Genomic DNA, 124,052 nt, shown 5'->3' with positions numbered 1-124,052 from the left:
TATATGAAAGGGCCTTTTTTAGTTCCACTTACTCCACAACAGACGGAGCAAATGAACTGCTAACGAATTGAAAAAAAATACTGTTAATTAATTAACAGTCAGACGAAGAGTGAATTTTTCACGAATATGCAATGAAAGTTTGTTTTGCCTACAGAAACGCATGTCTATCCCCGTTCCGAATTTAGAAGGGGTATGTGAACAATTTCATATTATACCCTAACTAGATGTACCTACAAAGTTACATGAAATTGAGTAGTTATCAAGGAGTTACGCTTAAAAATTTGCGAGGGACACACAGACAGACGTATTGTGCAGAATCAAAATGACAGCAAAGTAACGGACACCTACATACTGTATACATTTTGTTACCTACATACTGTATACGTTACCTACATACTGTATATGTTACCTACATACTATATACGTTTTGTTACCTACATACTGTATACGTTTTGTTACCTACATACTGTTACAGTATATGTTACCTACATACTGTATATGTTACCTACATACTGTATACGTTTTGTTAGCGACATACTGTATATGTTATCTACATACTGTATACGTTTTGTTACCTACATACTGTATATGTAACTGCTTAGAACCCTAGCCGGGGGCTAGGGCGCTCCTCCCACGGAGCAACTGGGTTGTGTGCCCCAGGTGGTGGAATGGGGTATCCCTAGTGTGTTAAATGTTGGGGTTGTCGGGCTATATCACGGAAAACCTGACCGCAAACCATAGTGGTGCACCGTGTTAGGAAAGATGCCACGTTCCTCGCACTTTAAAGAACCCTGCTGTGGTATTCGATAAGAGTAGGAATCTTTGAGCTCCGCAACAGGAGGCTAAATTGTCCAACCCTACCCATTCCTCCCTTTTTCTTTTGGCAATCAAAATTTGTCGATCTTATTATCCTTGTGTCCCATCCCTTTTTTTCATTTCATCATCATCATTTCATGTTCATTTTATCATCCCTTTCATGTTCATCGCCTGAATATAGCTGAAATATTGCTGCTCGGACATTAAACCCACACAATAAATCAATCAATAAATCAACCAACCTACATGCTGTATACGTTTTGTTACCTACATATTGTATACGTTACCTATATACTGTATACGTTACCAACATACTGTATACGTTACTTAAATACTGTATACGTTACCTACATACTGTATACGTTACTTAAATACTGAATACGTTACCTACATACTGTATACGTTTTGTTACCAACATACTGTATACGTTTTGTTTCGTACATACTGTATACGTTACCTACATACTGCATATATTTTGTTACCTGTATACTGTATACGTTTTGTTATCTACATACTGTATACGTTACCTACATACTGTTTACGTTTTGTTACCTACATTCGGTATACGTTACCTACATAATGCATACGTTTTGTTTCCTACATACTGTATACGTTACCTACATAATGCATACGTTTTGTTACCTACATACTGTATACGCTTTGTTTCCTGCATACTGTATACGTTACCTACATACTGTATACGTTACCTACATACTGTGTATGTTACCTACATACTGCATATGTTTTGTTACCTGCATACTGTATACGTTTTGTTACCTACATACTGTATACGTTACCTACATAATGCATACGTTTTGTTACCTACATACTGTATACGTTTTGGTTCCTACATACTGTATACGTTACCTACATACTGTATACGTTTTGTTACCTACATACTGTATACGTTACCTATATAATGCATACGTTTTGTTTCCTACATACTGTGTACGTTACTTGCATACTGTATACGTTTTGTTACCTACAAACTGTATATGTTACCTACATACTGTACGTTTTGTTACCTACATACTGTATACGTTACCTACATACTGTATACGTTACCAACATACTGTGTACGTTACCTTAATACTGTATACGTTACCTACATACTTTATAAGTTACCTACATACTGTATACGTTACTTACATACTGTATACGTTACCAACATACTGTGTACGTTACCTTAATACTGTATACGTTACCTACATACTTTATAAGTTACCTACATACTGTATACGTTACTTACATACTGTATACGTTACCAACATACTGTGTACGTTACCTTAATACTGTATACGTTACCTACATACTTTATACGTTACCTGCATACTGTATACGTTTTGTTACCTACATACTGTATACGTTACCTACATAATGCATACGTTTTGTTACCTACATACTGTATACGTTTTGTTTCCTACATACTGTATACGTTACCTACATACTGTATACGTTTTGTTACCTACATACTGTATACGTTACCTATATAATGCATACGTTTTGTTTCCTACATACTGTGTACGTTACTTGCATACTGTATACGTTTTGTTACCTACAAACTGTATATGTTACCTACATACCGTACGTTTTGTTACCTACATACTGTATACGTTACCAACATACTGTGTACGTTACCTTAATACTGTATACGTTACCTACATACTTTATAAGTTACCTACATACTGTATACGTTACTTACATACTGTATACGTTACCAACATACTGTGTACGTTACCTTAATACTGTATACGTTACCTACATACTTTATACGTTACCTACATACTGTAGACGTTACTTACATACTGTATACGTTTTGTTAGCGAACGCATTGAAACGAGTGATAAAACGAATAGAACAAACGCATAGCAAATACATAACGAATAGAATCAAATACCATTGTAGTAGAGAAACAGAATATGTAAAGACAAATACAAAATGTACAAAGTAGTATGCTATTTTGAAAATTATGAAACAATATATCTGTATGACAGAAATGAAACATCAAGACAATTTTCCCGTATGAAGATGTAAATGGGATAAAGAGTTACATTTTCGTGCAAAATCTTGAAGAATGACCGATTATCTATTTGTACCTATACTGTTATATTTTTTAGATGGATGTCGATGATTTTAAGGGCTTGACTAATTACAAGAGTGCTGCTTCATGTCGATTGATAGCCAGGGCCTCATTGCATATTTTTGTTTTCAAGATTGGCAACATGTGTCGTTGCATTATTGACATTACTCTAATATCTTAGTCATGCTGTTAGAACTCCTCGATCGCGAATTGTCATTGATACTCTCCTGCAAGTATATTATGGTTACAACTCTCCCATACAAGACACTAACGTACATGTATAAATAGGTTTTGTATATTTTTTTTTCATTCAGTGTCCAGACTTGAAAATATCTTTAAAAAGGGCATGGGGTGTCACTGAAGTTATCCACACATCGAGTACATTATGATTGCCTTTTTTCGTTTCTCGAGATCCAATATATCTTGATTCTTAAACACTTTAATATATAATCGAAAAAATCCGCATGATAATCGGAGGAAACCTGGCCTTACTAACAAAGGAACCCATATAAAATAAAAAAAACTTTCAATTTTTAAAATTACGTGTATAATAAGGTTGGTCATTAGAAGTTGTCCTGGACTCTCTCAGTATCACCAAAGCGCTAAGGAAGTTTCTGGTGCACATATTTTGTTCGTTTGTTAAATAGCAAAGACTTAAACTTATAAGCTCTAATGATATAATTTATGATATGTAGACCAAACCATAATCCAGAAAATAAGCTTAATATTGCTTTCGATTATTCCAATAAAAATACGTAGCATAGAAAGACATGCAATTACATGTATTACAATTCTACATGCTGCATCGAGATTTTTAAGGACTTGCTCAACAATGAAACTATAATTGAAAAAAAAATAACTTCATCTCCACAAAGTGGTCGAACCCCGTATATTTCTTCTTTACATACATGCACATGTAAACGAATGCTAAACGTGTTGAATGCGTCCTGTTAACTGGTTTAACTTTCCGATATCGAGGCGTTCTGTTAATTGGTTTAACTTTCCGATGTTGAATGCGTTCTGTTAACTGGTTTAATTTTCCGATATCGAGCACCTTGCGAAAACAACGAATAGAAAGTTTTTTGACAATTTACAAGACGATCATCGAACGTAGTCTATTCACGTTTTCTGCAACTCGTTGGCGTTCGTCTAGATATTTTCAAGCTCCGAAACAGCGTCGGACGATCTGATTTCACTCTTCAGGAGAGAGGAAACGAATGATTGCCGCAGCTTCGAGGTTGAGAATGTTTGCATGGGCAAAAAAGTAGGAGGACGTTCGGAACAACTCCAACCTTCTTCTAAAGGAATAACAAAGAATAACACCGAAAACGAAACGATTTATAGACGAAGTCCGAACGAACTTGGGCGTTCACTCAACTTTGCCAAAAAAGCTCAACAAAATCGTTATTCATTCCCTTTTTGTTACAGTGTAAGAACGCCTTTATAAATTGTTAAAAGTTACAGTTAACTTGGGTATTAATTTTGTGACATATCTGTTCTATCTTTTGTTGATGTAAAATCGCTGTTTTTTTATGGTTTTTGTTTCATGGGATATATTTTTTCACTACAATTCAGTTTATGCACTATACAGTGCCATGCAGGACAACAACTTGAATAAACTGAGCAGATGATAATTTTGTAAAGAAGTCTACAACTTCATAATTCAAACAGCATTTTATTTTATTACCATATCAGCCTTTAAACGCCTCATAGACGGGATCATGGTTTAGATGTACCCTATAGTTAAAGATAGTGTTATTTACATGTAAGATGCTTTACCCCCAGGAATGTAAAGTGATGTGACAAGACGCGTATTGTTGACAACTTTAGTTTTGTTTATGTCATAACAAATTTTAATTCTACGTTTATATGAATATTTTAAGTATTATTTTACTAGTTCGTATAAAGGAAAACACTTGTTTGAAATTTTATCCGTAATGAAACCGGAGTTTTTAGTTGTATTTAAATGGTTACGACATAAATCGTTTATATGCATATCAATTACAAAACGTTGATAATTTTGTGATTTATTTCCAATATTAAATATTACTTTTAGAACTAATAAGACCAACACCTAATTATCAAAAGGATTAAAATGAAAATTAAATTTGCTTTACGCTTGTGTCACATACAATATGGATGGAATTGTGCAATTCTTATACGTCAATTTTTGATTAATGATCTCATAATAAGTATTCTCGAAATAGCTTTTTACGATTTAGTAATTAAGTAAAACATAAAACCGATTACATAAGAATATTTGTAAAGTCATTCGGACGCGAGGAATGCATTCTGTGTTTTATTGTTCACCTAATGTTACTTCTTCACACTTTGTACATGGTGTAAATTGTAGATACATGTAGACACTCTAGGAAACCCTCGATTACAGCAGCGAAAGACAATAATTTTACAATGTATTTGAAGTGACAACCTTGAGTGTTGAGCTTACTGTGTACATGTATGACTTAATTACTGTTTCAACTTTTAAAAGTTGCGAATTTTAAGTGATTTTAAACCTTTTTTAGTTTTTGACATATTTTATTCGCATTGTATTTTTCAGAAACCAATTTAAATAGGGTCGGTAATTATTTGCATTATTCTTTATAACACTACAGAGTGAACCCAAATACCAATCTTTGAACCACATTCGGTAGCTCACTAGACTACGGAAAGACAAAAGTTTTTTCTACAGCACGGTATGAAAATAATATTCTATTCTGTCAATTTCAGTCTATAAGGTCGAAGACCTTTATTTATTACAGATCTAACATTCTTGGTTGACAAGGTTTAAACTCTGTGACAAATACCTCATTAGTGTAACACTTTGAACTGACAAGAATGATGTCAGACCCTGCTATAATGTTACATTTAGAACGTCTACCAAGATTACACCTGTTAGAATACAGACATCTAAAAGAGACGGGCGTGAATGTATCGTTGATATACAGATACGCTTTGGTTTTTTTTATTACCGTATGGTTAAAATAAACACAAGTAGTTTCAATCAATACCTGGGACTGACAACTATTTTCTTTAACATTTTGATAAGTATTTGCTTCACTAATTTCGCAATAACTAAAATGTAAAAACAAGTACAGTACATGACCGTATACATGAATGTATAAGTCATTCCGGTTTGTTTATGTCAGAGTACTACGGAAGGGGTGATATTGCACGGTTACAAAATAGTAATTCAAAATACAAGTAATTGCTTCAGAAAGGGACAAAGATTAGACCACAGATTTTCATCTCGTGGAAAATTGGAAAAACAGTGTCAGGGTTAAAAAAAACTGTACTGTTCCTTTCGTTCGTGATAAATGTATTTTTTGACTAATTTTAGATACCTATCCTATTCCAAAGTTTAATCGAAAAAAAGTTCCAAAACCTGATTTTATAAAGGTACATGTAACAGCAAGAATAAAATGACGATTTGTCTGCCGCTTGTGAACGTGGCTTTAAAGACTTTTGATACAAAGTGTAGTTGACGTTTTTGGTAAGGCTAAAAGCTGTTATAACTAAGTCCATAATAAGCAATTGGGAGTGATTGTGTTATCTCGTTGCTATATGTTAGATCTCTGTTAATTGGGTTCAAATTTTGTTAATCCATTCACTAGCTAGACATGTTTGTTTTTAATATCTTGAAATACAAATGTTACAGATGAATATATAATTAGTGTTTATTTTCATTATTTGAAAATAAGGCTACCTATTGAACGTGCAAGGAATCGCTTTCACTATAGCGGCAGAATGTAGCAATGTTAAAGTGTAATCTTTCACTATAGCGGCAGAATGTAGCAATGTTAAAGTGTAATCTTTCACTATAGCGGTAGAATGTAGCAATGTTAAAGTGTAATCAAGGAAACCAACATTCTAACGGAAATCAAAAGTATGTTATCCAGGGACAAAGACAAGACATGGAAAAAACAGACATAAACAACAAAGAACATAAAATAACCACTAAAACTGTGAACATGGTAGGGTAAACGTCCTCTGCTTTTCTAAAAACACCCGCCGAGTTGCTCATAAAAGTCAAGTCCAGGATGGACGAAAGAGGAAAGGAAAACTACGACAAGTTATTTAAAAAGAGAATTAAGTGATGTGATTTGTCACTATAAGTAGTAATGCTTAGTATTCACTCCTTGTCTTTTTGCTTTCTTTTTCTTTCTTTTTTTTATTGTTTTCTTTGACAAAAACTTCTGAGCAAAAAAAATGCAATGTCTAGAAATACGACCAATTTCTATATGCTCCGTAGCAATCCTTTTCAATTAATGACTTTATAAATGAGCAGTGGCACACACTGTACTAACAGAGCACGGGTTTTAGACAGAGAGTCAATATCATACGGTTAATTTAACGTATAGCCATTTGGCATACCTTGAAGACGCCTTTATTGAACTAAATCATTTATAGATTTGAATTCTGTCATTTGTTCATTTAAATAGGATGACACAGGTACATTATCTATCGAACAGTTCTAGATTATATCTTCACCCTGGCCATGACACAACTCGTCAGCCTGAAAGACATAAGAGTTAATTGATATTGTTGTTGAAATATGTCATATTGTTCAGCAATGTTTGTTCAGATTCTTGTCGCATTTCAAGAGTGTCGTTTTGATAAATGCAATGCAAGGAATTTTGAGGCCAGCTTGGATTCAAAAAGGTTCAAAACAAGATTTACGGTGCTTTAACATGCAATCAAATATTTGATATGACGCAGGAGAAATTAATAAATTAGATAAACAATTTACTTTTTGATTTGTGATATGGTTAAATTTAAAAGGTGCTTATTTAACTTTTAATCTGTGTAGTGATAACTCTGTTAATTTCTATACAAGTGCCGAATTCTACATTTTGTGTACCCGTTTCTTTACAAACGTTAAGTCATCACCGGTTTACTTGTTTTAGAGATTATAGTTTGAGGGTACAAGTATCGCGTATAATATTACAGACTAGCCCTCTTGTCCGGGGTCAAACAAGACTTCAAAGCCACTTAGAGTTAAATTTTATTGAAGTATTTTTCTTATGCAATGAATGTTTATTTAGTTGAATATATATATAATTATATATATTAACGTTTGAATAAAATATTACAGGCTATAGAGAGTTCATACTTTTATACGAGTAAATCAAGGATAACTCTGCATTCTAAGGCAAAGTTTCTTGCATGTTTGATTATATTAGCTATGAATAAGTACCAGACATTAAGTAACTATTTGTTTAGAAACTAAGTATATTTATGGATGTTGAACTGTTAGTGATGTATTGGAATAAGAAACAGATATGGTGATAAACAACAAATGCATCATTGTATAACCTTTATAAAAATAGTAAATTCATAAAGAGATTACCAAAAAGTCTTTTATAAGTGTAAACACACCTTTAAGTAACTTAAAAGTTCCGATAAATAAAGTAATTTAAATCCATGGTAACAGGACGAGATCACTTATTTAAGGTAATTTAAAAAGTCAAATAACGACTCGAAGACACAATAACGACCAACATCTTCTGACTGTGGACAGGTGCATGTATGCGGTTGGGTTAAACAAGTTTTAGAAGACCCTAACTACTCCTTTAATGTAAGGTCAAAAATGAAATGAAAGGCAAAATGAGATATGCAATCAAAGAAAGCTCGCAGTTACTGAAAGCTTGCTCAGAACATATTAAAGAATGACAATATGATCAAAATTACCAGCATTACAAAACATGCTTTTGTACTGTATACTTTTAAAAGTATTTGTTTTATTTTATTTTTTTCATTTGCTAATTACTTTTTGTTTTGCTAAATTCTTGCTTTAACTGCGATCAGATTTCCTCCGATCACTGTCAACTGAGGGTTATATCGTAAATTTCAACTTCTTGTCAACGATGCATACTTATAATACTGAAGTTAAGAACTTATTTTATCAACGATATCGTAATATGTAAGCGGTGTCAAGAGTTTGCTGTTTACAATAATGTCAATTTCCATGAAATACTGCTTACCTATAGCATATACGAACGAGAGAGAGAGAGAGAGAGAGAGAGAGAGGGAGAGAGATGTGTGTTTGGTGTTATAATAAAAAGTTATAATTTATCTGTAATTTTATTATATTTTATTAGAATCATCTGAATAACACACTGGGTATTTTAAAAGAGAGAATTACTGTGAAATAATGTCACTTTCCTAATACACTATAGTTGAGTAGTTACAGTACACAATCTACTTCATTCAAGCGTATACATGCTTATATCAATTCGGTGTCTTAAAAGAACGTTTTGTTTCATAGTGGTGAAAGAGATTGTATAAATCATTTATAGAACAGGCATTCTTCAAAAGTCAGATCTACGAAAATTGCGAACGTCTCGTAGTTAAAGGGGCTTAAACTGAAACTTCATGTCACAACCTGTGAGAGAAGCCTTCGTGAAATATCTTTATAATGCCCTTTCGGCCATCTGATTTTTTATGTTTTTATTTAACGGACGAAATAGAAACTGGTGACTAAATCTGTAATAATAAATACAGACAGAAAGCTTTAAGCTTAAAGAAAATATTTTTTTCGTAGTAATGTCTTAAACGTATGTTATTCTTTAGGTTAGTAGTAGATTACGTTCACATCAATACCGGAAGGAATTGGGATTTCTCATATAAGTGCACTTTATTCTTAATGCATATCTTTATGAAGCACTTATATACACGTTATAATGGCGAGAATCGCAGATTTTGCTGTTATGCTATTACACGATAATTCTATCCATCTGCTAAATATATTAACACTCCTTGAGTTATGAAAGAGTAATCAAGGGAACCAAGGTTGTAGCGGTAATCAAAAGAATGTAATCCAGGGACAAAGACCAGACATGGAAAACAGACATTCACAACAAAGAACATAAAGTAACTAAAATCATACATACAAAGTAACAAAAGTAAATGAGCAACTCGGACTCCACTAAAAACTGGGAGCATGGACCAGGTGCACCGGTAGGGTAATTGTCCTCTGCTTTTCTAGAAACACCCGCCGAGTTGTTCATAAAAAGTCAAACCCGGGGTAGACAAACGAGGAAAGGAAAACTATGACCCGTTGAATACATCAGTTTTCATGGTGCTGATGGATACACCATAACGATCCGCGAGTTCATGATGACGACCATAAAACTTCTGTAGTGATTACTTCAATCTTGTAGCAACATAACCCTGTTCCAGAAGCCTATTTGTTAGAGTTCTAGCGCGATACAAAATGTCTGCGTAGTTTCGGCAAGCTCTGGCATAACGTATGAGTTGTGATATGAACACTCCATACGCAGGAGCCGAAGGGATGTTGCCACAGATGAAAGGAAAGTTAACAATTCTGAATGAAAAGTCATCACGTTTGTCGTAAAGTTTGGTCAATAGTTTTCCTTTACCATCGATTTCTAAGTGTAGGTCAAGATATGAGGCTGACTTCACAGTGTCTGTAGTATCCTTTATCTCAAGTTCTTTTGGGTAGATGCGATGTATCAAATCCCCGAAATTAGGATTGTTTAAAGATAATACATCATCTGTATAGCGGAAACTGAGATTGAAGGATCTAGCCAAACGATATTCTTTCTTTCTGATCAGATCATCTATAAAGTCAGCCTTATAAGAATGAAGGAATAGGTCAGCAAGTAAAGGAGCACAATTTGTTCCCATTGGAATGCCGACCGTTTTTTGAAAAACACGTCCACCACACTGGACAAATATGTTGTGGATTAAAAATTCCAGCATTTTGTAAACATCTTCCTCTGTACATTTGGAAGATGATTTGCAATTATTTCTTACAAAGTATGAGGAATCTCTACCAAGAACTATATATTTGTATCTAGGTGTACCATCTTTTTTGGAAAAACAACGATGTATAATGTTTTTAAGTCGGGATTTTAACTGAGTATGGGGAATAGAAGTATACAGTGTTGAAAAATCATAGGTTATAATGCTATTATATACAGATAATAGTCTTGAACTGATTGTCTCCAAAAGATCTTTTGAATGTTTCAGGGTCCACATTGAATTAATACCACTACGGGAGTAACAAGTGTTGTGGTAGGACTGTAGACCCTCTTTGACAGTTGTGAGTATAGTAGTTAAAAGTTTTGAAAGAGGTTTGGTGGTGCATTTTGCAGATCCAGCTATGAAACGTTGTTTGTATGGATTCTTGTGAAGTTTAGGAATCCAGTACATAGACGGTAAATCACAATCATCGTCATTGGTAGAGAGACCAAAAGACGATAGCACAGATTTATGGTTTTCCACAATCTCTTCTTTGGAGAGAGTGGTAGCAGTGTAGAAAAAAGGAACAAAAACAAAATCCAGTTCAATTTAGTAATCAGATCACTTTGAATCAACACTGTCATTGATATGCTATATACAGTATTATACAATTAAACACTTGCTGGCTACATACGGCATTATACAATATAACATTTGCTGGTTACATACGGCATTATACAATATAACATTTGCTGGTTACATACGGCATTACACAATTTAACATTTGCTGGTTACATACGGCATTATACAATATAACATTTGCTGGTTACATACGGCATTATACAATATAACATTTGCTGGTTACATACGGCATTACACAATTTTACATTTGCTGGCTACATACGGCATTATACAATTCAACATTTGCTGGTTACATACAATATTATACAATTTAACATCTGCTGGTTAAAATAACAACCCGTCTTTTTATTCTAATTTGCAAATGGGAGGTGTAGAAAAGTATCTAAGCGTTTTTAAATATAACGGGAATGGAAATGGTGAATATGTCAAAAGGATAACAACCCCGGGCCATCTGGATAAAAAAATGTCAGTTCAAGGCCACCCATAGGTCATCAATGAAACCATCACACTCCAGGTTGAAGCTGGATAAAATATAATATCAAGCAAGGTGTTCCGCTCTAAAAGTGGATAATGAAGATTGCCAGTGTCTAGGGTAAGATATAACATACACCAATTATGTTGTTTTACAAGTATTGTGATGGTTAAATATTCGATCTACACATTTTCGTATGCACATCTTTAGCATCTAATTGATTTATTTGTTTTTAGCTTGTTCATTTATACACCTTAATTGACGAGGGGAGGGGTTACTTCCTTATAATAATATTGCTCAGGTTTTCAATCGAAGTATATAGGTATATGAATTATCGTCCGTCAATACACCCAAACAAATTATTGTTGACATCTCCATGAACCGAAGATATAGGACTGGGTGAATTAATGTTACAGAAAATACCTTAAATGACCGATTTAAACATAAAATTATACTTTCAGGTATAATAGGGAAAAAATCCAATGAAGACATTTATATTCTACTTTACAGCTTCCGTATGTGGCCGGTAGCCAAAAGATAGTTATGATTAAGGGGTACTTAATTAAGTATGGTAATACATTCAAGTCTATGTCATGTGCTTTGTTCGTTTAAAATTTATTATCTCTCCAAGTAAAATACATTTTTGTAAGGCATGTTAAGATAATAGATTGAGTATACTCATCTAAAAATATAAGGTTACGTTCTTCACAAAAATTGTCATTTATGTCAACGACACATATTCTATATTATCAGTAGCATATTGTCAACTGTTCTGTCAGTAGACCAAAATTATCATTCACATCAGAGTGTCAAATCTATAAGCAGAGAACGCGGGTGGTCGATTACGTTATTTTATATCGAATTTGGAGATAAACTTTAATGGCCGTTTTAGAGGTCTGAAGGGTTTTGTCGGATTTGTACACATAAGACGAATCAGCAATCTACGAACAAGCATATAAATCACACGACACACAATCTATAGCGTTATAACAGGTGCTTGTATCGGAAGAAAATGTTTTATTGAATCAGCAGATTTGAAGGTTGTTCAACTCTAACTGTAATAGTCTTAACATTAATGCACTTAGTTTAAAAGTAGTGGCAATCATTTAAATAGTGGCAATCATTTTCACATATTTTTTTATACTACATTGTAAGTGTGCACTGTTATTTTCAGAGTTATATTTTGAACGATATATGTTTATGGTTGTATAGTCAGTTAAACACGGTGTTATCAAGGTTAAGATGCAAAGCGATTCTATCAAATATCTAGAAAAAAAATAAACTCTATCTAGACAAGGATTCGGGAACCAGTGTTTCATCTGACGCACAAGAACATTCACATTGTGAATACATCTGATCTGTTTAACTCGCGCCAAATTTACTTATCTTTTAAGTTACGTAGATCAAACACACTTTAACAAGCCGAACGCGTTATTTACTTTATCAACAAAAACTAAATAATGTTTCTAAGGTGTCACTTTATTGATGCCACCGCAAGGAAGCCATACTGTTTCACATGGACACATAATACTGACCACGTTACATTGTTTTATCCGTATCCACTTTGGTATGAACTTTATATGCATAACATGGAAGCCGAATGGTCCAATTTTCATATCTGTATGATTTTGGATTTAAGCTGAGCTCGTTTGCACTGGATAGGTAGGCTAGAACTGTCCAAGGAACGAAGGACATTGTTATTAAGGATGAAACCAAAGGCTGTACTTAATCCTCCCTAAGATAATTAATTTCACTAAATCAGTAGATCTCACACCTGTTAAAATAATGACAGGTAAAAAGCCCAGAAGATGTTGTCATTTACCATGACCAAAACATTGACATTGCCTTCATTCCTTAATAGGGCTGAAACCTCATCCCCAAGGAAATTTATGATAATTAGCCAACATTTAACGTTTGAAGTGAGATAAATTGTCAGAGGATTAGATCTTAATTGCTTAAACTGAATTTGTAGACTAAATATGATTTTTATATTTCGGAAGAGTTATTGTGGCATATACTTATACCATCGGATCAAATTGATACAGGGAAGATTAACGTAAGCATAGAAGGGTCTGAAAAATTCCCAACGATGTTTGAACTGTCATTTGCGAATCAAATTGTTCCCTCCGCGGGATTCGAACTCGTACCGCTTTGATATCTATGGCAACACCGCCTTCTATTCTTACATAATTTTGATCCGATGGAGCAGTGTAGCGAAAAGAGTCGTCACATTATGATACGTAACACGTGTGCACATTGATCAAATTTGAGCGCTCAGTTGAAAAACCACTGAAATTGTTACTAAATAGTATTACCCGGATGAAAAATTAAACTAATTAAGACGGAAACAATAACGGAATCATTTTCCGTATAATAAAACTTAACACACATTATTGTCTATTCGATTAAATCGGTTTATGTATTAGCTGATAAACCCTTTAATATGATCCTCTATCCTACAACAATACCTAGATGAGCTGTCCCTTAGTACCATACATCGTGTACTAAGTTACAGCCCAAAATTAATCCTACGAGGAGGAATGACCCGACCAGCGAAAGCTATATTTTTATATAGCCTAGCTGCCCGAGTGGTCTAGGGCGCTGGACTTTGTGCAGGCGGTGTTGCCATAGATGTCACAGCGGTACGAGTTCGAGTCCCGCGGAGGTAACGACCAAAAATTTGCATCGCAAATTTGACAGTTCTATCATCTATATATATATAAATTATATTTATAAATATATATATAAATTATATTTCTCCAGTATTGCATTTTTTTGTGGTATCTGTAATATTCTTTTCGGTCAAGTACACACATACTATATTTTTTATACTATATTTATATGTACATGTACATGTATTAGGATGTCTTTGTATTCATTGAATACTTGGATCATTACCTTATTATATCTTAAGCTGTTAAAAATATTTTAGTTTGGTTTAAAAATTGTACGCTTGCAAGTTTAATCAATATGATCTCAATCAACGCCACTTTGCGTCATTTATTTTAGAATTTATATGGGCGTAAACGTGTCTCCAATACCCTGGTGTCATTTTCTTTAAGCCCTTCCGAAGTATAATATGCCGAATCATGCGATTTTTATTAGTTAGCGATCAGTCATTGTACTAGATTTTGGAAATATGATACCAAATTAAGACTCTTTTATCAACAATCCAGAGATAATTTACATTTCAATCCAGATTTGACCGTCTAAGGGAGGGCGATACCCTATCTGTTAAGTTGACCTGCAATGGCGGTTTAAATGCAAACACAAGAGGATGAACAGATTTTCTGATTATTTGAAATACCATATTGTCAAACAGACGGGAAGTCATCAAAATATGCAATTTATTCAATTATGTATTATCTGTTTTGACAAGAGCAAGGTTGTGGTGTATACGTCTTTCAAACACGTTTTAAATTGCTAGCAGACATATCAATTTACTATGATAAAGCAGTTAGTTTAAGTTGTTCACAGATCTAATGGATGATGCTTATATGATACACAATTTTGATTAAGTATTTCAATATCAAATTAAAATTCATACAAAATATAGTTTCTTTAGAACCTTTTCTTATTTAATTGAGTGTTGTCAAATGACCACCTGCTAAATATAAAACGGAACCCTAGCTGTTTTCTATTGTCATCATGTAGTAATTTTTTCCTGTATTGCATTGGTTTTAATTACCATTCGTTATCAAATAATCTGGTGGTATTGACTGCTGTTTTAAAAAAAGGAGAACTAATTTACTATTTACTGCTATTATTTCTTCGGCTATATAAGATCGGTGAAAAATGGAAGCTTAAGGACTTTCGGCTAATACGTACGTGTTTGTGGAATCTTCCGATTTCTGATGCCTCTGAGATCTTCTTTTTGTTTCTCATTTTAATCTTCAGTCTTACTAAACATCGCGTATTTGCATGTACATGTATTACCTGTTTTATATACCATATGAAATTTCAAGTTCCAGAATTAAATTCTCTTTGAATTCTTCGACTACTATACTGAACATCAAAGAATCTGTTGATGTGACATAAAAACATGAACAATAAATAAAGTAAACCCTCATCATTTATAGATCAAAGATCGAAGACTTTCATTTTCTCTTGGAGTTCATTTACGTTTATTTTTCTCTGTTTTCTGCTTTCCATTTCCTTATTGTTTTCATTGGTATTTTCTTTCTTCCTTAATAACTTTGATTACGCTTCCTTAAGTTTTTGTCGTTCTTTTGACAATCTGACAATAGAAAACTTCATTTTACACCCCAGTTCATCTCCCGAGGCCAAGGACTAACTTTTACATTGTCTTTTTACTACGTAATTGTAACCCTCTTAATTTTCTGGTCTGTAAAAATAAACCAACATTGATAATAACACAACATTAAGTCACAGACCTCAAAATTTTACCGCAGCAGTAAATTCAAAACGAGTATGTAGAAGTAGTGCATCCATATTTTATTGTAGCTACAATTCGGTTTCTTTGTGCCGCATTTTATTTTGTATAAAAAAAAACTTGAAACACAATTGCTCAGCCAAACATAAGTAATTTTGTACAATTAAACAACATATTTCTTTTTTTATTTCAAATTAAAAGGAAAACATTTAGTTTCGAACATACTAGCAGATCTAAAATTTTCAAAATGGGCGCATTTACTGATGCATGTATATGCGCATATGTAATATAAGTTTCTTTGTGAAAAATCTCATGATTAACATTTAAATATTAATGAAAAAATAAACATCAAATTAATTGTTCTTATGATTCCACGACATCTCAAAATAGGCCGGTCTTCAGAAGAATGTTCTTCCTGTATTGGACTTGGTATAGCCAAGTAGGAAAAAATCTATTATCATAAATAAATCTGATTTACAAGCTTTTTTAAGATGTCATTCTCGCAAATCAGACGAATCAGTGTTTTTAAAGTGTTCTAAACATTCAAGCTGGAATATGCATCAGGACTGCTATACAAATTCAGTCACTCTTTGAACAGACAGAATCATGATAACTTCAAATATCAATGTTATAGAAAGTTCAGTATCGTAATGAAAACTAACATAAAATTAAAAAAATAAGGAACGAAAAATGAAGGAGCAAGAACCAGTTGATAAACTTTAACGAATACTAATAGAAAATCTAAGATTAAATGCAATACAATGTATATGAATTATAATGAAATAAAAACTTCTATACACAAAATACAACATGTGATATTATATTTCTAATCCACTTAAGCAACAAAAATCCCAAAATATTAAAAAGTATCCTATAAACCGAAATCTTGTGACAAAGCAGAATAAAAACCAATGTCAAAATTGTTGAATTGTATAAACTATAATAATCCTTTTATATATTCTTCCATATCTTTATCTTCTCTACGATATAAATTTATAACTGTGCAATATTAAAACATACTTTAAATATAAGTACAAAATGATAATAAACATGAAACAAACGATTCTAGGAGAAACATACTAAGCACGTTATAGATGAATACATGTACATGTACACAAAAGGTTAATCAGTGTCTATGTATATATGTGAACGATGATTCATGTATCAGGACATCGTTAATGGACGAAGCTTATGGACCTGCCATACGTGGCAACACACTTAAATTGATCACGTGCTGGTGAAATAGACTGGGGAAACAATGATAGTGTTCCTCAACTTGAACGGGGCTTCCCGACATAATTTGGTATAAGTGTTCCTCATCGTATCCACACAGTTGGTTAAAAAGTTCCAATGAAAAATTCTCCATAATTGTGTCTCACTACGCGACTTGTATTTGGAACGTTCCGACAACTGCAGCAAGCGTGCACATAAAAATCATCGAATGAACATATTTGGCAGTTACCTCCATTGTTACAAGGAATCTCCGTGATGAGCTTCGTTATGTAGTTTCATGTAAGTTACATGAGGCAGCAAGACACCCAAAATGCTTTTGAAACCTTTTTGTTTGGGACTGAAAAGCCAATGTAAAAATTGCTGAATTGCATAAACTATGATAATGACTTTTCCAGATTTAGAAATCTTCAACACTATTCTTAGTTCTATTCTGAAAGAATTGAAAAAAAAAACATAAACCGATATTAAGATCGTGTTATATTTAAAAGAAAAAAAGTTGGGCAGACCTGGCTTCTTTTAGATGTGTGGTGGGATGTCGACACATTTATTATACTTCATATAAATTGTTACTTTTTTCGATGGTTTACAAAGATAAATTATTCGGAAATACCGCCATTCCTCTGCAAGTTCAGAAGGATGGTATACTGGAGTATACTATCTCGAACGTGAATACCATCTTCCGTTAAGTATACTACCCTGTCAAACCGGAAAATTTGCTTATTCTTTCCGTTCCGTTGTCAATTTTTCAAACATTGTAAAAAATAAATAAATAAAATGCAAATGAAGAAATTACTAGTATTGTTTGTAAATAAGGGCACAAAGGTTTTCTTTATGTCATTGTTATTCGTTTTATGTATTTTCTATGGATTATGTCGATTGTTGTATTTAATGAATAGTTTTTTTTGTGAGTTTTGACAGTTTGCTTTATGGTATGAGATTTGCCCATCATTGAAGATGACTTACAGAAGTTTAATTGTTTATATGTATTATGAAAAACACACATTCATAATTAAAAGACATGAAAAAAAAATCTTTATTTTCAAATATATATCATTTAAATAGTAGAAATATACGTAGCAGTTAGTTTCTTCACTGCCATGGTGGTCATAACAAGCAAGAACCTATCTAGCGGCCGCCATTTTTTCATTTGATGTTTCAGACATTTCAGACATTAACAAAGTCAGTCATTGATCGAAAACTTAAACTTTATCATTGTGAAAGTCGATGTCGTAGTGATCGTAATTCTGATCCGTAAAGCTATACATGATGTATGAATGTCGACGGAGACATTCCCAATCGACAACATTGTCTACCACGTTTACATGTAGGAATGAGAAAAATTACTTAAATTCACATCGACTTAAGAAATGATTATTAGAAAACTATTTTTCAAGATGTCAGTGAAGGGATTTAGTGCGGCTATAAAATCAGACAGCTTAAGATTGAGAACGCACAAAGGGCGATTACTATATTTTCATATTTTCTTTCTTGGTTGTTGGTTCAAACATGTATGACGGCGAAAGAAAGACATCAACGTGTGGTGACGACCAATAGGATTCCATTTCTCTGCTGCTTGGGCGTTAAACCCCAATAATCAATCAATCAATCTCTGCTTAGCTTAATATGATGAAGCCGATTTTTACTTCTTTGATTGTCTATATATTCGATCCTTATTTGCAATGAAGTGACAGAATACTAACTAACCGACTAACTGTCAGAAAACATAATAAAAACAAGCTGCATAACATTAACTACATTACTTTTTTTCTGTCTGATTAAGCGAAAAAAGTTGAACAGGGTATGTTTAGCTTATACATGTATAATTCGGCTAAGAACATTGGTATTATGTTAACTATGTTGTTACTTTTTAAACGAACATTTTTGCAGTTCATGGTTGAATTATACAGAAATCACAATGTAAATTAAGCTTAAATACACGAATTTGAGCAATTAAGTGAAAACATGATTATATGGTGACATAATTCAAGGATTATATAGACCACAAGCATCCATATTTTAATACTCTAGCTAAGAAAGCCTATTTTATCAAGCCAACTTAATTTGAGCAAAATATTAAGGTTGCCGAATCATGTAGCCACCACTTTGACCCGGGAACCTCACACCGTGTTAATATTTTATGAACGGATATACATGTAGTTTTCTCTTTGCCAGTTGTTCTTTTCTGTGGGTAAGCTATTATTGCACTAAATAAAATGGATGGAAACGGGTTGAAACAAATATATCCCTATGTCTAATGAAATTTTGGCAAGGTTGTATTGAATATTTGCATATTACTGTCCTAGCAGAACTGTAAATGTAAATCTCAGAGATTTTCATTTTCATTAATTGTATTTGTATTTGCCTCATGTTACACATAACTTGTGTCTGAGTGAAATAAAGAATCTTGAATCTTGAATCTTGAGATATTTAGACATAATTTTATTAAAACATTTATTGAACACAGTACATATATAGAAAAAAAATTCATAAAAATTGAAACAGTGCCCTTCAATATTACATTTAGCAAATACAAGATTTACGTTACACTGAGTTCATGCGATTATCGAATAATAAGTCACATTCCCTTGATGTAATTGACCAATAAATATGTACCATTTTATGTATGGCAGTGGTTGAACATGGAACATATAAGACAAAACCCACAATACGACAGAGTTATGTCCCTTTTTGTACTTTAAGTACTAAGGCATAAGGTCGTAATTGTCATACTTGTTTTTTTAAAAGAAATGTATTTCTAACAATGTTTTGAAAATGGACCAAGGGCCCAATAAACCTATAAAATGTCTTAATTAATACAATGATAGTAAAATATCAGCATTATAATGTGAAAGGTATTATTGGATTGCTTGTTTTTAAAATATTTTCAGGTAATTTCATATCGTTAATAAACAAAATATAAAAAATGGAATAATTAATAATAGCGAGTTTGGAATTTTTCGGAATTTTTCGCCGCCAATGGAGTCATTTTTTATGTTTTTTTTTAAAAAAAAAGGTCCATTTTGTGAGTTAATTTTTTTGCTATAATAAAAGAAAATCGGAATAATACCAAAATTTATAGTTATCAAGATGTAACCAAAATATAATGTACTGATTTTAAAATTACAACTTTTGAATTTGGAATACAAATATGAAACAGATCATTTTTCTAAAATAATTGATAGATATATATAAAATATAATCATCAATAATTGACACTCAAATATCAATAAAAATCATATTGCATAAAAAAATAAATAATACAGAAAATTGAAACATATTGCCTTTATTTCATAAGGCCATAAGAACATGTAAAAGCAAGTCGAGTCGACTTTAGCTTTAACTGTTGTCCTGTGTAGATAAATACGCTTCCGAAAAGACTCTGGCAAAAGTTTTCAGGATTGTGATTGTGATTCTAGTTTCGTGCGTTTTTTAACAAAAGCAATTGCATCTTCATCCCACAAGCGTTTAGCCAGCACGTCAAGGGCTCCAATATCTAAAAAAATTAAATGACTTTACAATTAAAAGATGCATAAGATTTTCACCAGAATAGCTTCGTCATAAAACAAGAATAATATGTCTCAAGATGTTTCCTGGTAAACCAAACAGAACAGAAAAACAAAACCATGATAAGATTTTACTTCAAGAGCAAAAGACGCATGAAATGCACTTCATAAATTTATGGTAGTATTTTAGGTATAAAGATATTAATAAACTCTTCATTTTGCACCAAAACATTGCTGCATATAACCATGCATTTCTGAACCGAATGCAAAACTGGTTTTGATGTAATATACTGGGTGATCAATTAAGACATTGTTCATACCAAACTTGGAAATGAGAGATGCCTGGAGTTGGGCCGACAATAAAACAGTTAGAGGACTGGGCACAAGATTGACAATACACTTTTGTAATGATCTGCCGACAAATGATAAATAAATACAGAAGTACGAACAGTACTAACACATGAAAGTTGACGCCATAAACATGCACACGTGTCAACATTTTTTTCTTGAAATAATCAAATGCTTTTTTACGTTTCAAATGAACCACATTTGTTAGTTTCATAGGTTGACAACGCTAAGAAAGTGAAAGTTAGCTGAAAAAAATATCAGCACCACAAGTGTAAGATGTACATGTAATTACGTTTCGGTTTAACTACCTATCAATACCTACCCTTTGGTTTAGGGTGGATCAATGGTTTTGTCATAAAACTGATAGACTCGTAACCTGACACATCTTCTCCGTGTACACCAGGGATATCAGCTAAGTTAATGTACACTTCACCAGCAAAGTCGTTTTCAAAGACATAGTCATGATCCATGACTGTCAGCACCAACACTGCACCTCGCCGTTTACACTGCTCAGGTGTTATAGAACTATTTATAAAACAATTACCATTAAGCTATTAGTACAATTGAGTGATTAAAAGGAAAAAAATCTACAAATTTATACATAGTGCATACATAACATGGGATAAATGAGTCAAGTATTAGTGTCTTTTGATAATATACACACTTGAACATGTTTTCTTTAAAGACAAGCCGGAATTTCAGAGATTATTTCAGATATTACTGAAATATGTTATTGTTTACTTTTCAGTTCCTCCATCATTTTTGTTTAATTTAGACTTTGTGAAATGTTTAAATGTTTTTTAACAACGACATACACCGAAATATAACACAATTAATAGTTTTGTTTGAAAACACCACGGCTTACAATTCAAAGGTTTCTTCAAAGACAGGGTTCAGTGTTTTCTTCACAATACGCGTCTTTTCAGTAGGAACATTTGGGAACACGTGGTCTGGGCAAAATTGTAGTACTACATACGGGTCACTAAAACCTGTATAAAATGAATTTTAATTACATATTTTTCTCACATGTAATCAATGACATTGATATGTTTTCAACAGATTCTGTGTACATTACTTAATCTACGTTTGTTCAACTTCGCCTTGTCACGTGAGTGGCGCCTAATTCGATGATTCCATTCGCTGACAAATTATAATATTCTTCTTAACATTGACATAAAATAACCAACTTTAATTGTTACTTTAATGAAAACACTAAAGGTATATGTTGTTCTCGCAGATAGAACCATCGCAAGTAATAACTCATAACTTTTCCAAGGATGGAAACATCTAAAAAAAAACAAACCAAAGATCATCATAATAGTGACGAAACTAATACCTACTTCATTAAAGATAGTATACTAACTTACCGTTTGCATCTAATGGAATGATATTCTTAGCATCAATTACTGAAAACGAGAAAATACAATACAAAAAAAATTGTTAGTATGTTTATTCAATTAAAACTAGTCTCTATTTCTGTCACCGTTTTGTTGTATTGACATGAGCTGACAAAAAAGTATAATAAACAATTACAAAAAAAAAACAAAACAAAACAAAAAACAAAAAAAAAAAAAACCAGAAAAACCAAAAAAAAAAAAAAAAGACAAAGAAAACAAGAATGAAAGCAAATTTAAAGCATTTGCAACCAGTTTCATGTGTTTAATTTTTACATTCACATCCTACCATATAATATGAAAATCTTACGGAGTTTTGTAATTATACGCCGTACAAAAAATTAAGAAAAGGCAACCAAAAACACAAACAAACAAAAACACTAATACATGTGTACCTTCTACAAATATTGAATGCGTATCTTGCTTGCACCACACCCGTACATTTATTTCGCCATATTCTGTAGACTTTGAGCTTCTCTATCAATGATTTAAGAAAAAGACAGTTATAAGAATATATACATGGTCATTAAAGTCGTTACACATACAATTGACATAATGGTAAGTAGAAAATCTACCACATAAATGTACCTTCATTTATGTAATTATTTTCAGTATTTTACAATATATCATGGTCCTACGATTATATAAAACACTATGAAACATACTTTAATAAATGTGGAGAAAGAATATTAATTGCATGAAAAAATGACTGAAACATAAATGTTCCAAATACCTGCTGCTCCAACTTTTCTTCATAAAATTTTTCCATCAAGGCAAAAGTGTCCATTTTGTATAGAGCCAGTTTGTTCTTCAACTCCTAAAATTACATTCCAAACCATTACATCACATTAACAGAAGTAAAAAGGTTTCATGTAATAATTTTGAACAATTTCCATAACAAATATCATTTTTATGACTGCTTATCAAGCAGAAAGGTCATGGGTCAACATAAGACAACTAGCACGCATGCGTCAAAACAACTAGCCCGAATTCGATATCGACGATTATGTCATATATGGCTATATGGAGAGCTTCTGTATAAATTTTACCATACAAATGTTCTATGTAAGATGGCAGTGTTTATTTTTGTTTTTGATTTTTAGCAAACCTATCAGTGTTTGCAATAATCTTAACCTATTAACAATTTTTAAAAGAGGATCGGAGAAAGTTAAAACCTTGTACTCCTTAGTCTGTAGTTCAGCAATGGTAAGACCTCTATCATTGGCATTGAAGAAATCAACCAATATACTTAATGCTTCATACATCCTCTTGTATACTACTGGCTGTCTCTATGAATGAGAAATATATTTAGAATTTGTTGTATAAACTCCTTGTAAACTGCAATTGTAGAGATGTAGTTTTTTTTTATAATCAAAGACAAGAAAGAAACGATGAGTCGACATAAAGCAACGTACAGACTCGAACAAACACGATCTTTTTAATACTTTAAAGTATTTGATTTGCATTTCTGTTTTGCATTTCGCTTATTAAAATATCTAAGTCACGCTTAAGTAAATGGTATAAATAAACAAATATAACTTGTTTTATTAGTTCATCTAACGACTACTGTTGATTCTCTTACTGGTTCTTCTGTATCTATGACATCTTTAAATTCTTCTAATAGTTCTTCCCATATGGACAACAAAATTCGGTCAAAGTTGGCTTTCAGTAGATTACTGTTTAATGTCAGTAAGTTGCTGTCTAAATAAGTCATTAAATCACCAACTGCCTATAAGTAAATATGATATTGTTTAGAATTTTACTACTTTGTATACAGATACATACATGTATTGGTCTGATAGAAGATACTTCTTATCGAGAAGAATGTAAAATTTATTAGGTAAAGCAACGGATACAGTGGAGAAAAAAAAATAAAGGATGAAATTCGACAATTTATTACTATCATTAAGGAATAACTACAATGAAAGAAACTTGATCTTTGTAATAAGTATACTAACATCGTCAGCAGGAACACTCTCCGGAGCCCAGTTTAGATGGAACACATCTTTCTTAATATCAGGTCTCATCTGGAAGGCAATACAATTTTCAAGCTAGTGTTTTGCGTAAAATTGGTGCTGTTAAATATTAAAATATCATTTTACGTTATAACAAGATATACATTAGTCTTAGTTTTATATGGCTTTTAAAAAGGACTTCATTTACGAAACGCTAATTTGGTTTTGCATCAGTCAGTTTGGTCTTTATCACTATTATTCCTGACCACATCTCCGGTAACAGTGGATATAGTAATTGTTGTAGATTTAAAATATAGTGATGTAAATTGACTATAGCAACGAACCTTGTCTGCTACTCGATCAACAACATTCTTGATTTTCTTAGTCATGTTACTGTCTGATTCTTTTAGCATGGTGTAGAGATTAGTGTTCAGTTTAGCATTACTCCTCTCAATCTCTGCCATTATTCTATCAAAGTGTAGTTTTTCTGGAAGTGGTTTTAACGATTTCCTTACATGTTCAACATTGTTTATGGTAATGCATAACTGAAAAATAAAATAAAACAATCTCTGTACCTGACATTTGAAAACAATTCTGAACACTTGTAAAACGACATAAATAAGGCATGGTATGAACGGCACTAATCATCAAGCAGAAGTATTGAACCAAATATCTAAGCATTCCTGGCAATAACAGCTGATAAATTTGATTTAAACAAGTGTACATGTAACAGACGAACAGACGAACGAATAGACAGACGGACAAGATGATTGCATTTAGCTCTAACTAAATGACTCATAAAAAAGTGGGGTATATTGAAGAACTACAATGTTGTAACATAAAGAACGAACTTACCGGTTCTGTTATATCAAATTGTCCCTCATCATCGTAATAACCTTCGGAAATCAATTTCTGATGGATAAGATCGGCATAAAGTACAGCCCCATCACAAATATCCTTAAAAGAATGAGTGAAAGCAACATGTATATTTTTAGTATAAAACTGGTAATTTGTCAAATTCATTTATAAAAAAGCACATACGACGATAAAGAAGTCATGCACTAAAGCCCACCGATTCTTCATAGGAGTAGTAGGAGGCAAGACATGTTGTTTTTTTTTTTTTTAAAAGTACATTCTTCAAATAAGACTTCTTATAAAAAACAAGTCCAAAACCGTGTTATCACACAATTAAGAAATGGTAGCTATTGGAGGTATTAATAATACCACAAGAGGTAGATTACCACAAGAGGTAGATTAACATAAGAGGTAGATTAAGTAGTATTGAGATTGATATATTTGATTATGAGTATACATTATGTTATACCTTAACTATCTGTTGTACTAAAGGAAAAGAATCAACATAATCCGGCCATTTCAATTGGCTCCAGAATTCTGTTATCTACAAGTATCATGCATAAGCTAATGATTTAATATCAAAATTATCTGTGTTTTGCACATAACATAGCATTATCAAATACAAGCGCATCTAGTCGACATGTAATACTTTTTGAAGGAAGTACATGTAGGACGCATTGTTTAGACAAACAGGTGATGAGTGGTTGACTAATTCATAATATATTTACCTTTTTATGACATATTATATTTAAAAAAATAAAAATAACCAAATCAACACGCACATAAAAAAAAGAATACAAAAGCAACTCAGGCGCCAATAAAAACTGGGATAATGGACAAATTACATCGGTAGGGTATGTCTCCTCTGTTTTTTTCTTGAAGCATCCGCCGGAGTTGCTCATAAATGTCACGTTCGCGGTAGAGAAAGAGGAAAACTATGTCACCATTAACAAATCGGTTATCATGTTTACTTGCCGATGGATACGAAATAAAACTTTTTAGGGACGACTTCATTCTTGTAGCAACATAACCATGTTCCAGAAGCTAAATTATAAAACAAACCTAGCATGGTACAAAATGTTCGTGGAGTTTCGAGTGATATGAAAAGGTATGTTGCCAAAGATGAAAGGAAAGTTGTTGACCGGAAATTATGTATCGTTTGTCGTATAGTTTAATATTTCCTTTCTATCGACCTTTAAGAGTAGTTCAAGATGGCTGTGATAAATTGTTGCAGACCAATGTCCCTTCCTATGGTCAACGATTGACAGTGTCCATGTTAAGCATAATTAAACCACAAACGTTGTTAAGATGCGATAAAAGAGGTGCGCAATGACATCATCTGATTAATAATTTTGTTATCAAATTCCAATCTGCTGTTTCGGAAAAGCTGCAGGTGAATCAAAGGACGGACAGACAGAGAGACAGAAAATCTGATCGCATGACCACCACTGACATTGTACCTACTTGTCAAATGAAACGTGATCTAAAACAACCCAACAAAAGAAGTAACGGTAGTTTTTAGGCAAATTATAAGGTTCGCAGAAAAATGCAGAAATATTTAACACTATATGTTTAATTGGTAGGGAATTTTGATATCATGTGAATTGCACAGAAACAAAATAAAAGATAAAAAATTAGTTAAAGATTTTCAATTGTTATGCTTACCTGGGAAAAACAACATACAACATCTACAGAAGATGTGCTGTATTTCACATCACCTTTCGCATCAACCACCTGCAATGTAACCATATTGTTAAGACCTGGAATATTGGCTTACTTCTATATTTTATGAAATATCATTTTCCATACCACAACTGAGTGCCATAACTAATCCGACACCAAGGTAAGTGAGGGGTAATTTCTGTTCAGGCATTTTCAATATTACAGCTGACTATACAAGGTTTAACAGCAATTAACATTCCTCTTCCTTACAGTTAATTATTTCCGGTATATTTCAACACAACTGGGCAGCATAAACTATCACCAATCAAAGGCGGTAAAATCAGTAGTTAAAATAGTACAGAAGATATGAACAACAAATAAGCGAAAACAATATGAACTGAATACAATTAAAATGAAGTAAATCCAATACACGGGCTTCAAAGTAAGCCATGAATTTTTTGAGGGAAACGCGTCAAGAAAAAAATAAAGTAAAACCCACAAAAAAATAATTTGTAGACAGTATAGAAATCTATCATCTGTAACATGTTTGTCAGAAACAGAATAGTTTTCAATAAAATACGGATATCGAAACAGAACTTTTCAGGCAGAATATGAGACGTTTTTTCGTTCATACAACCTGTCTCTATTGCGTCCTTAGAAGTAAGAATAGTCACTACTTGCTATGACATACCTAACAACTGAGAAACAGAAACACCATATGCATGGAAAACTGGTATATTACAGCATAATTGAATGATATAAAGTTTCATTTTTATTCAAATTGAAAGGAAGGTGGTTGATGTTTTTTTTTACTCTTCGAGTGTTTGATATTTGAACCACGTTATCAATCTTCCTTTTATGCAGGGATTTAAACACACACATTCGGGACAAACTTCGTGTAAAGAAAAACAATTATAATGAACATCATGAAATATATTTTTATAAAATTCGGACTTGGATATGTTTGATTTGTACCAGTTGATTTTTTTTAAATGGCTACATTAAGCTATTTGTATCAGGTCTGCATTTATTTGTATTCATAAATCCTTCAAAATGTTCTCGTGGTAACAAACATAAGAAGTATACAACTAAAATAAATTAATACCTTATCCAATTGAACTGCCCTCTGGATTCTTTGTTTTGCTTTAACTTTTGCAATGTCTAGCCATTTCTGAACTACGAATCTGAACCATTGGTAATACTGAACTATATGTAACTTCTGTTTCCTTTCGCTTTGAAAATGGCAAAGTTTCAAGTTAATGGTCACTGCTTTAGACTAAACAGTTAATAACAGCTGGTGTTCTTCGATGTCAATTATTCCATTTTGCTTTAACTTGTTAGATTGTAACTTTAAATCATACTTGATGCAAATTTTATTGGATTACATGATGAATATTCAAAATGAGGTTATATATAGATACCAAGGTTGTATAATATTTATATAACACTGAACTATATTTGAATCCTCATTTCTAATTTTTATGTATGAGTCTATTTGATAGTCTGAAAGACCACCTTGTTTTTTGTAATCATTTATTTCTTTTGTTTGCAAATTATTTGAATTTAAATGACGTTGAATATTTGACTGATGTTTTCATTTCATTTGAAAACTTCTAAGATAAATGAATAAACAATGTTAACTGCTTTGGAAGCGATGAATATTCAAACCTGTCACTTTGTTTCTCTCGATAGCTTGAGAACTCCTGCAATGCCAAGTAAAGCTCGAATAGATCTGTCCCTACAGATGAAGTTGTTGCCTGAATACTTCTTTTGATTTTACTATCTGGTTTTTCTATTGTTTTCTGTATTGTTTTTGAGAACTCTAAATCTAGCTGCAATCAAGAGAAAACACAACTAAGTACTTTTAAAGATATTACTAAATATTCTTTTCGTACATCTTTTAAGACTCCATTGAAAAAATAGCAAGAAAGAACGGAACAACTTTTTATATTTCTCATTCTCTGCAATATTTGCAAGGAGATACATTTTATCATATTTTTATTTCAGATGAATCTATTTTGTTTTTGTTAAAGAAACGTTGTACTGAAATGCATACCATATAATTAACGAAATACTAAAATTATTCGATACATTAAATGCATAATTTAATTTTTACAAAAAAAACAAAACAAAACAAAACAAAAAACAAAACAAAAACAAAACAAAAATTCGATATGCTGTACATGTGGTTCTGTCATCACCAGTACTCGGAAATGTAATTTTTGGTAATTCAGGTATCACTTACTTTACCAAGCGGGGTGTTAAAAAAATAAATATTACGCTTTTTATATATTAGCATATTATTTTATTAAATTTCAAGTAGATACACACATATAGCCTTTCAAAATATTTGTGTTCTAGCCCTTCACCAAATTTAAGACAAAACAATGTTAGCGAAACGTCTACTGATAAGCTTAAATATGTATAGAGGTGCACAGTTTGGATAGGTGGTAAAAGAGTGCTGGCGTGAAGAAAGGAAAGAAACAGTTCAGGTCTAAAACGGAAAAACGACCAAAAAAAAAAAAAAAGAAATTGGAATACATGCTTAAATATTTTTTCAAAGTGTTTGGAATAAATCGTAATTATGAAAAAAAACCCACAATATTGTCAAAATACTTTTTACCCATCGGTACAATTACGAATATAGCGATTGAATGGGACAGAATCATAGGTTTATAGTTTTGTGCCTCAAGAATATATCATATTTGATAACTTTCTTACTAACATTGCAAATGAAAAAAAATATTGAGGATTACTACCCGAGCTCAAAAGCACGTCACACATAAAGAAATATATAAAAAAAAATATAAAACTGTGCACAAAAAATGAATACCTCTTGACGCAGTATGTCATGCATATCATATGCAAGCTGAAATTGAACAAAATGTATCATATGCCCTGACTTTTTATATGGGAATCCAATATTTTCTTTATTGGTAACACAACTGTATTTGTTAGTATCTTTATTTGGTCTAATGATAAATATTTGCATTGATTAGTTTCGAATATTGATTACCTAGGTAAAAATGACATTACAATTTTAGTTATAACATCTGTCGTAAGATTGAATTAAAAAAATACCGATATTGAAGTAACAAACAAAAAATAAATTATTTTTTTACAATTATTCATATTCTGTATATCTATGAACCCCAATAATGCCCCTTAACATAACATTTCTAGCAACAAAATAAAAATACGAATCCTCACTTGCACAATTTAAAACAAAATTGGGATACAAAATTGTAAGTGCTAAAACAAAACAAGCTATCATAGAATATGAAAAAAACACAGTTACTTTTATGCGTGTCGGAATCATTCTCAAAAATTAACTGAGTTTTATAAACTTCAAAAGAAGCACCTAGAGTTAAATGTGTCAGTAACCATGTCCATGGGTGATTGGGTAATATAAGTCAGGTCAGAAGCCAGTCAAACCCGGGTGATAAAGGTAACAGCCGTTGCAAAGACGATTCGTCAGGTGCCAGTTAAACCCAGGTGATAAAGGGAACAGCCGTTGCAAAGAAGTTTCGTTAGGTGCCAGTTAAACCCGGGTAATAAAGGTAACAGCCGTTGCAAAAACTTTGGTTATATGTATAGATACAACAAATATAATAAACACTGTTACAAGACCTACCACTTTTTCGAGTTGTCTAAATGTGATGTCAAAATAATGGAGATTCAAAATCCTGTAATGAAAACACTAGATATAAAAAAAAAACCATGAAGGATACCACTGGTAATTGATTGATTATTTAAAACGAATTAGTTAGTTTAGCGAAGAACGGGAACCGAGTTGTAGCTTCCGAACCTAATTATCTAAAAGTAATGGCTAAATGTATTTTCCATGATATCATTTACGTATCGCACGTATAATAGCTAGATTTCGGCGAATTCATAATCGATTTTCAATCCGAAGGGTGCAAAGTCATATGACATAAAGCGCACTTATCCAAAAAGTCTCTTTCATGTAGAAAATATTTTGCCATTTGGATTCAAAGCAATTGACCTAAATTTATGATACTAACCTTTCATAAAGTGGATTGTATGAAGTCTCTGCCGCAGCTAGGTCAACATTTAAGGTGTTGGTCATTTCAATCAATGAATGAACAATATCTTCCTCTGTGTGTTGTGACTGGCATAAATTGAATCGATTGTCGTTTTAATTACCATAAAACAATCGAATTATCTAATGTTTTATGTTGAAAATCTCATTGCAATGTTTAATCTTTATGTTCAAACAGTACGTGATAACATTCATTTCTAGTACATGTAAATGCTTTATAGATAAACTATTTATTGCATGGCATCATATTTTTACTCAAGAAAGTTACTAAACGGTAACATGCATTATCAATCCAATACTATACTACTACAAACTAGACAAAAAAGAGCACCCCCTTTTACTTCACTTAAATCATGTTAAAAACCCTTTATTTGGTTATTTCCCTATTGCAGCGACTAGATATTTTCGTCATTCTCACACATCTACTGCCTAACCTCCTATAAAGCATTATCAACATGTTTCCTAGGGGTTCTACTCGAATACAAAAATAAAAAACTTCATATTGGAAAATCAAAAGTTTCTATGTCTTTACGTTGTATACAAAAAGCTATTTATAGTTTCTGATTTAAATCACAGGAAAGATATCAAGTAGCATTAAAATCAAATACATAGGAAGATCATAATCAAAATATTTACATAGAAGTACTCAAAACCAAAACTATCGAAAGAGGAAGTCAAATCCATCACCGACAGGTTCTACCATATGTAATGCAAGGAATGAAGCCTCAGTGTTTAACGTATTTTTAAATTTGAAATACTGCAAGATTTCATAAAAAAGGGTAGATAAAATGATATAATTCGGGGTCAGACAATTCTGACTACTGCGTTGATAAATACCCCCGTGTACCTCAGGTCCACGAGCAGCGGTATCGACCCAATGGTTCTTACAGACAAAACAAAACAAAACATTTTTTATAGAGTAAATTTCGATATGCTTAACACGTGTTTCAAGGAGTAACCTCTCATCATCATCATTAAAATCACACCGTGCAGGTTCGGGTGTCAAAAGAAATAAGCAGACTAAGCTTGTCGTAAAAGGCGACTAAATAGTGCTCAGAAACTAAGGGGTGCCCTTGGCGAGTTACATGCAGGGGTTGTCTGGCAATAATACGGAAAACCTGACCGCAAACCATGGTGGTGCACTGTGTTGGGAAAGATGCCACGTTCCTCGCATGTTAAAGAACCCTGCTGCGGTATTCGATAGGAGTAGGAACCTTTTCGTTCCGCCACAGGAGGCTAAATTGCCCAACCCTACCCATCCCTCATTTTTTCTAGTGGCAATCAAAATTTGTCGACCCTATTATCCTTGTGTCCCATCCCTCTTTTTATTTCATCATCATCATTTCATGTTCATTTTATCATCCCTTTCATGTTCATCGACTGAATATAGCTGAAATATTGCTGCTCGGGCGTTTAACCCCAACAATCGGCCAATCAATCAATCAGCATTAAAATCAAATATGTACAAAGATCATAATCAACATATTAGCTGCATGCAATAAGTACTCAAAACCAAACCTATCAAAAGAGAGATAGCATCGCATATGTTATATATATTTATGTAATTAATTGAAAATATACCTGTACTTTCTTTTGTGTTAGGTGAAGAACCCTTTCGTACCATTCAATTGTTCCCTTCTAAAAGAGAGTTATTTGTACCTTATTGTTTTATATACATGTACATTCATTGTACAGTTCTCATTTCAAAACATGCAAAGTGTAAATGAAAATGAATTATTTCCGATTAAAATGGACCAGATCAATGATAATATTCCTTTTAGAAACTTTATCTTCAAATAAGGATGTTAACATATTCACAGTAATGATCGATAAAATGAAGATTTTTACAAAAAAATAACTCTCCACAAATATTTTTTTCTCTTAATGCACCAAACACCACATTGCTTGTCCTGGTTACTGTTTTCCATGTATCGATAATTGTTTGACAATGTTTATTTATATTACGTGTCCTGCGTATTGGTAAATAGTTTAAAAAAAAAAACTAATTATGCTTATATAATGATCATGGTTTAAAAGAATTGTCACAAAAGAATAAGCTACTTATTCCTGAATTGTCTACCAAGCAACAGAAGTTAATGTAATCTAGCCTAGCCTTTTCAATTCATTAATTTAAGGATGGTCTTTACCATTTTACAAAGTTATGTGAAATAACCAACTTAAGGACAGTTTACATGAGCCATGAAGTAGTTAACTTTCAGAAGTTAGTAATGCAAGAATAATTTGGCCAACATTAATTTAATTTCTTATAAATTCAAGTCTAAGTTTAGATATCAAAGACTTATTTAGTAAGAAATTATTTGAAACGCGGATTGCGGCCCAATCGACGTTAAGCACGTCACAGTACAAAGTTAGTCTAAAAAACAATCAAAAAGCTTATAACAAATCAAATTTAATTATATTACCTTTAACACGGGTTTCATCATTAAAAGTAATTCGTTGTTAAAAGGACAAACATGCTTGTATATCTTCATCATTTGAATTTGTCCCAGGCACCTACAAAATAAAACATTTAATTTGTCCCAGGCACCTACAAATAAAACATTAAATTTGTCCCTCGCACCTACAAATGAAACATTTTATTTGTCCTAGGCACCTACAAATAAAACATTTCAATTGTCCCAGGCACTTACAAAATAAAACATTTCATTTGTCCCTGGCACCTACAAATAAAACATTTCATTTGTCCCAGGTACCTACAAATAAAACATTTCAATTGTCCCTGGCACTTACAAAATAAAACATTTCATTTGTCCCTGGCACCTACAAATAAAACATTTCATTTGTCCCAGGTACCGACAAATAAAACATTTCAATTGTCCCAGGCACCTACACAATAAAACATTTAATTTTTCCCATTCATCTACAAATAAATCATTGAATTTGTTCCAGGCACCTACAAAATAAAACATTGAATTTGTCCCAGCCACCTACAAATAAAACATTGAATTTGTCCCAGGCACCTACAAATAAAACACTGAATTTGTCCCAGGCACCTACAAAATAAAACATTTAATTTGTCCCAGGCACCTACAAATAAAACATTTAAGCGATACTTTAGATGTAAGAGAGAGAGAGAGTAATCATGGGAACCATGGTTATATCGGTAATCAAAAGAATGTAATCCAGGGACAAAGACCAGACATTGAAAACAGACATTCACAACAAAGAACATAAAGTAACTAAAATCATACATACAAAGTAACAAAAGCAAATAAGCAACTCCGACTCCACTAAAAACTGGGAGCATGGACCAGGTGCACCGGTAGGATAAGCGTCCTCTGCTTCTCTAGAAACACCCGCGGAGTTGCTCATAAAATGTCAAGTCCGGGGTAGACGAAAGAGGAAAGGAAAACTATGGCGCGTTGAACAAATCAGTTTTCATGTAAAGTATTTTTGGAAACTTTCTGTTATAAGAAAAAAACTCGATACAATTATAAATATCGTAAAATTATTGGGTTACAGTCCTCTACTTCTTACTCGAATAATCAAACTGAACTGAAGATGGTTAATTTACTTTCGTGATGTTTTCAATATTTAAAAACCGTGTTCACGGCTTCATTATTTTGTACCTACTTTTGAATATTCATTTGTTAAAATTAAGTTCCCTCTATCATTTTATCAAGTAGAAAATAAAATGGAATAGGGAAAGTGTCAAAAAGGCAAACTCCTATTAAAGTATAGCCAAATCCATTATGCTTATTAGTTTTCTTTACTTACTGTAACATTGACTCAAGGCGACTCAAGGCAGCTTTGTTGTTTGGAGGAAATACCTCCCTTTGTTTTCGAAGCAAACTCAGACAGTAGTTAATAAAATTCGTAAAGCACTGACCAAGGCTTTCTTCCTATAATATCAAAACAACAAAATATGCATTCAAATATGATCACGTGACAATATAATTACACAGCAATATGATCACCTGATCCCAAGACAATATAATTACACAGCAATATGATCACGTGACAATATAATTCCATAGCAATATGATCTCGTGACAATATAATTACACAGCAATATGATATCGTTTGACCACACATTCGATTTGAAATAGATTGTGTTTTTTTTTAACTAGAGCGGAAGTGACTTTTCTCCAATATTCTTATATTTTCGAAAGACTTACACTTTATATATTTTATTACATTTTCACATTTTGTGAATAAACCTATACCCGGTAAATGATCAACATACTCACTCTTAAGAAAAACTAAGTAAAACAAGAGGCTCCCAGGAGCTTGAATCGCTCACCTGGTTGAATTTCGCCTTTCAAGGGCAATAAATTAAACAAGAAGTTATCCAACAACTTTGACTCAAGAAAACTTTGATAAGACTTATCATAAGGATCATTTCAGCACATGAAAGTCTAAATCTATCATAATTTTCAAGACATTGGCTGAAAACTGTAAAAAAAAACCTGTCATTTTCCTTGTCAAGGGCAATAACTCTTATTAGAAGGCATCTGACAACTTTTATGCCTGAAGACTTTTGTAGTCCTAAAAAATAAGGATCGTTTCAGCTAGTGAAAGTATTTGACTTAACCTAACGGAAAAACTATTGTCTGACCCTTTGTTCTATTTTTAGTAACAGCGGCCATGTTTTTCGACAGATCAAAAAACCCCATTTCACTTCTATGCAGGATATCCCAATGAACACTCATACCGAGTTTTGTTTCAATTGGTAAAATAGTGTCAGAGGATCTCATTATGCTGAACACTTTTACCCTATATCAGAATTTAGCTTAACCTAATGGTTTTGGAGATATATGCGAAAATCTACGTTTTATTTTCAGTAACGGGGGCCATGTTTTTCGACGGATCAAAAATCCCCACATCAGTTCTATGCATGATACCAATAGGAACGTTCACACCAAGTTTGGTTTCAATTGGTCAAGTAGTGTCAGAGGAGAAGAGTTTTGAAAAATTGTTAACGACGACGACGGACGCCAATTGAAGAAGAGTTTTGACAGAAATAACATTAAAACTAGCAAAAAACCTTGAAAAAGGGCAATAACTCTATTATAGCGTAATAGATTAAAATGAAAATTTGACCGCAAATAGATCTCATACTGAACACTTTTACCATTTTGTCAGAATTTGGCTAAACCTAACGGTTTTGGAGATGTATGCGAAAAACTACTGTCTGACCGCTATGTTCTATTTTTAAAAACGGCGGCCATGTTTTTTGACGAATAAAAAGTCCCCACATTAGTTCTATGCAGGATACCCAAAGGAACATTCATACTAAGTTTGGTTCCAATTGGTCAAGTGGTGTCAGAGGAGAAAAGTTGAAAAATTGTTAACGACGACGATGGACGCCACTTGATGGCAATAGCTCACATGGCCTTCGGCCAGGTGAGCTAATAATGTTTATCAAGGTTAAACAAATGAGTTGTTAAGTTTTTGTAAAAACATCATATGTCTGTTACCTCTTCTCTTGAAAGAGATTCAGGAGCCCATAGTTCATCAAGTTTTGAAAGTAATCTCAGTAAAAGGTCGTAACTTAAGGTGTGTTCGAAGTGTTTCCGTACATACGCCATCCATCTGCTGTAATATTGTGAAAACATGCCATATACTCGAATAAATTTTAACAATGGCAAAAAAATGTTCAGTGATAATGTGTGATAATATACAAAAACAAAATAAATGCGTAACAAATATTGATAATTCTAAGTTTGTTTTTTAGTTATTTTGAAACGAAATGAAATCATTTAAATAGTGGAAACAAAGGCGATATCAGCAAGGGTTTTCTTTATCCTTAAAATGGAAAACTGTCGAGATTCGAATTGTCTTACATAGCTAAATGACCATAGGATAGGTTTTCATGATCAAATTCTCGGTCGTTATCGAGTCAAACCTTTTTTAGCGTAACAATATTTAGCAGGCCGACGCTATTACAATAATTACGAATTCTTTCAAATGTTTCCTCAAATACATTTGGGAAAACAACTCTTTATTCTTTGTTTTACCTAATACATAAAGTAAACAAAAACAAAATAAAAGCAACTTCGCAAATTCTTTGAAAAAAACATGTAGCTTACCAAACAGCTATTTGAACAGCGGTTATGTCCCCTTGTATAGCATGTTGATGAAGGATGGTTTCTGCAGCTTTAGATAAGGTACCATTCCACTTTAATGGCTGTTCCTGTGAAATAATCGAAATTTTGTTAGATCAATAATTTGTTGAGTTTCCATTTGTTTATAAAATTCCATCAAGTCTAATTTAATGTTTTTTTCCTGATATTTCACACTAAGCAATTCATCTGATTTCTTGACTTCGCTGACAAGTGATACAAGAAGATGGCATTAAACTTCAAAGTAAAATAAATGGTGAAAGTCTTTGAAACATGAAACCAAAAGATAAAATTCTTTTAAGTTAGAACAACGAAAGATTCAATCTTTAGCACCATGATTAATGAGTCATGACAATGACAGCTTTACAATTTCAGAACAAGCACGTTTTTTTTCACCTGCAATTGTCAATGATTTATTACAGGTTCATCATATGCCTGTGTATCAATGTTATGTAATAAAGAAAGTTTTCCTTGACTATCATTGAAAAGCTCATAAAACTAGATGTCAACCTAATGTTGCGATCGTTTAAACTTCAGAAGATAGAAACTTTGTGCAAAAGCATATGTATGTTGCTATAGATAGTAAGTATAAAAAATAATTGGGAACAAATTTTTGACATGTCCATTATGAATCACATTTGTTCGGCTCTCTACTCTCACGTACTCTGGACCTGGATATCTCATTTTGTATAAATATGCTTATTAGATCTTCATGCTGACGAACATCTGTCCAATTATCATCTTCGTCTAACCCTCGGTCTTCGCGTGTAGCTAGACTCATCTTCAATTTAATATCACCTTGTATGGATGACCTCGAAGACCTTCCTTCTAATTTATACCATTGTTCGATTCCAGTAGACGGAATGTCCTAAAATACCGAATCTGCTATCAAACTTAATCATTGGTACGGTTTCCGTCAAATTGCAATTAATAATATCTATATTTGTTTAGTGGTAGGTTATAAGGACAACTTAAAATGTGGGTGCAATTGAAAATTTACAAAGGCATGTTTTCAGATGATTTTAATAGTAGTAAGCAGTAATGATTCATTTGATTTATTTACACAACATGAATATGCTTTTTATTATTTTTATTTCAATTTTTTCCGTTGTATAATTATGTTTACCCGTCTTGCCTCCCCCAAAAACATGGTATTGTTTAAAACTTAACATTTCAGCAAAGTTTCGATTCCACATTTCTGTGTTAACTTGATTCGTCAAAAGCTTTGTTCAAACATAACATTTCTATAAACTACTTTTTATGGTTGACAATTATTTTGAGGGCATCTTATAATGGATTTTAATCAGTTTAACATTTGCAATGATTTTTCTTTCTTGCAATTATTGAATCTCTCCGTAATGGTGATTGTTTCGTTGAAGTATATGTGTCGCTATAATGACGTTATAACGTAATCAGATATAGATACATGATGAATGCATTATTTCACGACATCAATTTGCAATAATACAAACATTATTGATACAAATCTGAACAAAAACATAACTACAACAGGAGTTTGTATGGACTGACATCAATTGCTAATATGACAAAAATGTCGATCTGTTAAAAGGATCACATTCTATAAAAGTATATTATTCAGTAGATTAGTTCTAGCAATAAAACTTCTCAGTTAAAACTTGTTAAAATAGCTGTACTTTGATCATTAGACATGTAGGTAACTTGATCGGAGTACGGGTGTCTATTTCTAATCACTATCACTATCGTATGCCTTTATCGAAAAAATACTGCTGAAAGGTCGAAAATATTTAGCATAAAAGTTTGAATATATATAATGATACGTGAATATGAATCATTTTGCTTAATCTGAAACGAAACATCAGCTTAGTATTATAGTTGGAATCATGATTCTATATAAATCCTTATCTGTTTAGTAATACCTTTAATGAATGATCAAGGCAACCAAGAAAGTCATCTACACTGCCACTCCCTTTGGATGTTCTTGCTGATTGTGCAATTTGTTTAAAATACCTCCCAAGCCCTCTTAGACCTTGAACCTCATTTAACGTCTTGGCGGCATCAAACACTGAAACTTCATCGTCGTGGTCCCTACATAAGTTTACAATGAGTTTTTTTTTTTTATTCTGCCCGCCGCTGGCATAAGCTCATGAAGTACGTTGGCAAACAAACACGTAAATTTTAATTATAGAAAATATAAGATGTGTCAACATTTCATATTCTAAACATTTTTGTATTATCCTTCATGCATCTTGAGTTTTCTGTTTGTTTCGTGTTTAATTGATTCACTCTCTTTAAGCAATATCTAATCTGTCTTACAATTGTTTGTATCAGAAATAAAACTAACCAGATATCCAGGTGAAGTCTATCAGTATTCACATCTTCTAAATCACTGTAAGTTATGGAGAAAAAAAACATTCACAGTTATAATGCTTTCGTTCATTGCTCTAATAATTAAAGGTAAAATACAAAAAAAAAAAAAAAAAAAAAAAAAAAATTACAGGTATCATTTTATAAACTTCCGGTCCCTGTTATAATGGTTATTTCCAGGTAAATAATAACTATCTTATATTGAATATCTTATGACATTAAATAACTTCGGGTCAAAAGATGCTCATTGTATGACAAATGAAAAAGGTAATTAATCTTTTATTGGCCTTCAGTACTAAAATGTGTTTTAACTTTTCTATAAAATACATATTTTGATTGTTTGTCTACAGAAACATTATAACCATTCCCCATTTACACAATTAATAATACTATTCCAAAATTAATACTGGGGTTAACTGTCTCTTAACTATATATATTGTTAATATTTCCTGTACATAGTAATCAAACCATTTGATTTAACTACTTACATGAAGCAAACCGGGATGTTGCATTCAATATGTGGGTGAAACGTTTACTTATCTTAACGTACACAGAAATATCTGTTTCATTTCAACAGACCAAAAATGTTCAAAAGTGTCATTTACAAGCATTGTAAAAAGCATAATCATGACACTGAATATTTTACCGTTCAATCTTTGGAAATAGTTAAAAACAGTCGACAGTCTGAGAATTTCATTCCAAATTCCGTCATTCCCGTAGATTGGGAAAATTGGAATGGTACGGAAGTTACAAACGGTTAATAATACCCTTTCTGACTTAACAATATCATTGGAATTGAAAACATCTCAAGAACAAATTAAGTCAACAGTTTTATTCAGTTTCTGAACCAATGGGTAGTAACAGGTCTAAAGGACGCAGATTAAATCATAATATACATCGAACGAAATAACAGTACTATGGTTTCAAACCTGATTACAATTTCTTAAAACAATGGACGTCATCAACTATTAACAATGGACGTCATCAACTATTAACAATGGACGTCATCAACTAGTAACAATGGACGTCATCAACTATTAACAATGGACGTCATCCACTATTAACCAAATATTTCCAACAACAGCAACTAGATTACACTTCTAGAAGAATGTAATGAAATTTCGTTCAGCAGTTCAAAGTAGGAAATTATTCAAATTATGATTGCCTACTGTTTTTTAAAACTTTTCCCGAAAATTGATAATCCTAACTAAAAACTAAGTATATCAATAAAGCTTTTGATTTTATCAACATTTCTGCTATTTTGAATGATCATACAGTTCAGGAAACTATCCCTGCTCATTTTAATAATACCGAACTCCCTTCCGTTTGCTATACTTACAAAAAGCCAACCTGTAAATTTGTCTTTAATCATTATGAACTATGCAAAGTTGTGATCATTAAGGAAAACACACCAATATCCTGAAATTGCAGTAACTCAACATATATTTATGGTCCCAGTTCCCATATTATAATTGGTAATATGAATGTCGTTAACGACCTAGAGGTGGAAACATTTCTTAAAAAAAGTACACAAGTTTCGTCCTCAAGCCACTATCAGCTGAAATAAATGTCATAACATTATTCAGGACTCACTCCATTCGTATCGTACAAAGTGGAATAAGCGTTAGAAAGTAGATAAGAAAACCTAAGATCCTTTCTCTTCAAAACAGTTATGAAAAAGTGACATCCGAATAAAAAATTTTAAAGAACAATTTATTCCTAATAAAGAACATAAAAGCCATATTTCTAGAATAGACCACAAATTGAATGAACTCGGCAAGGATTTTTTTCATTCCTGCTGGCAAAGCTGCAGATAATATTGTTGTTATTTGACTTAAATTTTATATTCTATAAAAAGAAATTACAATTCATCTATGTTCCAACTGACTCAATTCACAGAAAGTAAAATAGTTAAGTAATATAAATTCGTTGTTACCTCTCACATGTAATCAGAGATCTGTATTGTTACGAGTCACAATTTATGAAAACCCTTCGGATTTTAACAAAATAAATCTTCATGGAACGGAGAAATTACTACATTTACTTTTTTGATATCAACCTCGTAAAACATTTACAATTTTTTTTCCACCGATACAAGTAACTCGTTCTCAAATACAGAGGTACTTGTTGGCGATACGTGCGGGTATCTCCCACGCTATATTTCATCGTAATAATCTTTACAAAGCACGAAAAGCTCAATTTTCACACAACACGTTGACTAAACTGTAAAAAGGCTAGTTCGTAAGGGATATTTTATGATATTGTTGAAAAAAGATGGCATTTTTTGGTTTTAACAATAACTAGTTCATCAGGTCTCACGTTCACATATAATTATATAGTTGTTTTCGGTATGACACGCGTTCTGTCCTTAATGTATGAGTTGTGATGTACCGTGGTTCTCAACCCTTCATTGGGAAAATTGGGATTGATTTTACATACGATGATGACATAACTTTTTGTAGGTTTAAACTGGTCTGGGGCTGGCATGTTAGGTAACAACTAGTAGTCCTTTCTTTGTTCATTTCTGTAATGTATAATCAGTTTCTTTATTTCTGTTTCGACAAGGGACTTAGACTATTATAACTGATTTAAGGTGAGTTTAATTTTGTAATATATTTTTTTTCACAGTGGCCAGATTTTAAAAAAAAGGAGGGCTGTGACCATGCCAAAGTACTCTAACCCCGCCACTTTTTTTAAGTCCCAAGTCAGGAATTTCTGCCTCTCTATATATTGTTTCGATTTCACTTAGTTTACTTTTAATGTTGCCGGAGTATATACAGGCAACCATTTCTCTGTACTTTCATATAATGTTGTTTTGGGGCCAATTGAAGCCTGCCCTATAAGGTGTGAGGGTTTCCTCGTCGTTCATTGAAGTGCCATTGGTGGTCTTGAGCTTACATTTTATATTCATGGTGGGAATACGGTCTCTTTTGACATATTCACCATTCCCATTCTCATTATAATATTTACGAAATAAGTTTTGTAGTTTTAGAAAAAATGCATGGACGGGCTACTTTAAGGTTGAAACTTTGTCAATAACTTCAGGAGTACATTGAAAGGTAAGTATTCTTGTAAATGTTTAAGTAAACTTCAACGGTAATGTACTTACAATCTGAATTTTTCGTTCCATTCGGGATTTATTGTATTGTGACAAACATTAGATGCTTTAATCAACCTGGCTGGAACCATATTCCGAGCAGATTTGTCTTTCTTTCTTGACAAAGAAAATTTTCTACCGCTTGTACTTTTCTTTCGTTCCCGACTCTCATGTTCATCTTCGTCAGAGAATACTCCTTGATCAGATGCATTCTCGTCCAATCGTCTTCCTGGGACAATACCACACATACAATATGGGTCACTGAAACCTAAAATATATTCCATCCAGACATAGGTTATTACTTTTATCTAAACAATATACTTAGCTGTTAACATAGTGCTAGGACAACTTATACTTTAAAGTTTTGTTTCTAATGTTACAGTTATAATTTCAGCAGAATATATTTTTGACCATATCATAGTTATGTAATTAGTTTATTACAATTCAAAAAGTACAATATTTAAACTTCATTTTGATTGACATGAATGATTTCGCCATAGTGTGAATTGTGTTTGACCGGTGTCGGGGTGCTACATTATTGTTGCCGGATTAGTACAAGATTAAACTCACTTGCAATATGGCTGGTGTTGCTGGCGGAGCAGGACATGCTTACCCTTTTTTTTTCTTTTTTTTTTATTTGTGAAGGCCATATTGGTGGTGTTTGAGTTTTTTCGTGTGACGTCTTGTTTCCCTCATGTTTAGTTCTCAAGCGTAATCTTTTTTATTTGTTTCACTACATTGTGTTAGTAAATCGTCTTTGTTTCACGTTTAGGCCATAGTTTTTATTTTTTTAATCATCCTACAGCGGACGATTTTTGTCGACATATACGTCAAACGACTGCCTTACCATCTGCGTCCTTAGCTTCTAAGTCTCTTGCTTTCAGGACGGTAACATTCAGTATAACAATAGGAGGCTAGAATAAAATAACATCAATAACAGAAACACGTAATAGGACTAGCTGAGTAAAACATATGGTGTTTTTATGGTTGTTAGACATTGGTTACATAGTGTGTACAAATAGATAATTTTGTATCTATTTAGTTTTTTTTTCATTATCTGATATTGCTTTTATGTTTCTTTTCTATTATTTGCTGTGTTATACTAACAATACAAAATAAATGTTAAAATCAGAATTAACCCTCAGGAAGCACATGCTTTCATAGAACAAGTTTGTTATACCTTTTCCTCTGTAGCCTTCGCTAGTAACCGTGCATGGTCCTCTGGTGTTACACGGAATGATTCCTGGGCATACTGATATAGATCTTGCATGTAAGGGAGATGACTACCAGATGTAGTCCCAATCTTATGTTTTATTGTATAAAGAACTTCAATGTAGAGCAGCTCAAACTATAAGAAAAAAAATAAGATTTTAGTTATCAGTCAGTGTATGCACATGTCTATGGAAAACTTAATATTATTTTACTATTTTAAGAGAAAACTAAGAATAATCATGAATAAAAGTCATTTGTGATTAATTACACTTTTAAAATGTCTAAAAGTCTAAAAGTGGTATCGAAATAATTTAATGTTCTAACATCATTATTGTTGCTACCCTTATTTCCCTAACGTTTTTTTTCACACATTTACATTTGGTTTATACTCCTACGAAAATTTCAGACAATTAAATATTTTTAAAATTGGCCCCAGTTATAGTCAAAATCTTTATAAAATACATATATAAAATAGCCTTTAGTTTGCTATTACTAACATCAGATTTCGTCTTGTTAATTATCTATAGTTTTCGGAAATGTCAGAGAATTTTATGTTGAATGTTATTTAATCAGTAATGGCACGAGTGTGATCAGTCTATATATAATTGAATTGTAACTTGACAAGCTGTACTTTTCTATAGTTATATAATAGGATTGTTCAAATAAAACTACTACATACAGATTAAAATTACCATTCACAGTAGGGTCATTACTACGGCCTCTTTCACCTACTTACTGGTAAAATGTCGAGTACGCAATAGTTCATGAAAGCCAGAATGCAAACAATTGTAATGCCCCAAAATAACAACAAACTGCGGAGTAGGTCTACAGACAGCTACAGTTATTGACGGGGAATATAATTTTGAAAAAAAAGATAATATAGTTATGTTAAGTTCATTGTCATATAAAAGGTCATAATACAAATCGCTTCTCTATCCACATCCACGTGCTACCCTCTATGGCCTAGGTCAAAATACGGAAAATGATTAAGCATTTCCATTGAAGTAACAAAAGTCGAGGTAAAAGGTCCAGAATATATTAATGCAATCATGGCGTGTTACTTTATCTCAAAGTAATTCAACATTTAAAATATCTTAATTTTGTTGGTCATGTATGTGGCATATCAGCCCAACATTCAACATCCACATGTCAACAAGCCAAGATCAAAAATCATCTTGTTTGTTAAATATTATTTAGCCAATGTTTAGTCCATGCGAAAAAAAGAGTTTTTTTTAGGCCGTGAAAAAAAAAAACACTCACTCAGAGAAAAGTACATACAGGTACATTGAGTTCGAGTAAGGGTATAGTGGCATAAAGGCAAAAATAGAGCACGATACATTTTCTATTGGAAAAACATGCACATATACATGCTACACGTAAGTACAAAAGGACAAGGCCAAAGGACATAGAGGTCATGACCGGAAAAGTTTAGAACGAGAACAAAACCGAGAACAGGAAAAGGTGACAAACTAAACAGATCAAGATACTTATTACACTTTAAATGGATCCTGAGTCTTACCTACTAGATTAAGGAAATTTTTAGAACCACCAAACATTTATGATGTAACAGAATAGTTCATTTAATCATTCAATAATAAACCCTGTCTGTACGTTAACGAAAAAGTATGGTTTTTTTTCATAGACAATGTGCTGGAAATTACAGGAGCCAATTAAGGAATGAATGGTTTTGATCGTCCGGTAACTTCAACATGAGGACGTTTTGTACATATGTTATGACTTATAAACTAAAGATCTAAAGTACAGCAAGCTTCCCTAATAAAGATAATGTAATTTTTATGTTTTCGTTTGCACCAGGAACAAATTATTTGAGACATCAATCGCATCCTGAAATTGTCACCATGAGCTTGTTTATATAGTTCTGAATAATGGATAGTTTCTACGTGGGTTTGTTTATAGCGCTCAAGAGTTATCACCCTGTTGTGTTGCTAAAATGAAATGTCATGTATCATCATGTACATATAGTTTAATAAGTAATAATTGCATTTTATTGTGTACCTATTTGCTTGCAATATTAGTATATTGTACAACATTGTAATTGTACACCTGCATCTTTATTTTTTTCCTGACCTGAACTAAAATAATCTATGTGTTTTTTCTGTCACACCAATTAAGTGTTAAGGCGTAATTACACAAACAAACTTTATAATTCGATGTAGCATGCTTTTTTAAAGTCGCTAACAGTGTTAGCAACTTCTTGCACTCGTAATTTCTGTATTTAATATTCGCATATGATTTGCATTAATGCGTAATTATACACCACATAATCCAGCTGATCTTCACCGTGTTCACCGCCACGGCGTCATAGTTTCATACGAGATAAAAAATGAACCTCTTAAATATCATACACGTGTGTTTTACATGTGTTTCTTGCTTGTATGGGAACGGGAAGTTTACATGAAATGATCAGTTAGCTTTGAACATTACCCGGTTTCCGGTTCCGGCACTAAGGCACTGATACTATATAGGTTATATACATTAGCACGCCCCTGTATTTATGAATATTCATTGTCAGCTGCTTAATCTGGTTCATAAACTGGTTTCCTGTCAATATTGTAATCGACCCAAAGATCGCTACAACATACATATACCTTTTTTAAAACATATACACGTCTATGCTTGTTTTTTGCTTGTATTAGAATGGGAAGTTTACATTAAAAGATAAAATGATCGGTTAGCATTGAATTTATGCAACATTACCCAGTTTCCGATTCAAACACAGGATTCAGGCGGGGGCGTGACGGGCGTGCGCCCCACCCCCAAAATTTGCAAAGCATTGGTTATCAAGGGTAGATTTAGGCGGTTTTAGGTTGAAACTTTAATTTCGTGCTAATTTTACCACAAAAGATAAATTGCACTCCCTCTAGAAGAATATTTCAAAAATTGAACCTCAAAAAATTTTAACCATGCACCCACTAATCTAAAATCCTGGATCCGCCCCTGGGCGTTCGTTACAATTGATTATATAATGGTCATATTTATTATCAGGACACCGATATCTATATATAGCCATTCGCGTCTTTGAGGTTATGAAAGAGTACGCCATAATATCAAGGAAACCAAGATTTTAGCGATTTTAGAGCATATCACATTTGTACCATTTCGGATGTTCAAGTATGTCAAAATCAGTGACAGTGAATACTTGACGCTTAGCGACTTTGAAGACTTCAATCTTTGATTTACAATAGGTGACGGGTTTTATTTTTTTTTTTTTGTATTTTAGAGTTACTTTAAATGTTGGCTGTGATGCACTTATTAGTTAATATAAATCAAGTCTGTTTATATTATATAAGTAAGAAAATTTAAAAAAAGGGATGCCGGTGGGTTTTAGGCCAATCTATTTATGACAGAAAATAAGGTATACAATTCACCAATCAGTAGCTACCCAAAGCAATACATTTAACAACTGATCCGCACTCATACACCAAACATGCCATTTTATGTAGTGAAACAACTATTTGCCATAATGAATTGATCACGTGGATAGATATGCGCCACAAATATATTTCGTGAAACACATTTTAATGTAAACCAATATTCATTAGCCTTATAAGATTCAATTTACTCTTAATGAATTATTTAAGTTTTCTTAATGTTAAAGTATTGGGAATTGTAAGTTTACTACTTTACAAGATTGTTATGCAATGACAAGATGTATGTTGTTACTATGTGAACATCACACTAAGTTATGCTTTATCTATTATATCACCTCAATGTGAAATAAAAAAAATCGAATAAAAAACATTGTCAAGATGATCTTTTTAGTTCTACCCACATTTACACAACTCGACACATTACTTATTTATGATGTACAGATACAAGATGTAAGTAAAATAAAGGTATTAACATAATTACAGAATTCATTATATCATAATCATAGTTTTAGAAAAAGATATTCAATAGTACATGGAAAAACCATTGAAAAACCAGGAAAAGAAAAAATATGAAATGGTTGGTTAAACCGTGTTATTTATTATAACCTGGTTTGGAACTATGACGTCATTAAAATTGATTGGTCCAAACAATGAAGACAGAGGAAGATGTTCCTGTTGTCTCTTTAATTCCAGCACTGGATAATATATTAACGAGATCACTACAGCAAATGCAGGATACCGTATAACGGGTTATTTTCGCGGGGTTCAATTTTCGCTTATTTTCGCGGATCGGCAACAACCGCGAAAATAAAAATCGCGAAATTTTATGCCGACTTAACGGTCATTTCTTAATACGAAACTTCGGTACTTTACAGGGAAACTTTGCTTTTAATTTCCGGTATTAACGGTAGATAGATTAATGAGATTAATGAGTAAATTTAAGAAGTGAGAAGAAATAGTTCTCATCCATTATACTTTTGTAAATTATAATCACCGATTTGTTTTCAAACGATCGTTATGTGTAAAGGGTATCAGTAATCGAAAATGAGTATTCTGATTTTTGACAAACCCAAAAACATTGTACCTTCAGAAAATTCTGAATTGGCTGATATAGTAGGACCCAGTGCTTTAAAGAAGGCAAATAACCTAGTCAGTGAAATAATTGGAAGTTCGTCAAATAATGCAAGTAAAAGTTCGGCTAAAACTCCAGCCTCATCAAAACGTGGGACTTATCTGGCTTACACACCTCAAGATCGTGCCGAAATTGGAAAATATTGTTCGCAGAATGGTCCAGCTGCTACCGTCAAGAAAGTTTCCTAAATTGGCAGAAAGTACCGTACGTAGCATGAAAAAATCTTATGAAGCTTCCTTCAGACTCTAATATTTTTGAAACAATGGTAAAAAAAAACGTATACATAGGACTTCACCCGCGAAAATATTTTGTCACACCTCTTCAGACCGCGAAAAAAACACGAAAATATCTTCCAGACGTTTGGCCTTCAAAATCGAAAATAACCCGCTATACGGTAGTTGATGGATTAAACATCGTCGACATATAAAACTAGCTTCACAAATTTTTGTCATTCAAAAGCTACCGATTAAGTTCCGATGCGAACGCATGGAGGAATAAATTGGCAAAAAATGGAAAATTGATTTATGCCCTTTGGAATGCCAAAAAAAATAATACCAACAACTATAATACTAAGAAACAAAGATGTACGTTGTGTCGTTGGTATCCATTTCCTCAATGTACAATGTGTTTCCTTTGTCAAGCTGATTACTAACGAAATAAACCGTAATTTCTTGTTTGCAAAATAAAGACACAAATACAATTTACGCTGATTGTGTCCATGATAATAGAATTGTCAGGGGAAAAGGTACCAATTTTAATAAATAGTTTTTTGTGGAAGACATAGTGTCATACGACTACTTGAAACTGCTTATAAAGCTTTATGAAAGCAATACGTACGAATGCTATCCAACTTGACATAGCAAATAACACAATGATAACAAACATCGCAAGATCGTATAAAGCATACAAAAAGTCATGTGAAATACGAAAAGAAACTAGTAATTTAATATCTTATAATCTCTTCTTTTTAAAGTACATAAAACGGCCAATTTCTAAAATTCCTTCAGTCATGTGACTATTAAAATGCATGTCTTCATATAAATGTTCTTTGTTGTTCCTTTAATCAAATATTAGTTAGCGTATAACACCAATCTGCGCCATGAAAACTGATTTGTGCAACGTGTAATACTTTTCCATTCCTCTTTCGTGTACCCCGGACTTGACTTTTTATCGGCGGGTGTTACTAGAAAAGCAGAGGATGCTTACCCTACCGGTGCACCTGGTCCATGCTCCCAGTTTTTAGTTAAGTCCGAGTTGCTCATTTGCTTTTGTTACTTTGGATGTACGATTTTAGTTAATTTATGTTCTTTGTTGTGTATGTCTGTTTTCCATGACTGGCTGGTCTTTGTCCCTGAATTACATTCCTTTGATTACCGCTATAACCTTTGTTCCATTGATTACTCTTTTTTACCAAATTTCTTAGAAAGAAATGTGCTTGTCTGTAATATACTAGAATTAAATGAACAGAACTCACTTGTTTCTTAAAATTAGAAGACATTTTCAAAGGACTTATTGTGGTATCTTTAGGTTTAATGAGGACAGGCTTTTTATTTTTTTTTTATTTTTTATTTTTTTTTTTTTTGGTATTCTGTAGACTGCATAGTTAGTTGTGATTATTTCACAATGCTTACATCCTTTGTCAATCAAGTTAAGACAATTCAATGATTTCACATTATTTTCCAGTCATCTTGTTAAATAATTGTTAAATAATAATCATTTTTTATAAGTTTGTAATCAAAACTCATAAGAATGTCAAAATGTCAAATAAGATTCTAGACTATTTTTGTTTTTCATTTGCTCAAAGCTCCACAAACATGGTTATTGCATAATTTCAGGGATAGTCTGGAGTTACGGCATCACGCTACATGTAATTTGATTTGACTGACATATTTGGTTCGTACTCAATAATGCTGAGACTTTTTTACTTAATTACAGAAAATGCATGGAAAGAAAACAACCACTTTTATCACTGTTTCTATAAAGTCGTACATCAACCAGAAACATTAAGGAAGAGATTCCACGCGTTAACTAAACCTACTTCTTTCGCTCTTCTGGGGACAAAATTATAAGACGTGTGTTTTAATTTCTTAAACATAGGTTGTTATACGTTTCATTTAGAAAATAACGTCTTGATTTGTTACTTTTTTAAAGTTTGAATGGTTTTTACAGAACAAAGTCACTTAAAATTAAGATAAATGTCTATACCTCGTTAATAACAAATATCAAACTAAATAATGCTTCATTTAAAAAATTGTATTGCACGTATAAGTCTGACGCATCCTGATGCATCAGGCTTATTGACAACATATTTGTCCAGTGTGGTGGACGTGTTTTTCAACAAACGGTCGGCATTCCAATGGGAACAAATTGCGCTCCTTTACTTGCTGACATATTCCTTCACTCTTATGAGGCTGACTTTATAGCTGATCTGATCAGAAAGAAAGAATATCGTTTGGCTAGATCCTTCAATCTCAGTTTCCGCTATATAGATGACGTATTATCTTTAAACAATCCAAATTTCGGTGATTTGATACATCGCATCTACCCGAAAGAACTTGAGATAAAGGATATTACAGACACTGTGAAGTCAGCCTCATATTTTGACCTACACTTAGACACCGATGGTAAAGGTAAACTATTGACCAAACTTTACGACAAACGTGATGACTTTTCATTCAGAATTTTCAACTTTCCTTTCATCTGTGGCAACATCCCTTCGGCACCTGCGTATGGAGTGTTCATATCACAACTCACACGTTATGCCAGAGCTTGCCGAAAATACCCAGACCTTTTTGTATCGCGCTAGAACTCTAACAAATAGGCTTCTGGAAATGTTGCTACAAGATTGAAGTTATCATTACAGAAGTTTTATGGTCGTCATCACGAACTCGTGGAACGTTATGGTGTATCCATCTGCACCATGAAAACTGATTTATTCAACGGGTCATAATTTTCCTTTTCTCGTTTGTCTACCCCGGACTTGACTTTTTATGAGCAACTCGGCGGTTGTTTCTAGAAAAGCAGAAGACGCTTAACCTACCGGTGCACCTGGTCCATGCTCCCAGTTTTTAGTGGAGTCCGAGTTGCTCATTTGCCTTTGATACTTTGTATGTATGATTTTAGTTAATTTATGTTCTTTGTTGTGTATGTCTATTTTCCATGTCTGGTCTTTGTCCCTGGATTACATTCTTTTGATTACCGCTATAACCTTGGTTCCCTTGATTACTCTTTGTATCGTTACCATTTTAACCCTATAACATAACATCAAGGTAATAGTTCCCACTGTTACAAAAATAAATGCTTGCAAATCACTGTACAATTTCACGGAAAAAATACCCACAAAAACGATTAGCTTGAATATAATCATCTGCATGGAAGAAAGTATAGTCCCGACTGAAAAGACAAACAACTGTGTCTCCGTGGTCCCGGATTTAAAATGTGTGCGTTAGATTACATTTATAACATATTTGTCTTTTCTCATTAAGGTGATGGAATGTTTTCCCATGAAAGAGAAATTGGCTAGCAATTAACCGCCAAAAAATATTAAATATCTTCTAGAATTTATCTTATGGACGCTTAAAGGCATATTGATAAATCTTTCCATTACTTTAAGTACATTTACTTAAGAAATAGCAGTAAGACATGAACATTACGAACGTTATCGGAAGGGTTGAATAATGCGGTTTTAAAGAGTATTGATGGAAAAAACTATTTACTATGCCAGAAAAAAGTTTCATAGGTTTTTAAAGGCGACAACAGTGAATGATTTTGTCAGGTGCATATACATTAATTACTAAAGAACAAAAAGTTAGTTGGGTTTATTAAAGCTATAAGGTACACAATGTACTCTAGTCAGTTAGTTAGTTGAGCAAGATATAGTTACGAAAAAAAAAAACGAGAAAAAAATCGTTAAATATGTTTCAAAATTTATAGGGACTTTCCTTCATTAAAGTTCATTTGTTTTTTAATGGAGGATCAAAGACTTTTTCAAGCATTACATCTTATTAACGTTTATGTGTTATTTTTCATGCCATCAAGGGTCTCAATACCATCAACCGCTACGTTCGCGCATAATCAAATGCCGAATAAATTATGGTATAGATATAGTTGAGGGCCGTCTAAAGAGATTATGATTGCATATTTTGATTTCTATTTGATTAATTCTTTTTTTTGTCGTGAATTATTTTAGTAACATGAAATGAGTGCATGTTACATAAAAAGTTTACAATGCTTACAACTTATTTATTTTATTTATTTTGACGAATAACCTGCGTGGGAAAAGGTTGCATATTTTAATTTAATGTCGCGCCAGTCTTCAAACATCTTTCATGAAAACTGATCTGTTCAACGTGTCATAGTTTTCCTCTCATCTTTCGTCTACCCCGGACTTGACTTTTTATGAGCAACTCGGCGGGTGTTTCTTGAAAAGCAGAAGAGGCTTACCATACCGGTGTACCTGGTCCATGCTCCCAGTTTTTAGTGGAGTCCGGGTTGCTCATTTGCTTTTGTTACTTTATGTTATTTGTTGTGTATGTCTGTTTTCAATGCCTATTCTTTGTCCCTATATTGCATTTTTGTATTACCGATATAACCTTGGTTCCCTTGATTACTCTTTCAAATTCAGATACAATTGTAAAATGTTCGTTCCTTTATTTTATATATAGTTATAAAGCAATCACTAAGTTAAATTAAAACAAAAAAAAGAACCTTTTTCACGAAATGGCCGACCAAAATTTGTAATAAAGATGGCACATTTCATACTTATATTTCAGTGTAGTCGAAGATTCTCATTTGTTCTTAAATTCTGTATTATTCTAGTTATTTATGATTTGAATTATTTATGTGTTTTGTTTGTTTTCTTGTCTAGTCTTTTTATCCGGATTATGTTCCTTGTCCTAATCATGGCCTCCTTCTGTAATATTTAATGAATTGTAGGAACATTGTCAAAACTGTGGGTAAAAATTATTCATTTTATACAAATGTATCGAAAACCTACGGCACGGTTTTTTTGATATCAGAAGTTTTCATGTTCTTCTTGTTATACTGTTATATTCATCAACAGCAGAGGAGAAACCTATCAGTTTAATGAATATCTCTTGCCTTTTTTATTAATTTTGTTTTGTTGCTTAATCAAATTTGTTATTATAGAATATGATTTCATTTCGCACAAATGATGCTCATGGTAAACAAATAATGTCTTCATCACTTTAAGGTACTGATTGTATTAATGATATAGTAAGTTGTCAATTGGATTGTTGATCACAGCAATATACCTTTTGTGAAAGTGGATAATTGCTTATTCAACATACGGTATGAAAAAGATAATTTAGGTCAATTTGTAACATTTCTGATGCATTAATTGACCCAGAAGTATATAAAGTAATCATATAAAAATTTGACGATTAATAGCATCAGTTAGAGGATAGGGATAGTGAATTTAACTCAGTATTAACAATGTGAGTCCTCGACCAACTTGATTTCAGCTCAATTCTTAAAACTTTAAACAAAATACAAATTAAAATAGTTACATAACAAACAATGTCGGGGAAGTAGTTTCTTGAACAAAACATATTTGATCAGGTTTACACATTGGACAGATGAAGCAAAATAATGCACTCATACCTTTATTTCAAAGACAATTGGTAATTTCATTTATTATACACATGAAAATGGTATTACCAATAACATTATGCTAAATACTACAGCCAAACAATATAAATGTATTCATGAACATAATTGTACACCTTATTTCATTTATTGACAGAATACTCTTAAACTGGTTGTTCATGGTCTTAAAACTGATCATACCATCTGCACAAGAAATAAAACTATTGGCATACCTATCTGGCTAATACGTATGGTCATAAAATGGAAATTGACCGGTCATATGTACGGGGCAAACACTATCAAAGATAACACTTACATCAACCATTACAGAATAGCTAACCTTCAACAACATACCCAAAACTTATAAATGATATCACTCACCTCCTTTCTACTAATTGGTGGAAGTTTCGGTTTTGTTGCAAACTGGTTCTCAGCTGGTGGCGGTCTGTCATCTCCATCCTAAAAAAATATTGATTGAGAGCTGAAGTTATTTTTTGTAAACTTTGCTTCGTTAAAACGTTATCAAAATAAAGGTGAACGTTCCAAGGCTCATATCAATGTTACAACAAATAGTTATTCATAGGTCAATGAACGATCCGCAATCAGAGTATAAAACATCATCTATATCACTGCACAAACAGTGTGTTTCTAAAATACTTTTTAAAATCTCTTAAGTTCCTCATTATATAGTTATACTAAGGATGAAGTGGTGCATTGATTCATTGTTGCATCATTATGTTTTGAGAGAGAGAGAGAGAGAGAGAGAGAGAGAGAGAGAGAGAGAGAGAGAGAGAGAGAGAGAGAGAGAGAGAGAGAGAGAGAGAGAGAGAGAGAGAGAGGTGACTACAGTGTACACATAATAAACAAGTGTTTTATAAAATGTAGGCCAATTAAAAAAACCCTGAAAACCCTTTGGATCTTCAAATGTATTTTATGCATGAATAAACAATAATCTTTTATAAAATGGCCTGTCAGCATCGTTGTTAGAATAGCATTCAGTTCAAGATTTGCTACACTACTTTATTCGTTTTTGTACAAGAAACTATATTGAAGCCTTTTGAACATCGACTCATCAGTCGGTACATGACACAACTTTGATCTAAACTTTCTTTAAATTAGATTTCATCAGATTCAACGAACAACATCAATATAAACCCAAAGCAAAAGCTGTAATCTTAAGAAATTATCTCTAAATTGATTTGATAAGAAGTCTGGAAAATCCTGTTCCGATTTTTAAATCATATTTACGTCTAATGATATTCCGCAAACGACAATTGTCCTTCAATAGTTTGATGAGAATTGAAATTTTCTTAAAAGATTAGAACATAAAAAATGTTCAAATATGGGTTTTTAAATATAATTACAGTACTGAGACTCTGATGAACGATTTACGGGAAAATCTCGTATATTGTTCAGACTGATAATAATCTTCGTGCACTTGCATAGAAAGCTGTAATTCATTTTATGTAAAAATCCTTGTCCTTGACCGTACGAAATGCGTTTCCAAGAGACTAAACTCATTTAATGTCAGATAGGTATTTGACGTCAAGAACATAAAAAATACAAAGCAACTGAAAAATAATAACACACAGATTTAACATTAAATACTTCAAAAACTAAAAGCAAGATGAAATTAGTATAAGGGGTTTATGTTTTTCAAAGAAGACAAATGTTTATAATCACCAGCGTAAACCTAATAACATTCGTTTTGATTTACGGTCATATAATTCAGCACTCCATTGAAATCATACGTAGGATATAATATGACAGAATACCTGATCTAGCACCATCTATTGTGTCTTATTTTGTTTACTCAACATAGAGAGGAATGGGACATAAAACATTGCACAAAAAAGATAGTTAATTGGTTCGTTGTGGTGTGTTTCTTGTATATACTGAAATTGTTATGAAAAGCAAAACGCCTTTCAGATGCATTGACATTTACTTATATTCAACAAGATTAAAGATACAACTGATACAAGTTTGTAATTTTTACATTTTTTTTTATATAAAACACGCATAGTTGACTTAAGCGTATGTATATATAGCCATATAACTCTAGTGCTGTACGTATATCTGTTAATTTTTATTCACGCTTACTCTAGCGGTACACCTGGTCCATGCTCCAAGTTTTTTTTACGCGGCCGTGTAAAACCTTAAAAGCATACATCAAAAGTTTGAATTGACATCTGTATTGAACAGGATACCAGTGTAATTTCTTTAGAACCTGTGTGATGTGTTCATGTCTTTTAGTCCTCGTGATCAAACGTGCAGCTGAGTTTTGGACACGTTGAAGTTTGAAATATTTACATTGTTTATGCCATATAGCAATGAATTTCCATAGTCAAGCTGGGATGTTATAGGCGAGATGACTAGCGTTTTACAAGCATCTTCCGAAATAAAAGGTCTAATACATCCAAAGTTTTGAATTTGGTAGTAACAATATTTTGAATATTTTGTTTATCCATAGCCAAAATTCGGTCGAAAAATACACCAAGGTTTTTAACGAAATTTGCATCGCTGACTAAACATCCATCGAAAGTTAAACTGCAATCTGAGAATTCTCTGAGTCGGTTCTAAGGCGCGAAAAACTATAAGTTCTGTTTTCATTCCTGTTGCGTTTTAACATGTTGCTACTTTGTATGTATGATTTTAGTTACTTTATGTTATTTGTTGTGTATGTCTTTTTTCAATGTCTGGTCTTTGTCCGTGGATTACATTCGTATTATTACCGCTATAATCTTGGGTTCCTTGATTACTCTCCGACAATATTATTTCATTCATTTAAAACATGACATTTTATCTTCGTTTTTAGATTAAATTTACAGACCCATTTTTTACTGTAACGTTAATTTTCACAGGATGATTGCATTTTTTTATCCCCAGACTATACGATTCACATCAATACATAACTATATTTGTCGATGATAATTATAAAAATAATTTATACTAAGGTTTAAGACGTATTAGGATTTCTTCCAATATTTATTTGTTTGCGCATATGTTTTTTTTTGTCTTATTTGACTTTACCCTGATTTACTTAAGTATAATTTTTTTCCGCCACAATTTATAGTTGCTTTAGGTTGATTTGACAATAAATGCTTTCTTTTCAGCCTAAACATTATAATAATGCACAATTACCACGGCATGTAAGATTAATTGGTTTCTCCAGTTCCGTTTTCCCCCGTAATCTGTATTGTAATAGAAAGGCTTAGCTGTTGAATTTTGTTTCTCATATTTCGTTTTTCGCCTACTCGTCTATTTAATTGTGCGTAATCGGACGCCCTTATGAATAATTTACCTTAAGGTAATATATACTTGGTGATGATATCTAATTTCCGATCTACTGATACGTAATAGGGACATATACAATAATTGCAGGGATAAAATGTAGATGCTCAACTGGCTTCATCACGCAAACATATCGAAAATGTTAGCACAACATATATAAAGTATTCTTTCATTATAGAAATGAAATGATCCTTTCGAGACATGATGAACTAAATAAGTTATTTCAGATAAATAGTCCAAGAAGCCAAGAAAAGGTGTCTTACCGGGGCATGGCATATTTATCGTACTGTATTCGTAATGTACGTGAAAGATAGACATATCAAATTAGAACAAAATTCCTTTTAAGTAAAATTGTATTTGTATTTATCCACCTTTACTACAATTGTAATGATAATACTGATTCTAAAACGAATTATAATTTATTGCTGATACAGCAATAGTAGACATTCTTTTCCAGTTAATCATTACATTTCTTGTCAGTCCACGATTTTCTAATAATACGTACTGGTAGACAACACAAGCGGTCTACGTTGACTTTACCACTGCATCAAATTATATTATACTATAGATCTTATTAATATCAAACTACTTATGCTTAAAAGAACGTTAGGTTGCTATTGGATTTTATGACAATATCTACTGAGAACAAAATATGGAATGATTTAAAATATAAACTATTCATACAGACATCTGAACAATTTGTAAACAATTAAAGCATTGGGTACCTGCAACGGGAATTCATTTTTGTTGTCATTATTTATTTATCAGAAAACTATTCTGACAAATTAAATATCGTCTATTTAAAAGGTATTGTCTATTTTAGTTTGAATTAAGGAACCATTTTACTGACATAATAAAAGTCAAATCTACTGCATAAATTGAACTTTCATTGAAAGTTGAAATTTCAAAGCAAAAACATTATTGCCAACAAAAATCCCCTTTGAAATGTGATTAGATACAATGTACGTGTTATTCATCTTTTTCTAGTGATCAAATATAAATATTAAACTTGAATCATTAAAGTCATTGCATCATTTACATAAAAAATAAATAGAAAACATTAAGTAGAAACTTTAGTTTTTCATCCTAATTTACTATACATTTACATCGTTTCCAATCACTTTCTTCAGCATTTATGAAGTCTCGTGTAAAAGTTCCCAGACGTACAGTTGTCAGCACAACATTTTGTCAGAACTATCTGTGCTTATCTGCTCCAAGATTCGGATATTACATTTCAAATACATACGTCATTTTGGAGCCAGACACAGATGCACTAAAATTTTGTAAAGTTAAACTTCGAACAAGGTATTTTTTTAAATCTTAAATACAATAAAAAAAAATTCAAAACCTGACATAATAAACCAATTTACATATAAGTCAAAAACTGTGCGTACTTCTTCTATGTTTGTAATGCATTTGCACTAAAGAACATGAAACAAACACCTTTTGTGAGTTCAGACCAACATATAATGCTTTAACACAATACTTAATGTTTTTCTATGTTAAATCAATATACTCTAACATCTTACAGTAGATCCATTGCACCGTGTTATTGTTGTCTCTATCTTGATTGTCTTTATCTTGATTCCCTGGATTTGTTTTTGTCCTTTGAAATGTGTAAACATTTGAATGTATATAATGAAATTGGCTTGAGATTTACATACAACCTTTTTTATAATATAAAATGCTAGGGTCGTTCCTATGTTGAAGTATATTACGATAATTATATCTGTGATTTGCAATATATTTGTTCCAGAAAAAAACACAAATTTATGTCGATATTCAATCTGAGAAACATTACCGTGAAATGATCGAAATCATCAAGAATTAACGTAAACCTATTACATCAGTGTTTGGTACTCAAATGGAACTTTTTTCCTGACTAAAAACAATGGTTGTACAAACTAATTGATCTATTGACTAGTTATGTTACGAAAACAACTCTTGTTCTGACTCATTATATGCTGGTTTTATTCGTTATGAACTAGGAAGGCTTAGTTGACTCCGATTTTTTGTAGTTTGTAACATTATTACTAAAATCATAAAAAGGCTAAGAACAAATGCACATCATTGATAAAATGAAGTCTAAACAATCTTCAAAGGTATACTTGAATATGTTCCAATTTAATACGAATTGCGACTACTAAATGTTCGATTAAGTTATTGTATTTGATTTTCACAAAACTCCATTCTATATATTTCGTTCATATAACCTTTCTGATCAGTCGATCAGATTTCAGGTGCCATAGTTGAAAAAGCACTATTCAGAAGTAAAAACTCGAGGATTTTGAGAAAAGTTAACTGAACAGAAAGTAGAACGTGTACTCATATCAAACATACATTTAGAAAAATCAGTGAGTCATATTTTAGTTTGATTGTAATATGTTCGTTTGATCTGCTCATATTAACATTTAAAACTAATAAACGAGAGGGGAAAAAAGCTCTAGGTTCTAAACACCCAATGTAATGGGTAAATCTTTTTAAAACTTGTTGTCTGGTCATTTTTTTTTCTCATAGCAACAGATTGTAAATTGACAAAAAATAAGGAGCAAGCGTTCCGTTGATGTAATGCTATTTCATACCATGCACTTCTTTCTTTTTTTTAGCGAGTTCATTGTTTTTCTTTTTCATTTATTATCATATTCGAAGTAATGACTTATGATTTAGATAACGTGTTCTTGTTTTTAAGCTGTTAAGTATGCAAAATAACACTGAATTCACGAATTGATTTAACATGATCGCTTAGATAGTGGCAGGAATATGGACCAAATGCGCTGTCGTTTTGCTTTTTCCTTATCAGGGCAAAAGCTCTTATTTTGCCAACAAATCATATTTTTATAACCTTGTCTCAAATATCATTTCTACAAGGCTTTATATGAAAAAAGTATTGTACATTCTAAAACATAATTCCTATAGTATCATAAACACAACTGATAGCTTAATATCAGAGTGGAAAAACAAATTGTTATACATAATGTAAATAGTTTCGTACCTTTTCATCAAAACTTAAATATTTGAAAAAGTTTTGACTGCACTTCCTGAATTTCAACAATCCTTTTTTATTTTTAAAACAATTACTATGTTTGCAAGTGCTTATTTTATTCATTGTGTCAGGAAATAACATCTCGGCTGTTCCATGAATAGTGTTTTACGTAATTTAAAGAAATGGAACGACTTTACCTACAAAGAAGTTGTTCTAGTCTACAATAACTTAGGAAGACATCGAACTAATACAGAGGGCCTCTCTAGCCAACGTCAGCCTACTAAAGATTAAACATACCCCCTATTATAAATTGGCATGATCTTAGTTAAAAAATTACTTAATATTACAAATAGAAAGTAACAAAAACAAAAAACAAAAAAACAACAACAACCACAACAACAACAACAACAACAACAACTCTAAAACACCGACAGGAAGTGATATTTTAAATTAAATTACAGAATGCATCTCCATGATAAAGAAGAAATAACACTGATGTCATGGAAACGTTAACTAAATTACGCAAATTAACTGCATTGATAGTTTAGGCTTGTAAAATCAAAAATCATGTTATAATGCATCCGGAACTACGCAAATGACATTTATTGAAACAGAAAGGCTAATTACAATAAGATCATCGTATAAAAGATACGGAATTAGAAAGCTTAAGATTTCATCACTTTCTCATAATGTGCACCATGTTATAATCGAAATATTTTTTCCCAAATGCACTTTAAAACGAAGAACCTTTTCTAAACGAATTTAGAGAAGATTTAAACTAATAAAATAGTTCGTAGAAAATAATAATATGGTGTTGCTGTCGATCACTATATTGTAAATGGTGATCTCTGCTACATTACAAACTTTAAAACAGAACTCTAGTTTTTTCGTATTTTTGTAACCGATTGATAAACTATCAAATGTTATGCATTGAAATGAATAACAGCTTCGCGAAACGCAGCATGACACGATTTTGAACTCTGTTATTTTGAGGCAAGTCTGGGCACAGTATTAGTTTTCGACACACTTATTCAAAGTGACTTAAAGTTCATTATGGACAACAACGGCTTTGGACACAACATAGCACACATATCGAAATTCAATGAAAGGTGAAAAAATCTGATTGAAGGGTGCTAGTCAAAGAAGGACCTTTGCCTTGGATCCCTTTTCCTAAAACACCGAAAAGATGTAATTTGATAGAAAACCCAGGCAAAGATTTTCACGAGAAATCTATATAAAAAATTTCCAAACTTGGACCAAAAAATAAAGCTTTATTTATCAGGTTTGACCAAGTTCGGTCAATTATAACTAAAAACCCTTAAAGATATCTGAAATATAATTGAAAAATCAAAGTCAAAGACTTTCATAAGAAATCCAATAAAAAACAAAAATCAGACCAAAAATTAAAAAAAAAATGGGTATGGCCCCTTCGACCCTTTGTTACTCAAAAACTTTGATATATCTGAAATTTGATCGTAGTACAAAGGCATGGTTTTTCACGAGGAATCCAATAAAACAAGGGTCTTCAAAATCAGACCAAAAAAATAATAATTTGTTTGGCTTGCGCCCCATTGGCCCATTATAAAACAAACTTTGGAAATATCCAAAATCTGGTCGAAATACGCAGGCATAGATTTCTTTACGAATCTAATAAAGATACCAATAAAAATTAAATTTTCAAAATCGAACCAAAAAAAGTGTTTGTAATACCTTCAAGAAAACTTTGCTGTCAAATGTGCCCAACTTATAAATATATGAACATTCCCAAGTCAAGTAAGGTGATAAATTGCCACCCTACCCAGGAAAAAAACACCTCAACATGGTGTACAATAGACATGTTGGGTAATATTGTTTTAATTATCCATGTATCCAACATGGTTGATGAGTGGGGACACCCAACTCATGGACTATTTCACGGTTATCATGCGGAGGTGTATTAGCTATCAATACATTTCACTTCATTCCAATAAAGTGAAGGAACATCAAAATTTATATTCCTATTAAATAAAACATAATAAACGGACGTCGGTGACTTTTTGTCGAAAAATATAAGTTCTTATAGTAGATATAAAAATACAAAACATGTATTACCACGTGCATGTCACCTACACAATGATTTAGTGTATATGTTGTAAAATGTAGGACCACGTGTGAACACTGCGACTTTAGAAATGTATTTAATTCTGTCTCTTGGTGTGTGTTCAGCGAATGAAAGTGACGAGTATGGCGGAGGTCTAAGGTTACCTTACATCACAAAAAGGAAATCAGCTCAACGTATCACAAACATCGTTGTTACTCTATAAAAGACGATACATCTACATACAAATATGTAGTTCCTGGTAGAGATTCCTCATACTTTGTAAATAATAATTCCAAATCATCTTCCAAATATACCGACGAAAATGCTAGAATTTGTGATCGAGAACATATGTCCAGTGTAGCGAACGCGTTTTTCAACGAACAGTCGGCATTCCAAGGGATTCAGCAATTCTCCTTGCTGAACTATTCTTTCACTCTCATCAGGCTGATTTTGTAGCTAATCTGATCCAAAAGAAGGAATATCATTGAGCTAGATCTTATTTTCCGCTTTTACGATGATGTATAATCGTAAAACAATCCTAGTTTTGGGGATTTGATATAGCGCATCTATCCCAAAGAACTTGAGATAAAGGATACTACAGACACTGTGAAGTCAGCCCCATATCTTGATCTACACTTGATCGATGGTAAAGGAAAAATTATTGACTAAATTAACGAAAAACGGGATTACTTTTCATTCCGCATTTGCAATATTCCTTGAATCTGTGGCAACATTCGTTCACCACCTGCGTATGCAGTTTTCAAATCGTTTAACTTCTTACAACAAGGCTTCTGGAACAGGGTTATGTTGCTACAAGATTTACGTCATCACTACAGACGTTTTATGGTCTTCATCATGAATTCGTGGATCGTTATCCATCTGCACCATGAAAACTGATTTGCTTTACGTGTTGTAGCCCTTTGCTCTTTCGTCAACCCTGGACTTGACTTCTGATCATATCGGCGGGTGTTTCAAGAAAAACAGAGGACGTTTACCCTACCGGTGCACCTGGTCCATGCTCCCAGGTTTTAGTGGATTCCTAGTAGCTCGTTGACTTTTGTTACTTTTAATGTATTATTATGGTTATTTCATGTTCCTTGTTGTGTGTGTGTCTGTTTTCCTTGTATGGTTTTGTCACCGAATAACATTCTTTTAATTTTCCCTAGTGTAGTTCATTAATCATGTTTACGCAGATCCACTTTGCTTGCTCTTAATCGTGGTTTTGATATCCAGGCCTCAAGTTTGCACTGTATACGAACTTTTTTACGAATATACTCTTAAAAAACTTAATTTCTACAGAGTAGAATGACATTACATTGGGTTTTTATTTGTCAGTTTTTCCCTCCCTTTTCCAGGCCGCAAACCGTCTTACTTATCCTAAATCACTTATTTAGATCTTCATAATTGTCATTCGAAACATTTACGTTATAGGTATTCAAGTTGGATACATTTTGAAAAAAAGACAAAATCTGTTGGACATCTTGATATTTTGTATTTTGGTTGCATTGTTTTTCGTAGCATATGAAAAAAAAATCGTATGGACAAGATGTGTACTTATATCTGTTCTGTCAAATGTTACTAATGACTAGAAGAGAACACATCTTTCTCTGAAATTATATTATTCAATGCTTTCAACAGCATTTAAACTTTATTTCTTTATGCTTTATGATTTTTTTCTATTTCTGGAAATGCATTTTTTATAATTTTCTTAACACTGACGAGCGTTTAAATGAAATAAAAATCACCATTTTTCAGTATAATTGCTTTCTTCTAAGTCCAATACATAATAATAATCATTTACTTATTCTTTCTAGAATAAAAATCATTTAATATAAAGGGAAGTTCACATGATACATACCCAAATTTCCAACTCATTAAAACAATACGTTTATATATAAGTTTAACAAATTTAACATTTGTCGTTTCCTCGTTTCAGGTATAAGAAAAATAAGTTGTTTTCTTTTTTTTTTTGTTACATGCATTATACCTTTTGTCGTTTTATTATCAAACGACAATTTGTATTCTACTCAAAACGTCGGAAGTATTCTGATATTCTCTATAACAATGTGTTATCAGATTGACACTTTGACACTTCTTGTTGTTTGTAAATTATATTAAAAATACCAAAAAGCAACAAGGATACCACGATAGTATCAATGATATAGTCTTTGACATGGTGGACGAACTGTACTACACTGAAATAATTAAGGTCATTAACGCTCGATTTGTTTCTATGATCCAAGGGGAAATTGTTCACGTATAGAACTAAATCAAACGTTTCGGTATCAAATTAAATTATATCAGATTTTGCAAATAATCATGAACATTTATTTGTTATTTCCTTTCAAATATATTGACGAAATATGAAACCTTAAACTAATAAATGATAAGGTTATACAGTTAGTGCATGATTTAACTTGATCAACAGTTGGGTTAAACGTTTTCTAGAGCTTAAAACATAATAGATGAACAAAAACCAAACTTGTGTTTCATTATTATCATTTATGTTGTCTTTTTAATTCAAGTTGACTATAAATCACTGAGAATACATATTGATTTGGTTTTCTGACGTCATAGTGATTACAAATGTTTTATAGGTTATAATTTGACGAAAGATTACTGAATGAGTTAAAACCCATATATGTTTCCCTTTCAATAGATTATCTGCCAAAAGGAGATGTAAAAAAGTAATGCTACGTAGGGTTTGACACTAAGATAGAATAAATAATAAGATCAATTTATATTAAGATAGAAAGTTCAATTACTGCCTTATTACGGCCTTATGTCATATGCTTCTAAGGTATCTTCCGTAATATAATCTTAACATCGAGAGTTTTGTCAAGTAAGCAGATTGTCCGCAATGGTGTGTGCCCGTTTATTTTCAATCATTACTATTGAAAGGAAGAAAAAGCATTTATTCGATTTTTATAACATTCAGCAGATCTTATTTACATTAATCCAAAATAGAAATGTCTTTCAAGGGTTTACACCAAAATGAAGACCATATCAGGAGAGTATAAACTGGTGCCACAGAAGATAATGACATATTAATGTTTTACTATACAATAAAGTACATAAAGGATGTAATTCTTAATGCTTAAACTGTTTTCCAGTAATACCAAAATTGACATGCAACATCGTGTTCAATGATTAAAAAATAAGCACAAAGTAAGTTCATATATTTGTTAAAAAAAAGTTTTGAAAAATATACAATTTTATCTTAAACGTGTAAAGAATGTCATCGATAGGTATATATAACAACTCTTCATGACTGTAAATGTTTCACACCGAGTATAATAGTTCAACAAAGGCAGTTCTGTACGTGTACCTGAACATAATACTTGTTGGAGTTCCTTACATTCAGTTGTATATGGCTGCTTGATTAATATGTTTTATTCATATTATGAAAGCAAAGAAGGTGGGTACCCCAATAAAACACAAGATACGATGAAGGTTTGTAATGCATACTTCTTCCTTATGTTGCATTTCTATCGTCAAACACATCATATAAGGCATTTATTTTATGTAAAAAAAGAACTTATGATATTTCAAGACCATAAACTGAACTCATGCAAAATTCATACTATATTCTTTGTCATTGGATGTCTTGTCAAAGAATAAAAAATTTTTAGATTAGTAATACGAGACAAATCCGACACAATGGTGATAAATTCAAATAAAATCGCATTTGATTGTTGAAAAATAAAAGATATGAATGACTATGAAATACAACATGTAAGCACAAAATTATAACAAATATCTTAAGTACCAAAGCAAAACACGGTAAACGATAAATAAGGTGGCTAAATGAAACTGTATATCTCAAATGTGTTCCGTCTTTTAATAAAGGATGAAAACTTCTTATTTCTTTCAATGTGATTAGTGACACCGTTTAGCAAATATTTTCATGTAATTATTTGACCAGATATTACACGATGTATGTTTACTTTAAAATTGCTGTGCATATCAGTCGATATTTCCTACATTGAGTACAGCCTTGTTTTCATAATGTAGAATATACTGCTCCATAATTGATAATTTAATGTACTTATAAAAATGAAACATAATATTTAAAATGTACAAATAAATTTACAAAGAAAAAGAAATATTATTTAATAAAAAATGCATTGAATATTCATTTAATTGTAGATTTTTTTAATTTGGAGTAATAAATCAACTAGTTTATGTGGCTACCAGTGAAGATTCTTGTACATTGTAATCACTTAGCAAATGCTTCATTTCCGAGCTATATTACAATTTCATGGCGTTTCTTTTCAGACGAAGGGTGTTTATTTTCTAGGGCTATATGTAAGACTAATCAAGGGAACCAAAATTCTAGCGGAAATAAAAACAATGTAATCCAGGGACAAAGATCAGACCTGGAAAACACACACACACATAACAAAGAACATAAATTAACCAAAATAATACATACAAAGTAAAAAAGGGAATTTCCAGAAGATCCTTCGAATTTTACAGGATCCACATTGAATTAATACCACTACGGGAGTTAAAGGTGTTGTGGTAACACTGGAGACCCTCTTTGGGTAGCTGTGAGTATAGAAGTTTAAAGTTTTGAAAGAGCTTTTGCGGTACATTTTGCAGATCCAGCTATGTGGCGTTGTTTGTATGTATTCTTGAGTAGTTAAGGAATCCAGTTTATCTGTATTATGTAAACATTTTCTTTTACATAATCATTATTGTTTTGTTTCCTTGTCTTTTTATTTATTTATCTTTTTTTTGCATGTATCAATTTGTAGCCAGGAATGGTTGTTATTGGTTAAAATAAACTTTCAACATATATTACTGATAGGACATAGTTTCCTAACGTTTAGGTTAGTTTAATGATTATACCCCAAGAACATCAATTCATTGTCAACAAATACATTCAGCTGAAAATAGCATGAATAATAATTATTTGTCCGGAAGGTTCGGTTTTAAATTGAAATGAATGTAAAAAAAACGAATATGACCAAACAGTTTCTGCAGGGAACAATGTATAATATATGTAAATTATTTTAATATTGAAAATGAAGTAATTCCCTGAGTTAGTACACGTACCGGGTTTGCTAAATTAAGTTATTAAAGAAATGCTATGAACTATAAAATAAAATGTAAAATTTACCCAAAAGAGGATTCACTTCATTCGAAGGGTTTGAACAACCCATTTCATTTTGGGGGAATTGATTCTAATAACAGAACTTCGTATCTTAGTAAAAATAGTTCAATAATACAATGTAAATCTCCAAATTAGTAAATTTTGAAAAATTTCAATTAAATCTTTGATTATCTTTCTTGAATTTTGTTTTTGTTTTGGTAATACGTCTGATATATGACAGCTGAAAATTAAGGCTTTTATTCAGATTTTTCAAATACAAATGTTTATTCGATTGTTTTAAAGCTTCGTTTGGAATAATTTGTTAAGCAAAGTCACCCTTAAAGCTGTCTCCATCAAATTATATCTTACCTCCGAATGAGCTCTCAGTCGTTTGTTTTGTTGTCTCCACGACAATGCAGTGAAACTCTCAAAGAAATTTCCGTCAGATTCGTGTACTCTAGAATAGAAAGAATTCCCTTTTTTAGCCTTTGCCATCCCAAAGGTCTTACTTAGAAGTAACATTTCCTAGTTGTGTAATTGTTTTCGAGCGCTTATAATTCAGCGTCATTCATTCATTAATATTACATGTTTTATCGTCCAAATTTTCTAAAATTTTACGGCAACGTTATTCTTATAAACTGATCTCCTGTCAACAGAGGATTGTTTAATGCAACACAGACACCGTCATGGAAAGTCCGATTAAGATAGAAATATCACCAGTTTGCCGTTTCCACAGGTAAATTGGAATTGGTTACTGATTAAAAAAGATGTCAACAATATATACTATCCAACACTAGTTTTCTTATCAAAGGCTATATGTTATTTGTAAATTATCTCTTTTGGTAGCTAATGGACAGAAGGAAATTTGTAACCAAGAATATATAAATACTGGTATAGTTTACATCTTTATCATCAATATTCATAAAACTCTTCTCGCTTGAATCAATGCTAGTAATTTGAAATGTTCTATACCTCGCTATTCTGCTGTGTCACGAGTTATTTTGTATTTATATTTAATGACCGACTAATCGATCAGTCGAATGATTGGCTTGCATGCAATAACTAAAAGATTTCATCTTTAAAATGACATAAACGTTGCTATCCGAACATTATTCCTTAACATCATAAACCCAAAACAATACTGGCATCGATCCGGAAACCCAACATTTTAAATACTGTGCAAGATCCTTCCAAGTTATCAATATCTAATTTATAGTGGTTTCTTTTGAACCTAAGGTATAATCAATTTTAATTCTCTGTAGAATACTATAAAACTTACAGGAACCTGCTGTATCTATATACAAGAGATGTACCAATTTATGAATTACAAGCAGCAATTTTCTTTCATTGTCAAGTATAATTTTTACGTTATTCAAAACTTAATGTTAACCATAATACTATTCGAAATATTTGTTTTTGTGATAATAAACTTCATTAGTCATTTCATCGTTCAGTGATGATTCTGTTGTGTTGATATTGACTCACTATAGAAACATCTGCCACAATCATGCAATGCTGCTTTAAACGTAAACAAATATAACAGTAACAGCGTCCTCTGTTGGGATGCATTTGCTTATTCAAATTCGTCTGAATATAGTTGAAATATTGCTGCTCGGACGTTAAACCCCAAAAAACAAATTTATTCAAACACAGAGTTCACAAGTTCAGTTTTTTTAATAAAATCCCGTTTATAAATACGGAACCTATTATAAAGTCATTATAGGACTCTGATAAATTCGTGCACGTATTCTTACGTTAATATGGTTACTGAAAAATGTGTATGTATGTAAAATGATAAAACCTCGCAAATATAGGGTGGAGATTATTTATAAAGAGTATTAGTGTATCTTTAAACAAACTAAACCGATAGTTGTCGTGTTGCTTTTGCAGAGTTGAAAAGTTTAATTTGATATTTCTTTTTTTTAAATCACTTATAACTACATAATATATTACAAAATAAAGCGTATTTTTTTAAAATCTATCTTGTGAATAATAGAAGACAACTTTCTCACAACTGTCATAAATACGTATTTAATATATCACTTTAGAAACGTAAGTTGCATCCTGCAGAACTCTTAAGGATTTCGTGAAATCCGACATAACCAAATAGTTCTGAATGAAAAAACAAACTGAATGCAGAGTAAACTTATTTCGTACATTCTTCCCGAAAACGTTTATGTAGACCTTATTTAAATTCAGAAACTCTGTTTTCATGTCCGATCTTACTGGGTGTAACCAAAAGGGCCTGGATACGAAAAGTAGTTTATACAGCCGTGATGTTACTTGAACAAATTAAAAGCGGTGTGTATAATGTAAGCAATGAACGACATCATGACTTACAAACATGTCTTTGGTTGCTTTGTCAATAAAGTGGATTGATGTTTTCATAAAGACTGTATTGTAAATCTTAAATATACGGAAGTATAAAATAAGGAAAAAACATGGCCCACAGACAAGTCATTCTAAGCTTAGGTCTTCCCGGACATATGACGACATTGGTATTCTCAGATGTTTATCCTGTCTCATATCAAAATAGAAAAACAACAAGCAGTCAATCAAAATATTCCAATTAACTTCGTTTCTTAGCTATGATATATATCACTTTTGGTTTAAAGTGTTTGATACGTATGTAAATTATGATTCAGTTCATGACTACCTAGCTTGCCCATTATAATCATTTCACAACTTCTTGAGCATAACCCACTGCATAACAAAAGAGTAATCAAGGGAACCAAGCGGTTATAGCGGTAATCAAACGAATGTAATCTAGGGACAAAGACCAGACATAGAAAACAGACATACACAACAAAGAACATAAAGTAACTAAAATCATACATACAAAGTAACAAAAGCAAATGAACAACTCGGACTCCACTAAAAACTGGGAGCATGGACCAGGTGCACCGGTAGGGTAAGCGTCCTCTGCTTTTCTAGAAACCCGCCGAGTTGCTCATAAAAAGTGAAATCCAGGGTAGACAAATGAGGAAAGGAAAACTATGACCCGTTGGATAAATCAGGTTTCAACAGTTTTCCAAAATATAACAAAAGATTTTTTTCTTCAATTAAGAGTAGTCCCGTGCAGGTCCGGGTGTCAAAAGAATAGGCCTGCAGCAGCGCTAAGCTTGTCGTAAAAGGCGACTAAATAGTGCTCAGAAACCTAGCCGGGGGCTAAGCGCTCTGCCCACAGAGCAACTGGGATGTGTGCCCCAGGTGGTGGAATTTAGGTACCCCTGACATGTTACATGCTGGGGTTGTCAGGCTATACGGAAAACCTGACCGCAAACCGTAGTGATGCACCGTGTTGGGAAGATGCCACGTTCCTCGCACGTTAAAGAACCCTGCTGTGGTATTCGATAGGAGTAGGAACCTTTGCGCTCCGCCACAGGAGGCTAAATTGCCCGACCTTACCCATCCCTCCCATTTTCTAGTTGCAATCTAAATTTGTCGACCCTGTTGCCCTTGTGTCTCATCCCTTTTTTATTACATCATCATTTCATGTTCATTTTATTATCCATTTCATGTTCATCGTCTGAATAATGCTGAAATATTGCTGCTCGGGCGTTAAACCCCATGGATCATTAAATTAAGAGTAGCATAAAGAACTAGCAACATAAAAGGGACAAACGAGTCGATACTCGGGGATATATGAATGTTGAAAAAAAGACAAAGAACAAGTTAAACAACATAAAAGTACACTAAAAATACGAATATCATAACAGACCAAAAATGTTTATCACTTGAATTAACCCTGAAATTAAAACAGAAATTGACACCCGTTTATTTTATATTTTAATAAATACTGGAATAAAAGTATTATTTAAAAATAATAGGTTACAATAATTGACATAATTAATAAACTACTACCTAATCACATTACAAAGGAAAGGTATAGGTCAAAAAGATATGAAAGGCACCAAGATTCTAGCGGAAATCAGAAGAATGTAATCCCGAGACAAAGACCAGACATGGAAAATAGACACATACAAAAAAAAGAACATAAAATAACAAAAAGAAATACATACAAAAGCAACATAAGTAAATGAGCAACTCGGATTCCACTTAAAACTGGGAGCATTGACCAGGTGCAACGGTAGGGTAAGCGTCCTCTGCTTTCCTAGAAACACCCGCGGAGCTACTCACAAAATGTCAAGTCCAGGGTAGACGAAAGAGGAAAGGAATGATGACACATTGAATAAATTGGTTCCCTCGGTGCAGACGGATACACCACCATAGCTACCCACGAGTTCAAAATATTATTGTAAAAAATACAATTTAAGCTAAAAGGAATTACTATAGTCAAGGACTATATCGAACACACAAAAAACAAGAAAGACTTATTTCTATAGAAAATAAATCTATCGTGTATAAGATTTCAATTTAAAAGTAATCATAAAAGATCGCAGTGATTTAAGGTACATTTTCGTAAACCAGAACGTTTCAACAGACACCTTTTATGTTAGTTTCTTATATTGTACTTACTTAATCAAATAAACAAAATAACATACTGAAAGACAAAGCCTAATAAGACGCTAGGGACAACTTGTCTGAAAAATTGGCACTGTCTGACGTAAACATCTATTTTGGTTCTTTTATTTATATAATATGACGCAATTCCAATTGAATGGTAGTTTGGATCACTCAATGATAGTTGAGATCTTTCAAACTGTCAAGTTAACAGCTTACAACTTCTGTGCGTTGTCTTGTTTCAACAGTAAATCCCTAGATCAATGCCAGTTATAAATCAAAGTACTCATGTACTGATCAATTTATATCGATCATTTGAATTTTTACGTCTCAAATAATCGTAAATTTGCAATAATATGGTATAAGATAAAAGGAGAGAACGAGGGTCAACTTCAAACGTATCTAAACACAAGCCTGTAGTGGTAAATGGTTAATATTGAACTCTGATTTAAACTCATCATTCTGATTCCGAATGACATTCAATCTAATTCAATATTCACGACAGTTTGCGTAATAATCAGGAATACCTAAATGAACGAACACTGAACTTTTTGACATACCACATAATATAACTACAAACTACTACTGTGCCTTTTTAAGTCGAAATTCATTTTATCGAAACCTTATTTCAATAGTATTCAAACTTAAGTCACAAGCTTTGAAATGAATCCTGTCCTTAGATACATGCACCTCTTAACAAATTTCTCATTTCATAAGCTATATTGCTCAAGTGCTACAAATTGTCGCAGAGACACTTAAAGTCATGTAAAAGCGTTAGTTTTTGGGCACCTAGTACCAGAGACAGGTATATTTATATAAACACCAAAGTTAATTACAAAAGTTATCAAAAATTAATATCATCAGACCACAGATTGACATCCATCCTGAGAAAATCGCATTATCATATTAAAATTTCCTATGCAAAAGTCTAAGGGCAGTCTTATTATTATTTGACACCCCCGGGCTTCCGATTTCACGAGGCGGTAACCGTACTAAAATCTATTAAAATTGAGATTTCTTATAAATTTAACGTCCAATGTTTAGCTTTTGCTTTCGGTAATAGAGATATGAATACAAATGTAAATAATAGAACGTTCCTTTCCTACAAATCGGTCTAATACAGAGAAAAGTTTCATTATAATAAATGCACGATACGTTGAGTGATACATCTGGGTAGTTTTGGTGGTTGGCTTATCTTCAAATTTGACAAAACCTGAGGGGCAAATAATGTAACCTCGAACCCTCTTTATTTCTATTATTTTCTATTTCTAATTTGATAGTTGGATCCGTCCGAATTTGAAGACCGCTCATTCCTCTTTATATATCCTTTCTATGATAGATAACTGTATTAATCTCGTAGTGTTTTTATTTTTAGCTAAACTTCAGATTGATTATTATACATCTTAACTAAATCATATGTAGACAACATGAATATATCGACAGTGAACAACTGGTTTATTAGAGATAATCCATAGAAAAATATAGGTACCGGTAAAATATAGGTACCGGTAAAATGTTAGAAGTCAATATTTCAATATTTGGATCGTTTTTAATTCAAACCAAATTAATCAGCATGTTTAGTTCGCGGTAAGTTTTGTTTCATTTGTTTGTTTGTTTTGTTTTGTTTGTTTGTTTTGTTTTGATTTTTTGGTTTTTTTTTTGTTTTTGTTTTTGTTTTAGTTATGTTTATTTGTGTAAGTAACAGAGATTTAAAAGAATAATCAAGGGAACCAAGGTTATAGCGGTAATCAAAAGAATGTAATCTAGGGACAAAGACCAGACATGGAAAACAGACATACACAACAAAGAACATAAAGTAACTAAAATCATACATACAAAGTAACAAAAGCAAATGAGCAACTCGGACTCCACTAAAACTGGGAGCATGGACCAGGTGCACCAGGTGCGTCCTCTGCTTTTCTAGAAACACCCGTTGAGTTGCTCATAAAAGTCAAGTCCGGGGTAGACAAACGAGGAAAGGAAAACTATGACCCATTGAATAAATCAGTTTTCATGGTGCAGATGGATACACCATGACGATCCACCAGTTCATGATGACGACTATAAAATTTCCCTGTTCCAGAAGCCTATTTGTTAAAGTTCTAGCGCGATACAAAAAGTCTGGGTAGTTTCGGCAAGCTCTGGCATAACGTATGAGTTGTGATATGAACACTCCATATGCAGGAGCCAAAGGGATCTGTTGCCACAGATGAAAGCAAAGTTGACAATTCTGAATGAAAAGTCATCACCTTTGTCGTAAGGTTTGGTCAATAGTTTTCCTTTACCATCGATTTTAAAGTGTAGGTCAAGATACTTCACAGTGTCTGTAGTATCCTTTATCTCAAGTTCTTTTGGGTAGATGCGATGTAACTTGATACATCAGAAATGCCTATAAATGTGACCTAAGTGCCGTACTTGCTAGACCCAACAGGTTAGTCAAAGACGTTAAAAAATCCTCAGTCAGTCTGCATTTGAACCTGAAGGGAGTATGCCAAAGGAACTATTTTTTACTGTGAGAAATAATTGCAGATGCTAACATGTTTTATATATATATATATAGGCTCTGGCAACTGCTATATCAGTTCTGATCTTCGCTCTATATGGATAAAACTCAAGCAAATCAAAGAACTAATGCACTGATATTGTATTCTGATCAATTGTTCTAACAAACTGACTGTCGCATAGGCATATTAGATTGAGCATTCTATCAACGAATGATGCAACTATAAATACAGTACGTTTGGGTGAAAGCATTTCCTTTGTTTACATTATTTAAACATTCTTTTCAAAGTACATTACCTTTCTCTAACTTAAATGCTATCAATTATACATTCAATCAGATTATTTTGACAAATTCGTCGGGGAGGGGGGGTTTCTAGAGTGAATTTCAATATTTGGATTAAAAATCATGCTACTAATATATAAAATGACCATTTTTAGACCTATGCAGTGACATCTAACCAATGCCAAATGGAAGATGGAAGGTCTTTAATAAAAATCAAAACACACCAAACGTTTATCTAATACTCATTGCTGATTTACATGTAATACATTTGTCATAGGTTATATTTAGGCATAAACTAGTAACGTATGTTTCCAGCCTCACTCTAAATTAAAATGTAACCAACTTTAGTTTGTCTTACCATGAATAAACAATTATTGCCAATTGAATTATGTCAATACGGAGTAAATCTTTAATTGCTCAGTATTTTATCGCTATAATGAAGATCAGTCAAAAAATGCATTACACGTATGTCTGAATTAAAAGAACCAATTGTTTCATGAAATATTTAATTCTTAGTAACAAAGTAAATGGGTGTAATGAAAAAAAAAGGCAGTATTTCCCCATTTGTCATTCAAAGCTATAAGCATACTGGTGTAATAGCTTGGATATTTTATGCAACGACATGATAGCGCGTTTAAATTGAGTATTTGCTATACAAAATTTCTTAGGTGCGATTTCCATATGTTCTTGAATTCGTTAATTTGGGATTATGGCCTATAAACTAAATATATGCACTACTGACAATAACATTACTATACGAACAGAATTATTTCCCATACAAAATACACAAAAAAAATAAATGTAAGAGGCTTGTGTTTTGTTTTGTTTTGTTTTGTTTTGTTTCTTTGTTTCTTTGTTTGTTTGTTTGTTTTTGTTTTTGTTTTTGTTTTTGTTTCGTTTTGTTTTGTGTCTGTTTTTATTGTTTTATATCGTTAGCATAGTACAAAATTTCACATGCACGCAATGATATTTGTAATGAAATATACAATAGTTTTTTTTTATACATTGGTTATCAATAATTCATTCATACCACTTACACAATTATAGTGGCGAGTCGAAAACTAATCCCCTACTAAGAGCTGCAACAAACAATATATTCCCGCTTCCTAAGAAGGAGCTGTGTTATCATCAAAGGTCATTGTAATTACATTTGTTGAATTTGATCTCCAAAGTTTTCCTGCATGTAGAACCACTGTAAGATTGATTAAAATATCACTTCATTTGACATAAAACGATCAACATTAGACATCATGTCCTCGGGATAATTGATATAGTAGAGACAATATGGTTCCATTAACAAAGTTGTATAGGCTGCCACATGATGCGTTTCATTTTTCATGGTTTAAAAGTTTATGCACTTTTGATTATATTCACAATTTGAGAAATTTAGAAAAAAAGAATGACGAGAAACACAACGAGTGGGAGGTCTGTTTGAAGTACAACCTATACTATCATTCCATTTTTGTTTATTCTTACCATCATATTTTATGGTAGTAGTAAATTAAATACGGCTAAATCTTTCTATACACTCTTCAAAAAGGCCAGTTCAGAGGTCAGTTCAGAGGTCAGTTCAGGCAAACAAACTGAATAAAACAGCTTCTCTTAAACGACAAACAATATTATCTTTACTTCAGCACTTTCTTACTTTAACTTTCTCCAGCATCAAGTAATGTTACTTTTAATAGCACAATAAGGGAACCATCCTTAAGGGAACCAATATTATAGACATATTGATAGCTGTGTTAAAAATCATCCTTGGTCATGCGTTGGCCAAAAAAACTTATACATAAAACTTTGGCATGTGTCTTTCCTTCCTCAAGTGAGGCGCAAATAAGAACAAACTGTAATTTGTTTTTTCTTATCACTGATACATAAAATACAGATGTCACATGTTTTGATTTAAATTCAATCTCCAATTTTAAACATAAGCTGTACTTTAAGTTCAGCTTTCCTTATGTCAAGTGTATTGTTTAGCACGAGTTACCAAATTTGTTGTAGTTTCTTAAATTGATGATGATGAATGTCTTCAAATTTCATAGGCGATTTTTTTCTACTTTATATTCCACCTTTTTGCAAAATGAAATTTTGAATAGCACTTTCGGTGGTCAATATCACATGTTTCTTAGTATGCAGTGCATAAATTCCCTGTGAATTCAACCTCGATCTAAACAACAGAAGAAAGTGATCCGAGTTGCCTTTGCTATTTCTGTTTCATGTCGACGGTTTAATTTGTTGATGCAATGTTTCCTTCTGTTCTCTTTGGTAGCCCCAAATTTACTTTATTTTACATTATTATTTTTAAAGTTTCCTTAAATAGATTAGTTCCATACATTTTGTTCCCCACTTATAAAACTACATGAAGTGACGAAATACCCCTTACTTAGCATGTCAACTAAACATCCGACAACTATCGGTATGAAAACTTTTATCATCTGAAATTTTAATCTAGTAGTGGTCAGCTATTAAAATAATATCAATTTGTATAATCTAAATATGGACTACAAAGACAATAAATGTGATATTTTTTCCACTGTAATGCTTTCAACCATCTATTACATACATTATATTTGCAATTACATACTTTTGCAAGACTAATGCAAAAAAGCTGCAACTGGGCTGTAGCTGAATCTCAAATTTTTAATGTTATAATATTCTATCGTTGATCTACAAAGGATGAGTTATCCCCAATGTCCTACCGAAATACACTTAAAACCACATCTCTACTGATGTGATTTTATCAACTGCTGTAATTATACATATACTGACGTTAGCTAATAAGCAATATTGACCCTTTATGTCTGGATAGGTAGTTCTTATATGATTAGTTCAGTATTTCACATTATCCACTATATTTGATTTCTAATAGACAAGATCAATATATGATACAATATGAGCAAAGAAATCGACAAACAACATATTTTTACACAATTATTAAGTTGGAAATATTTCCATGGTAAATAATACATGACTGTGTTGTAAAAGTGGTCATAAATTGTGATGAGTTGATAAATCACGAATAGATATAATTTAAATATAAAGGAAATATCCAGAAGCAATAATTGATTTGGGAATTAAAAAAGCAATGGAAATTAAAATTGAACATCTAGGGAAGACAAAATATATATGTCAAGGGAAAGATTGCATCTCATATGTCTCAAAGTACATCCCGAGGAATACTGAAATTTTTAATGTAATTCATGCAAATTTACCAATATTAATGCAAGATCAACAGATGAAAAATATTTTAAACAAATTTAAGATAATTAAAAGGTAGAGACAACCAAATTCGTTAAAGAAACTTCTAACTTCGGCAAGAATTGATTCCAGAATATCGGAAATTAAAGTTCAAACATGCAAACATCCCAGGTGTGGTATTTGTGCCTACATTTTTGGAGGTACATCTTTTGCATTTAATTCAGGAAATATATTTAATATACAGAGCAGTTTTACTAGTACTTAAGAAAATCTTCTGTACATTGTTACTTGCAGTGGTTGCGGGAAAACTATATTGGACAAAGGGGAACATCACTCCGGAAAAGATTTACAGTCCATCGACAACAAATCAAAACTTCAGAATATCGCAAAATACAATTGAGCGAACATTTTGAGAACTGTGGAACTAAGAACTACACAATATTTCCGTTTTATAAATTCCCGGAACAAGAACGTTTTAATAAAAAAACAGTTTTATTCAAAAGTATAAACTGAAACTTAACCGACATTTTAACACTTGAAAATATAATCAGTAAAAATACATAGAAGAGAAACTTCCGGAACCATGGCCGTGATGTAAACACGCTTTCAGGTCAGGCATAGAAATTCGTTCTTTTAAGACATTTGGCTGCCTAGCCGATACATAATTTCATATCAAATTGACTCTCAACACCATGAATTGAAGTACCAGCTATAGAATCAAACATTTTTGCTGAACATTATTATATATTTCAACATTTAATGTACCAGTACTGTGTATCACGCCTCCGAACCGTGACCTTGAGTGATTCACCTGTCGAGTTGGCCATATTTATAAACTCAATCGTAAACAAAACAAAATACAAATTAAAATGTCCAACACGGAATCAGACAAAGCCAGATTCGAAGCCCTGAAAAACCTTTGCTTTGCCAATCTACATATGACAATAAACAATGAGGTCGAACAAGTAAAAAATGATCTAAAAATAACAAACGAAAAAGTAGATAACCTGGACTCTGGAATATTAATGGTGAACGACCAGATCAGAGAAATTCTTGAGGTTTCGATTCCAAACCTTGAGCAAAAGATCGCCGAGGAGGCCAACGAAAGGCTCCGTTTGGAAATGTGGGGTCGGAAATGGAACTTGGTTATCGACGGAATTCCCGGAAATCTGCAGGAGGATCCCAGAGCTACCGAATATAAAGTTCGAATGTTTTTCGAGGGGCCGTTGAAAATACCCAAGGAGGATGTTAAAGCTCTGTTATTACAGGCAACGCATAGGCTACCTGGAGGAGATGATGAAAATAGGCGTAGGGTCATTGTCCGTTTCGACAACCTACATGATCGGGATGACATTCTTTCTGCCGCAATGTCCCTCAAGAAGGGATCGGGTTACAGTGTAGTTCTGGATGTCCCACCGTCCGTTGGAACACTGCGGTACAATCTTCTTAGGCAGCGACGTGAGATGGCACCAGACGAGCAAAAGAGAACATTTCTAGTATACATGAGGGAACCGCCCTTTGTCATGTTAAACAAAAACAAAAACAAAGAAATAAATAAACTGTGTTTGATTTGAAAATAATCCAAACTTTATTTTATCATTTAACAGGAGCTTATTTGATATTTGTATGTGTTTTTATTGTTGTATTTGTATATTGTTATTTAATAATGAATGTGTAAAATAATTGAAAATGGTTATCTTGGGTCCATCTAGAGGTGTCAAACTTTTGTTAAATGTCCCGACTACAAAGCGTGGCTAATTTGCATACAAAATTGGTAGTTAATACGCATGCGTAACCAACGTCCCAGATATTGATACACACTACAAAGCAGCTGGACATGGATGAAAACAAACTTATAAATGTCGGTAAAAATAGTAGAAAACGATTGCTAGAACAGCATTACAGTGTGCAAATCAAACAAAACTAATTTTACTAAAGCGTACACTTTGCAATACGAATGTCATAAAAAGGTCTGTTTAATCTTAACATGTATTTTGTCAACCCAGCCCTTCTGTTTACATTTTTGTTTCTGTTCTTAATATTCAATCAACGGTACGAGACCTCTTGATGGACACATGTATTTTTAACCGAGTCTTAATACAAGAACATTCAAAGATTTACTACGTTATAACTATCCTCCCATTGTCATTATTATGGAGGCTAATATTTTCTTTCATTTAAGGGGGGGGGTATTTGTGAAAATCATGTACTGTACAACACAAACTATAGGTGGCCTAAAAGACTATTTAAGTAATGCGAATTTTATGTGCTGCATAAACTCATGGTAATAATCACATCCATGCGAAGGAAGGCTGCATTTGGGGGACATAATATTGGGGATAAAATTGATCAGTGTGACTGTTTTGCTTGTCAAGTTACTGAATATGTGTTTTAGATATTTTTTTGCTGGTCTTCTTTTTAATATTTATTTGGCAATATATCCACTTTTTTACGATAATGGTTAAGATAACTATCGGGGGTTTGAACTGTCGGGGTTTATCATCTGATAAGATTAAGAGACAAGGTATATTTCAAAAATGTAGACAAAAATATGACATAGCTTCACTGGTTGACACGCATTGTAAAAAAGAATTAGAGACATATTGGAGATCTGAATGGGGTTATGACGCAAAGTTTTGCTCTCATACAACCAACAGTAGAGGTGTTGCTATTCTTTTTCAGAACTCTTTTCAGTATGAAATTCTGAAAGAATTGCATGACGAGTCCGGTAATTTTCTGTTTATTTATATAAAAGTTCATGATTTAAAATTTACCTTAGCCGTAGTTTATGATCCTAACAGTGACAACCCTACTTTTATTGATAATTTACAGCAAAAGATAGAATCATTTGGAAACTCCTCTGTCATTGTTGGAGGTGACTGGAATGTTCCTCAAAATTATGCCATGGACACAATTAATTATGTTAACAAAAATAACCCTAAATCTCAGGAAAAAATACATCATATGATGGAAGAGTTAGACTTGGTAGACACATTTCGTGAATTACACCAAGATATAAAAAGGTTCTCATGGCGAGGCCCAAATAAAAAGCATGCCCGTTTAGATTATTTTTTATCTTCGTCAGATTTTCAAGCTATTATTACTGAGTCAGAAATCGGTGTAGCATATCGGTCTGATCACTCCCCCATCCATATTACTATTAACTTTAACGATAACCCTAGGGGAAAGGGAACATAGAAATTCAATAATTCATTACTTTACGACAGGGATTATATCGACCTAATAAAAAAATCTATTAATGACCTTATTAATCAATATAAAATTGATGATAATAATGATTTATATGAATCTGCATTCAGTATTGATGACCAGCTTTTATGGGAAATGTTAAAGATGTCGATAAGGGGTAAAACAATTTCATACTCCTCATTTAAGAAAAAAGAAAGAGACAAAAGAGAGACCACTCTAGAAAACGAACTAGCGAAATTGAATGAAAATTTTCACAAAATGAAGAATTAATTAAGCAAAAAGATCAAGAATTAAAAGCTATGCGTGAAGAAAAAATTAAGGGAATTATCATGAGAACAAAAGCAAAATGGAATGTTGAAGGTGACAGAAGTACAAAATATTTCTGTAACCTTGAAAAAAGACATTTCACAGAAAAAACTATACCTAAACTTATAATGGAAGAGGAGTCTGAAATAACTAACCAGACAGAAATTCTCAAAGCACAAAAATCTTTCTATGAAAATCTGTACTCGAGTAGGAATACTGAAATATCGGATAGACATTCTGTTTTTTTGATTCAAATAATCCTTTCATTTCTAATCTTAATCCTGAGGATACTGAATCTTTAGAAGGTAATATATCTTCTGCGGAAATGCTCTTTGCACTCAAAAATATGAAAAATGGAAAATCGCCAGGTATAGACGGATATACGGCAGAATTTTATAATTTTTTTCTGGTCTGACTTAAAGTTCTTTATAATTAGATCATTCAATCAAGCATATGCTAGAGGTGGTCTCTCTGTTTCCCAACGACAAGGAGTAATTACATGCCTCCCAAAAGAAGGCAAATCTAAATTTTATTTAAAAAATTTGCGTCCAATCTCATTATTAAATGTAGACTACAAGATTTGTGCCTCAACTATTGCATTTAGAATAAAAAAAAGTCTTACCTAAGATTATTTCTGACACTCAGATGGGGTTTATGAAAGGTAGATATATTGGGGAGTGCACCAGGCTGATATGTGATATGATTGAAAAATGTGAGGAAAATGAAATTCCAGGTCTTTTAATGCTCTTAGATTTTGAAAAGGCTTTTGACTCTGTAGAATGGAACTTTATAGAAAAAACCTTGGAGTTTCAAGGCTTTGGTCCATCTATTATCCACTGGTTTAAAACATTTTACAGAAATTCAGAAAGCTGTATCCTTAATAATGGACACCTCTCAGAACGTTTTAAAATTGAAAGAGGCGTACGACAAGGAGATCCGCTATCACCGTATCTTTTTATTTTGTCTGTTGAGTTACTCAGTGCTGCCATTAAATTTGATCCGCAAATTAAAGGGATAAGTGTAAACAATTCAGAATTTTTAATCAGTCAATACGCCGACGACTCGTCTTTGATTCTTGATGGTGATTTACAGTCTGTAAATAAGGCATTAGATTTAATTGAGCTTTACTCTACTTGTTCTGGGTTGAGAGCTAACTTTGATAAAACACAAGCTATATGGATAGGGGCTCGAAGGGGCTGTGGAATGGAGCTTCCGACAAAAACTACTGTAAAATGGAATCACTCCGGTTGTTTTAAGTTACTTGGGATTCAGTATTCTCTTTCAAAACAAGAGAAATATATTGATAACTTCACTCAAAATATCACTAAGATAAAGAAACTTTTAAAAGATTGGTCATTAAGAAATATATCACTAGTAGGAAAAATTACAGTCATAAAATCCATGGCTTTACCCATTTTAGTGCAATCATTTACAGTTCTTCCTGATCCACCGGGGCACATTATTAAGGAAATTTAAGACATATTCTTTAACTTTCTTTGGAATAGTCAAGTTGATAAAGTTAAGCGAACCACGGTTGTGGGAGGTTACGATGAGGGAGGGCTAAAGATGCCTCATATCCTGTCTTTCATGCATGCTTTAAAAGTTTCTTGGATTAAGAAAATCTTGGATCCAAATAATGCTGCCCCATGGAAAGTCCTACTGGCTGATATTTTAAACAATCATGGCCAAGAAAAGTTTTGGTTTTATACTAAAAGTGCACTAAACAATTTTTCAAATAGATTAAATCCATTCTGGAGAGATGTTGTTAATATATGGGCATCTATTAAAGAAGATCCATCCACAGCCCCTGAGCATATAATTTTTCAACCACTTTGGAATAATAGTAATATTAAGATTGGTGGACGACCCATACCTTTTTCTCGTTTTGCTAAACCAGAACTATTTTTTTGTAAATGATATGATAAAAGAAGCTGGAATGTTTCTAACCCCACAAGAATTACAAGAAAAATATGATATAGCACTTAACTTTTTAGAATATCACAGTTTGGTGCATGCTATCCCACAAAGGTGGAGAAATTATTTAATTGATAATAGAGTCGAAAGACTTGAAAATATCACAAATAAATATATATCTCTAATTCGTGTCAACCAGAGAGTTGTGAGACCTTTTTATAATATTCTTTTGGAAAGATGTTTTGAATCACCTAAAAAATCTCAAAACAAATGGATTAGAGATCTGGGACTAGTGGAGGATGAAAACTTTGAAATTTACTATGACATTCCATTTAAAATCCTACTTAGCACAAAACTGCAATCATTTCAATATAAAATAAATTTAAGAATTCTATATACAAATAGTCTTCTTTTGAAATGCATACTCTCTGAGACAGAGCTATGTAGCTACTGTTTTGAGACAAAAGAATCCTTAATTCATTTATTCTTTGAATGTAATTTAGTTTGGCTCCAGCTTAGGGATGAACTGAGATCAAAATGTAATATTACAATGGATATCACTCCAATATCATGCACATTAGGTTATCCCCCTTTTTATGAAAATTGTGAAATATTGAATACGTGCCTCATAATCATTAGATATTACATTTATGTTTGTAGAATCAAAAAAGAAATACTGAATTGGACAAAATGTTTGGAGACCTTAAAATATTTTAGAGATATTGATCTAACATCATTATATCTATGTTCAAACCGACAGTCTCTATTCACCAAGTTAAAATGGCAATCTATAGACAATCTTTTTCAGTCCGATGAGTGAATTTTTACAAGTCATATGTTGTTGAATGAAAAAATAGTATAAAACCAGTTTACCATATATACTTTATGTAACATACATGTTTTTTCTCATACACTTTTTTTTGTGTTAATACCATAAAATGTCACTTTTGATCATAATAAAATATATTTGACAAAAATACATAGAAGAATAATAAATATCAGAAAGATAAACAAAAATTATTTTTCACCAAGAAGCCATTTATAGCTGTACTATTTATAGTAAACTCAACTTTCACTTTCGTTTTAATTATAACGCGACGTTGCCAAGTACCTCTTAAAAACTTCTTCAATCATGATTATCTGCAGAAGCAGTGAAACCGGTTGGAGAGGAAAGATGTGACTTTATACATTCATTTGCGTGTGTGTGTGGTTTTTGTTTGTTTGTTTGTTTCTGTTTTTTGTTTTTTCTTTTTTTCTTTTATTGTGTCTGTAAACACAAAATAGTGCATTTCCGACTTCTTGTTTTTCACTTTATATTATATAGCCCAGCTGGTCGAGTGGTCTAGAGCGCTGGACTTCGTGCAGGTGGTGTTGCCATAGATGTCACCGCGGAGGGAAAGACTAAAAACTTGCGTCGCAAGTTTGACAGTCCTAACATCGTTTGGAATTTTTCAGACCCTTCTATGCTTACATGCTGAAACGTTTGTAAAATATTGATTTGTTGTGACATATATCTTGAATTTGATCCTCTATCCTACATAATAACACATGGATGAGCTGTCCCGTATTACCATACATCGTGTACTAAGTTACAGCTCTAGATTAAACATACGAGGACGAATGACCCGGGCAGCAAAACCTATATTTTATATAGCCTATCTGGTCGACTGGTCTAGGGCGCTCGACTATGTGCAAGCGGTGTTGCCATAGATGTCACAGCGGTACGAGTTCGAGTCCCGCGGAGGGAACGACCAAAAATGTGCATCACAAATTTGACAGTTCTAACATTGTTGGGAATTTTTCAGACTCTTCTATAAGTTTACATTATCTTCCCTGTATCAATTTGATCCGATGGAGCAGTGCAGCGAATAGAGTTGTCACATTCTGAGACGTTTGTATTATATTGATTTGTTGTGACATGCATTGCATCATTAATTTGATCCTCTATCCTACATAACAACACCTAAATGAACTGTCCCGTACTACAATACATCGTCTAAGTTACAGCCCTAGATTATCATAGGAAGAGGAGTGACCCAGCCAGCGAAAGCGATATTTTAATAAAGCCTAGCTGGCCGAGGGCGCTGGATTTATGCAGGCGCTGTTGCCATAGATGTCACAATGTTTTGGATGACAACTATTGGGAGACAATTACTGGTGACTATCAGTTTGTTTCCTGTGAAGATCCATTGACATTTTTCACCTTCTCTTACAGACGTATTAGTATCCAAAAATGTGATTTTAGTGTCCGAACTTTTATTGGTGAATTTGATAGATGGATGAGTATTGTTGGCATGTGTGATAAAATTGTCTAAATTTTGTTTAGACTCCGTCCATTTCATGTTGACATCATCGACGAATCGAAACCAAGAGAGGGGTTTCCACAAAGATGTTAAAATTATTTGATTTTCTAATTTACCCATGAAGACGTTAGCATATGAAGGAACTATTTTCGTTCCCATAGCTGTTCCATTGATTTGGAGGTAGTGTTCGTCGTTGAAAGTGAAGTTGTTACACTTCAAAACTACACTGAGTTAATTTAGTAGGCGATCAGTAGGAGGGTCCAAAATATCTCGTGATTCGCAAGCTTCTCTACAAGCTTCTATACCGTCATCGTGTGGGATATTTGTATAAAGTGAAGTGACATTAAGGGAGACCAAAAGTGTTTCATTACTTGTCTCCCAATAGTTGTCATCCAAAACATTGTACTAAAAGCATACCATACAACCAGGCTCTTCGAATTCGGCGCATTTGCTTATTTGATGAGACCACTAACGAACGTCTAGATGAACTCCGTGGTCATTTGTTATCACGTGGCTACAAATCAACAGACGTAGATCGGGGATTTAAACGTGCTAACAAAATCAGGCGTAATGATCTCCTCGAGAACAAACCCAAGAAAAAGAACAAAAGGGTTCCTTTTGTGCTTACTTACCATTCAGCCTTTCGGAAACTCTCGCAGCTACTTCATTCGAATTGAGAAGCCATTCAAAAACATCTTAAGCTCTCCAAAGTCTTTCCTTGGGCCCCAGTCCTGGCATTCCGTAGATGTAAGACCTGTACGCAGATACTGCACACCCAAACGTTTAAAAGCTTCTGCATTGGAAAGGAATTTACCAGTTTTTGTAACGTGACTTGCAAAACCCAAAACACCATATACTTTCTCTTCTAAAGTCAAATTATGTTAGTACAGCGTATTGATGTATAGCTTAGTGCGCTACCAGCTTTAGACCAGGACCTAACAATGAATTATTTTTTCTCATTAATTCCATCTGGAGAAACTGTTTATATTTTCCCCTCCAAAAGCTTTCTCGAAACACTATTTTACTTTTTGACCAGTTGTTATTATGATCCATGATCGTAACAACAGTGTTGTGGAGATCATCCTGGATGTGTCCGGCAGATCTCAGATGGCGACTTAGAGGGAGATCTGGTTTACATTTGTAGTCACTGCGATGACCATTCATTTGACTGTTGAAAGGTTGTTCTGTCTCGCCAACGTACTGCATACCACATCAACACTGGAAAAGGTAAATGGTATTTCGGTTTTGCAAAAAAAATGACGTTGTCCTTTCTAGTGCAGTAGTAGCTTTTAAACGTTACCAGGGCATCTCTTAGACTCCTAGGTCTATGGAATGCCAGCACAGGTGCCTCGGGAAAGACTTTGGAGAGCTTAGGATGTTTTTAAATGGCTCCCCAAATTCGAATGAAGAAGCTGGGAGAGTTTCCCAATGGCTGGATGGTAAGTCAGTATATATATACTTATAAATATATTGCACTTTTTTAATTCGTTAAATCAATTAAGCGTACAAAACGTACGTCTGTGTCTTCCAAAATAGTTCACGCTGTTATAAACGTAATTAAGTTAATACATGGATGTTTACACACAGAAAAACTTCGCAAGTCGGTGGTAGAATACTAGTGATTGTTGAACGATAAACGATGTGAACTTTCGTATGCTGTATTTTTGGAAAGAATAAAATTTAGGGATGGGGTAAAACAATTAATGTTGTTTGTTAAAACTTTTTTGTCAAGTACAGATATTTACAACCAGATCGTAAAAGCAGTGATACCTCATGTGAAGAAATTAATATAATACAATGCGGCACCAAGATAATGTTACGTACTAATCGCAATAAAAAAAAATGTGATATAAAGTTTGTTTTTTTTTTCAGAACGAATCGATCCTTTCTGGATAAATAAATTATTACATCTAAAAGTTTCAATATCAATTTTAAGTTAACTATCATCCACTCTTCAAGGTTGAACTCAAGTACTACCTTACTTGGTTGATGCCCTGGTCATTGTAAATCAATTGATATCGCTTGTTTTATTGCACACAAATAACATGAGTCTTTTGTGCTTGTTTTTACATGCACAGTTCTTTGAAAAGATATTTGAAAATGAAATGCAGTAATGGAAGCGAGATAACTCGAATTTTGAAGAAACAAAGCCTTCACTGTTGTAAAAGGTAACAAAATATGATATAGTAGCTATATATATCAATTGAATAGCAGTTAATCTCCGACGTATATTGCCTCGTTTAATCCTGCTTGTATGTATAGTTGTTGTTGCAGAACATATACAAGATACCAGTAAACGACTGGTCGATAGTTCAAACCAGCTTATACTTATTTGCTTAGAAAGAGACTCGAAATTCATGTATATATCTTGCATTGAGTGATGTGATATTATGGTGTCGTATTTGGTACATAAGTCTTTCTTCGTGCAGTGTTAGGATACATTAATGGCTTAGAAAAAACAATGTTGGTTTATACTATGAAACTATGAAAAAAGTTTTACTAGTTCTTAACCTTTATAAAATTATACTAAAAATTGAAAAATCTGAAAATTACACGAAAGCATCATATGCAGCTGATGAAACAACGATTCCCGTGGTATTCATTTATCCAGTAGTCAAACTTGTCAGAACCCGAATCGTTTCATTCAATAGTATTATTTGTCAAAATTAGCAGTATTTCAAATTATAAAGACCCTAAAACACTAGTGCTTTTTTCCTTGCATTACACATGGTAGAACTTTTGGTGATGGATTTAGCTTTCTTTTCTGATAATTTTGGTTTTGAGTAATTCTTTTCTATACTAATTTTTTCTGGATCAAGATCTTTCTGTGTATTTGATTCTATAGACGATGATTAAAGTTTCTCCTTGAAATGTTTAATAATTATATGATTGGTAATTTTGTATTTAAAGACAGGTAAAGAAGAAAGCAAATATATATTCAAGTGAAAAGTAATTTTTATGCCACTATTAAAAGCATAAATGTTTGTATTTGATTCAGAAAACTACTCCTTTTTCTCACAGAGTGGTTTATCTTATTTTTTTAACGCCAATGATGGTGTCCATTTTTGTGTCTAGATGGTAAAGTCTAACATTCTTTCGTAATTAAGATTTAAAAAAGAAGCATATTTCCACAAAAACAGTTCCCGTCAAATCAGTACAAAATTATTTACCTTTAATTATTTATCTTCTTTAAATGCTTTTATTTATTCTTTTATTTAAATTTCTAAACGAAATCATTCTTACATTCGACATCTGTCATTTTATACCTATGAATATTTACTTACTTTGGATTTTGAAACTCTGCTCTTGGTGGTTCATAATTGTCCTTAGACATATCAAAAACTTTAGCTGATACTGTCCTTTGTGCAGGTGAGGGTGACCGACTCTTCCGACGACGTCGTGCTTTTGGTGATTTAACAGTGAGTCTCGAACCACTCTCCTCTGGTAGTTCCATGTTTTGCGAACTGAAAGCGATAATTTTGTAAAATGCGTTATTGTGAAAGTTTAGTAAACTGAAATTAGTATGAAATTGTTAAATGTGATCGTTCTTGTTCAGATACAGTCTTAAACCAAATGCGATCGTATGGTAGTCCTATTTCTTTAAGTTGAGAAATAAGATACTCTCAAAAATATATTACGAAACACTAGTCATGCAATAAAACATTTATTTACAGATGGCTTGGAAACAGTTCTTATTATTGCAGTTATTAAAATACCCAGGGAGTATGTTCGGAATTTATTTTCACATGCTGTGAGCACATCAATAATATTCTTGACACATTTAGTTTCTGTATTTTCTGTGTGGAATTAAATCTGTAACTGTATAAATTTGATCTGTTGATTTCATTTCAATAAAAAAACTAAAAATAATTACTAGTATTCTCCAAAAGCATTTTTTTCATGGTACATATACTTGCAGTCATTATTTTAAACAAATATGAATATTTTTTTTGGCTCTCTGAAGGACTCTTTTAAGATTTGCGGTAAACGTCATAATATTCTTCCTTTTTGCACTTGTGATAGTGCAACATTGTTGTACTTATATTACACTAACGCAGTTTTTCAACAAAGGTAGCCCCGTGCAGGTCCGGGTGCTAAAAGAATAGGCCTGAAGTGAAGCAGCGCTAAGATTGTCGTAAAAGGCGACTAAATAATGCTCAGAACCCTAGCCGGGAGCTAGGGCGCTCTGCCCACAGAGCAACTGGAATGTGTGCCCCAGGTGGGGGAATGGGGTACCCCTGGCGTGTTACATGCGGGGGTTGTCAGGCTATAATACGGAAAACCTTACCGCAAACCATAGTGGTGCACCGTGTTGGGAAAAATGCCCGTTCCTTGCACGTTAAAGAACCCTACTGTGGTATTTTCCCGGAGTAGGAACCATAGGGCTCCGCCACAGGAGGCTAAATTGCCCGACCCTAACATCTCTCCCTATTTCCAGTGGCAATCAAAATTTGTCGACCCCACTGTCCTTGTGTCCCATCCTTTTTTCATTTCATCATCATTTCATGTTCATTTTATCATCAATTTCATGTTCATCGTCTGAATATAGCTGAAGTATTGCTGCTCGGACATTAAACCCCAACAAACAAACAAAACAATCAACAAAGGTAGAATATGACTGCACAACAGACCATAGTGGAATGAAACACTTGTTTTATATTGTCGGGTTTACTATTTATTCATTTAATAATTTAGAAATGATCCATATGACGTTACATATACTTGATTAACAGTAAGACCAAGACCTTATTATAAGTAGGTTGTATGCCCATCAAATAAACCTGATGTTTCATATAATTAAGATACAGTCGCTAATTATGGCGGTTATCAAACGGAGAAGAAAAACATACCTACACAAGGAGTACAGAAATTATTCGACACTATAACCTAATTATCTTTGAGATTACATATGTTTGTTGGAATGTGTATTTGATTTAATTTAAACTAGATTCCACGTACTGTAATGAAATAATGTAAAGGTCAAAACAATAAAGCGCATTTAATTATTTTCTAAAATGATTAAAGGATTTAGTTCATCAAAGCTTATTCAGTCCATATTTGTTTATACTTAAGAAATCATTTAAACGGAACTAAAGGTATTATGTTTAGAATATTCCGATATATCTTGCCATTTGGTATGTCTGAAATGGTATCGGATATTTTTCTTTTGCCATTATCAGCATTGGAATAACAAAACCAAGTTTTACTCAGCATAAAGACGTGTCATTGCAAGTCATAAAACATAATTTTGTCACTCGAATGTGGTCAATATTCTTTCAAAATATAATAGGGATAACCAATGCAAACCATTTTTTGTTTCAATTTTTAGTGACCTACAAATAAATTGACTTCAGGATACAACATTTTTGCAAAGTCAGTTAAGGAATATAAAAATCATTACAAATTGATTTTCTGCAGTTTTTATTTGTGTCTTATTATTTCATCTTGAAATTAATGCACCTTCCCCGCAAAGTTCAAGACTTTTTTGAAGCTCGTGTCTTGGATTCGCTTATTTTCATTGCATTCAGTTCTTTTTATTTTCACTTCTGTACTCTTTTGACTACTTTACTGATTTTGACTGGTGGCAATTTAATGCTACCCAAATGTTTTAAAATAGACTGGATATAATGAACCGTAATGGAGGCTGGGGTTTAGCGCTTTAACATTTGGTTTAACCCATTTTTCATTTGGAAATGTTTTCAATTTTAAGGTTTTTGCCCTGTTATTGCCATTTGTTATACACACTCTCCTTTGGACATTTCCTTTTGAACTAGTTATCATAAAATGTTAATTTTGTATAATTAAAGACTTTTTACGGCCATATTCCTTTTAAAAATCGATTGCAAACTTCAGCAAACTGAACTTCTTCTACAAATTTGTGCAAGAAAGAAATTGCCTACGATTGTATATCAAATTAAATTCAGAAAGATTAGTTTAATACAACCTCTAAAGGATTCTGTAGTAATAAATTCTCCCACACACGAGATTTTGCTAGAATCTTGATTCTCTTGAGTACTCTTTCAATTTTTATTCTGGCCTACATTAGATTGAGTTTGTATATGTAACCATTTTGTTATGACACACTCGATAGTCTAAAATTAACCAACGATACAAAACACGACATCTGAGTTTTATAATGTTAAACACAAATGTACAAGTGAACATAATACACAGAAAATATCAAAAAATGTCCTTCCTAACTATAATGTTCGTGAATATTTAAGACGAAAATAATCATTTTATTTCTTTACTGTTCAGTTTTTACTTATATGGAAGGAGAACGTTTACAAATGTGATTCATATCTACTAGATTAATTGTACACTCATTGTTTTATCAATGTACACAAATAATTTTAGTTATCTTAGTAGTTTCGTTTTAATTAATACTAGTATTTAAAATAGATTATCCAAAAAATGTTTTGAAGACAGTTGTATCAAGTAGAAACACAGGACATAACATAGAGATTGACCAATCAGAAGTGACGTTTCTCAAACTTAATTATTTCGTGCAATCCTAATACATAATTACCATAGTAGCCCTAGGCATCATTGCCCATCATTTTCTCTATTGTAGCGTTCCCTACATATTCAGTTGTCTGATAAACGCATTTCTATCTTTTTAACAGGAAGTAAATCAGAAGCATACTTAGACACAATCCTTGGGACAATTGATTTTTTTCATCAACTTCAATGAGAAGATATTGTCTATTCTACAGATTAAATGGAGTGTGAATCAATTACAGCATCAATATTGGTCCTGGTAAATTGTAGTGAATAGCTTATGGGAGTTTGTATGAATTTATCCATAAGGTACATACAAATGTAGTGTAGATAAATATAATGAGAATTCAGACAACGAATGCTAGCAACATCAAACCTACTGTGTGCATACACATGAAGAGTGTTTGTTTTGTACAATGTAGCATGGCATACAACAACAAAGTTTTTACTTGTGACTTAAATCGTCATACTTATGCTCGTTAAACTATATTTAAAAAAAATAAATCAAAGGTTTTTTTTTATTCCATTATATCAATGGGAAAAACCAATGCAAAAAAAAGTAACAAGACGATAAACATACATACATCCTTGAATAAAACGAGCAACACTTACTCATAGTAAGACAAATTGCCGATGCCGAATTAAAACTCCAATGGACGATGAGGAAACCCTCACAACGCTGGACAGGCTGCAGCTGGCCCCAAAACAGCAGTATAAAATTATACTCAGGTGCAGTAAATAGTTGCCTCTACATATTCCAGCAACATAAAATAAATTAAAAGTGAAAACGAAAAAAGACATACAGAACCAAGAAATGGTAAGCTATATTGGATAGGTTTCCATGGTCAAGCTTCATGAATGTCACGTGCTATCAAAGAGAACTCAATACCGGCTACGTCGGAAAAATACATAATTACACAATTAAACATACCTAAAATCAGTTCAAAAAGGTCAGAGTTCCTTGTTAAAACATAAATAAAGAAACTGATTATATGTTACACAAATGCACAAACAACGGACTACTATCAGTTAACAGACATGTCAACTGCAGACCAGTTTAAACCTACAAAAGGTTATGCCTTCATTGTATGTAATATTAATCTAAATTCTTCCCATGCGGGTTTGAGAACAACGGTACATCAAATGTCATACAATAAAGACACAACCACTGAAAGACCAAAGGTCCTCGTTTGTATTCACCAAACCAGTGGTCAGACTTGTTCGACCACAAAATATACAAGATTTTATTACTTATATCTATTAGAATTTGCAGTAGTACAAATTTCAAATACCTGAACACTTAAGCTACTTTCCTTATATTTCATATAATAAAACCTCTAGGGGATGGATTTAGCTTCCTTTTACGATAGTTTTGGTTTTGATTACTTTTTGTATACAATTAAGTTTTGGATGAAGATCTTATATATTCTATTTTTTTGTTTAACTCCTTGAAACACGTGTGCAGCATATACAAATATGCAATATATATTTGTATTTAGTACGTTTTTGAGTAAATTTGAGAGTAAAAACGTTCTTTAAATAGTAACTAGCTTGTTAAACTCTACATTACTTAGTTCCTGTTATGTACAAATTGAGTATATGTGTATAGATGCATTTTTCCTTTCGAAAAGGATATTGTATAGTTATTTCCATCTTCTGGATTGCGTATTCACTTATTTTGAAGTTTTCAAAATGCACGTGTTTGTTTTAAAATTTAGTTTTGGCAATAACGAAATATTAAACCTTAGGAATAAGTGTATGCCGTTAAAATGAAAAATAACTTTCTAAGTTCAGCAGAAATACTACCACACAACCTATACAGTGTGTCAATTTAAGTTCTACAGAACAATTACTACACAACCGATATAGAGTGTCAAAACAAAATAACCAAAATAATGCATACAAAGTAACAAAAGTAAATGAGCAACTCAGACGCCACTAAAAACTGGAAGTGTGGACCAGATGCGCCGGTATGGTAAGAGTCCTCAGCCTTTCTAGAAACACCCACCGAATTGCTAAAGAAAATAGTATGGGGTACATGAAAGAGGAAAAGAAAACTATAACACGTTTAACAAATCATGGTGCAGATTGATACACCGTAATGATCCACGAAATCATGATGACGACCATAAAGTATTTAAGTTCTACAGAAATATTACTACACAATCGATATAGACTGCAAAATTTAAATTCTTCTGATATATAACCACACAACCACTACAGTGTATCAATTTAATTTACTGAAATATTACCTCACAACCGTTACAGTGAGCCAATCTAACTTCTACAGAAATTTTACTACAGAACATAACAATTGAATTGGTGTGTTAATGTAAAAAGAATAGACATGTTTATTACATTATGCACAGCGTTTTCCATCCGTTCCACACCAGACATTGAGTGTGCTATTCGAAAGAAGATACTTGCTTTTTCAATTCACCTAATACTTTTTATTCCATATTTGTATTTTTTTCAGTTTTTGTATGTTATTTGAGTCTTTTTAATCCTTTGTTGCTTTTACATTTATTTATATTTAAATTTCTTTCAGTTTTATCGTTTAGTCTTTACCTTACGATAAATTAGCCTTAGTCTCCCTGACAGTTGCGAGGAGAACTCATCAACAAGACAAAAATACATAGCAAAATTAACATCAGTAGATCTAGTGACAGCTGAGCAACATTGCACATGGTAACATAAAATTACCATCAAAGGTATACATAAATTTTAGATTAATATCCATAAACCTTTTTTTTTATCTCAAGAATATTGATCGTATTCGGACATTTTCTTTTCTTGTTCTTTTACAGACATGATATTGTGATATTCAATATTTCGGACAATGTACATATTGGTTTAAGGCACCTGACCATTTCACTATTTAAGTTCGGCGAAAGGCACTCTTGTCACTTAGCTGGTGACAAGAGTATAAATATGAACTATATTTGAATTAGGTTTGTTTAAGATGCGTATTTATTTCGAATGATTTTAATATAATTTATTTTGTTAAAGCAGTCATTTTTTAAGATAAAAGAATTTCTTTAAATTAGCTAATTTGAACCAAGACAAAGTTGTATTTTGCTCAGTAAATTATATTTGGAAATAAGTACTTAAAATAATAAAATACTGCTCAAAGTTATTGTCCTTATTAATGTTTATTTATGTTTAATGTTTAAATGATAAATTGATTTGTATATAATCCTTATTATTGTAACTTTTATCAATCATAATTATTGTATATATTCACTTAGCTGGTGACAAGAGTAAAAGATGTGACTTCCGGTGAATTTGGTTTGTTTAAGTTCCCTCCCGCTTACGCAGTTGTAACATTGAGTCCCTGTCCGTCGCAATGTAACACCTGCGTAAGCGAGTTCCCCAACAGAAAAACAAATATGAAGTTGAGATAAACAGAATCAATAAAGTAAAGTGAACTTCCCTATAAGACCCCGAAACACAGCATTATATCTGCATGTCTGTTCAATCTAATACCGTTCATAAACACTATGTTAGTCCTGCCTCAGTAATGTACGCTTGTATTATTAATCATCTTACAGCTGTCTAACACATCAAATTTACATGTTTGAAAAATAGATAACACACCTTATAAAAAAATACATATAAAAATGGAATTCTTAAATACTAAGTAAAGCATATCATGTGAATTTATGCGTTGTTGCTATATTAGTGTTTGTGTCTTACGTGATAATTCGCATCGAAACAAAGTAGAGAGAAACCAGAGTAAACCTTGGGCTGTTATTTGTTAGGATTCTTCTTAAAAACATTAAGGCAGATTCTCCCATGTTTACATTGTATCGCAACAATTGATGCTGGTCTTTTGATTAGGTTTTCATAAAATACCCATAACACAAATTCTAAAGTATGATTAATGTAACTAACCTTAATGAATGATATATTTTCTCGTTAGCAGAAACCATACAAGCAAAACTTAGCCAATAACAAACAAATTTTAATTAGGATTTCAAATTGATCAATAGATTCAAGGACTCATAAAAGTAAACATGTTTATATCACGTAATGCAAGAACTCCTAGAATTTGTTTTCTTCTTTATTTTTAAAAGTTTCTTTCAAGAAGTGTTATTGCTACTTTCATTCGTTTGTTTAGTCGGCAACAGGCATCCGTAACATGCAAAACTTATGCAAACGTCTGTGGTATTACCCTAAAGAAATAGGTTAGATGATAGACTACGTGCAAAAAATGGTCGCAATATCTTCACAACTTTATAGTGTAAAATTAAGTCTGCTTCATATCTTACATAGTTACATATAATTTATGATGTCGACAAAAAGGTGAACATATCTCAACACAGTGAAAGTGGTTTGTTTGTATGTTTTTCTGTTTTGTTTTGTCTTCAAATTAACTCTCGTTTCACTTTATTCGCTTCAAATTACCATCCAATTCACGCATCATATTCCCCAGTTGACCAATTTATTGTCAGTGTCTACTTCCTCTCAACAGAAAAAAATGCACCACATGTTTTCATATGTTTAAAAACATATGGAAACATATGCTTAGGATCAATATGGAAATTTATGTTTTTGAGCCTATAAAACACATGGGAACAAATGTTTTATTTTCCTAATTCATAAGAAAACCATATATTTTTCCTACATTAAGTCCTATGGAAGACATAATTCTCATTTGATTTTTATTTACCTTTTTCGTGAATTATTGGTTAATCCTCGACATATATTTTTCATGTTTTTAATGGTGGTCCTTAATATATGAAAAACATATAAGAAACATGTGTTGCAATTTTTCCTGTGTGTGAGGGCAGGTTTTCTTCTGTGTATATATAACCAAAATTTAAATAGATTTGCGAGATATATATGCATTGCTGTAACATTGTACATTCTGTTAAATTACCCAGTTTTTTTTTTTTAAGGATCAATAACAAGCAACAGGTCAGAGCCCATGTTAGATAAGTTATTACAATAATACCACATTCAATTAACAGATATTCGACAGCTGTTGTGTGGAAAACGTCCAGTTTACCGTTTTATTATTGCTTTAGGATCATTTACAACGTTGATTAAAAGGCCCAAAGCAAATTAACTTCATCAAAATGGATGCCATTGCAGGCTTATTTATCTATTTACCTATTTATTTGTCTGGGAAATAAAGTTTGATAAGTTGTTTCATATTCATATATTATTTTTACTTTTTTTACGCTATGGGTGATATTAATCAAACATACAGATAGTAATTTATGGGAATTTAATATATCATAATAAGTTCACTCGCAATATGATTTTTAATTTAGCTTTACGAAAGTCAACTCTGTTGTGGATTATTTCCAAATACCTATGAGCCTAAATCATTGACAAATGTAGTTATAATGCGACTATGATGGACAAAACCTACCCTAAATCGTTCGTATTTCTGAAATTAATTTAGAATATCGGTAATACTCTTTGTGATCGAGGACTTGACATTACAATGTATTTTAACATTGCAATTAATGTCAAATAGTGGCATTAAAGTACTAAATATCAATCACATGATAATTACTTTAGTATTGAATTATGTAAAGACGTTTGTCAAGTACCCAACGCACAAATGCAATACATTTATCAGTTACTCGTTTTTTTCTATTTGGAATGATCAAGCATTGCAGACAGCGGCAACGTTAAGTGGTTAACCATAGAGAATTATACGGAAATACGGAGACCTGAATCCCTTGAATGTATGCTAGTTTCTTAGAAATGCGTTTTATTTAAGAAAGTATAAAATGAAATGGGTCCAGTGCCCATTGCAGCCATTTACACGTAATTCTTACTTGAAAAAGAACGCAAATTTTCTTCTAGTTGTACTCATGTCAAAACATACAACCATTGACAGCCTTGTTATCGAATAAGGTAAAAGAGGATATGATGCCTTTGACACATCCAATTGTAAGACAAACTATTATAACCGTGAAACTTTTTTTACGCTTTACTGCATTTGTTGATGTGCATTAAATATGAAACCGTGAAAGACAAAGAAAGGATATCCGGAAAGGTTACAAATCACACACTTACCTAATGGTGTCTCTTCACCTCAAAGTTTGGAAGTTTTTGTAGTAGTTTATTAAGTTTTTACTGATACTAGATCTGATGACGTAATTAACGCCTTTAAGAATCTACCTTTTCTCATTTATCTGAGTAATCATATTTGCGAAGTGGTGACAATTTCGCCATATTTTGGCACGTTGGTATTGTTACAATTTTTTACTTCCGCATTCTGCTTTGTAGTTCATGTCAATATCAGCTACACTGTAATTAAGATAATTGAATGATATAACCGGATGCCAATCCAAATTGCTTCCGTGATAATAAGTTTCGATATAGAAAGTGGAAATATGAAAGTGTAATCAAGGGAACCAAGGTTGTAGTGGTAATCAAAAGAATGTAATCCAGGGACAAAGACCAGACATGGAAAAAACATACACAACAGAAAACATAAAGTAACTAAAATCATACATACAAAGTAACAAAAGCAAATGAGCAACTCGGACTCCACTAAAAACTGGGAGCATGGACCAGGTGCACCGGTAGGGTAAGCGTCCTCTGCCTTCCTAGAAACACCCGCCGAGTTGCTCATAAAAAGTCAAGTCCGGGGTAGACGAAAGGGGAAAGAAAAACTATGACACATTGAACAAATCAGTTTTCATGGCGCAGATGGATAATAATCATTATGAAATACAGTGTTACTTGTTGCCACAAGAACAATATTTATTGTCATGAGATGGCTTTTTGAATTAAGGTTTTTATTTTTCTTCAGGAAATTGGGTATTGAATGAAGTTAGAATGGAAGAATTATTTTGAATGGTCCAGATTAGCCCGTAGATTAAGCGTCCAATCTGCTTTTTTTTCAAAACATTCATTGATTTTATCTTGGAATACTGCATGAAAAAAACACATGAACGTATATGTAGACATATTTAAACCTGTTAAATATGACACAAGAATAGTGATGGCGGCCTTAATGGGTTTATTGTGGACGAAACAAACCCTACAGTATAAAAGTGTGTATATTACAAATGTCTTGCTATTTTAGCAAAACGGACAAGTTCAAATGTAAAACCCACTTAGGCCAGTTGGTTGGGAACATTCCACATGTAAACGGTAAACTGACGATACGAATAGTGGGTCATCAGTTTTTAAACTACCCACCATCATGTTACTATATTTAAAGTAAATGTCAATATCAAACTTGTTTAAAAGAGGAAAAAAGAATGACATAATATCGTTGTGCATTAAATGCACAAATCCGGAAATTACCCAAAACACGATCGATGAAAACTAAAATATACTGAATTATTCATTGCACTCCAATATATATCAGTAATGAGTTATATATTCCATGCAGCCTGCGTTGCACGTAAAGTACAAGTTGATAAATGTATAAACGACACTTCTGTAAGAAAATGTACATTTAATTCGCCGATGTGGAAACACAAGCAAATTATTGAAAAAGCATTTAGTTCAATATAAGTTGTACATGTGTACTTGTTTTGGATTCTTTTTAAACGCAAGAAACTTCAGTAATGAAATTAACATTTAACTCGCCGACGTGGAAGCACAAGCAGACTAATTGTTAAGAAAAAAAATTCAATATAAGTTGTACATGTACATATGAATTTTTAAGGCAAGATAGTTTTGCACACGTGAACATTCGCCGACTAAAGTCCAACTTTTTGGCCCCCGTGCAGGTCCTGGTGATAAAAGAATAGGCCTGCAGCAGCCCTAAGCTTGTCGTATAAGGCGACTAAATAGTGCTCAGAAACCTAGCCGGGGGCTAGGCGCTCTGCCCACAGAGCAACTGGGATGTGTGCCCCAGGTGGTGGAATGGGGTACCCCTGGCGTGTTACATGCTGGGGTTGTCAGGCTATAATACGGAAAACCTGACCGCAAACCATAGTGGTGCACCGTGTTGGGAAAGATGCCACGTTCCTCGCACGTTAAAGAACCCTGCTGTGGTATTCGATAGGAGTAGGAACCTTTGCGCTCCGCCACAGGAGGCTAAATTGCCCGATCTTACCCATCCCCCCTTTTTCCAGTGGCAATCAAAATTTGTTGACCCTATTATCCTTGTGACCCATCCTTTTTTTTTCATTTCATGTTCATTATATCATCCATTTCATGTTCATTGTCTGAATATAGCTGAAATATTGCTGCTCGGACGTTAAACCCCAACAAACAAACAAACAAACAAACTTTTTGGAGTCTGGATGTAAACAAGTTTGTTTACAACCTGATTGGCTACAACTCTTTTCAGAAGTTTATTATCTATTAATCTCTCTCAAAACTGAAAAGTAATCTAACTACTAGTGTTAAACCTGGTACGTAGGAACAGTCCCAAACGTTTGGTAGTTATCATGCAAAAGTTACACATGAATGTTTTTTATTGTCATGAGTTCGCTTTGACATCACGTGGCATTCACGATGCGTAACCATGCTAACCTAACCGATGTAACTTACATTCTAATATGACGTCTTTAACAGACTGTGGTCGATTTTCGATTGCTATATGAGCAGCACGCGACTTACGGGATGTTGCTTGTGTGTGTGTAAATTATTTACTGCACACCTTAATCATGTAAACAAACACACGTAACATTCCGATGTGTATCAGCTGATTTCATTCATTTCAGTAGCCTGAATGGGCATCAAATTCAAATTATATGAAAATATCAAGCGTAATGTTTAAGAAAAATTATATTCCGGTAAAATCACACATATACACGGTAGCACTAGTACTCGCCACGTGCGCTTTCAAGTATGAAGCCAAGCAATATCGTCAATGAATGAAAGATTGTATCGTCCATGTGTGAACACTTTGATCTTATAATGCAAAAGACTATTGCCATATCTAGCATCGTTCTACTAAATTCGCCCTTTCCTTCTTTATAAAAAATACAAAGCAAAGTTTCACTAGCGACAATTTCAACTGACATAGCTAGCGTAAAATGTACAGCCAAATATGGACAAATATGGCGGGTCTAAGGTTAATACCGTAATAGGTCATGAAAATATAAATGTCGCTCGGGGTAAACTACACAATGTAATGCGGCATAAATGGTCAGCCCGTGGTAAATAAATGACAAAATGAAATGATTTATTTTTTAAATTGATAATTACGGTATCTCCAAGTGGCGATACGCCTCGGGCCGAGACTTTAAATTACTAACGGTAGACTACCGAGGACTGTGAAGCCCCAATAAACCATATAATTAACTGTGTCATGGTACAGGTGTCATCGGGGGAGTTGTTTTCATGACGACTCCAGACTCGTGGTCATACTAAAGAAATGCCCGTTCGTAAGTCTTGCTATTTGCAGAAAATATAGTGTGACCACAAACTTTATTGTCATAAAAAGTGGTTTTATTATTATATTTTTTCATAGACCTGCAATAACAGGTATATAGTATTTTCAATATGAAAGTGTACTCTAACTAAATAAGTTGAATTTTAATGAGCTTTTCTATTTACCGACCGCATTGTCCCTACATTGTAAAACTTATTTATCGATCTTTAGATATCAGTATATCCAGTTTGTGCATGTCATGTCTCAAGCAGAAAATTGACAGGAACATCGAGAATGAAAAATATCAATTTCTCCACTATGGTTCAATGTGTAGTAAAATAAATTTGCACGATTGCTATTGGCGTATAAAGAAACGATAGAACCCCATTTGTAAAAATCGCGAACTTGCACTTAAATTAAATCCAGTTGATGTTAGGTTTTTTTTATTCCCTAATGGACCCTTCGGATTATTGATTAGTTGAGTGTCCCCAGTCATGTTAACGGACGCTGCACATGCGTAAGAATGATAAATAGGGCTAATCAGAAGAAGATGGCGGTGCGCAGTGATTTAACCGGTACACGGTTTACCCGAATTATTCAGTGGTTATATTCCACCTACTAACGATCACTAACTTGTATGAATCACTCGAGTTAGTACATGGTTCATCTAGAGCTAATAAAAGGAAATGGGCTTAACGGAACCTATTCTGGGGTAACAATACATGTATATACCTTACACTTGAAATGACTGATGAGGAACGGGACAAGGAAGGGATGGACAACCTAAAGGGGGGACCTGACAATGAGGGTGAACAGGGAGGACGAACAACACTACGTACGATCTTTCCCAAAATATATAACGAACAATAGCATGCACAAATATACATAATAATGAAATCGTAAGTGTCTAGGGCATTCACATAAATGTTGTACTCAAGCTATAGAGAAAACAAAATAAAAGAAAGTGCTTGACTAGAACAATAAGTTATCCTAACCTTTATATATAGTTAAACAGTCCAACCCAAAACATGTTACACTAGTATCTATATCTAATAAAGTAAAGGTCATCACATCGATTTTAAAGGTCTTATTTCTATTAAATAACTTTGACTTCTAAAGTGATTTAGGTTTTAATCCAAGTATACTGGACAGTATAAGGATGTTGATATTACTCTCCGGTAGGTTATACCTGCTTCACTTGACAAAAATCCATTTATCTTTAAATACCAATCAAAACTGATTACTAATCAAACAAGCCTATGAGTAAAACTGAGACCACTTAATGATGCATAATCGATTTTTTTGTTCAAGCTGCTTAACTGTTAACAACTACTACAGTACAAATATGAAAAAAGTTATAATCCTAAAGTATACAAGGGCACTTCCATCCATCAATGCATTAATTTCAAGTTATATAGAAGTAATTTTTTTTCTACTGCCCCTGGTGTATTTAATATTTCCCATTAATAAATAAAAGCTTAGGGTTTATGTTAACTCTACCATTGTGATGCCACTAATATTTAAACATTTCATGCAACGACCAAGCTAACAAAACGATATGGATGTTCAAAAAACTAAAACAAAAATTAAACTGAAGTACCAGTAAAAATGTCCAATAATATTTACAATGCCCCTGAAGAGGCTGATTGAATGGAATTTAATATGGGTCCAGACTCTCTCAATATTGTTAAAACAGTGTTGTAGTTTGTCAGTGTATCTGCGATTTCTTGAAGCCATATACACTCAGACACCATTTTAAATTGTCTTTTTTCCTCGGGGTATATTTTTCTCTCATCCGATGTTTACGATTTCCTATGCAATTACCAGTTTGATGAAGAGTAGCATGACAAAAGTTATCTCACGATTCTAATTCCAATTGAAATTTACGGTGTTTTAAAATATAAATGAGTAAGAACATTTCTTTACAGTTAAAAGTGTGATTTAAACAAGTTTCTCCGAGTAAAATAAAACAAAATGTAGTAGCTAGAACACCATGCGTTGGTAAAATGAAAGGATGAAAATAGCAAAGTGAACTGACATTACTGATAACGATTTATCTAGTAAGAAATAGTTATAGGTGCATATACATATGTAATAGTACGTAGTACAAGAAAACCAATAAGTATCGATTCGCATAGAAAAATGTTTGACTTTCTTTTTTCCTTAACTGTTTCACTGATTCACGGGAACAGTATACCAGTTTACACGGGTAAAATGTTCACATACATGTTATATATAGAGATACCGACGATAACACAGAAGCGTTTTACATACAATTTTATAAATCATTAATTTCAATGCCATTATTTATTAATGCCTATATAATTTCAGATGCCATTATGCTATGGACTGTGTTACATAATAGCTTTTTGCAAGTGCACTGATCAAAGAGTTTTAACTACACTAGTTATACAACGTATAAACAACAGCAACTGTATTAAACCAGCATTAATAATTAAAGTACAGTTAAGTTCATATACAATTCAGACAATGCTTATGGTAGAGTTGATTTATAATGTTGAAAAACGCATCGAACAGATGATGCTTTTACGGTATACATCTGCTATATTTTTAGGTAAGGATAGTCCTTTCTGTATTCAGGTCTGTATTTTTCAGAAACCATACAAATGTATATTCACATCCCACCAAAATCATTAAAATCAAACCAAATCAAGAACAATAATGCTTGCAAAGTGCCAATTTCATACATAATATATACTATTGCAACATCCAAATAAAAACCTATGGCTGTTTATGTAGTCTGTAACTTTTCCTGAATAAGAAATAATTTAATCCGTGGGTTTTAGACATGAATGAATCACCTCCTAGCCGATTTCATAAAGACTGCTACTTAAATGTAAAAACTATGACATTATTAACAACATCAAACGAATGTAAGTATTTCAAAATAATGTTGGTGACTTGTTGGAAAATTTTCTTGATATTATGCATAAGTGAGAAATGGCTTACACCTTTCAAGTTACAATAGTGAGTGTGTCAGTATTTCTCAAGTTTCGTCTTGTCATTTAAGATATCAATTTAAACGACTAGTGTAGTACTGAATATTGTATTTATTAGTCTCGTGTTTGGCATGTTATCTGCATTGTCAATGAATATGTTAACAAATTGTGTATGCGTTTCGAAGTTGTATCAAATATATCAATAATTATATTTGTGACTTGCAGACAAAAATGGTTCCCAGTATAATTACACATTCTCAATACAATCATGTTACTACATCTACAGCACCGGACTACATATGAATATAGATACAGTAAAGATTACCATTTGTTATGGACAATCAGTCTGTGATTTGCCGATGTGTTATACGACCTTGATAGAAAAGTCATACGATAAAGGTTTCCCATAGTTGACTTACCTTAGTTAGCAACGAAAAGATAACTGATATAAGATCTTTTTTACAATAAAAACTAAGTACCGATCTTTGAACAGAACAGAATGCTACGGTGGTCATATTCTTACAAATGAAACTGTACAAGGCAGTCATATATTTTGTATTCCTTAATCAAGAAAAATGATTGAATTATTCAACTAATACCAGTTTTATCATATGCCTTTTCGCGAACCGTAAAATACACATACGAGTAGACAATTCATTGGGATAGCACGTACATGATTTCCACGAATATCAAAATAAAAGTACATATAGTCGAAGCTTCATCTGGTTCAAAAATGTACATATCAAATGCAACAGATTACTGTATGATTACATGTCTACTATTGATGATCAATACCCACCATTTACACAGCATGTGCAAATCCAATCAATTTGCATACAGTATTGGCTATTTCAGCTGTTTACTTGTTCAGTTTACCAAATTAAGAATATTTATTTATTTATTTATCATATTTATATAGATTTTAACATGTCATGTTCATCATATCATATATTTAACCATACTTCAAGTATAGTCCGTGAAGGGGTGCAATATAGGTAGGTCTAGGGGTGTGATATAGGGTATGCGATATAGGTCGACCTAGAGGTGTGGTATAGGGTATGCGATATAGGTCTAGAGGTGTGATATAAGGTATGCGATATAAGGTAGATGATATAGGGTTTAAACAAACACTTACAATGCATATACAAAAAATATGATATATTTAGATACCCACACAGTATATATCACTTGTATGCACTTGCATGTATATATACGACCAATGAGGCGGCTCAGATAAAACAGTTTCTGTATGAATTGATCATCATTTTGCCGACGAATCATTCGTCAAAACAAAACATATAACATTGATTTGGGAGATTGCAACAATCTTAACCAATCCCTTAGGAAGATAGATATTTCTCTTACTTCGTCAGACTGAAGAAAACTACTAAATTGCTATTATACTGTAGATTCCACTGAGAAGATAAGAAAAAAATACTTGTATGATCCCTTTAGAGAATTGACCTTGAACAAGTTTTTATACATAATAACCTCTTGGTCTACTTCGTTATTCTTGATGATAATCTTTCGATATTAGGTAAGAAAGTTTATTATAACTATTACCATCTCAGGCAGCCACATACTAGAAACTGGTTTATAGTAGAATTGACAAAGTTGATGTATAATTAAATGTTATTATGAACAGTTATAACTACAGAATGTTATTACAGATTCGAAGCTAATAATGACATCACATGCACCACAAACCACAAACAATTCATAGCACCGTTGAATGTATGCAAATGCAATTCATGTAAGAATACAGATGGAATTCTGCAAAAAAATGGACACTTTCCTTTATTTCCTATATTGGTCGTATGGTCTTGGGAATAAAAATATTGGTCTTTATCGTTGATAATATGACTACTGTCAGGTTTAAGGACGATGTCATGTTAATCAGAGTGTCCGATTTTATGGTTGAAGAAGACAAAGAATGGAAAAATATAACTCATATCAAGCAATCTGGAAAGATATTCAAAATTGATCACGTGAGAAGTATTGGGGCCATGGGATTTGAGTGTTGCCAGGGTCATATCCTATGTAATTACAGTTTATTGTAGGAATTACATTTATTCATGATCACCTCGATTTGTATGCTAATACCTTTTTGATCTCATCAGTTAACAAAATGATCCGTCTTTTCACCCAGCAATTGGTAATAAAATTGCATGGATGACGTTGGTCAACATTTGATGAAGAAATATCGACGAATATCTTATTTTTGTTTTAGACTAAAGCACAAAATTACCATCAATATTACTATGAATATCAAACGTTATTCCAGACATTTTGGAGACGCGGTGGAAACAGGCAATATTTTATATTATCTATTTATTTGCATAGAATTATGATGCGCAGTGTGAAGAAAAAAGGTAATGTATGTATATTGTACGTACATGCATTCATCGACCTACAAAATAGATGCATGGCTTATCAATTGACGGAGTCATGATGAACAATTGATGAAAATAGTATAGAAAATATGAAATAAGAATTTCATATTACGGGTTGACAAAGTTGACAACATCTGCAAGCAAAATTAAACACGATGTTTATTGATCAATAAACTGAAGCAATTTCACAACTATACGTTGCCGATTCATAATACCTTTATATCAGTCAAAACTGAAAAAAAAACTTTTAAGGGCAATTCTTTTGTGGAATTTTTTCTCGAAGATTTTAAATAAGAAGTTTTCTAATTTAAAATAAAATAGATGACAAAAAAAACTTAACTGCAAGTATCAAATAGTACAGTCGAAAGCTTCTAATTTTAACCACATTATATAAAATCATTGCTTGATGTACAATAATATGACCAATGAACCTTTGACCACGTCATGTACCTTTATATACAAACCTCAATTTTAAGCTACTGCGTTATTAAGAGCTAATTGTAAAAAGTTACTCCAAAGATCTTACTGATTACATAGTATAACGACCAATGAGTAGGTTAACATTTTACACGATTATCGCTGTAAAGAGATAAATGAGGCACTTACCGGGATACCTGACGCACTAAAACGTATTCCTGGTTGCAACGTTACTTTTTCCAATACTGTGTACGTTTCCACAGAATAAGAAACACAACGCTCATGTGAATTCTATTGTCAACAATGGTAAATATCCTGCGGACCTGTATATTGATTTTCAGGAAAAATCTGTCGTGGTCGGTTTCATCAATCGGGCAACATTTGTGATTGACAACAAGTTAAAAGTATGTTCATTTCATTTATTATGATCGATTTTAAATGAAGTATGATATCAATGTATAGCAATTTTCCAGTGAATGCGCTGTTTTATTGATAATCTATTTGGAATGTAATGGTATTGTCATCCTTTGCTATATCTTTAAATGGAGTTCAAAACTGTTAGATAGCAACGTGTAAGGACTTGGCATACCGATTGCTAAGAGTTATGCAAATCGATTGTTAGATAAAGGCAATTGGACGCAATAGGAATGCTTTTTGTTAGGTATTGGCAAATGTAGAAAATCGGCAAACTCAAAAAAAGATTTACATATTAGATAGTTGAAGAAAAAAAGGCATAACGATGGTTAAATATATTTGAAATATAGAGATACGCATGTACCGATGGTCATTGTACACATCAATGACGTTTGTAAGAAACACCAGACCTGTAGAATACAAAACGGGCGAAGTATAAAAATAAATCAATATGTATAAGCAATTTCAAGTTATATATCCATTCATCAAGTCAGCAAATGTAAGAGATAGGCATACCGATTGTTAGATATAGCCAAGTGTAAGAGATAGGCATACCGATTGTTAGATATAGCCAAGTGTAAGAGATAGGCATACCGAGTGTTAGGTATAGTCAAGTGTAAGAGATAGGCATACCGATTGTTAGATATAGTCAAGTGTAACAGATAGGCATACCGAGTGTTAGGTATAGTCAAGTGTAAGGGATTTATAGGCATACCGAGTTGTTAGGTATAGTCAAGTGTAAGGGATTTATAGGCATACCGAGTTGTTATATACTGGCAAGTGTAAGAGATAGGCATACCGAGTGTTAGGTATTGGCTAAAGTAAGGTAGGTTAACTTGTTGTTGGATAAAATTGGCAAATAGATTTGTTGATGTATGCAATTTAAAGAGAACAAGTATACTGATTTTAGGTTTAGCACATGTAAGTATAAGATATAAGCATTGCCGTTTGGTATGTGGTTAGGTAGGTCTAGGTACATGTTTCAGGTATAAGATATAAGCATGTCTGCCGTTCATTCGGTCTAGGTACATGTAAGTATAAGATGTAGGCATGTCGATTGTTAGATCAAGGAATATTTCATTATTAAGTATTAGCATGCCGTTTAGTAGTTCTAGTAACACATATAAATATAAGCTACATGTGAATGCATGATATTCGGCAGGTCCAGGTAGATGTAAGTGTACAATATAGGCATGTCGATCGTTTTGGTATAGCTTTACTTATTGTTAGATATCGACGAATATAAGACCTAGTCATATATTTACCAAAATACACAAGTGGACTCAGGGTCATCTTTTTGAACTGAACAACAATAAAAAACCATAACAGACTATATAAAATAAATAAGCTACACCTAGGAAAATTTGTCTTTCTTATTTTTTTCCAGCTGGCCGAAAACATTTTCATTTGGATATTGGTTCAAGTCACTAACTACAAATGCTGACACACAGAATAGTAGAAAATTGATCGAGTATCAGAGTTACAACACTTGTATATTCAGTATATGTATGATTAATTAACACTCATAAACAGAACAATTATGAAAACACAGATAAAAACAGTAATGAATTCAATAAGATAAAATCAAAGCACCGAAGGTGCTGAAACTCGGAAGTCGCTTTGCGTGCAATCTACAAGATAGGTTCCCGATGTGTAATTTTTAAGCAATGTGCTAGAGTGCCGGTCATGGCAGGGACTAAGGTTTGCGATTGTTTTGGTGTTGAACCCATATTTCCCTTGCAACCTGCAGCAAAACAAAACAAAGATGTACACAAATATCGTGAAAATAAGATTATTGCATTTGTTTACGTTCTTAAGACCTTAAACTTGAAAAAAGGCAGCTGACGATGCTAATTGTGACGCTTCTTGATAAAATGATTTTCATTATACCATTCACGGGACATACTTAAAATCCAACACCACCCAAAGAGAGATAACTCCAATTAAAATGTATTGGCTATTATTTATCTTCTTTGAAATTACTACGCGGCCAAGCGTAAAAAATAGTTGCGATTTACCAGTTCGACAATATTTAGCTGAAAATTAACACTTAAAAAGTTTGAAATTTCATTCATTTGGGATATCGGTGAAATATTTAAGTTTAAAAGAGAATCACGCATTAATTTGAAGAAAGCATTTCCGTCCGTGAAGTTATCTGCCGGAAGCCGTTTTGTCATTCTTATGCTTACAATACTCGAAGCCACTGACGTGACTTCTGAGTAAAAATAGAAATTCAAATCACTTCGTTCTATAATATTTATAATTTTAACTATAATATTTATAATTTTAACAAAATTTTGAACACAATCAATAAGAATCTCAAGTAGAAAGGAAAACAAGATTATTATTTTCAATGGTTTCTTATCTGACGTCAAACTATTGCTTCTTTAATTCATTTTACGTAGCAATGGATGACGTTGTAAGAACTCCCAGACCCATATAGAATAAATAACGGGCGAGGTATAAGGTTCCACTATATAGATCGGTCACTGCAGATAACTTTATGACGATTTGTGGAAATAAAGCTATATAGAGACACTTAAACAAGCAAATCCAACATTTTTTTTTCCTGTTAAAGTATATATTTTTCAAAACCTTACATTATGGAGATCCATAAAAAAAAAGATAGATATCATTTTCTATTTTGTCATGAAAATCTGTAGCCTGGTAACACAATAAAAATATATATCAGTTTTCATAACAAATTTTGGGTGCTTTCCCAATACTAATTGTCAAAAAACAGGTTTTCTAAAATATCAGGCATTTTAAACTGCCAGAAAAAGTAAGCGGGCATGGTATTATTGTAAAAAAAAACCAAATAAAAAGTGTATCTTTTTCTGCTCATTTCATGATTTTAATTCTTAAAGTTCGTACGAAATTTTGCATTTTCGAAAAACAGCTAGTTGGTGCAGGGAAAAGAACCCAATCCGGTGAGGACCTGAATCTTTCCGGATATCTAAAAGCATACATTTTACACCTCTTTACTTTCACGAGTTTTGCGTCTATTTATGTACGAATGCTCTACTACCCACAATCAATATTTCCACCAAGTTTCACCTTTTATTTTTAAGTATTACAAAATTAGACGGTGTCAGTTTTGTGTACGAAACAGTGCACATCAATCCCATTTGTTTAGTGCAACCTAAGAAATAAATCAATATGTATAGACGATTTCAGGTTAAATATCCATCCATCTACTCTATGATAAAAGAAACCTTGGAAATAGGAGTACTATATGTCAGCTTTTTTGTCTAGCTATGTTTTATACAGATTATTGGTAATATTTCAAAGAACATTTGATATGATTTAGGTGTAACTTGTTAGAAGACGTATTGAATATCGATATCGTTTTTCCATCTTTTTTAGTTTAACATTAACTAGGATATTTCTTTTTTAAATAACAAAATTTTAAGTTGTCAGCTATAAACATTTTTTTTTTTTTTTGGGGGGGGGGATAATGTTTTGTTTTACGTGGTTGGATTTGTCTGAATGAAACTACTACTATAAGGGCTTATGCGATATAGTCTTATGTTAGCTATGGCTTATTTAATGGACTGAATCTTTCCAGGGGGTGCCGGTGCTAATTAACTTTATAGTTGATCATATCCAAAAGAAGATGAGCGAAATTCAATTTCCGCTATATAGATTACGTGTTATCGTTAAACAATCCTAGTTTCGGGGATTTTATCGCATCTACCCCAAAGAAATTGAGCTACAGATACTACAGGCACTATTAAGTCGACCTTTTTTCTTGACATACACTTAGAGATCGATGGTAATGGAAAACATTTGACCACACTATACGACAAACTCGAAGACTTATTATTTCACATTGTCAAGTTTCCTTTCATCTGTGGCAACATCCCTTAAAGGTCTACGTATGTTTTTTTTTTCATTTCACGACTCATACAAATGAAAGTTGTTCCAGAGATTGCCGTAACTACGTATAATATTTGTACCGCACTAGACGTCTTACAATAGACTTTTGAAAGAGGGCAATGCTGCGACAAACTTGCAGTCACCACTAAAGAAGTTTTATGGTCGTCATCCTGAAGTCTTGGATCGTTACGGTGTATCCATTTGCACCATGAGAACCGATTTGTTCATCATGTCATTGTTATTTTCCTTTTTGCCTACCCCTGAGTTGACTTTGTATTAGCAACTCGGCGGGTGTTTCTAGAAAAGCAGAGGGTGCTAACCCTACCGGTGCACCTGGTTCATGCTCCCAGTTTTTAGTGGAGTACGAGTTGTCCATTTACATTTGTTTCTTTGTACATGTACTTGTTATTTTTTATTTCATATTCTTTGTTTTGTGTGTCCATTTTCTTTGTCTAGTCTTTATTCATGGATTGCATACTTTGGAAACCTTATTCTGTGGTGTGAGGGTAACCTCATCATTCATTAAATAGTCTCTCTTACTTTACATCAATCAAAGATCCAAATATATGTAATGCTTAGGGAAAATCATTGTGTGATAATCTTGCTGTATTTTGTAAACTTGAAATTTCGAATCCACCAATTTAAATTGAACAAGCTTCATTTCGCAAACATAGCGAGATAGTGATAAATAGTTTTATTAGTGAACTAGAATCTCGGCCATGTGTTCAAAATATTGAGAGATCTTTTGATGAATTGGTAACATCTTACGATATTGCTCTGAGGACCGTTAATGACGCACATGCTCCGATTAACTTTGAAAAAAAATACATACGAATTCGCTCAAACATACAGTGGTACAACAATGTACTTCGAATTGCAAAGGCAGATAGACGAAAAGCTGATCGTCTTATGAGAAAAACAAAATTAACTGTACATCGTGAACTGTATAAAGAACAATGTGTGCAAACCAGGAAACCTCTTCTCCAAGGTAAGAGAGACTTTTACTCTAACAAGATAGCTGAGATTGTTAACGACCAAAAACAACTTTATAAAATTACTAATAATCTCATTGGAAATAAACATCAAACGGTTCTCCCCACGCATAAAAGTGAAAAGGTCCTATAGCCAACAAATTCGAGGAATTCTTCCTAGGAAAGAGACAAACAATTCGTAACGAAATAAGTGAGAAGAATTACACAGGATATGATTTAAGAGCGGATATAGAGTTTACTGGCGAGCAATGACTGCTTTTTCACGTGCATCATGTGAAGAGAATCGTAAGATCATAATTGTAGTACAATGCAAATCATGTGAACTTGATGCGATACCAACTTTTCTCCTAAAAGCATTTCATAGAAACTTTGCCTACTACCAGTACAGTCAAGTATTGTTATAACCAATCGTTAGTCGAAGCCACTGTATCAAAGGCGTTGAACAGAGCTATTGTACGACCGCTGCTCAAGAAACCAGCCTTAGATAGAGAGGCAATGAAAAAATACCCATCCCCAAACCTGAACTTTGCGTCAAAAATGTAAAAATAGTAGTGACATCGCGTATTCAGTGTCACGTGGAATCTAATTCTCTCAATGACTAATTTCAATCAGCCTATCGAGCCTGTCATTCAACGGAGACCGCTCTTTTACGCGTCCATCATGATATGACTTCTGCCCTGGATAACAACTGCTCTACCGTTCTTTTGATGCTTGACTTATCAGCTGCTATTGATGTTATTGATCATAACATTTTCTTAAAGGCTGTAATTTTCATTTGGAATATCTGGCACAGAGCTTTCATGGATACAATCTTGTCAAACAGAAGTCGAAGTGTTCTTTCGAATGACATGAACTTAAAATATGGCGTGCCACAGGGTTCAGTTTTAGGACCTGAACTCTACTGTATGTTCTCAAAACCCGTGGGCGAAATATGCAGACGTCACAAAATGTCATATCATTGCTACGTTGATGATACACATGTATCTCTATTGATGAGACCACTGGAACAGTGGTCGGAGTTATCAACTCGATTAAAACTTTTCTTATCCAATATCAGTGCATGGATGAGTTCCAACCTACAAAAACTCAATCAAGCTAAGATGGAACTTATTGTGTTTGCTCTGAGACATCGACTTAGCAGCTTATCCTATTTTCGCCTTACCTTCGAGTGAACTATACTTTTAGATATTCCGTGTGTAAAAAACCTTGGCGTCTTCTTCAACAGAGCTTTAAGTATGGAAAACCAAACAAGTACTATTAGTAAAGCCTGTTTCTATCAAATTCGAAACATAGGACGTATTCGACTATATATAACTGAGAATGCATGTAAACCGTTGGTGTGCTCATTAGTAACTTCTAGACTGGACTACGGAAACGCATTATTATATGGCATCAAGTAAGAAGCATGATCATAGCACATCTGTGCTAATAATTCTTACAAGAACTTAGAGACATGATCATATCACACCTGTTCTTATAACTCTTCATTGGTTACGAATACAGTGTCGCAGCCAGTAAAAAAAATACTTTATGTTTTCAAAGCATTTCTTGGGACAGCACCAGCATACTCCCAAGAACAGATTTCTATCAATCACTAGATCTTTACGTTCAGATAATGGTTACCTTCTGCAAGTCCCAAAAGTGCGAACACAAACTTACAGCGAGAGGTGATTTGATAAATCTGCAGCAACCCTCTGGAACATCTTTAAAAATGTCTTTAAAACTCACCTGTTTAAAATCGATTTTTAGACATTGACTTTTGATTTTCAAGTCGTTAATATTTTTAGCGACTTTTTGCACTCGTAATATCAGTACTTAATATTCGCATATGATTTGCATAAAAATGTAGTTATACGCCACATAATGCTACAGATCCTCGCCGTATTTCCCACCATAGCGTCATAAAAATGTACCTCTTAAGTATTATACACGTATATTCCACTTGTGTTTCTTGCTTGTGCAAGAACGGGAAGTTTACATGAAATGTTCGGTTTGCTTTGGACATTGCCCAGTTTCCGATTCAGACACTGAGGCTCGTTACAAGACTATATAGGTCATATAAATTAGCACGCCCCGATATTTATGAATATTCATTGCCAGCTGATTAATCTGGTTCCTAAACTGGTTCCCTGGGCAATATCATAAGCGACCCTAAGTCCGCCACATGGTAACTTTTCATGCATATATCGTTGCGTGTTTTTGCTTGTATTAGAACGGAAAGTTTACTTTAAAAGATAAAATAATCGGTTAACATTGAGATATGTAATATTACCCAGTTTTCGATTCAAACACAGGCGTTCGTTACAATTGATTATATAAAGGTCAAATATATTATCAGGACACCGATATCTGTATATAGCCCTTATTGCCAGTTGTTTTAATCATGTTCCGGATGATTGAAAACATTCGGGTCATAACGGTTACGAAAGAGTACGCAATGATATCAAAGGAACCAAGATTTTAGCGGAAGTCACCCAATTTTAGAGCATATCGCATTTGTACCATTTCGGATGTTGAAAGTAAGCCGAAATCAGTTACAGTGAATGTTTGACGATTAGCGACTTTGAAGACTTCAGTCTTTGATTTTTTTATTTCTCGCCCTTGAATGCACTGACCTAATCTAAATATTTTATCTATCATATTCAAATGATTATTTTAATATTTTTATTGTATAAACTTTGTATATTAATATATATATATTGCCTTACTTTTTATTGATTAATTTATGTTTTTAATATCTTCTTTACTTTTTGTCAAATGTAAATCTAATTTCAATGTTTTCAGTCAATACAAATTGTATTTACATTTCTCTATATTTTTTAAGTTAACAAAATGTTCATTGACATGTTGGTAATGTTCTATTCATTTAAATTTGTGTACTTAATTTATTTTTGGACTCCAGTATCGATTTATTCATTGTGGTTTTTCATTTGATTAATTTTAATGTGTATCCGCTGAATGTAATTGTGCTCAAAATTTTATATACGCTATTCAATTTTATATATTGATATGTTGTAAATGTATTTCATATGTTTTAACATGTAAAGTAAAGTAAAGTAAGTAGAGTAAGTAAATCTTAAGGTAATTGTATAATTAGCTAATGCGCTGTGCAAATGTTGTGTAATAATAATAATAATAATAATGAAGACCCATAGCCTTGAGCTGACATTTAGTCGTTATTCCTTTTACTTTTTTTCGATAGATTTAGGTCGATTTTCGTCTTTTATAAATAGTTTCGCATGATTTATTTTGGGACATTCTACAGCTTGCTTTATGGTATGGGCTTTGCCCATCATTGAAGACAGTAAGGTGACCTTTAGAAGTTTTATAGTTCGTTGGTTGGCATTTGATGGATGACCTCATTTGGAATTATACCACATCTTTTATTTTTGTAGTTCACATCGCGGTGGTGTTGGTGTTCCTTAGATATATTCACGATATCCATTTTCGCCAAATATCTGCTCTTTACTTCAAGTAAAAGAAAACACCCGAGTTTCCGAATGAATTTCTCACGACTGGTTCCAATATCAGAATTACTACAAGCATATATAGTATTGGATTTTCAGGTAACCAGATTTATGGCGGGAAATCACGGTATTTTTAACTCTTCAATAGTGGGGTAATAGGAACATCTGAAATCAAAAACATTGAATCAGGTTTATCGGTTTTATGAACGTGATAGCGTCAATTATTTTTTTTACATTCAACCCTAATTTGACGACAGGAGTCATCTCAGTACAAAAATATATGACAAACGAGAAGATTTTGATTTTTAAATTAAACATTGCCCTTTCTTGTGCAGTATTGTACCAGCTTCCCCTTCATCTCTAGGTTGTTTGAGGGATGCCAGAGCTAGAAGCCGGTTTTCTGATATCTTAAACCTTTGTTGTGACTTCAACCTATTGTATACAACAGTGGATACAATTTACGGATCAACGGTGGACAAACAATAGACAAAACTTTCCAAAAACAACTCAGTGAGTAGTTTTTTTAGAAAGTGTAAGCCGTTGTCCGATTTATCAGTATGCCACTAACTACAACTAGTCTAAAAAGAACTAACGAAATAAAAAAAATTCCAACAAATTGGAACAAAAATCATAAAGCAGCTCGAATACATGTAGTTACAGGCCGTATATCACTTGCAAAGAAGTCTTGAATGACGACATTTACTTAAAAAAGAGAATGGATACGGTTAATATGTCAAAGAATCATCCCTCCTATCGGAATGAAATATGTCAGCTAAAGAGCACCAATGGGTTTTCAATTAATCACATGGAAAGCACTCACACCTAAGGCAGGCTGCAGCTGACCCCAGAACAACATTATACACAGGTACAACGAAATAATTGTCTGTATATACTCCAGCAACATAAAATAGTAAACTGAAAGTGAAAACGAAAAAAGACATACTGAGGCCAGATATTTCTGAGTTGAGACAGGCGTAATACAATGTATGTTAACGTACACTCCTGCAATGTAAACGGTTGGAATTCCGTTCCTCCATACCCCATCCTCTTACTTCCGAGTGCTGTAAACCGCTTGTTCGGACGTTCTTTTAAATCGGCAAAAATATAGTAAAATATTTTTTTCCATTTAAACACTTTATATAGTTTATTTACCCTAACACGTGTAAAGGTGACAAAACTGAAGAAAAACAAATGACCTACTTGATGAGAAAAATCCTGCAATCCTGGAAATCCTTTGTAAAAGCAGTTTATTTGGTTTTCAGCATTTTGAATAGTAACATCCGATTAATAAAATTACGTATTTGAATTTGCGAAACAAAAATATTGAATTAACCAACGAATTGCCATTACCAACTTTAAGTTCGTTTTGTCAAAATATATTATATTCCGTAAAATTGGTGAATTTTCTAGGTATTTAACAAAAATTAAGGTTTTTTAGGCTTGATTTCCGGTGGTTTAAATAATAGACAATATTTTAAAACACATGTCTAGCTTATTCACATTTGCGGTAGCTTTCAACATGTCTGATGCTAGTGCTTAGACTTAGATGGCACCAAGTCAAAAAATAGCTTGTCAGACAACCTCTAACACTTGAATGGCGTGATCATAACCCTTTCTTTTTTAAACTGTTTATTATGTAACAATATTACCTAAACATAAGTTCGAAAAGATCTGAGTTCCTTAATAAAACCTTAAAATAAAGAAAGTGATTATATATTTTTCCTATTCAGCCAGACCATGGCTCCTCTTTTATCATAACAAAGTTTACTGACTTCATTAACCTGTAAAAGTTCTTATGGGTAATATTGATATCTGAAACCTAAACTGTTTTTTTAATAAAAAAAAATCTTAACATAGTCCACACAGTCCATTTATGTCAAGAAAGTCGTTCAATGCAAATCTGTTCAAGGTTACTTTATTTAAAGAAAGACCCGTCTTTTATGTGGATTATGCCACAGACGCTTTTTAAAACTGTTTCATTGAGATACAGGGAGGTAAGAAAAGGGAACTTTTCAATATTATTAATCTAGCTATAACTTCTTACGTCGTTATAACGGGTATTTACTATTATCAAACTCTGAAGACTTGTAATATCACCCAGTCATTGTGTTTTAATACAGGTATTACCAGATTTTTTAAGATATTGGGCAGAATTATGCGATCTAATACCCGAAAATACATGTAGGTGTAAAATGCAGATTAGTTTGGGAACCAAGATTTGAGCGGAAATCAAAAGAATATAATCCAATGAAAAGATCTGTCATGGAAAACAGACACACACAACAAAGAACATAAAATAACTAAAATAATACGTACAAAGCAACAAAAGTAAATGATCAAGTCAACTCGAACTCCACTAAGTCTAGGTGCATCGGTAGGGTAAATGTCCTCTGCTTTTCTAGAAACACCCGCCGAGTTGCTCATAAAAGTCAAGTCCGGGTAGACGAAAAAGAAAACATTCCTTGGTCAGATCCTTAGTTCTCAGTTTCCGGAATAGAGATAACGTATTATCATTAAATAATCATAGTTTCGGGAAAACAGACAAAACAACAAAGAACATGAAAAAAAAAACAAAATAACTCGTACATCTAAACAAAGGTAAATGAGCAACTCGGACTCCCCTGAAAACTGGGAGCATGGACCAGGTGCATCCGTAGGGTAGGCGTCCTCTCCTTTTCTGGAAAAGCCGAGTTGCTCATGAATGTCAAGTCTGAGGTAGAGGAATTAGAAAAGGAAAACTATGACACGGTGAACAAATTAGTTCTCAAGGTACAGATGGTTACACCGCAACGATCCAGGAGTTCATGATGATGACCATAAAACTTCTGCAGTGATGACTTCAATCTTGTAGCAACATAACACTATTCCAAAAGCCTAAAAGTCTTTCACGGTACAAAAATATGCGAAGTTCAGGCAAACAGTGACATAATATATGAGTTGTGATATAAAAACTCCATACGCAGATGCTGACAATATGGATTGAGAAGTCATTGCATTTGTCGTATATAGTTTTTTGTCAAAAGCTTTCCTTAACCACCGACCTCTACGTTTAGGTATATATCTATATCTAGGTGTACTGTCTTTTCTGGGGTAACAACGATGCATAATGGTTTTGAGTCGAAATTATAAATATCTAAGGAATACTATTGTAAAGGGTTGAAAAAAATAGAATATCTATAGAAGATCTTTCGAATTTTTAGGATCCACATTGAAGTGATACCTCTTCGGGAGTAACAAGTCTGTTACAGCTGTGAGTATGGATGTTTTGGAAGAGGTTTTGTAATACTGTATATTCTGAGATCCACCACTGAGTGTTGTCTGTATGGATTTTTGTGAAATTTTGGAATCCAGCACATAAACAGTAGATCTCAATCATCATCTTTAGAGGATAGCACGGTTTTGTGGTTTTCCTCTATCTCTTCTTTGTGCAGTATGATAGCAGTATATGTCTTATTATTGCTATTTTCTACGTCTTCCTCTGATAATAAGCATGGTATAAAAACAATGTTGTTTTGGGCTTTGTCTGCTGGTTTGACAACATAACTATAACAGACAATGTTTGGGCTACACCAATATCTTTGACAACTGATGTATTATTGACACTCATGATCATTGACCTACATAAAACTTTCATACGTTTCAAAATTAAGGGGCGTGTCATAATTTTTCTCCAGGGGTGCAAAAAGGTAGGGGGCATTAAACGGAACCATTGAAGAAGGGCGTCAATCCTTTATTAGTTTATCAATTGGTGGAAGATCATGATTTTTATAGCAATATACAAATTATCATAATATGCAATAGTCACCTCCGACATTGCGCCTTTTTTCCTAAATTTTCCACTCAATAGCTGGTTGTTGTGTCCCATTTCTATTTTTTCCGTACAAATGCCAATATTTTGGAGAGCACTAAAGGACCGGGTAAAGATAATATTTTATAACATGATTTTTTTTTATTTTAATTATTTGTTTAAATTAAATTTTCAGATGCAACAAACACATTTTTTGCATTCCCATGATCTTTGCTCTAAAAATGACGGATCAAATTTTAGAAATTGTCAGTTGGTAAATAACTTTTATCCAGTCCTTCGTGTCCCTTCCATTCCCTTGGTATATATTTTGAAAACTTTTTATTGTGAAAATCTTAATAACGTAACCGCAACATGTTATATAAATAATTTATTTATAAAATACAAGGTAGTTGACAATTTAATAATAATACTGAATTAACAAAATATATGACAAAACAAAGGAAAAATTGTTTTCTGTTACTTGATGAAAATACAAAGTTTTCGCGGCCTATTTTGTGCAATTTTGATATATATTTTTTTATGTGATTGAGATTTGAAATAGCATTTGTTCACACAAAAAAGCAATATGACTGGGTACAAATCAATCAATCATATCGTTGCACTTGTAATGTCATTATTAATTATTAATTCATAATATGTGTCCTATTTTCTGGTCATACCTTTTTTTAACTTAATGTTCCGCTGTTAAAAAAGCCAACAATTGTACTAGGTTATTCAATTGAATTTTTAAAAAGATGATGCCCACTGTTTGAGAATATTTTATATCAAAATGTTAGTAGAAATTTGCTGAAGCTGAAACAACATATTTGTTTTACCGTAATTACAAATCACGTTTTTACATTTATTATGAAAAACAGGATTTTAGGACCAGTATTGAGGCACAAGCAACATTTTGATATATAATATTAACTGGGAATGGGCATGATATATTTTCTAAAATTCTCTTTTTCTACATATATACTCATGTTGCACTAAAGTGGAACTTTAACATTTCACTTTCACATCCAAAAACTAAGTAAGATGTGTAAGAATTAAAGTTTTAAAAGCCCCATTTCGAACACTGTGCTCATAAATTACTCATTGATTTTGATTTTAACATTTTATATACAATTAAAAGTGGAAGGATATGGACAGATGGTGAATTTCACAACATCTTATACAATATAAGCATTAAACCAGAGAAGACAGAGGGTCGAAATATATTTTTTTTTTATTGTACTTGAAGAGGGGATCAAAAGGTTTAATAAAAGGGGATAGGGGGTTCCATTATATTTCAAATTATAATTTGCCCCTAACCCCTTTAGGGAGATAAATAATGACCGGTCCCTTAAGACCTCGCGGCTTTTACCGACTCTGACAGCGAATCAACGTCTTTTTGTTTTCGTTTTATTCATTTTCGTGCATAGTCTTCCACAACATCCGTAATAATTTTATAGTTGAAACTTTGGATACAATAGAATTATGAATCGTTACGGATTTGTCTTTGAAATACGATGATATGATGTTTTTGTGATGGACGATGTTGCATTTTAACCTTTGATGACAAACGGTAGTGGAAGAAATGAACGTTTCTCTACGTCTTGACTTTTAATAAACTTCCCACTTGCCACATACCCCATTGCCCCTTCCCCCATTTCCCATTTCCCCATGCCCCATTCCCCATTGCCCAATGCCCCATTCCCCATAGCCCCATCCGTGATTGCCCCATTACCTCATTCCCTATAGCCCCATTCTCCATTGCCCATCCCCCATTGCATCGACTTATTTCCCGTCATCAAATGCCTTTCCCCAATCCGAAAAGAAAAAGTAAAGTTAATGTTTTATCAAACACACATAATGGATAAGGATGCAAACAATTTTTTTACAATCAATATTGATTTTATAATCTCGCCGGCGAGTTCGAGAATTACCGAAATCACGCGATATTTGCATTGTTTACATGTAATATCGACAATCCGAGCTGCATGAAAAATAATCATGCACAATATTCTTAAAAATATAGATATATGTACAATTTAAAGAAAGAGTAATCAAGGGAACCAAGGTTGTAGCGGTAATCAAAAGAATGCAATCCAGGGACAAAGACCAGATATGGAAAACAGACACACACAACAAAGAACACAAAGTAATCAAAATCATACACACAAAGTAACAAAAGCAAATGAGCAACTCGGACTCCACTGAAATATACCTATTAGTCTAAAATTAATGTAAAAAGTGTTACAATTGTTTACATTATTATTATTATGTTGATGGCTGTAATACATATTTTTCAGAAAATTTTCTTGAAAATGAGATATTTTTGGCAAATTGAATGAATGCGAACACTTAAAATATCATTACTGGTCTTATTATTTTCTTAAATGATCTTGTTATTATTGCTTAATGTGTTTAATTTGTCGATAATAAAATCATACGAGTGTCTCCTACACAAAATTATTTCAGTATAAATTTTGAAAAAAAAATACGTTTAGAAATCGTATGAGCGCGAACATTTTTAATCAATAACAAATGTACTTCCGGTTAATATTCAAAAAGTGTCAATGAATAATGAAATGCGACTCCTGTAATAATTAAAAATTACTCTAAAACAATCTTGTTTAAAAATTATTTTAATTGCTGTCATAGAATTATGATAGGTACGTTGCTTGCGAAAAAAAGGCAGAACAATTTATTTGATTAACCAATCAAAATTATTCTCTCGCCCCGTTACCCTATTCATTTACCCCTTTCCCCATTCCCCATTGCCTCATTCCCCATGCCCAATTGCCCCATATCCCATAAAATGGGATGTTTATCCCATACAGGTACTGCAACTGGTTCTTTTTTGTGTATGCAATAAGGTTAATCATTTTACTGTTGGCGACATTCGGATATTAGTTAAAGTAGCAAACTGTTTTTTGAAAAAAGTGCGGCAATTATGAAAGCTATGTACGCTTTGTTTATGAAATGAACTATGCTAGAAAAAGTATCAGTCAGAATAGAAAAGTTGAAATATTAAGTTTTAATTTCAGGAAAGTGTTATAATGAGTTGTTTTTTTTCTCGTAAAACTGAAGTGCATTGCTTCATATGTCTTCATACACTTATAATTTCTGATATATTTAGACATGGAAATAATTTTTTTTATTTCCTTTATTAAAACAAAATAAAGTAACGTAGGTATCAATGATACTTTGGAACAATCGTTAGTTAAGTGTGAACAAAACTATCGTCAAATGTTTTGAATATTCCCAGTCCTCAACATTCGAAGGTCCAATTTGTTCCATAAAATTCTTGAACCTTGCAACGTGGTTTTGGTAAACGGTAAAACTTTGTTTTTACATGAATGTTTGATGGATATTCAAAGATGTACTGTAACCTATATATCGATGACAATATTACCAACTATTATCAACATTTAAAGCGGCACGATTAATCTGCAATATGCCCGCCCTTTAATGTTTTAATAATAATAATAATAATAATAATAATAACAATGATAATAATAATGTATGTCCTCACTCAGTTTCGTGATTTCTATTAAGGCTGTGAGAGTCGGAATAAGTAGTAAATGGTTTGTTTTGTGTATTCGATAACGAAAAAAAATCTTAGTGTTAGCGACATTCGGATATTAATTAAAATAAGCAGTAACTATAGAAAAAATATAATCTCCGAGACAATAACTTAGCAAATAAAGATTGATTTTTTTTGTTTTGTTTTTTTTAAGTGAAGTAATACAGCAAATTTGAATTATTGTTATAGTTCATAGACTGGGAGGGTCCACCGTGCACCCGCACTCATCAACTTCGTGATTTTTAGGTACCTTTATAGCTCCCATTACCGAATCAATTTGTCGCCAAAGTATATCCTAGGATTCCTTTTCAGTATACCATATTTGGGTCACTGGGTCAAAAAGCCAATTTTTGGAGCGTCTAAGTCTTCCCGGAACAGAATGTGCGAAGAAACAATAAATATACAGGTATCACTTTGTAGTTTAGCTTATTAATGGTACCAAGAAAGTTGCGGAACACTTAGGTTTTGGGAGTAAAATGAAAAAGATGTATCTATACCCCACCGAAAAAAATAGCTTAAATTGACACATTTTTCAATGTCAAAACCCCTAAAATATTAAAGCTTCGCTAAAAAAATGGCTTTGCAACTGCTTTTAAAAATCACCGGGCGTATTATAAGAAAGACAACTCTGGCAGAACTCAATAGACTCAAACAGAGAGTCAAATAGTAAATAGTCATATTACTGACACAGATAAGCTAAAAGTCTCAATCTTGTATTCTTTTTTCCATAGGCCGCAATG

At 32.8% G+C, this 124,052-nt stretch overlaps 1 protein-coding gene and 1 long non-coding RNA gene across 6 annotated transcripts; one reads left to right on the top strand and one right to left on the bottom strand.

Annotated features, from left to right (window-relative positions):
* Window positions 1–19,761: 19,761 nt before the first annotated feature.
* Window positions 19,762–107,530, bottom strand: LOC148618760 (BAI1-associated protein 3-like). Of its 5 annotated transcripts, XM_088577947.1 has the most exons (34): window positions 107,389–107,508; window positions 106,786–106,799; window positions 88,909–89,088; window positions 67,817–67,904; window positions 54,377–54,454; window positions 43,833–44,000; window positions 43,500–43,566; window positions 42,665–42,920; window positions 39,533–39,577; window positions 39,108–39,276; window positions 37,874–38,077; window positions 37,177–37,280; window positions 36,565–36,682; window positions 34,862–34,986; window positions 33,547–33,637; window positions 32,705–32,761; window positions 31,086–31,192; window positions 30,695–30,746; window positions 29,894–29,929; window positions 28,729–28,892; window positions 28,166–28,292; window positions 27,064–27,132; window positions 25,868–25,942; window positions 25,399–25,500; window positions 24,888–25,088; window positions 24,547–24,615; window positions 24,171–24,317; window positions 23,764–23,877; window positions 23,322–23,405; window positions 22,984–23,065; window positions 22,562–22,600; window positions 22,060–22,183; window positions 21,517–21,719; window positions 19,762–20,836 (listed from the first exon to the last, which is right to left on the bottom strand). In XM_088577947.1, the coding sequence occupies exons 3-34, from the start codon at window positions 89,076–89,078 to the stop codon at window positions 20,736–20,738; spliced, it is 3,636 nt and encodes a 1,211-aa protein (XP_088434073.1). In that variant the 5' UTR covers window positions 89,079–89,088; window positions 106,786–106,799; window positions 107,389–107,508; the 3' UTR covers window positions 19,762–20,735. The 5 variants fall into 5 exon arrangements, with proteins under 5 accessions (XP_088434073.1, XP_088434072.1, XP_088434070.1 ...); XM_088577946.1 differs by lacking the exon at window positions 106,786–106,799 and having other exon boundaries at window positions 107,389–107,530; XM_088577944.1 differs by lacking the exons at window positions 106,786–106,799; window positions 107,389–107,508 and adding an exon at window positions 96,020–96,074.
* LOC148618761 (uncharacterized) lies at window positions 79,687–85,238 on the top strand. Its single transcript, XR_015921439.1, has 2 exons — window positions 79,687–79,752; window positions 84,646–85,238. It is a non-coding gene; the product is annotated as an uncharacterized LOC148618761 (long non-coding RNA).
* Window positions 107,531–124,052: the final 16,522 nt, after the last annotated feature.

This window comes from Perna viridis, chromosome 4 (assembly GCF_037379345.1).
Source record: "Perna viridis isolate PV_CMFRI_1.1 ecotype Kerala chromosome 4, ASM3737934v1, whole genome shotgun sequence".
Classification (NCBI taxonomy): Eukaryota; Metazoa; Mollusca; class Bivalvia; order Mytilida; family Mytilidae; genus Perna; species Perna viridis.
The sequence above is the reverse complement of the archived record's forward strand: the minus strand, read 5'-3'. Positions and strand labels throughout refer to the sequence as shown.

Excerpts from the sequence above, each read along its gene's own strand:
- LOC148618760 (XM_088577944.1), bottom strand. The coding sequence starts at position 96,057 with ATGGTTTCTGCTAACGAGAAAATATATCATTCATTAAG. Across the intron at positions 36,683-37,176 it reads GCTGTTCAAATAGCTGTTTG|CAGATGGATGGCGTATGTAC; the intron begins GTAAGCTACATG and ends ACAATATTACAG. Across the intron at positions 22,601-22,983 it reads GCATTCAATATTTGTAGAAG|TAATTGATGCTAAGAATATC; the intron begins GTACACATGTAT and ends TCTCGTTTTCAG.